The sequence below is a fragment of the Mytilus edulis genome, chromosome 9 (assembly GCF_963676685.1).
Source record: "Mytilus edulis chromosome 9, xbMytEdul2.2, whole genome shotgun sequence".
NCBI classification, from domain to species: Eukaryota; Metazoa; Mollusca; class Bivalvia; order Mytilida; family Mytilidae; genus Mytilus; species Mytilus edulis.
The window spans coordinates 10089453-10219959 of NC_092352.1; the positions used below are offsets into that span (position 1 = coordinate 10089453).

At 31.0% G+C, this 130507-nt stretch overlaps 3 protein-coding genes, 1 long non-coding RNA gene and 1 other non-coding gene across 38 annotated transcripts; 1 reads left to right on the top strand and 4 right to left on the bottom strand.

Moving 5' to 3' along the window:
* Positions 1-3543: 3543 nt before the first annotated feature.
* On the bottom strand, positions 3544-22555 carry LOC139489497 (DNA polymerase beta-like). Its single transcript, XM_071275945.1, has 13 exons — positions 22392-22555; positions 16365-16489; positions 14934-15008; positions 14427-14485; positions 13487-13536; positions 12506-12557; positions 11117-11171; positions 10677-10749; positions 10214-10284; positions 9884-9970; positions 6880-6944; positions 5433-5572; positions 3544-4834 (listed from the first exon to the last, which is right to left on the bottom strand). Exons 1-13 carry the CDS (start codon positions 22453-22455, stop codon positions 4743-4745), a joined length of 1008 nt encoding a protein of 335 aa, XP_071132046.1. The 5' UTR covers positions 22456-22555; the 3' UTR covers positions 3544-4742.
* Positions 22556-23727: 1172 nt separating this feature from the next.
* LOC139489498 (glutamine--fructose-6-phosphate aminotransferase [isomerizing] 2-like) lies at positions 23728-65726 on the top strand. 31 transcript variants are annotated; one of them, XM_071275954.1, is made up of 22 exons: positions 23747-23856; positions 33483-33590; positions 35219-35317; positions 35652-35777; positions 36101-36159; positions 37059-37193; positions 37577-37638; positions 39357-39436; positions 39823-39846; positions 42487-42516; positions 48029-48131; positions 48787-48950; positions 49462-49655; positions 50135-50255; positions 50552-50709; positions 51194-51308; positions 51834-51961; positions 52378-52506; positions 52995-53033; positions 54608-54769; positions 59023-59084; positions 62708-65726. In XM_071275954.1, exons 1-21 carry the CDS (start codon positions 23850-23852, stop codon positions 59065-59067), a joined length of 2088 nt encoding a protein of 695 aa, XP_071132055.1. In that variant the 5' UTR covers positions 23747-23849; the 3' UTR covers positions 59068-59084; positions 62708-65726. The 31 variants fall into 31 exon arrangements, 29 of the variants coding, with proteins under 29 accessions (XP_071132078.1, XP_071132055.1, XP_071132057.1 ...); XM_071275956.1 differs by lacking the exon at positions 54608-54769 and adding an exon at positions 55154-55315; XM_071275948.1 differs by lacking the exon at positions 23747-23856 and adding an exon at positions 32629-32752.
* A 9624-nt stretch (positions 65727-75350) lies between these two features.
* On the bottom strand, positions 75351-78532 carry LOC139490259 (uncharacterized). Its single transcript, XR_011656253.1, has 2 exons — positions 78014-78532; positions 75351-75752 (listed from the first exon to the last, which is right to left on the bottom strand). It is a non-coding gene; the product is annotated as an uncharacterized lncRNA (long non-coding RNA).
* Positions 78533-84557: 6025 nt separating this feature from the next.
* Positions 84558-106964, bottom strand: LOC139489500 (calcyphosin-like protein). 4 transcript variants are annotated; one of them, XM_071275979.1, is made up of 2 exons: positions 106060-106964; positions 84558-85020 (listed from the first exon to the last, which is right to left on the bottom strand). In XM_071275979.1, the coding sequence occupies exons 1-2, from the start codon at positions 106433-106435 to the stop codon at positions 84791-84793; spliced, it is 606 nt and encodes a 201-aa protein (XP_071132080.1). In that variant the 5' UTR covers positions 106436-106964; the 3' UTR covers positions 84558-84790. The 4 variants fall into 4 exon arrangements, with proteins under 4 accessions (XP_071132080.1, XP_071132081.1, XP_071132082.1 ...); XM_071275980.1 differs by lacking the exon at positions 106060-106964 and adding an exon at positions 100188-100779; XM_071275981.1 differs by lacking the exon at positions 106060-106964 and adding an exon at positions 95444-96323.
* Positions 106965-119855: 12891 nt separating this feature from the next.
* On the bottom strand, positions 119856-119955 carry LOC139490484 (small nucleolar RNA SNORD90). Its single transcript, XR_011656351.1, has one exon. It is a non-coding gene; the product is annotated as a small nucleolar RNA SNORD90 (small nucleolar RNA).
* Between the last annotated feature and the right edge of the window lie 10552 nt (positions 119956-130507).

Sequence of the window (130507 nt, forward strand, 5' to 3'; positions counted from 1 at the left end):
AACATAAAAAGCTGAAGACTGAGCAACAAACCCTACCAAATAACAAGCCCGGTGTTGAGTTTAACTCGGTAGGTCACATTCGTGGGAAAGGAGGACAAGGTTGTGGTTAAGACAATTGGAACATTTCCGACATCAAACCTTGATTGCGACAAAGATCAGCTTCATAAATCAAAACTCCTGGTTTAATAGCTTCCTTGTGAGATGTAATTATCTATCAAGAAAATCACGATGGGGAACACCAGTCATGGACTAGCGTATCAACTGGCCGGGGAGATATAAACTACACATACATGCGCTGCTCAGTGGAATGTTGCTACACAGAAATGGAAAATTCACAATTGGGTATCTGAAATCATTACTTTTACCGTATTGTCCCTCAATATCAATACCTAAATGCAAGTCAAGATATGTGGCAGATTTAACTGTAACTATTGTATCCTATATACTTCATGTTCAATGAGATAGATGCCGCGTGACAGTTCAAGATAGTCGATCAAACTTTCAATTATTTAGTGAGAGGACACCATCTATATAGCAGAAAGTAAGTTGAAGAATGATAGTATCATTTCATTCTCCCTTAGAAGCTCATGTATGAAGTCAGCCACATATGAATAAATGAAACAGTCGACAGAAGAGGAGCACAGTTAGATTCCATGGGAGTGCCGATTGTTTATTGAAAAAAATCGTCTTCCAGGTGTAATACATATGGTGTCAATCAAGAAATCAAGCTTCTTCATAATGTAAGTTTTAGATAATTTTTCTGTTAAATTAGACTGATATTTTACAACTTTTAGTGAAAATATTTTTTCTCTATAACAAGATACTTGTATCTACGTTAGTCATTCTTTCTTGATGAAATGAAACAAAATGGAATGGAGAATACATGTGTTAAGTGTAGAAAAGTCAAATGTTGTAATAATATTGAAAGATGAAAGAATCTTAGATTGAATGTATGGTTAACAGATCTTTGGATTTTTAATATCTGCGTCTGATTCACGCCGCCATTAGAAAAGGCAGTTTCACAAAACTTTAAAAACTGGCTTTGATGGATGATAAAATTTATGTTAATAATCATAAGGAATTTAGAGTGGTTTCGTGGAGCACTCGGTTAACACAGTAATATAACGTTGTTTGCAAGGACAACTGTGTAATTCACAAGAAGAAAGATCCAGTTCTTTACCTTTGGGTGTAATTCCAGAAGAACATAGAACACAAATTATATATATTAATAACCAGGAATTCCTCCTTTGTCATTGTCTTGGCATTATATGTTGAGTTTCCAAGTGAATTGTCAATATACCCAACTCATTTATCAAGCACTATCAATTAATGCAGAACAATACAGTTCTTACCCAAGGAAAGCATCTCAAAGATTTTACCAATACATGACATACATGTACATCATGTTATTAAATCTAATGGATGTGTTTCGATTGCTACTTTAATTTGATAGAAAATATTTCTGTTTTAGTTATACGTGACTTTGAACTAGACTTCAGTAAAGGTGATTTCTCTTGAATTAGTACTTTATGCCTTGTTTTTATGAAAGTATTTTTGTTTCCTCTTGAGATAGCCATTTTCCAATTGATTTTTACAGTTTGTCCTGTTGTGCTTTTACACCCCCATTTCAGGTAAATGGAATGTTGATTGCTCACACCCCACATTCTTTTTGTGCCTGTCAAGTGACCTATAGTTGCATCCATCCACATCATTTTGAATCTGGATCGGATTGATAGTGTTCTTATTAGTACTTGTACCACATCATTCATGTATTTTTGTATTTTCTGTTGAAAAACATGCCAATCAAATACATAAATGTGATAACTCTCATATATCTATGTCCTACCAGTTTTTTTTAAACTTTTCCAGTTGCACAGATTTAGATTGTATTGGTACTCAGAAATTTTGTTGACATTTGACAAATGGTTACCGGTATGCCATTTGACCATCTGAAAAAACAAGATTGATACCAAGTGTACCTGTACGAAGCATAACTTACAATTAATTTTAATTGAAGCAAAGAAACTCTTTGTTCAGTGAGTGTTGTTAAATTTCAAACTATGGCCAAACAGGAAGAGGCTGCATGGCAAATGAGACTGCTTACAAGCTACAACTCAACATTAATAATATGAAATCATTCTTTTCTGGTGATGCCAAGAAAATTTTAACAAAGTTTTTTTTGGTAAAGTATCTTCAAACAGGATGTGGCTTCGAGGCAGATAAACAATTGAACAATTCCTTACTTGCTACAAATATTCATTATCAAGCCAACAAAACTTTGAATAAAGATTTCTACCCAGTTTTTTTAGATGGATGAACTGATGAAAGAGTTGAGTTTCATTGACCAAAAAATCAGCAATTACTCATATATTGTGGAATTTTTATATTTGCTATATTTCATTGTGAAATACTGTACACTAGTTCATCTGTAGTAATATAGATTTGCCATTTTTATAACTATTGTTGCATGAATATAATTCAGTCAATGTTGATACTCAATTCATACAACACACTGACTATCTTCAAAAAGAATCATTAATGTGACTTAATGTATAACGTGAGGGTACCAAAATTGCACCTATTTTGACAGTTTTTCCACCTAGTTTGTTTTTTATGATCCAGACAAAAGTTTCCATTATGTGTTTATTTTGTAGACCTATCCCTATTTACTATATAGTTCAACCAATATAATTTTGAATCTGTATTCTATCATAGGAAAATGGACTTGAACTGACCTCCAAACAACCCATGATTCTGTAATGAAGAGTACCCAAATTGCAGCCATGCTTTAATTCACATACTTAACAAGAATGTGTCCCAAGTACACAGATGCCCCATTCACACTATCATTTTCTATGTTCAGTGGACCGTGAAAATAGGATAAAATCTCTAATTTGGCATTAACATTAGAAAGATCATATCATAGGGAACATGTTTACTTAGTTTCAAGTTGATCTGACTTCAACTTCATTAAAAACTACCTCGACCAAAAACTTTAACCTAAAGCGAGACAGACAGACCAACGGACGAAGGACAGACGAACGAACGGATGAATGGAGGCAGACCAGAAAACATAATGTTCATAATGGGGCATAAAAATTAAATAACTGAATATTTAGAACAATTTTACATTAGTCCATGCTTAATATTCATTTTTTTAGAAATGGATGCTTGTAACATATTTTATTTGCTCATTTTTAAAAGATGACTTTTTGTGAATGTCGCATGACAACGTTTCCGCAGATTTAACTTTTTTGGTGAATGGTTCATCTGTTTATAAATACTGTGAATGTTTTGTGTATAACAAAACATGTTTACCTATGTTGAAAGACAGATAAAGTGTCCAATCATAAAATTACAAATGGTTTAGTCTCAAAGAAAACTTGTAAGATTTCCACAGCTATTTTTGTTGAATAGGTGCAATTTGGGTACTGTGATGTTATATGTCTGGAGTAAAATGGAATTGCAGCAATTTTCTTAAATACTGAACTTTCTATACCTGAATAGGTAAAGAACATCAACTATATATATTCAAGATAAATCTATTTTTGAACATTTATTTCATATAAAAAGTTATTATAAACTTAAATAGACATGTATGATATCACATAGGTGGATCCAGGGGGGCCCTGCCCCCCCCCCCCCCCCTTTTCGTGGGAAAAATTTGGTTGATTGTATAGGGAATCATTGAAGCATGACTGGAGCGAGCGCCCCCCCCCCCCCTTAGGAAAAGTTCTGGATCCGCCACTGATATCATACATTCAACATAACAAACAAACAACAACATACACAACTGAAAACAACATGCACACATATTTATTTAACTTTGCTGCCTAATAATATGAAAAGTAAAACATATACAACCTGGTGATTGTTTATTAATGAAAGGGAATTCTTTTTAAAATATACAACCTGCAGTGGAATATTTTTGCAATTTCTCGCTGCATTGAAGACCTGTTGGTGACCTTCTGCTGTTGTCTTCTCTATGGTTGGGTTGTTGTCTCTTTGACACATTCCCCATTTCCATTCTCAATTTTATTTATTTTTAAAATGAAATTCTTTGTAAAGCATTATATCAGTTTAACAGTCAGTCACACAGCAATGATTTTGACACTCATGACTGGATTTTAATTTAGGAAAAGATTGCAATATGGTAAGAAGCTTTCAATTTAATCTAATGACACAATAAGGTTGTCAACTTAAATGTGCTACTTATGATCATCAAGAAGATGGATTTATGACTTCAATGGAACTGTTTACCCTCCGTGATCACCTGAGATTAGCTCTAGGTTTAGGTGGGGTTTGATTATGGTAAATGTAGTTTACCATTATGTAGACTATTGTTTGTTTGTCTAACTATCTTTCTATAATGTATGGCTTTAGATTGCTTTCTTGGTATCTACCCCACTTTTTTTAACTCATTGTTTATGTTGTAGATGCAGAAAATGACAATGGACAATGATGATTGAAAAGTGAATATGATAAATAATCATGAACACAGCACCATAATAAATGTAATAAGAATTCTACATTCACTGCACAGTCGAAGTATAAATATACATATAAGAACCTCATAAATCAGAAAACTTAAGCAACAAAGCCTCTTAATCATGCTCCAATAAAGACATTTGAGGGAGGGTTTTAAAGTTTTTTGGGGAATCTTCTGTTTATACCATATCATTCATTCATCAAGTATGTGGTTAAGGTATTTGGTCACAATTGCGTTGTAAGTATCTACACTGTTATTTCCTGTCACATGGTTTTTTATATTCATATTCTAAATAGTCAAAGATATCTTCTTCAGAAGTTATTGGAAGAGGTTCTCCTGGAGTTCCTGTTAAAAAAATAAAAGTTAAGTAGATAAAAATTATCTAATATAATATAACTAGTTCTTCCATATAAAGTAAAAATTATACATGTACTTATTTTCCTAGTAGATTTTGTATTTGATAAGATGTTTGTATCTACACCATATTATATCTTTCCCAATAGTAAAACAAGTAGGTGAAGTGATTCATTCAATTACAAAGAACTTTAAGTCTCTCTTGGTGCCTATCCAGCATCCATAAAGAATAAGAGATACAGTTTCATAATTATATATTTAGAAGAGGAACTTGAAAATGTCTATCTATGTTTGTGCCTTATTCATACATATTGTGTGTCAATGCTTACACAAATGTCTACCAAACATCAATGATTTGCCAATAGTAGATCCTCTAAATGTGACCTGATCACCAACTTCAACATGTAAACTCAGTCTGATAGGCACTAGACTATGACTTATAGGGCAAAGACAAATATTCTTCATTGCTACTGGTTGTTTACTCTTTAATCACAGATAATTCATGTTCCTCTTTTGATGCTTACATTAAGTGTTTTTGCATATGATTTATCAGTTTAATCAGCAGTTTATTTATTTACTGAAGTCTTACCTGTACTACCTAGTGGCCTAAGAGTATATTCATTTAGTGTAAAACCTTTCTCTAAAGCATGTGCTCTCATGTTCTTGTTGAAAACGTCACTGCCAGTAAAATACAGCAATGCACAATAATACTGGTCAAAGGGAATCAATCTAAAATAAAACAAACCTATGATGTGTTGTAATTTTCCATTCTTACATAAAAAAAAATTAATGAAAATATACACAATATAATATAATGATATAATCCAGAAATGACCTGTTATAATTTTTTTTAAATCTTCAAATGATTCTTATTCATAAAATTGTAGAGAAAGAAAAAAACAACAGATTTGAATGAACTGTCTTTAATATATTGAGCTGAAGACTTAAATTAGGTTATCTTTCAAAATACTTTATTAAGGTATATTTCATTTCTGTAAAAAAAGTCAAGTAATATTTATAATAATCAGCAATTTGTACATTTTCCCTTTAATCTAACTGCCTTAATTTTTTCTTTCTCATGGACAGGACTTCAGAAAGTCAAAAATATAAGGCAATGACGTCACATGGCAATACAGCAACGTCAAATTTTCATGTCAATCTGCATCAATTTATCAATGAAATACATTCTGCATTCAAACAACCGAACAACCTTGAAAACGTTTTGTATGCGTTAAATAGTTTTACTAAGCATTTTGTTTTATTTCATATTCTGAACAACAAAATAACATGCAGTTAGGACAAATTGTTGATAAAAAGAAAATTATATTTTAGTTTTAGCTACCGACTTAATTAGCTCACCTTAGTGGGCTTGCTTGATATTCTTGCTGATATCAAAAACAAAGATGCCATTATTCACTATGTATTGATGGATTGTTAGTCGCTTAACATCATGACAAAATACTTTATACTGCAATCAGCTATTTTACTATACAGATAAAGCTATACGTATAAACGTTAACTTTATACGTCAATGACCTCAACTCACCTATAAGCCCCGCCTACTTACAACGTCACGTCACAACCATGACAACGTGTAGTAACAATGGTCAAACTTTTATGAATTTAAACCTGTTATGTCTTCAAATTGGTAATTTATATACCATGTTTATCAAATGTTATTAATTAAATTCATTTTCCCTTTCTAATTCCTTAAATTGTTTATGCTTACCGCCTAGACTACGCTCATAGGGAAATACCCCAAAATGGTACCCCAAGGGGGAAATTCCAAACACTTTTTTTTAATAATATTTGTTTCATATTTTTCATATTTTTTTATCGATTTTAGTATAAAAACAATATACGTATAGTGTCTTGAAATATGAAATTTATTTGTATTCGGCACGAAACGGGAAAATGCTCGGTAGAACCTCGCATTTTCCCGTTTCTAAGCCTCATACAAATAAATTTCATATTTCAAGACACTATATGTATATTGTCTAACTATATGTATGATCATTTATACTTCTTTCACTTACCTGATGTCAATTCTCCTGTATTTAGGCTCCTCACCACCATCCTTCTTCTTCAGTATGCACACACCCTATGGATATAAGAGAAATAGAGTACGGTAGTAAACAAACCCAGTAGCATGAAAAACCAGTACATGTACATCCTATTCCATTGAACCTCTATATGATCAATCTGGACTTATTTTTATTTTTAACCACTGTAATGTTACTCTCTTCACTAAATGTTATAATAAATAAATAAATACAATATTTATAGAGTGCATTATATAATAACAAAAATCACTCTAAGCGCTTCACATTTAAAAAAAATGTAAATACAAAAATACATAAAAACACAGATTACAAAGAATCAAATAAGCATATAAAAATTTATAAGATACTTAAAAAAAAGAAAAAAGAAATGAAAAATGCATGTACCCTAAAATATACAAAACTGTCTAAAATTAATGCAGTCGATTAAAAGTATATAAAATCTACAAGAAATCCTTAAAAGCAGTCCGAAATAAATGAGTCTTGAGTTGTTTTTTAAAAATATCTAAAGAGTTTACACTCCGCAAATACGATGGCAAATTATTCCAGAGTGTAGGTGCAGCCTTATCAAAACACCTCTCACCGTAGCTTTTCGTTCGAAAGTCATTTGGAGGATGTAGGAGCATACTAATTTCGGACCTGAGGGATCTACTTGGCTGGTATGGCGTAATTAAATTTTAAAGGTAACTAGGAGCCTTGCCATGCTGTGCTTTGTACACATATAAAAGAAGTTTATATTGGCAACAGTAATGTATGGGTAGCCAGTGTAACGATATTAAAACAGGCGTAATTGAGTCAAATTTCCTTTTTCGTGTTATCAAACGTGCTGCTGTATTTTGGACCCGCTGCAATTTACTGATAATGTTGGTGTTAGAACCGTACAGCAATGCATTGCCATAGTCCAGCCTTGATGTAACTAGGGAGCACACTACTAAAGGCTTCAACTGAAATTAAAGATCGAATTCGACCAATATTCCGAATTTGGTAAAAACAAGCCTAGTAAGCGCACTGGCTTGATGTTCCATACTGATGGTTTTATCAAAGTACATTCCCAGATTTTTCACACAAGAAACGTCGCTTTACACTGTTCCGTCAAATGTCAGACAAAAATCTGTGAGTGCTTCAATTGATGTTTTGGTGCAAAGATTATTAATTCTGTCTTGTCTTCATTAAGTTTCGGCATGTTGGCACTCATCCAATCACCAATATCAGACAAACATTTTTCTACGCGTTTGCACAGATCGCACCAGTCTCCTTTCGGTCTTATGATTTGATAAACCTGAGTATCGTCTGCGTACGAATGGTATGACATTCGGTGGCGCCTACAAATTTCGCCTACTGGTTTTGCAAAAATACAATATAGTTTCGGCCCTAAGACCGAGCCCTGCGGTACACCAAAATCGAGTTTGATATCGTTGAGTCCTGTTCATAAGATACGATTGTAACCATAGCAAAGCATCTCCGGTAATGCTAAAAGAATATTCCAAAGGATCAAAAAGAATCTGATGGTCAATGGTATCAAAAGCGGCCGATAGATCGAGCATGAGAAAAATGGCACAACAGTTATTATCTAGTGCATAGGCAATACCGTGATGAACACGTAAGAGAGCAGTTTCCGTGGAATGACATGTACGGTAGGCTGACTGAACACTATCATGTAGAGAATGTGAATTCATGTGATTTTCCAGTCAAATGTCGACAACCTTTTCCAGTGTCTTTGAAATGAAAGGTAAGTTGGAGACTGGTCGGTAGTTTTTGAGCATCTCTTTATCTAGACTTGGTTTCATAAGTAATGGTCTCACAACAGCTTGTTTGAACGACAGTGGTACACATTGTTCTGATAGCGACCTGTTGACTTTATCTGTGATTGACGGCAACAAATGATCCACACAAGGCTTAAGAAGTTTAGTTGGTAACGGATCAAGTTTGCAAGACTTTGTTGGAGCAGCAAAGATAATTTCAAGGTCATTTGAAACTGGCGATAACGATCATAATGGTTTACCTTCAAATTTTATATCAGCTCTCATTGTATCACGGTTGTAACTTGATGCATCATTCTTAGCCGTGAGATTGTCACGAATGGCACTTATTTTTCCAACAAAAAATTCACAAAATTTGTCAGCCAGAATTTTTTCATCATTATGCGAAGGTAGTATGATTTGTCATTTGTCAAATGATGCATGTTCTATCTCAGATATTTTTGTTGAAAAATAGTCCTTCTTGGATTTAAGGAGAAGCTTGCTTGCTTTCAGACAGGTATTATGAAATATTTGACGATGAACTGTCAAATTCAATTTCTGCATGTCTCTCTTAGCTAAGCGAAGTTCGTCTGTATACCACTCAATGTTAGGACGCATTATGATGTTCCACTATTTTAATGGTGCATGCCTATCGATGATTGAACTGATTGTTTTGATGTCACTAAATTTGCGATAAGACACGGTATGTTGTTGTTTTGGGGGCTTTTAGATCTTCAATGATGTAAACAAAGCAAGGAAAAATTACCATTCTGATCGAATAGACATGGGTCCTTAATGGATGGAGATGTTTGCACAATTGTGCTGTTGTCCCTTGTTATAACGACATCAAGTGTGTGACCCTTATTGTGTGTTGGTCCTTGGACATGTTGTACCAGTCCATGGACGGAGTTTCATTGAATTTCCGAGTATCGTTCACATTCACATTATCCAGGTGAAAGTTAAGATCGCCCGTAATAAGCAACTTGTTTGGTATGACAACAAGCCCATCTAGGAACTCGGACCATTCCTTAAAGAATGTTGTATGTTTTATAAAGTATAATATATAATTAGAATATTAAGTTATTTATAAAAAAAAATTGTTGAAAATTACACCAAGTGATACCAAAAGTACTCTTAGTCACATTGCTTGGTTTTAAAATAAACGATTAGTTTATGAGAAAGTTTGTTTTTTTAACTCAAAACCATCATCAATTGAAAACTGAAAATAGATTGTGACTTACCATAAATTTAGCATCCCCATGTGATAATGAATCTGTTATAAAGCCTACTTCTTCAAATTGTTTAACTACATCATGAAGACATTTTGGCTGGAAAAAAAGCAGAAAATTTTATTTGCCTTTTTATCTATTATATTAATCTCAGTTAATAATTTAATTGATCTATAACTCAAAATACCATTTATATATGTAATTCCTAAAAATATTATACTGACAATGAGTAATAATTTATTCCACTCAACACTCTAAATAACATTAACAAATGTAATTCAATAAGAAATCAAATTGATTTTGGGAAATTTTAACAAACATCTGTACTTAAGTATAACCTACCTTTTTCTTAGAAGTTGATGTAAATGATGGATGTGTCAACAGTACGTCTATATCACCACTAGTCTCTGCACCTACAAATAATCAAAAGATCAAAACATTTATCAGTTTACTGTAAAATTTTAGCTATTACAAGATATATCTGCTTGAAGGTTTCATTGTATGTCCGAGTTGTATAGACCATGAGGATGAAACCATATCAAATTTTTGATGTTGTTCATCTATCTGTAATTTATTCTCTTCTTTAACTTAACACAAAAACCATTACTTGTTCTAAACAAAGGTTAAAACAGATGTAAATTGCAATATTTATCTTATTTCTGTATAAACAATTTCAGCTAGTAATCATGCTTCATACTTTGACCCCTTGTTGTCAAACCTTTATCCTTTAGATATTTAATTGTTGAATACCGGTATATACTAATATTACCCCTGATCACATATTTATAACATAATTGTTACTGACCTCTTCTAAAACTGCCACATATTTCAGCATTATATTCTGTGTCTAGTTTATGAATTTCTCGCAATGCAAGATCCTGTAAAATAGTTGCTTGTCATTTTTAATTTGTAAAAAAATCTGTTATCAACAACAAAACTTATGAAGACCTAAAGCCTATAAATGACATTTGTGAATTGGTTGTAGTTAACCTTAAAACATATTAACTAGGAAGAATTTAATTGATTAACATATTCCTAAATGTTGTTAAATATATTAGTAAAACAAGTCTGAAATATATGTCATGCTGACCTAATTAAGCTTGCCTAAATACAGTCAATTATCTCCCTTATTCTTCCAATCATGTAAATACTTATATGAACATCATCAGTGCTGCAACAACCCCCAACAATTATGATGAGTCAATGTTATACAAGATAAAGAAACTGGGTATGCTCTGTCAATACCTGAAGTTCTAACATCTCTTTTCTTGGAATTCTGGTTTCAAAATCTTCAAAATGTCTGAAAAAGAATTTAGATATTTAAAACTAAATCTTTGACAGATGTTCTGTGCTTATAAAATAATTAATTCATTGCTACTGTTTTAGTTCTTAAAACTGGTAATTACTTAATTATATCACTGTCTGAGTCTGATTGAAAGTTATAGAAGGACAAAATAAAATTGGAATGTAAAACTGATATCAATATTATTCACATACACAATTATTGTCCTGTATTCTCGATGTGGTATGCTTCATATTGAAATGTGCTATATCTGTAAACTATGACAGACATAAATAAACAATGTAAAAAAAAGTGTGTATACAAAACTTAAATTTAGCAGTATAGATTTACCGATGGTGTGTTTCATCATTAGCAATAAGATTTTATCAGTTTGATCTTTAGCAGAATTAAAAGAGGGTGAAAATCTGGAGAGAGGAAATAAACTAGTTATTTCACATGGGAGATAATTAGAATTTATCACAATGGGAAATTAAGATAAATCAGTTTTATTGATATAATAATAGTTAATAGTTGAACATAAATCCAAATGTCCAAAATAAGAAACCTTTTTTTTTCAGAAGTAGAAAGATATTGTAATTTTCTCTAATTTTTGTGCTATTTTCTCATTTCTTTAGCAGTGTGAGAAAAATATTTCTCATCATAAGTGAAATATCTGTTCTCAGCAAATGATTGGTCAAAATTTAATAATGACTTTGTATTTTCTTGATTACTTCTGAATTTCCTATTATGACGTCTTGAAAAAATTCTACCATGCCTGATGCCATTACATTTAAAGAACACAACTTTCTACAAATCTTTGAAAGGTAAGGATAACAAAAATGTGTCCATAATACAAGGATCATGAGGATGTCCCACTCACATTATCATTTTCTATGTTCAGTGGAAATTGGGGTAAAAACTCTAATTTGGCATTAAAATTTGAAAGATCATATCATATTGACATGAGTACTAAGTTTCAAATTGATTGGACTTCAACTTCATCAAAAACTACCTTCACCAAAACCTTTATCTGAAGTGGGACAGACGGATGAACAAACGAACGACAAATGGACACACAGATCAGATAACATAATGCCCCTCTACTATTGTAGGTGTGGTGTAAAAATCCTAAAAACAGATTCCATCACTATAATTCGTGTATAACGATATTTCTCAACTCTCAACAGTTAAATTTTAATTATTTAAAAAGCTCTGCTAGCCTTACCCTTTAAACATTAAAGCATAACTGTCTCGAGTCAAGAAATATGGTAAAACCCTTGCTGCAGTGATGGAATCTATATATCTCAAATTAATAATGAACTGTCTTTTTCTTACATATTAATGCTACTTACTTCAGACCAATCTGCTGATGATGATTTAGTTTATCTGTGTTTTTTCTCAAGTCTAAAATAAAACAATCATTACTTTTCATTTGCTTAATGTTAAAAACTTCCGAAACCATTATAGAGGTGAAATAAATTGCCAAATGTATTTTTTGGTTCTTGTACAAAAACAGACTTCCACTGAATTTGGTATTGATAAACTTAAACGAAACTAAATATGTTTTTCTTTAGTTTGTGCTATGTAGTGTTGTTGCACCAGTTTCCAAGGTGTTTTTTAGGGTTGAGGGTTTGCAAACATGTTTAAACCTGTCACATTCTTTATGTGCCTAGATGGAGCTAATGTGTTGCCAGTAAACTTAATATGCGACCATCAAATCACCAATCGATGCTGTCGGAGCTTAAAATACAATACAGTTATTTCATAAGTGGTCTGTCACAATGGGTTTCAATTACTCTGTATTGCTTTAGCATAAATCATGCCAAGTGTTCGTAATTACAATTGTTTTGCATTTTGTAATGGCTTTAAAGCTTATAATATGATTTGGTTTTTGCTCATTGTTGGAGGCTGTATGGTGACCTACAGTTGCTCATATCCACATCATAGTTGTCTCATTTGCAATCATACACTGTACCACATCTTTTTATTCTAATACTTAATAATACTGTTTGATGTGTATATTGTAACAATCATTGAAAGTTTTTCTTGTATCAAACAATCCAGGATAAAATTACAAAAACATTTTGTTATACACAGTTATTTCTTGTTAGATATCCTGTCTTAAAAGCAATGAAAAAGAGAAGAAGATATGAGGCACGTATTAGTGAGGCAGCACAAGTTTACGTATTCTATAAAAGCTTGAGCACATCATGTAACTTAAAACACAAATATTGGATTAAACCTCTAAACAGACCAGAAATAAATCATGATAAATTCTACAAATACTAAGTTGGCAAAATCATTTGAATACACTTGCCATGTTAGAAATCTACCTTCTATTGATTTAATTCCTTCTTGTACAAATTTCTGAGCTGCTGCTGGGCTGTAAAATAAAAATGTAACCAATCATAAATGTTTTCCTTAATAGATACTGTGAATTCATTTATTTTCGTGGATTAAGGAAAAATTGCATGGCCATTGATATTTGATTTTGTCGTTTTGTCAAGCTCTGCATTCTATCCTATAGAAAATACATGTATGTCATTCGTTGAACATTTGATTTCGTGGTTCACCTGTATCCACGAAATCAACAAAAGTAATATCCGACATATACCGGTAATAATGAATACACAGTAGCAGGTAATTAAAGAACTGCATGTGCATAGTGTAAAATTTGATTGGAAGTGTTTGCTACCTAAATCTGATTGTATAGTAACTGAACTTCAAAAAAATAAGACAAATTTCTTCCAGTAATGGAGCACCTGAGATCACCCCTAGTTTTTGGTGAGGTTCGTGTTGCTTAGTATTTATTTTATATGTTGTGTTTTGTGTACTATTGTTTGTCTGTTCAACTTTTTCTTTTTTAGCCATGTCAGTTCATTTATATTTTATATGAGTTTGAATGTTCCTCTGATATCTTTTGCCCCTCTCTTTTGATACTGTAATATCAACCAATATTCTAACTTGATAGCTAAAATCAGATGTGCTGTACAACGGTAAGAATAAGGGTCTGGGAAAAGCAGTGACTGATTTGAATACAAGTGACTGAAATGAGATACCTAATTTCAGCCAAATTGAATTTTGAACATTTACCAATATCAGAAATTTTGTAATAATGTACATGTTTTTGGTTATCAGCAGGGAACAAAAGATAAAGTGTTTCAATAAGCTATGAAAAAGGCCATGTTACACATCATTTTGACTACAAGTGGTACACAGTTTTTCTTGGAACAAATAGAACATTTATTTGAAGATTTTTGAAGGCTTACTTACCCAATACCTGTTACTTTGATCAATTCATTTATAGCCGTATTTGTACTGTTTGCTCTTATCTGAAAGGAAACAAAGAAAATTTTGTCATTAACTATTAGTATTGTCCCAAAAGGAAGTTCAGCAGCTATGCTTAGATTTATAAAGCAAATAGCAGGGTTAAGTTAACAATTAGAAATACACATATATGCTTAAAATACTCAAGCAAAGTCAAAATAATCAAGTGTCTAAATACTCTGCTGATTTATTTAAAAAGAAGGGGGGAAATAGATTTGATGCTACTATGGCAGGAGCATACAAATAAAGTAATGGCACACAGTATTCAGGGGCAGATCCAGCCATTTAAAAAGGGGGGGGTCCAACCCCCATAGACCCCCCCCTTTTGGATCCACCACTGGTTTTTATGTCATCATTTGTAATGCTTCACTGAGTTTCCCATACAGTTGTCAAATTTCAAATATAAAATAAGTGTGAATCAATTTAAAATGAAAAACAAAACATGTCATTTACCTTTTCTAATTTTTCTAGTTTTCCAGTTCCTATAAATTCATCTAACTTTTTAGCAATCTTTGCTCCAACTCCATCCTGTAATACATGTACATACATTATACATTATAAGTAATGTTATTATCTTGAGGGTATTAACTTTGTAATACTTGTGGAAGAAAATAACGTCTTGCTAGTTGAGATACTTTATGATTGTAAGATAAATAGATACGTAACAATTAACAATAACGTTACGTTACATTAACAATAGTGTGTGCGAAAGTACGGAAACAATTACATTACATAACGTTCTAATGTCTCTTAACCTATATTCACAACAGTCTTTCAAAAGTAAACCATACTGGTTTGATTTGTCTGTGCTTCCAATACTTTTGGGTTTATGAACATCTGTTAGACAATGATTCTAGAGAGGATGAAGAAAGTAATTGACACTTTTTCATAGATGCATGATATTTCAGTTGACATATTTACATGCATGTACTTAATTGCACCAGGAACTTCTAATTCCAAAAATACCATCTACAAACAGGTGTCAATGATTTTTAGAATTACATAATACTAGGCATACTTTTTTTAGGGGGGGGGGATCTACAGCATAAGATGCATAATGCATCTGCTCATATAATCATGTATCTATAAGTTACTGCTAAATAAAATTGAGAATGGAAATGGGGAATGTGTCAAAGAGACAACAACCCGACCAAATAAAAAACAACAGCAGAAGGTCACCAACAGGTCTTCAATGTAGCGAGAAATTCCCGCACCCGGAGGCGTCCTTCAGCTGGCCCCTAAACAAATATATACTAATCCAGTGATAATGAACGCCATACTAATTTCCAAATTGTACACAAGAAACTAAAATTAAAATAATACAAGACTAACAAAGGCCAGAGGCTCCTGACTTGGGACAGGCGCAAAAATGAGGCGGGGTTACACATGTTTGTGAGATCTCAACCCTCCCCTTATACCTCTAGCCAATGTAGAAAAGTAAACGCATAACAATACGCACATTAAAATTCAGTTCAAGAGAAGTCCGAGTCTGATGTCAGAAGATGTAACTAAAGAAAATAAAACAAAATGACAAATAATACATAAATAACAACAGACTACTAGCAGTTAACTGACATGTCAGCTCCAGACTTCAATTAAACTGATTGAAAGATTATGTCTTCATCTTATGAATATCAGGCACAATCCTGTTTAGTATTATGAATATCAGGCACAATCTAGTTTATAAAGAAAATAAACAAAATGACAGTAATACATAAATAACAACAGACTACTAGCAGTTAAGACGGCTTAGATCACAATTTATGTACCCTTTATTCCCCCTTTATCTACTTTATCTACTTCATTTGCACACAGTAAACATGGTAATCTCAATTATTTCTGAGTCTCTCCTCCATTTACATTATTATACTGGAATATACTCACTAGTTTCTGTGCCTCTGCTCCAGTCTTTATTTGTGTAGGGTGTTTTGCTATAGCAGCAGCAGCTTTTCGATAGGCATTGAATTTGTGCATCTGTCTGTTCACATTTTTTTCATAGTTAGCCAGCTCTAAAATTATACAGTTATAAATAGTAATATTAGCTATTCAATTACAAAATAACTTCATTTAGTGAAGTAAGTAAATATAATGCAAAAGCTTAAAAAAAAATCTTGTAGAAACTAATAACTATTGATTGATCAACTCTCCTCCAACCACATCAAAGTCAAATTAAAACAACTGTTTCCTTTAAGTTCCTTTTTCTTTTGAATTGTTTTGCCCTTTTTATCACAATTCTTTTATAGCTATTTAGGAGATACCTGTATTGTATTTTAAGCTCTGACGTCTGACAGCATCAATCGGTGATTTGATGGAGGCAAATTTATTTTACTAGCGACGCGTTGGAGTTAAAGGGAAATTCTGCAATTTTTTACTTATCATCTAATTATGTTCATCTTAACATAAAAAACACATTTGCAAAGTTTTAAATTTATATTCCTTCTAATAACGGAGAAAATCAAGTATCTGTAACTTTTTTGGTTGAATTCTCGAGTGGGTCGTGACGTATTAGCCCGATTTATTGAATTCTGGGAAAAAATAAAATCTGTTTAACTCTTATAGCTTATCGACAATATACGTAATTAAAAGCGCACAGCTGACGAATGGTCGTAGTTATTAACCACAATATAATAATGAACGAAAATGAATATGCATATACCGTTTTTGTATTGATTGAATTAAACTCCTATAAAATTATCTCTAGTAAATGTTTTTGAATAAATTTAATTAATTATTGTTGAGATTTTATTCATAAAATATTTATTGAACATTTTTACTGATATTGAACTGAAAATATTTCAGTTCTATTTATCGTTGTTGTTTTGATAATCATTTCAATGCAACTAATGTGTGAGCAGAGTGTGTATATTATTTTGTAAAGGTCACTGTATTTTTCTCGGCTTGAGGTCAATTCGTTTACCTTGTAGCTATTTAGCCGCAGGTGTGAGTTCAAGCGTACACCGGTATAAATGTTGTTATTTGGAAAGGATAAACAGAAAGGATTAGAAAGAGTATGATGTCACGATGTTAATACACTTAGATTTAATACACGATGAGAATAAAGATTCAATAATTAAATTGTGTAAATTAATTGAAAATAAAATTCAGATTCGTAAATCCGAAAATGTATAAAAATAAAAGGAAACAATTTTTGATTACTTTCTTAGCGGCAATTGGCGTAAAGATTCAAATATGAAGTAAAAATTAGTAGTTTTAATCTTTAATAAAAACTAAATGCAATATTACCCAATTTGATATACCATCGTACATCTGTTTGATATCATTGACTTTACCGGAATTTCTTAACTTGTATTCAAATGTGGCTGTGTTTAAATGCTAATAAAACTATTGCAATTTTAAAGTTTTTAATTGACAAAAAAATACAACATACATGTTTGTTTTTTTTAGTTTCTTTTTAACATTTTATTCTTACATAATTAAATTCATTTGACAATCATTTACACGAACTTTTTGTGAAAAAATACCAATTATCTAAGCTAAGGCATTATTTTTTTTAAGGATTTTTGAGGATTTTTTTTTAATTCTATGATAATATTTGTGCAATGTTGAATATGATAGCCGTCATTAATCCAAATAAGTCATACAGTAGTTGTAATAAAAGTTATATCTTAGTCATGCATAACTGATATTGACGAATTTAGAATAGTTCGTCCATACATCGTTGTTCTTGAAACAATCATTATTAGTATACATGTAAGTTTCCTGACGTATAAGAGCCATTGAGGATGAGCTCCAGAGAAAGCAGACTAGTAGCGTTTCGTTCGTTTGTTTGTTGGGAAAGGAGAGGAAATGCAACCGCTTGTACAGATAAACGACAGAATTACCATACAAGCATTAATAATCAACACAATCAGAAACAGTTCCCATCGTTAGACGGCGAATATGAAGGCTTTCAAGAATGAACAAGTGACATGTCTAACTCGAACAGTTGGAAAACGGACTATCGACATCAACCGCTTGTTCTTGATATTTGAAATTGTATGCATATATTATATGAATGTAGGAAAAAAAGTCACAGGAAAAAAAGTCACGGAAAAAAAGTCATGGAAAAAAAGTCACAGGAAAAAAGGTCACAGGAAAAAAAGTCACAGGAAAAAAAGTCACAATATATATTTTTTGTATGAAATAGTCACATGATCTGCACATACATGTATTAATAGGAGAAACTTTCCAAATATATTTTTTTAATTGAAATGGTCATATGGTCGCACATATATATGAATATATTGGAAAACATTCCCAATAAATATTTGTATGGAAATGGACATTTTTTAATTCATTTTATACGACTAGCTTTGGAAATTTAGATATAAATCGCAAAACATTAAAATGAAACGTGTACATGCTGGTGTACTATTGATACATGCATGTTTTCAAGGATTTGTTGTAATTATTTTTGTTTTATATCTCTTATGAAATGAAAGAGATGTGAGTTAAACAGCACCAATTTCCTTCAATTTGAATTCAAGTTAGAAGTTCAGTATATGACTTGATCACAAGTTATTTTGATTTTTGAAGATAAAGTATTATTCCTTCAATTCAGTGTTAAACAAACAACTCATTGCCATTAATACTAACAGGGACTGTTGATATTGATGTGTGGCTTCTTGTGACACCTTCCCCCTTTTGTAGACCTGCCACTTCCTGTCTTCGTAGGAAGTCATACCAATGAAATACAACTTAAGCTCAATATTAAATGAAAGGAAACAATCAGCTTTCCCTGTTTGATAAAAAGTCAATTTTGAAAAAAAGAACATATTATATTACGCTTTTATTAGTTTATATATACTTCCTTTATGGTTTTCAAAGATTAAACTTTACCACTAAGAGTAAGTAATCTGATACAAGTATATTATGGCTTTTTTTCTATGCATTCAAGAACTCCAGTTGAATCATTTATTGCATACATGTACATAGTTACCTTTTCATGTGCATTCCAACATACTTCTGATAAATAATTTTACTAAAAAATATTGTGACTTTTTTTCCTGTGACTTTTTTTCTTGTGACTTTTTTTCCTGTGACTTTTTTTCCTAGTGATTTTGTGACTTTATTTCCCGTGACTTTTTTTCCGCATATATACGTATACGTTTATGAAAGTGATGAGTTCTGGTGTCTGACAAAAACTAAATTCCTTCATGGTTATATCTTGCCATACGTTGATATTGGTTTGTAAGGTGATTACTCAAAATCATTATTTGAAAATCCTGTTTGTGAGATGTACATGTATATTCATTTCAATACAGAAATTTCGTCTATATATTTCACAAGTGTATAACACGGAGAAGCTCTGAAGGTTCATTACTCCCATTTTGTTTGGGTGTGAACCATCGATGTTGACAGCAATATCAAAGAATAAGATGATGTATAGAAAGAACTATGGGCGTCATGTGGCAAATATTACATGCATATCGGACAATGAGTTGTCAATCTGTATGAAAAGATTTCCAATACAACCATATTATTGAGAAGGAATGTTTACATGCTATACTCTCGTACTAGTATTACAGGGTTCTTGTGGCGTTCACCTTAGACACACATCTTTTTAACGATGTTTAAAAAAAAGACAGAACCAATTTAATGTCATATTTCTCTATTTTTTAAATATAACTAAAAGTCTTTCATCTGACAAGAATACCCCTATTTAGCGGACAAGTAATTTATTCTTTTTTCTGTTATTGAATACCAAGAAAGAAAAAAAAATCCCGAAATTAATTTGAAATTTTGATACTCAAAAGTTTCCCAGCAAAATATTCACATCCCTTCGGGATAATTAGTGTTCGTCCAGTGGCATATATAACAATTGTGATGACGAATTCCTTCCTTTGTTCGAGAACAATCTTATTTTACTATGTCCACAACTTCAATGAACCAAAGCAAAAGTTATACATCGACCTGTATTTAAATCAAATTGGTTCTCTTCTTCTTCTGGTATATTATTATAATAGTCTATCGACATTTGATGATTACATACTGTTGGCATACGTGGACTAGTCTATTTACAACACTTTTACCCCTATTTATTCAAAATATATATTTTTTTCTTATGTTCAATGTATACATGTATATATTTTAAATTGCGCTATAGTTCCGTTACTTTCTATCCAGTCGTATAAACGAATCGTCGGCAAGTGCGTACATTTTTTTAAATCAATATTTCTGGTATGTTCCAATCTGTCCTTCACTTTTGACAATGAGTATATATTACATTTTCCCAAATTCACCCTTGGAAAAAATATTTAAATAGATTTTAATTTCATCAAATCTTATATTTTGGGTATTATTTATATTTCTATGAATAATAATCTTTACACCAGAAATGTTATTTATAAACCAGCGTATGAGTTTGGTAATGACAAGTAAGACAGAGTTAGAGTTGTATATTATACATCTGATAGTTCAAAATGGAAAGTTAAATGTTATCAGCCGTGTACACTGATCAATACCTGCAGAAGTGAAACGATGCGTGAACTTGCAAGCCCGACAGGAAATCGCTGGAATACCTGGACGTGTCACCTCACACCCCTCACAATACCTTTGGAAGTAATACCTTTAGCCATGCTGGTGATCAGAAGAGGGAAGATCAAAATTTATTTGAAAACAGTTTATTACTTTAAAGAATTATGAACAAATTAGATTTTCGAAAACAATTTTCACGGAACACTTATATATATGATTTCAACTTTGACTTTTTACCTAATTCCAATATTAACAGTTTAAAAACAACAGACCATGTTCATTTAAAAAAAATAAGAACATTTTCCGTATCAAGTTAATTTGTCAGATAAAACAATCGTACGATTGACAAAATATTGACACGCAATTACGACTACATCGGTTACTGTAGTTTTTGTCCTTTGTGGTTTATAGACATATCGGGACTTTTAATCGGGGAAGACAACAAAATGGCGGAATGCAGAGAATTGATACTCTAAATTTAAAATCGATGGTGATCTCTTATCTAACGGAATAAAACTTTAATATCTATAAATTTGAGCATTTCTATATAGAATGGACATAATATCAATTTTTGATTTTTTTGCGAAGTTTCCCTTTAAAAATATGTATCTATCTATATGAAGCAATAGAGTATAAACTTTCTTGTCACTAAATTTGTTTTCTCTGTCTTTAAAAAATTTTCTTGTCGCATTTTGTTGGTTAATTATTCTTCTTGTCCATGTTGTCGCTCATAAACATATTTACACTTGTGGTATTTAGCTGTATCTTGCCTCCTAATGCATGTAATGACTTTAGATCTACTCCGAATCACCTTTTGACGTCAAGCAACAATCACTTTTGTGTGATTTTACATAATGGCGAACAAATTTGCATACAAGTGTTATTACATCTATAAATATAAGTGAGACCGATGTAGATGAACTGGTAAAAAAACATAACTGTATATTCTTAGCAACTTTGTTGCATGGGGTATAAACAGGGTGCGAACATGTACGGTGAGAACGTGAAAGAGGGCAAACAAGAATGGGAGCGACAGTAATTTAAACAGGGTGCGAACATGTACAATGTGAACGTGAAAGAGGGCAAGCAAGAATGGGAGTGATTGCAATTTAAACAGGGTGCGGACATGTACGATGTGAACGTGAAAGAGGGCAAACAAGAATGGGAGCGATTGTAATTTAGGCGAATGGACCCAGATTCCTATCCTATACACCTTATGGCTATTTATCCGCCATTACTGGATATCACACAGGTTCCCTTCAATTTTTTTTTTTTCGACGTCATAAAAGAAAATATCTGACGCACAATGGAAAAGTGATTGTTGTTGACGTCAAAAGTTCAAGCGGCCGGATTAGCCGGGATTAGCGATAAGGTCAGAAGGTGTATTATTTTGTTCACTTGTTATTGTATAATTTGCAAAAAAAATAGTTTTACCCATTAAGAAATTGCTATATTCTGAATTTGGGTTTTCACTGTCGTCATGTTTCCGTTTACTCATCACTAGACGGTACGTAGGTTCTTTCCTTATCAATCTGCAAATGGAACAAAGAAAATCGTTTAAAAATGTGCCAACGCTGCTCTCTTTTATCAACAGACCCTTATAACGTTTACATGATATCTCGGCCTATAACAAAATCGGACTATAACAAACTCGGACTAAAACATAATCGGCCTCCCAAAATCGGACTATAACAAACTCGGACTATACCAAACTCGGACTACTAGAAGAATATAAGTAGAATGTTGGTTGTTGTTTTTAATTGGAAATTAATTTTCAACTCTTAATTTGAAATTAATTTTTATCTACAATTAATTAAATAATTTATTTTGAACATTTTTGAAGGGGATAAAAAAAATACATTAACAAGATATACTGTATATAAAAACTGCATGAGATTACTATAACAATATAGTAATCTCAGATAAAAATAAAAGTACAAAAAACTTCTCTTTAATATTAAAAATTCACCTCTGATTTGTCTTTTCAGTATTATTATTGTAATAATGTCCCTCTCAGAATAAATTTTTATTAAATGAATATCTTAATTTTTTAATATTAAAGAGAAGTTTTTTGTACTTTTATTTTTATCTGAGATTACTATATTGTTATAGTAATCTCATGCAGTTTTTATATACAGTATATCTTGTTAATGTATTTTTTTTATCCCCTTCAAAAATGTTCAAAATAAATTATTTAATTAATTGTAGATCTCCAGCAGAATTGTTCCTGCTATATGTCAATAAACATAATAAATCACAATACTATTTCAAGTAGAAGTTAATTATCCTCATTTAAACATATCAAATACAACTCATACAACAAATATTTAATACATTTCTATACATTGGTTATTTTTCCAAAAATATTTATTATAATCTCATAAATTCGTATATAATTTTAATATATAAAGTTGGTTTTTTTTTTTATTAAAGTAAAAAAAAAGCAATCTAGCTGCTATTCGTAGTCCGAGATTGTTCAATATATTTCTGCATATAAATAATGGTAGGCCGAGTTTGTTATAGTACGACTTTGTTATAGTCCGATTTTGTTATAGGCCGATTTTGTTTTAGTCCGAGTTATCCAGCAGCGCTTATAACAAGGAAAAAATATATAGAAGTTTGTTTATTTTTTTATCAATTAAAATTTCAAGCAGTAATAATCCTGAAAGTTTTTATCAGTTAAATTTTCTGATAGTTTAATATATTTGTTCAATCAATGTATGATGAAATGAACAATACCAAAATTAGTAAATACCGCAAGGGATAGGTTATAATAAACTGGTTTCTTTTTCTGTATGACTTCTTAAAAGTACCAGATCCACTATTTATATCAGAAAACGTGGCACAGGTAAACAGTGTTGTGTATTGGGCTTGACAGAACAGGACGGTAATATGTGTGGTAAGTCAATAAATCAACAATTTGTTATCTCATTAAATTATTTAATGTTTTCATATATATGTAAAAAAAAAAAACCACAGCCTAGCCATTCGAATTATGCAGTGTTGATAGTGCATTTATTCAATTTATTGATTAATTTCATCAGACATGTAATTTATATACTTAGTATATATAGTTTCTGCTTTCATCAGAAATCTCAATCTTACCCTTGTTTCATCATCAACAATTTTTCAAGTTGGCTTTTGCTGATTTTTTTTTTGTGAATGTACAAAAACATTTGTAACATTAGTTTTTTTTTTTAATGTTATACCATAATCATATACATAATTTTTGATATAGTATTAAATATATACATTTGTATATTGTACTGTAACAATTTAAGATGTTAAAAGTGGATATCAAACTTATTATTTCTATATACATTTATGTTTCTACAATATACAATACATTTTTTTTTTATATACCCATATATATATATATTTTATTTATCTGCTACATGATATGTAGTATATGTATGGTTGGGGAACAGTATATGTTCCTGGTTGGAAGACACTCATTTACTTATGCTTTTTTCAACTGAATTGGTACAGTGTGTTGACTATTATCAGTTACATCAGAATGGACATACAAATGTATGATTGCATATATCTGCTCATGCACTTTAATTTTTTTTTATTCAGACTTGATTCCAATATATGATTAAACTGTTTAAACAGTTACATATGAATGTGTAGGTGCTTATTAACTTTCAAACTCAGTTTTCTGTAACAGATTTACTCAATGCAGAAACTTTTATCTTTTAAGTCCCAAGTTTACTAGAATAAAGATTTTATTTTTTAGTGGGAAAATACCGAATAGCTTATTTTTTTTTTTAAAGGGAGTATTAAAATTACATTAAATGATCCTTTTAGAACTGAATATGAATATAATGTAATGTTCAATGGTAAAATTTAAGAAAATTGTCTACATCATTCATGTACAATGTATTAGTTTTAGACAAGTTGAAAATAAATTTTACAGAGACCAAACATTTAAGATCAGCAATTAACATTAACTTCTTCCGTCAAAATACATATAGAATTGCAGATTGCCAATTTTCCAGCTAATATTGAAGTTACGAATGATTGACTCATTCCAATATTGTTTCCTTAGTTGACATATTAAATGATAGCCATTGTTAATTATAATATCTGTACAGACTCTTAGTTCAGTCTGTTGGATTTATTGATGTCTGTTTAATGTCCAGTGGCAATTATTACATGCATATATAAGATGAGAACATATAAATATAATATTTTATGTCTATCAACCCTGTATTGTACTAGATGGACAGTGTAAGTTAGATTTGCAATGTCCTGTTCTCTCTTTTTTCTTGTTTTTTTTTTCTGTGTAAGAAATTTGAATTATTTATAGTTTTTCCCAAACATCTTCATAAAGAAATTTGATTTTTTTCATAGATAATTATCTGTTCTTTATTTTGGGTTGCTGTCTCATTGACATTCACCTCACATCTTCTTTTGTACATATACAGTATTGTAGCATCTGCCTTTGATCAATATCAAGCAACAGTTGTATAATATATTCAATATATTGATGATTATCCAATGAATAAACTTCATAAATTATGGTCGAAATGTTTTGATGCATATGTTTTGCAAGCCAATCAGTTTGCAATGTTTTATTGGTATTGAACAGGATAGACAAAGGGATAAAAAAAAATAACAATCGTCATGATTATCTTATTTTGTAAATGAACTAGAAAAACAACAGATTTACATGAGACAATGTCATTTATTATTAAAGATGTACAAATTAAGAAAATAAAGGTTTATCTTTTTTTACCTTCACATGTAAGTGAGCTGATTAATTACAGGTCATTTTAGAATTGGGTTTACATGTTTTCTGTTTGTGACATGTACATGTATTATCGTAAAAGGAAACACCAACTACATGTAGATAACCGTGAACATTGCAAGTTTTGTGTATAATAACATGAAGGGCATATTTGTTTCAGTTAACAATCTAGCTTCAGTTTACAGCTAGCATGGTTATAGTTTGGTTAAAAAGCTGTGCCTGTTTAGCAGTTTTGAAAACAAATAAGGACATTAAACAACCAACAATCAATCAAAACAAATAAAACTTTCTAATAAATCTTTGTTAAACTGGTCAAACCACACTTGCAGATTTGATAAGTTTAGGAAACTGGCTTCAGTTTGCAAGAAACAAATGACAACCAGTTAACATAGATAAAGGCAGATGTGGTGTGAGTGCCAATGAGACAACTCTCCATCCAAATAACAATTTAAAAAAGTAAACCATTATAGGTTAAAGTACGGCCTTCAACACGGAGCCTTGGCTCACACCGAACAACAAGCTATAAAGGGCCCCAAAATTACTAGTATAAAACCATTCAAACGGGAAAACCAACGGTCTAATCTATATAAACAAAACGAGAAACGAGAAACAAGTATATATTACATAAACAAACGACAACTACTGTACATCAGATTCCTGACTTAGGACAGGTGCAAACATTTGCAGCGGGATTAAACGTTTTAATGGATCCAAACCTTCTCCCTTTTTCCGAAACAATAGCATAACATCACAACATAGAAAAACATACGATAAAATATCAATTGGCAGACTTAACTCAATCAAAAAACGTATGATTACACAATGAACGAATAAATTTGATCTGCAATATCTGAATACAAATGCACAGTTAAATAAATATTAGAGACAAACATTCATGACCAAAAAGCTGACAAACAAATTCAAACACACTGAGAAATATTTAACCAATCAATGTTCACTATAGAAAAAAACCGGTTTTTTATAATCTTGAAGTTTATACAAATGTTGTAAGAATAAGTGAAAAATTGAGGATATTACAAATAATCAAAGCTGGTGTACAGACAAGATCCATATAAATAAAAAATAACAAAAAAAGCATTATAAACAGTATCAACAGGTCGAATTAACAAGAAAATACGATTTGAGAGTACTCGCAGTTACTGACAGCTAGTTAAAAGCCAAAACCAATTAATAGTAAAAAATCATGCATCAGATACTAAAATCGACTAAAACACATCACAGGGATTTAGTATTTTAACGTCATTAATAGTCAAAGAAGACATAACATGCATAATTAAGTGAGTATCAAACTAAACAGGAAAAAGTTTGGAATAAAAGAGAGAGGTCTTGTCAATGTCCTCAATGACATAACTTTGTTTTCTTAAAAAACTCTTTTCATCTAGTTTTATGTTCCCACATTATTTTAGCGATTTGCCAAAGTAAGGAAGAAAACATAAACCCATCCTGACTTTCAAAAGTTCAACAGAAATATGTCTTCCCATGTATGTCTAGTCTAGTGTTAAACAAGCATCACCATTTCTTGAAGAAATACCATTGAAATCATAGCAACAAGGGTGTTAATTCAAACTCATTAAAAGGTAGACCAATTAAAGGTGTAGCTTCAGTGATGTAATGATAGGTTATATGTTATCTCTCCTGGTAAAGGAAGTTTGTTTGTGTGGGTGGTAATCATACATGACATCATGCATGATGTGGCATTAACATTTTGTTAAAGGGATCTGGGGCATAAAGTTCTGAGACGTTATAAATTAAAAAGATGAAAAAAATGAGAAATTAACATGTAAATTGTCTATAATTATAAGATATTTCAAAGTTTTACTTCTTTCATGAATCAGTTTGTCAAAGTTACACATGTCTGTTAATTGTTATATTATTTGTCCAAAATTTTATCACCTTTTTTAAGAGTTATATAGTATAATGTTATAAATATAGCAATCTTTGCTTAACCAACTAAAGAAAACCAGTAAGTTTCTCTTTTTTAGAAACGAGGAACATTTTTTTATATACCAATGTTGTAAATTTAGCTGTCACCTGTCAAATACTTGTTTGATGTTAAACATAATAAAGGAAAAAAAAATAGCAATTCATAATTTTTAATAAACTATAGGGCTGTTTTATTTGAAAAAATAAAAATAAAATTTGTTTTATCAGCCAATTATTCCTGTATTTTAACCGTTGACATTCATGCAATAAATATTTGTTTGTGAACAAAAGTTTTTTTACAAACTGAACCTTCACTCAAAAGCCGTTTTTAATCATTTAGAATAGTATTTTCATTGATTATTTTTCCATGCAAAATTTTATGTTTGGTTCTTGCCTAACTACTTTTACAAAATATATTATTGGACATGTTGGATAATGTTAAATTATTACATTAATCATACTCTGAAGTATGAATGTAAATTTCTCTACACTACAGAAGTTTAATTTTTTAGTATTAAAGGTGTTACAAGTCCATTTTATCTATTACTTCTGATATTTGGGCTTACTTGGATGCAAATAACTGGCATTCAGGAATTGCCTAGTTCAATAATATTATATTTTGTCTATTTGTATTTTAAATATAATATAACCATACATTGTCTCGAAATATCAATGTTATTTGAACAAGGCTTAGAAACAGGAAGAAAGCGAGGCTGTGCCTAGCATTTCTACCTGTTTCGAGCCGAGTACAAATAACATTGATATTTCGAGGCAATGTATGGTTATTCTTTATATACTGCAACTCTTATAACTGTTCTAAATGAAGTATTTAGGGTAAAAACCATCATTCCTTATTTTGAGCGGAAGACGTAAAATTTCCGCGAACCTGTATGTTTTATTGATGTCATTAATAAAACTCTACGGAAACACATTGTCAACGTCATAAACAAGGTGATATACGGTCAGTGACTTTATATCACATATGAATATACGGTCAATGCAATTTGACTGCTCAAATAGCACAGCTGCAGTATATATACAAGCATTTTTAGGTCATGTCAGATATTATTTGAATGCAATTGCTGCCTCAGTCAAACTTGGTCCTATTTTTTTATTCATACATATTATGATTATTATATTAAAGTAGGTTAGTTATTATTCTGAGTATTGACGTAACACGATATGTCTTGACTGATTATATAATAAAGAATTTGTCTACCTAAGATCAGCCATCACTTCTTAACAATTCTATTTAAAATAATTATACTGTATTGTCTGTCTATTGTATTGTTCACGTATTCATGTAAGGCTGATTTAATACCGGTATTATATTATCTTTATTTAGATAAAGGAAAAACCGTTTGAGAAAATTCTGAGAAAACGTTACCTTTTTCATGATGTATAATTTAGATAATAACATTCTTGTGTCAAATTTGTGTAAATTGGGTATTTAAAAATATGCTACAATGTATTACATAGCATTTTCTTTTAAAGAAAAGATTTTAAAGTCAGCTAGCATGTAGAGTATATCATATATCATGTAAACAATAACACTAAAAAGAAACCTTTTATTTAACAACTATTGTTCTGCTGTATTTAAAAATGTCAGAAATCTACTTGGTGAAGTCCCTCATCTACATGTTCTGCTTTTCTGAGTCGTATAACTTACAGTTGAAAAAATACTTAAAAATAAAAATAACTGAATCTTCTTTTTTTTTTACCCATATAGAAAAGGATGGTATACTGCTCTCTCCTTGCCTGTTGTCTGTCCTTGTAAAAAAGTGATTGCATATTTTCTGCTTCTGAATTATGGTATAATTTAATAGTTGGCTTGGAACTTTAAAATGATCAGTTGTACCATATATTTGCAGGATATTCAGATCTGCCTCACACTCTCTTCCTGTTTACAATACTTTTAATAAGTAATTAGTTGCTGATCACAAACTTTTCATGAGGAAGGGGGGGGGGACTGATTGACCTAAGGGGGTCCTGCTCCAGTCATGCTTCAGTGTTTTTCTATATAATTGATTTTGGTCTGGAACTTTATTATAATGAGTTAAACTGTGAAAGCAATTTTCAGATCTGCCCGACAGTCTGTCACTTCCTGTTTGACAATATATACTTTTGAATTTTCAAAACCATGGAAACTATAAGGGATTATTTGGTGCTTGTACAAAAAGTCAAAGTCTAAAAATTTACAAAAAGAGAAAGAATTCCTAGACTACCTAGTGATATGTGTTATATTGTTGGGAATAATCTCTAATGACACTTTTCAAGTATTAATGAATAATGATTTTACTACAACAAGGATTACTCAATAAAAAAACCACAGTGATTGGTCTGTAGAGGACAGTAATCATGTTTTTATTAAATGTGAATTCTCAGGAAGAAAGACATACCCTTTTGTTGTTTACATCTTTGTTACTTGGTCTCTGGTGATAATTTGACTTGTTGGTAATAATGCTGTATACTCTTCTTTATATTAAAACTACGAAAGAAAGACAAAAGACATTGCTTTTTATTCATTTTTAACCTTTAAAGTCTATATAAGTTAATGGAGTTAAAGTAAATGTTTGAGATAATGTTATTTAAACGTTATCTCCATGAGACTTTAACTAATCTTGGATATATTTGTTACAGTGGTGTCTTATAATTTTCATAATGTTTGACATTTTAATTTTCACAAGTTTATTTATAAATCTTATATTTTCATGTCACATGACTGCTGAAATTGAATTGAAAATAAATGATTTACACAATTTTAAAGATAATAGGAAAGATATTAAAAAGGGATTGACTTTCATCCACATGCTACATACATATGCTTATCTTTATTATCTTATATGATATAATGTTTAAAGATTGGAGTAAAACCTGTGTACATATTCTATCATCTGTCCCTTAGTCAAAAAAAGACAAAATCTAATATTTAGTTGAAACCTATAAAAGATGCTGGTATGTTTTAATCTTGGAACATTATGATATTTAAAGATTATCAATGGTCATCTCAATGAGATTGATTTTCCCGCTTGAGCCAGTTTGTCAGTAAGATCAAAGGATAATTTTGTAAAGTATTGATAATTTATTTTCTCAGATTTATCAGTGTGGTACATTTCAACCTAGAAAAAATTCTGAGAAAATTCTGAGAACCTTTTTATTGAAATAAAGGAAGATTACTTGATTTGGCACCATTTGAATAAAGTGTTATGATTTAAAACTTTAAAAACTTGTATAGTTTGTATAAATGATAATTTGGCAATTCCATTCATTTTCTTAGAACCTTGGAATGACAAAAGAACAAACCGCCTTCCTAGAAACTTCTGAACAATTGATTTGGAAGCCTAAGAATTAAAAGTTAAAAAACAGCTTCCTGGAACTAGCTTAACAATTGATTTGCAAGCCTTAGAATTAAAGTAAAAAAACAGCTTCCTGGAACTAGCTTAACAATTGATTTGCAAGCCTTAGAATTAAAAGTATTTGTTTGTTTTACAGGTCAGACTTTAAATGCCCTAACCATTTAATTTAAACATCATGTTTTTTTAGTAATCACAAAAGAATTTGAATAGCATGCAGAGATATTATTAATAAAACATTGATTAGAACAGATAAAGAAACATTTACTTTACTTAGATTTTCACCTACTATGGGGTCATACCATTCAATACTCCCAGTGACTCATAGTATGAAATGGTAATCTTTTTCCTTTCCTGGTTTAGGAATTTCTTGTAGTATTTGGCTACATCATGTCTTCTGTACACTGTATAAAAACACACAAGACACCTATATCAACAACATCAGGGTTAGAACTCACAACCTCAGTGTTGACTGATTACAGTAGTAACTACTTAGACCACTTGGCCACCGATACCCCTACTTTATGCAATGATGCAAAAACAGGCTCAGCTCGAAAATAAAATTCTATATCACTAATATCATTGCCATATTCTAACCTAATAGAAGTTGACTGTTTTGCTTTCGGAACTTTGTAAGACTTCTTTTCTTTATAATATTTCTGTTTTATTTGATCAAGGTTACTCAATCTTGCTTGTATTTTTTTTTTATCTTTGTCAGTGTTAACTTGAAATATTCACTTGTAAACTAATCCTTAAATGAAGTGTTCCGCACTTGGAGTTGATTGATTTAAGAAGATAAGCATTTTATTTGTATTGCTGAAGGTTATCATTAATTTAAAATTTGCAAACACAGATATTAAAAAGACTAGTTAGATCTTTATAATGCAATTGGTTTGTAGTTAATATGATTTAAATTAACCGAGCACACTGATTTGTAAAGTCACTAACTATACAAATCCATGCTTAACAGAGGACATCGACAATCTACTCGTTTTTGGCTTGCTAACTCATTTGTTAATTTCTTAAGATATAAATGAGACCAAAACTTTTATTAGCTGCAGAACAATTAGTTGATTAACTAATTATTCTTATTAAGCGGTGAATGTTAGTTTAATTTCACATATTCTTAATTCAAGTTTTGAAATTTTTCTTTTTAACACACTGCAAACTACCGGGTTCATATTATTAATTTATTTAAAACTTCAATCAAGGTTTGTCTACTGTATAGAATTTAAATACCTAGATTGTATATGGTTCATAATTTCATAGTGGGTATTTGATTACCTAACTTATGTGTCTATAATTCTTGTTAATTGATTGGTCGAGCATATTCAGCGAAATCTATTGTCTAATCAATCCAGGAAGTGCCATAAATAAACATTTATATACATGTAAGCATTACTTATCAAATTTCAACGAATTTGGTAATCCATGGAATTTCCCGAGTTTATTTCACTCCTTAAGTGAAAACCTTAGCCATTGTACAATTTGTTTTTGGAAATCTGATATTTACTGTTTTAATTCTGGCAATTAACAGCTGTAATACAAACTGCTGAGAAAATTTAAAGATAAATTTGGAATTTTATAATTATTTTGAAGTTCTTTTGTAGTTGTTTATTTTGCATTCAGAACATTTCTTTAAGAATTCTGTTATTTAAATTATTATTTTGGATACAACATAAGCTTATGATAAAAAGTTTGAGTTATTGCTGAAATGGGTACAGATTTCTTGATCCATAATGCAGGTATAAAAGTGAAAAATGCATTAGCTGAAGTGAAAAATATTGGACATTCTAAGACAGATACTGTGGATTCATTTATTTTCTTTTGTAAATCTTGCATTTTTTGTGGATATTAAATTTCATGGTTTTGGCAAGTCTGCATAATTCTTTTAGAAAATTTGGAATTTGTTGAACAGTTGAGTTCGTGGTTCCCCTGTTCCTATGAAATCCATTAAAAATTGGTATCCAACAGATATTAATGAATCCACGGTATATTATACATTCCAAAACGGAAGTACTTTTTCATTGTCTGATCTGCAAATGATGTTTTGAAAATCATGAAATCTTTTAGTAAAGGATTTTTGGAATTACTGGTTCATTTGCTGAAAGAGATGCAGGAACTGATCATAGTGCGACATATTGGCCTAGATCAATTTCATAAATGATTGAAAAAAATTAATCATAAAGCAAAAAACAACAAACAAGCCTTTAAAAATGTTGTTTGTCCTAAGTAACAAACCTATAAATGGATAGGTTTATGATCATGGAAGTATTATACTTTCAATATTTGTTCATGTATTTGTAATTTAAAAGATAAGATTTACTTTCTAAAAATGGTTTTGATCATTTGGTAAACCAAAAATAATCATTTCTAATCATAAGATTTGACATGGAGTCATATACTTTTATTAGATAAGTATATTTTTAAGTGTAAACAAATCTATTGATTATTGTGGTTTTTTTTTCATTGCAGGAATATTTGCTTATTTGAATTTCTTAGTGCCAGCAAAAAGAAAGGAAATTTTGGAGATCTTGATAAATGGATTGAAAAGATTGGAATACAGAGGCTATGATTCAGCAGGTAATTTTTTTCAGCCATTTAAAATTTAAGGTAGATCATAAGTATATATTTTTTGAGACAGAATTTTCTTATAATTTGCCAAAATAAAAATTTTACTATGTTTTTTTCAAAAGTATAATAAAACGTATGGGTCACCATGCTATTTTTCAAACTATGTGTTGTTGAAAATTGCCTAAATTTGGTTAGTTTGTTCATGAAAAAACACATTAGTGTGCATAAAAAAAAAATTATGAGACAGAATTTTGAAATAAATTGTGAAAAGATAGGTTTCATAATATGTTTTAAGAAATCGAAAAGAAAAGATAGTGTCACCGAACTTGTTTTCTTACTACAAGTCAAAATTATTAAAAATTTCCCTATTAGCCTATTATAAATTTTGTACTAAAAGAGTTATCTCCCCTTAAGTGGCTCATTTGAAAAAAATGTTTTTAAAAACCAAACAAATTTGATATTTGTTAAAATGTTTTGAAATGATACAATAAATTAACAAGTTTTCTTAATAAAAAAACCCAGTCTAACCATTAAATTGCAAATCTGTTTCCAAATTTGCAGATTTGGGTAAATAACTAGACTGATTTTGTACTGTGATTGTACAATCCAAGATGGCGGTATACCATAAATCTACCTTTCTTCATCGATTATTCTCTTTAGATTTAATTTGAATAGAAGTAGACAGCATGAACTTTGATGTAAACCATGATAAATTCAAAAGCTTACATATTAAATATTTAATATATGTCTGATATTTACATTTTTTTGTAAATATTTATAGAAAATTATGATTAAATATATCAAGAATTTGTATAGTAAGATTACAGTACAAATCCTTGAATATATATAAAATTATTTTAAAAAGTTACCTTTTGAGTAGAAGTAAGATTTGATTTTTTTAACAACTGATATTTTGTAAATGTGAAAATAAAACGACATAAGAGTTAACCAATTGAACTGAAGTCATTTGGTTTTTTTTGTATTTTAAGTTTAACTATTAATTTTAAGAAATTGATATATTTTTGGGAAAACAATCTAAAAAGGACTTGTTATTATAACAGTGTTGGAAAATTTATAATCACACAGAATAATGCTTGCCTTTTTCCCAGAATATTAATCAAATGTGTTACGAATTTCCATTTGTTTCAACTTCAAAAAATGCAATGAGGTATGATTGCGTATAAGATAACCATTAATTAGAGACCAAATGTCAGAGACGTTAGCAACTATATGTCACTGTTTAGCATTCACCAATATGCAAAACCCATATGGAGAGCAATATATAAAAGGTATCACAAATGTCAAACAATTCAAACAAGAAAAATAACTGCCTGATTTAGGGACAAAACCAAAAATTAAATATAATATACAGCAACAAACCACAGAATTACAGGCTCCTCTTTTCAAGAAGGAACATACAGAATGTTTGTGGGCACATAACCCTTTCCCTGACCTGGGACAGTAGTCTTAACAGAACAGTATAAGAACAAGCTATAAAAATCAGTTGAAAAGGCTGAATTCAATAAATTCATATAATGATAAAAAAAAAAAAAAAACATAAAATAACTTACTCTGAAACTTTTGTGCCAAAGTTGTTTAAAAAATTTTATAATTTTAATTTATTTTTTATTTTTCAGGTCTTGCATTTGAGGGAAGTGAGATTGATCAGAATGATAACCTTATTAAGATGGTCAAGTGTAAAGGTCGTGTGTCCATGCTGGAGGATGAAATTAAAAGTAAGTTCAGAAACAAACTTATTTTGTAAAATTATTGTCAGATACAAAGACGTCACCTTATGTAATAAAAATACATGACAATCATTGACTACATTGGAATGAAAAGTTATTATAATACTGTTTTTTCATGGTAAAATGAAGCAACATATCTGTGTTATCAGATCATATGGCTGATCTTTTATGAGAAGCTAGAAAGATGTTTGAATTTCTTGATTCATATATATTTGTTTTAATAATGAATGACTTGTAAATATATTGTTGTGGTCATTTATATCAAATTCATGTATAGTGTAGAAGTGCATCATTCATTATTTTTATTATTCTCTTGGCACAGGATTAGAAAATGTCAACTATGAAAAAGAATACAAAATTCATGTTGGCATTGCTCATACACGATGGGCCACTCATGGAGAGCCTAGTTCAGTTAACAGCCATCCACAGAGATCTGATCTTGATAACGGTAAGTGTGTCTCAAGAAAAAAGAACACATTTTATTTTATGTAAACAGTGCTTTGCCTCCCAAATTAAACACCAAACAAGTTAAAAATTAATGGTGCTTCAATCTTTCATGATTGTGCAATGCCTTTCAAAAAATTAGAAATGAGAACATTTTCTTATAGTTATAGATTTTTAGGTATTTTACACAGATTTTAACTCAATTTCTACAACATATATTACGACATAATTCTGAGTTGTGATCCTTGAAAACATTAGCCAATAGTAGCAATGTTGTAATTGTTCTGAAAATTATGTAATAATGTCACATTTTTTTCTTTTTCACAGAGTTCATGGTTGTACATAATGGTATCATCACAAATTACAAAGATATTAAATCATTACTAGTAAGTACACAGACTCATACATTCATTATTGTTAGAAAACTTAGATTAGCAGTTCCAGACACATCCCAGCTCATATCACGTCAGTTCCAGTCTCCTCCCAGCTCATATCATATCTTTGCATCCTATTTGCATTATATCTTTTAAAATTCATTCATCTATTTTATACAATAATATAATGTATTTAACAAGTTCATTAAATTTGACACGTTAGTATTCAATTATAAATGTAAAATAAGTAGGTGTTTCCCCTAAACAGAATGTTGCATTAAATGGACCAATTTGTATTTATTTCTTCAGAACAGACAACATTATTGTTTTCTTAGTCAAACATTATAAAAGGAGCATAGAATTTGAATAGTTGATTCCATGCATTATTTGATACAAAAATAAAAAACAAAACTTATTTTCCAGTTTGATGAACAAGTAACTATTTAGAATAAGATCATAACAGGATGAAACATATAATACTGAGGATTCATTTATTTTCGTGGATAGCTGAAAACTTGCATATTTGTGGATATTTGATTTCATGGTTTGCCAATATCTGTATTCAAAGTCTATTGCAAATATTATATTCGTTGAACATTTTAATATGTGGTTCACCTGTATCAACAAAACCCATGCAAATTGGTATCCAACAAAAATAATAATGAATCTTCAGTATAGGTCCATTATATTTTTGCAATTTCATAGATTAATTTTCATTTCATATTCACTCAAGGTTACAGGTGCATATTATTTTCTTCAAGAGAAAGCATTTCTATAATTAAACACAATGTATGACTTCATAGCTTACAAAAGTTAGATAAATGACGAAGGAAAGGCCAAAGGCACTTCATATCTATCAAATTTGTAAAGTGTTATCCTTATTTTTAATCCAAAGTAATTGTAATTTTCAGGAAAAGAAAGGTCATAAATTTGAATCAGAAACAGACACAGAGGTCATTGCTAAAATGATAAAACACATTTATGATAGTCATAAAGACAACAATATATCATTCAGAGAATGTGTGGAATTGACAATCCAACAGTTGGTAAGTAACCATGGAAACACATCATTGAAAAGATAAAAAAAAAAACTATCATAAAGGCAAAGTGAGGAATTATCATTCCAAAAGTTGGTGAGACATTTAAAACCAGGAAGTGTTTGGGTTGGTAAATAACCCTGGAGACACATCCATGTTAATTATGAATAAAAACAAAACTATTTTTCAGGATGTCCTGAATAACACTTCCAACAGTTTGCAAGTTTCCATGGAAATTAATAAGACAAAAAAAATGATCATTCTGGAAATGTGTGGAGTTAGACAATTACCAAGTTCATATTGTATCTTTGTAAATATAAACTTTTGTATTCTATGGTATAAAGTTCATTTATTTTGTTGTTTTTTTTTAGAACGTTTCTGTTTTATTTCAGGAAGGAGCATTTGCTCTCTGTTTGATGAGTAGACATTTCCCAGGAGAATGTGTAGCTGCAAGGTAAACTCGTACAACCCTGACTATCTTATTGTAGTTTTAAAACTCACAACCCTGAATTAATTTATATTTATTAATTTTATAAGCCTTTGGTTGTTTATGTACTGCATATGCATGTCAAATGGAGAATATCCCCTATATCCTGCAATGGGAACTTTTTTTTTTTTTAAATAGTTCAAACTTTAATGTGTAACAATATATATATATTGCAATATATAATTAGATCTGTTTTAATGAAAGCAATTGAAAAGATTGAATATTTGCTGGCTTTATTTATGATTGAAGGTCATCTAGAAGCATGCAAGTAGTTACCTGTTGGGCATGCTTTTTCTGTACATGCCATAATTTTTATTATAATCAGATTTAAAAAAAAAGTTCCTTATGAACAAATTTAGCAAAATTACATAGTTGCTTTCTTGTACTTACCTTCCAATTGACAAACAAGATTTTGTTAATTATATTTAGTAACAAATATTTACAATGCCCTTATACTTAACAATCTCTTAATCACATAAATTAACTAATGTCAAATAAATTACATGTCTTAATAGTTTGTGTCAATATTTGCTGGGTATTTTATAACCTCCTATGTTAGTAATGTCAATACCCCAGCTTTCTGTGCTATTGTGATTTACAGGCATGTTAAGATGTGGGGGAGGTTTTATGACTGCAGAAGAACATATTGTATACTTATCTTTATGGCCTCCGATCACTTTTTAAACCTTACACTAAATACTTATATGTACATAAAGCATTTTGACATCTCTTTCAAAGATAGTAAGTTCAAAAGACAAATATGCACCAGTAGCCGACTTTATAGCGTGATATTAGAATATATATTTTGAAAGTTTGTCCCCTATTTGTTGACCTGGAGGCTAACTTTAGACCTGTAATTGTCATTACCATTTTCATCTGATAAAAGATCCAATATAAAAGCATATGTGTTTACAGCAAAGCTTTAATTGAAAAAATAATTGCAGGTACTCTGCACTTGTAATTAACTACGTCTTGCAATTTTTACTAAACAAGTTTTGTATGAGGTTTAATTCACCATGTGAAAAACTTTGATGCATGAATTTAATGATATACATAAGGACATTTAAATTATAAAAATCATTTGTACAACTTGACTTTTGCTCTAAATAGTTTTGTTGTACTGTTGCAAATAGCATTAATTATTACTAGTTTATTGTTTATAAATGGAAATTCGTTTTAAATTGTCCTTTCAAATACACTTACAAATGAATGCACTTCTGGATGTGCCAAATGAGTAGAGTAGCACATCTGAACTTATTAAGACATGATATTAAATACACAAATTGGGATATGCTTAGATCATAGGACACCTAGAAACTCTGCAGTAAACCATGCTGAGTAGCTTCCATTTGGTTGCGGTTGAATGTTAAATAATACACAGTCAGGCGTGTGTAGCTATGTAATTATCCATTCATGCAATGACTCCAAAAATTAAGGTTTTCCCTAATCTATCTAGTAACAAAAATACAAAAAAAATAATTAAAGCCATTGATGTTTTAAAAATTAAGTACTGGTGCATAGTGTAGGTCTAACAGTCTTACATACTATTTGTTTATTTCATTATACATGTACCCTTTCTTTTTCATTTGAAAAGACAGGCCTTTTGTGGTAAATGATGAAATCCTTAAACTTCACAGGGCCTATTCTTTACTGTAGAATTAATGTTATGTTTTCACAAATTTTAGGAGAGGAAGTCCATTGCTTGTTGGTGTAAAAAGCAAGGCCAAACTATTAACTGACCAGATACCTGTATTATATAGTAAAGGTAAGATTCGTTACAGGGGTCAGACAGGTGTAAATACAGGTATAATCTGCACCACAATTGTATCAGTGTTGTACATAACTCACACATCTCTATTCTCTTCTTACTTGTTTGGAAGGTTTAAACAAGAGAGTCTGTGAGCTTACCATTATTAATTGTATTATCAACGCAGCTTTTAAGCTGAAGTTTCCCAGTTTTCATTGGCTTGTCTGAAATTTTCCTGATCATGATTTAAAAAAGTAATTACAGGATCATTAACATATTTTTTCCTTTTTTGCAAGTTACTTCCCTTGTTGGAAGCTTATTTAAGTTGCCTCAGCTGTTTAGGGATTACTAATTAGCATGTTTTAAGCATATTTGATGATTATATTATTACTTTGTGCATGCAGGTCGAGCTGTGTTAGATGAGAAAGGTATTATTGCTTTTTGTGCTATTTAAAGAAAGGTTATTGAATTAGGCCCTAGCTAATATATACTGCCACACTAATTTAATAATGTGTATCCATTTCTGTACAGTAGTGAACATATCCTACACACAAATTCATTATTTTAAATGTATATACAATTTCATCAATTCTACTTTAAATGGAAGCAGTTTTTATCTTTAAGTAAAATTTTAACTTTATGATCATATGTTGATATGTTTCATAAGTGCTTAAAGAAATGATTATTAAGGGGAAGTAAATACAGTTTCAGATTACATTGTTATTTTTTGTGATTAGAATATGTTGTATGAAGAAATGAGGTCTTGAAAAACAGCATTACAAAGCAGAGTTTAAACAAATATGACCAGTATTAACAAATAAAGAGATCAACACTGCTTTAATTACCAAGGAGACCAAAATACATGGATGTAAGCAACAATTGGTTACTGTATAGCCTTCAACAATGAGCATTATTGAATAGTAAGCGATAAAAGATCCTGACAATACAAGTTTAAAGGAAAACTTAAGGCCTGATCAATAATTGAAAAAAACAAATATGGCTAATAGCAATCAAAAACAAACAGAGTACTCACACTTACTGGAAGTTAGTTCAAAGTAAATATCAAATAATGAATAAAATATGAAAGATAATGTCTTCCCTGAATTTATTATTTAATTAAAAATGACATAACATTTTTACTCCATCGAACTCCCCTGAAACTGTATTCCCTCCCCTGAAGTCAAAATATGTAATTTAGTTTCATCAACATAAACAAACTATTTGCTTTTTGATGCTGAATAATACTACATGTAGTATAAATTCTGACAATTCAATGCTGATACCCTATACAAATTCATTTACCAATTTAAAGAAACGTTTTTTTAATTACATTCTTCAAGATAAGTTATATATATGGTAGTGATATTCTTTTCTATGTAGATATATAATATTACAAATATGTGTTATCTGGGTTCTCCATGGATTGGTTATATGGCACATTGCACAGCTTATATATATATATAATGTTACAATAGTCTGTTTGGAAATGATTATAGAATACAGAACATACTGTTTCCAAGCTTTTATTTTGTTTTTCTACTTTTTACTTGTCCATAAGCTATGCTTCTTTATTCATGCCTTAAGTAAACTTTTGAATATTTTTGTGAATGTCAATTCTTTGCATGCTTTTTAGAAGCAACTAGATTTTTTTCTTTAATCTGAAGGGAAAGAAATTTTACTTGTGGGCAAACTTGAATTTATGTTGCAAAATCTCACCTTATAATATTGTCATTTTGACTCAGATAAATAGTTTAACCCTATGCCCCCCCCCCACATGTCCTTCTGTCTTTATGTCATACAGCCATCCAGATGTTTTTATACCCTATGCAACGAAGTTGCAGAGGGTATAATGTTTTTGACCCGTCTGTCTGTCAGTTCGTCCGTCCGTCCGTCCCTCAGTCCGTCAGTCCTGTTTCTTGTCATCGCAACTCCTCTCAAACCACACAACAGAATTTCACGAAACCTTTTTAGATAAAAAGGACATATTATGTAGTTGTGCATGTCGACAGGAAATTACAATGCCATTTTTTTCCTAGGAGTTACGCCCCTTTGAACTTTTTTACTTTAATGTACTACTGCAAAAGTTTGTCATCGCAACTTCTCTGAAACTACACAACAGAATTTCTTGAAAGCTTTTTAGATAAAAAGGACATATTATGTTGTTGTGCATATTGACAGGAAATTAGGATTCAAATTTATTTCTAGGAGTTACACCCCTTTGAACTTATTTGCTTCAATGTACTACTGCAACAGTTTGTCATCGCAACTCCTCTGAAACTACACAACAGAATTTCATGAATCTTTGTAGATAATAAGGTCATACTACGTAGATGTGCATATCAACAGGAAATTACAATAATTTTTTTTTTCTAGGAGTTACGTCCCTTTGAATTTATTTGCTTCAATGTACTTCTGCAACAGTTTGTCATCTCAACTTCTCTGAAAACACACAACAGAATTTCATGAAACTTTGATGATAATAAGGACATACTATGAAGAGATGCATATTGACAGGAAATTATTTTTTAATATTTTTTCTTATACAATTTTTTTTTTCTTACACCTATTTAATTTCTCCAATGACAATGCGGGGACGTGGGGTATGTGAGCGTGCTCACTAAGGTTCTTAAATTTTTTTCGTTATGGTTATTGTTAAGTCATCTAGGTAGAAATTGGTATGTAATTCTGTATTCTACTTAAGATAAACATGGAAAACTCCCCTTTCATTTTATAATACTAGAGAAGGTGAAGAAAAACCAACACCATTTCCATGCTTTCGTCAATCATTTTAGCCCCTGATTATGTTAAGTCCAAAAGAAACTGCATTGACTCGAGGCCACATCAGTTTTACCCATGAAACATTAGATTAAAGATTTGGGTAACAGGATTTAATGTTTACATAGAACTATATAGAACACATCATGGAGAACTCGGATATATCTTTTGTACATATTTCTCTGTTAAGTTTACTTGCATGTACATATAATCAGATTTGGATACATGTTAAATTTGAGCAGTAATTGTGCATTTTGTAAAATGTAAACTTAAACTTTACTTTGTGCATGTAGGTAGAGATTCTATAAAAGACGAGAATGAAGGTATTCTATCCTATCTCTCTCAGTAAATGCTTTTCTTAAGCATATTACAGTTTGGCATTGCTTATCTTTTGTATTGTAACCACTAGCAGCTTTTATTTTGATGCAAAACTGAAACATGGCACAAAATCAAAATATGGAAAGGGAAATAACTCTTCATAAACCTAATTATTACATACATGTGATAAATTCCAAAAATAATCCATGGAAATATATGGTCTTTTGAATTCTATTTATAGATTTTATAGCACTTCACAAATTTTATTTTTTGCAGTTATCTTGTTTTTTTATTTATTTTTATTTATCACATGTATGATTTATTCATAGATTTGTTTTTGTCATCATTTTGTAGGAATAACATTATTATTTGTAAATGTTTCACCAATAACAAAGAATAGATGAAATTTAGAAATCACAGTAAAAGAATAATATTAATATACCATTACAAATCAAAGAAACTATGACATGAAGAGATTTAGGTTTCAAATAGAAAATATTTTTATTTATCTTGAATTATTTGTTCTGGGAGGGGTAGATATTTGACATCATCTCAGGAGTTATGGACCTTTGTTTTGTTGACATACTACTATGGTTATATGGTGTAATATACCTGAGTGATGGTATGTAGATTTTAGGTTCCACACCAGTTTCAAAGCTCCTACTATGAACTATTGTATTATTTACACCCTGTAGAAATATAGACATTGCTGGTTGGTGGTAGTCCAAACACCACATGATCAAGTTGGTACTGTGGATTGTTTCATTTAATTTATATTTGAGACATTAGAATACTAATATATATATAATAATGGTAAGAAAACCAAAATTATCTTGGGCACATTTAGGATGAATGTATTTCATTTTATTTTAATTGCTATTGAAGATTTTTCTTGATTGCTGGAAAGTTAAGCTCAGAAGGTCATTTATTCTTAAAATTCGTAATTTGCAAATCCAGAAAACAAGACCTGCCACAGCATAGCATAAAACATCTGTGGTGTGATTCAAATTCCAGACAGTGTTTCTTATATAATGCAACACACATATTAATATTCTTTATTACAAGTAGAAGGAGTCTCTGTGGCTAAGTTGTTTAAATCCACCAAGAGTGTTAGTTTAAACCCCTTATGTGGTTCAAATCATATATCAATTGACTAGGAATGCCACCAGTTTTCCTGGTGAAGATAAGTTGTTCTCTCGGGGGACTCTGGCCTCCTCCTTCAATAAAACTAACAGTCATGAAAAAGCTAATACATATAATGCTAAAAATGGTATTAAACACCAAATAATTATTCAATCAATATTATGAATAGAATTATCTTGTTATATGGTGATTTTTATGTATTTTGGAAATTCATTACATAGTGATATCAAGTCTGTTAGGTGAAAAGGTTAAGGCATGTGCAGACTTCCTCTTGCAATGATCTTTTTGAATGACATTCTATCATTAGTTATTATGATTGCTCTTAATTTAAGTATGTGGGTCTTTTAAGAACTTGTTGGGGTTGTTGGACATCTAGAGCCAAGCACATATGGAAGACATTAACTACCCAGACTTGCAGCACATCGCTGAAATGGAGGGATGAGGGGAGTAAAGCTTTCTTTTGTAAAACAGGGGGTAGTTTCTGAATAAAAGTATCATATTTGTAAAGAATTGAATAAGTATCTACTTGTAAATGGGTATTGTAAGGTTTTCAGACAGACTCATGCAGCCCTTTAGTTTGGGTTTGTGGACTGCACTCTGATGTCTCGACTGCCAAGCTAGACTATCTCAGAATTCTTTTCATTATCATAATACAATACAGACCTCCATTATAATTATAATGAGATAGAATTGCTTCAATAAAATTGTTTTGATAAAATTTATTTTCATCAACCTGTTAGAAACATTACATCACACAAATCTACTTTTACATTAATTTTTGTTTTGATTTCTTGCATGTACCTTATTTATAAGTGCAATAAAAATTCTTAGCATATTGATTGGAAATCTCTAACATTTGCTCAGTAAATGGAATGAAACAGAAACTCTATTTGGTAGTATTTGCTTGGTTTGACTATAATTCACTGCAGCTGTTATCATTTGTCAATAAAGCAACATGCTTTCCTAATCAAATTTCCAGCTGATGTAAATTCAAAAAAAGTGCACATCAACCTTCTTTTTAATAGCTCACTGGTTCCCAACATTAACATTATCATCAGGCCACTCCTTATTAGAATTAATGATGATTTTTACTGTTGTTTTTTTTTTGCTCATTACCTGAACCTGTGATAATTAGGAAGAAACATTAAACAGCAAAAAAGATCAACAAATAAGTTCCTATTGCTGAAATTCTTTTATAGGAGTTACTGCCCTTTACATGTTTTTAATTTTTTTTTTCCTCATTTTTGTGTATTTCTTGATAAATATAATAAATTAATGGAAATTTAGATAACAAATAAGATAAGCAAGACAAGATTTATAAATAAGTTAACATGGCCAATCGTCAGTTGTCTACTTGTAGGTGTTGGTGCCTTTAAAGGTCTATTTTCATACTATTTTTTGTGTGTTTTGAGCAAAAACTATAGAAGATAGGGAAACTGTAGACTGAAATAACCAACCATGGAAGACCCTAATGGGAAGACAGGGTCTTTAAACACCCCATAGCAGCAGTAGACAGAAAAAATTGTCAGCAAACAAGATGAACAAAAAAGATATTTTAGTCATGAATTATATTCTAGTCTGCACTATTGAAGTATCCATTGTCAAAGATGCACATTGTCCTTTGTGAGTGTCACATGCTCTTGAGAGACTCTAGGGTTTTGTTAAGAAGATTTTTTTTATCAGATTAGAAACATTGAGATATATTTTGTTTATGAAGTTTATGAGCCGTCTTTGTAAAATAAAATGATCACCCTGATATAAGATATGATTGTAAAAAAAATTAATCTAACACATGTTCTTGATAAAACATATGGTCTGATTCCCAGCTATTGTAAAGTTATGTGACTTCCTTGTAGTGTCAACTTAAAGGAATACCTAGTTAATCAATAACACATTTTTTATTAAAATTATGTAATAAAACTTTGTTTTTCTTTGATAATTTGCATGTGAATTGATAAAAAAATTATCTCTACTTTTGTAGTACTTCAAAGTACTACTACAAAAAGAATGGTATAGGTTTGTTTTCTATTCAATTTTTTCCCTTATACTCCCACAAACAGAATGGATGTAAACAACAATCTCTGTGTCCATGTGCAACAATCATAACAGTAATCAACTTCTGTTATATAAGGAAAGATAGTCTATGCTGTCGCTATGTGCTCAAACTTTGAATTTTTGTTTTATCCATGGAGCTTTTTTTTTTGTCAAGTCTTATAATAATTAGTGGTATACTTTGAACAACATTCCATTGTATTTATTTGAATACACAATAAAATGCATTTAAAATTATTGAGACAAAGTGCCTTCTTCGCATATTTATTTCAAATCAAGAATAAAGAAGCCAAAAATTTGGGGTTATCATTCTCAATTTTCTCTTTGCTTTTACTTTTATTTTATCACATCAGTACTTCAGCTAAATCACATTTTCTTATTAAATTAGATGACAATTTTATTTTAATTGTTAGATTGAAATCTGAAATCCAGAGGCAAAGGGGACTTAAAAGTTCTGATTAGCTGTAACATAAATATTTCATAGGCTGTAGCAGTTTATTTGAGTTTGAAAATTATGTGTAAATAATTTGTTTGGAAATAAAATAAAATCTGTCATTAAATCTATAGTACAAAACCTATACCATATTTAGGCTCAATGAAACAAACTTAATGAGGCAAACAAAACTTTTTCTTAACTTTTGTAATCAAAATCAGACAAATGTAACATTTTGGAAAATATTTAGGAAACCTGTTCTATGTAATTGATTTAATGTAAAACGGAAGTTGTAACATGCTGGTAATCGGTAATATATAATGTTTAATTAAGTAGAACGTTTAGTTTTTGTCATTGAAAATATTAATAAATATCATTCAGTCTTCAATCTTCAATCTTTCTGCAAGTTTTCTTGTGAATGGCTAGTCATAGAATGATCATGTAAACAAATACATAAAATGTATATCATCCATTTAACCAATATGTCTTTGCTTGAAATCTTATACAATGTATACCAGAAAGTACAACATATCTCTATACTAAAAGACTATAAGCTTTAAATAATTGAACATTGTTTCTCTATAGTAAACATTATTTTTTAATTTGTGTTCTCTTTTGTATTAATAGATTGTCTGATTTAAACAATTTTGTGTTATAATGAATTTCATAGAAACCAGTAGATATTTATACTGATACTTCAGTATTGTAGTCCTTCTTGTGCATTATAATTTGGTTAAACAATTTGGATTAACAATAATCTTCTTTGTATTATGTAGCATGATTTTCAAATTATCTTGTAGAAGTGATTTTTTTTCATCATCTGTAATTATTTGATAAAGATGAACAGAGGTGGATTGGGGTGGTGTATATGGTTATTGCATAAACTTTTTAGACATCCCACTCTTAACATTGCATTGTTGTCGGGACCTCTTTTTGTTCAAAATCCTTGATCTCCATCTTGACTTTGTTTTATGACTACCGGGTAAATAACTTTAAGAAAACTTTCTGATGTGGGGAATTTTGAACACCAACCTTTGTTTCATGTGCCTTATGGTATCTTTTACACTAAAGTCTGTAATTTAGGTTATTTTTTGTTTATCAATGATGTTTTATCAGTATATCCTATTTGTATTGTATAAAACTAAATTAAATCAGGTTGGGCCCCTTAAACTTTCATGAAAATACCAATAGTGCTTATCCTAATTTTCATCTTGTGGAAGGTTGGGCCCCTAGTTGGAAATGTTAGTCTTATTCCCTTAAAAACTGAGATCTAGAAAAGCATTGTAAGTTTATTGGTTAAAGTGCCAATTGCGATTTATCACTTAATTCTTTTGAGGGAATGACATCTTTTACTTGCAGAAGCATCCTCTTGTATGTGTGGATATCTTGAAATACCTTTTTTTATGTGCATTGAAAACAGAGAATGATGAAAATTTTCCTTCAGTAAAAAGACCTCCACAGTTTATATTTAAGAAATAAAAAATTACATCATCATTTAAATTATTACTCCAATTGACTAGAAGATACCTTAATTTAAACAATAAACAGATAGTATTTTTTTCTTCAAACGGCTTGCTACAATAATAATTCGCTGTGCAAGCTTCTGTAATTTTTTCCTGTGATTATACAGGGAAATAATCAGAATGTAATAAAGAAGAAAAAAAAATGCACATATTTTCAAATCCATCTTTTAATAATTTGAATTTTTTTGATAAACAGAGTTATTTAAATTTACTACCCTTCATAAATAATGAATAGACATTTCTAGAATTTCAATTTCTTCACATGTGACCACATTACTATTGATCAGTGATTTTGTATCCAATGAAAATGATGCATGATATATTTATTAAAATAAAAAGTTTATATTCCCATTGCTATTTTTGCAGACCACAGAGGTTTCATCAACCCCCAGAGATGTGATAGTACAACAGAATTCCATACAGTCGGAGAACAAAGTGAAGTGGAGTATTTCTTTGCTTCTGATGCTAGGTATGGATTATGACATATACCACACATCTATTACAATCATGCTACAAAAAAACTTAATTCAATGTAAAATATTTGAAACTGTTTGTGTTAAAAGTGCTTAGCATTGAAATACATATGAATCAACTATATAGTGGTTTAGCAAATGGTAAGCCTAGTACTCTGGGAATGACACAACTGATCAGTTTGAAGCATACTTTTTGCCTCTCTATCTGAATGGTTTTTAGCTAACCTATTTTAGTGAAAAATTTATAACCTTACTATAAAACTTATTGTGCGACCTGAGTCTTTTTTACTTTGGTGCTGTAGCAGTTCATACATAGATCATATTTCTGTGCAGTAGCTTAATTCTATTTGACTAGACATTCTGAAATTTTAAATTCCTTCTTTGACCGTTATACTGACCATACAAGTTTTCTATAATAACTTGGTTGAAGGTTCTTTGTAGAAATACTGAACTTAGTAGATCTCTTTTCATTTTAATGGCAGTAAATATTATTCTACTTTTTTGCTAAATCAGAACTAGTGATATTTTTTTATATTTGAAGATGTCTGTCTGTTCTTTATTTTATTTATATATCGGTTTAGTTAATGATTACATTGGTTAATTAAGGATTATGATTTGACTAAATAAACTATTTCTATTTTGTTTTTATAGTGCAATAATAGAACACACCAATCAAGTGATCTTCCTGGAGGATGATGACGTGGCAGCAATTAACAATGGAACTTTATCTATCCATCGAATCAAACGTACCCTTGATGAATCTACTGTTAGAGATGTCATCACACTTAAATTGGAATTACAAGAAATTATGAAAGGTAAATCTAGTCTCTGTCACACCTATTATTAAATAAAACCACATTGTAGTTCACTACTTAAAGTATATGTGTAGCACTTTAAGGTTTTTCACTTAGCATTGCTGTGATTTACAGCTGGTAATTTTTGGCTTTAAACATCTTCACTGTCCAAGGGTTATGATCCAGTCCCCTTCTCTCCATCCATGGCAGTTTCAGAATTTCAATTGGTTGCAGTTGTAACTGGCTGCATCCAATGAAAATTCACCTTTAAGAAAATACCACAGACAAAGTATCACATAGGGAATTAGAATGGATACAATATACCTGTTATAGCATTAAAGAATATAAAGAAAACTGTGTTGTATATAAGTACTTTAGGCTTATCAAATGATTTCAAAAGTTTCAAATTTATATCATGAGTTTCAATAAATTTTCACTGTTAACTCAGTTTATGTCGGAAAAGTTTATATACGGAATACAATTAAAAATGAAACAAAGTTATGTTGGAAATAAAAAGAAATAATTATTTTAGGGAGCTATGGAACTTTTATGGAAAAAGAGATTTTTGAGCAGCCTGAATCTGTGATCAATACAATGAGAGGGAGAGTTAACTTTGAGAAGAACCAAGTGATTCTTGGTGGAATAAAGGACTATATGAGTGAAATCAGAAGATGTAGACGCTTATTATTTATAGCCTGTGGGACAAGTTACCATAGTGCTGTGGCTGTAAGTTAGTAACAAACACATTTTGAAGTTGATTTAAGTGGCAGACTCATTTGTCCACTCAGGCATCTGGCAAGAGGAAGGATAGCGATGAATTTGATGTTACTCTGATAAATTATTATTTTTTTCAAAGACTAAGATTGTGTTCAGAATCCACACCAGTTTTTTTTGTATTCATATTACTGAATATGGTTTGCTTTATTCTAAATGACTAACTGATCAAATGATTGAAATGAAAATACAAACAAAAGTGCATATTAGAACGTTGGTTTTCCCGTCTGAATGGTTTTACACTAGTAATTTTGGGGCCCTTTATAGTTTGTTGTTCGGTGTGAGCCAAGGCTCCGTGTTGAAGGCCGTACTTTAACCTATAATGGTTTACTTTTTAAATTGTTATTTGTATGGAGAGTTGTCTCATTGGGACTCACACCACATCTTCCTATATCTATATTATAATTTTCCTGTTTTTAATTGTTATTCAGACCCGACAGTTATTGGAAGAGTTAACAGAATTACCTGTGATGGTAGAATTAGCCAGTGATTTCCTGGATAGACAAACACCTGTGTTTAGAGATGATGTATGCTTCTTTATCAGCCAATCAGGTAAGGTTAAAAAAGTATATTGTAAGGTATATCTTTTTGTTATGTGTATCACTATCAGCCCATAAGGCAATATTTTAGTATTTCATCAACAGAAATGTTTTGCCTTTTTGTGCATAGTTATCACCAAGTCAAATTCAAACTGACACTTAAAAGATTACTGTTATAACAGCAATACAATGATATCCCCTTATGCTAAAATTCTATACTCAGACCATCAGTTTATAGAATGCACATCTATAACTATAATAGATTTTTATTCTGAGAAACGATGTTCAATTGTATATCTATATTAACAGGAGAAACAGCTGACACATTGATGGCTCTGAGATACTGTAAACAGAGAGGTGCCCTGATTGTGGGTATTACTAACACTGTAGGCAGTACAATCAGTAGAGATTCACATTGTGGTGTACATATAAATGCGGGGCCTGAGATAGGTGTTGCAAGTACAAAGGTAAATTATGATGTCTTCTTACTAAATATTTTCTTTTGGTAAAAAGTTTTCTATTAGCAGACTGTTTTTGCAGCTGAACTACAGACTCCTGACTTGGGACAGGCCCATACAGAATGTGGCAGGGTTAAACATGTTAGCGGGTCTCTTACTATTCACATACCTTGTTCAGTGGTGCAACTGCACATTACAAGAACAAGCTATACAAATAAATAAACAAAAAACAAATTTGATACACAGCAATAAATGACCACTGAATTATCAAGACCCAGATTTCCATGTTAACTTAATTTTCATAATAAAATTAAAATGGTTGTAGTTGTAGTTCTATTATTATTGTGTTATATCATATGAAAATGAATTTGGAATTAATTTCTTTTATATTGTATTTAGGTTGATATCTTTTGTATCTTGATCTGCATATTCAAAATTGACTTGTGAGACTTGAACTGTAATGCCTGTAATTAGTTATTTTCTTTATTTGTAGGCCTATACTAGTCAATTTATTTCACTTGTCATGTTTGGTTTAGTTATGTGTGAGGATAGAATCTCTATGCAAGAAAGACGAACAGAAATTATACAGGGGCTGAAAAAACTACCAGGTTTGTAGTTTTATAATTCAAAAGTACCATACATTAAAATAAGGAGATGTGACAGTGGTATGATTGCCAATGAGGCAACTATCCACTTACGTTCAGATTAAGTGGATGTAAGTAATCATAGGCAACCATACAGCCTTCGACAATGAGAAAAACCCATACCCTATAGTCCACAGGAAAAATTTGAAACATTCAGTTGAGAAAACTAATGGGATAATTTATGAAATAATTTATGAAAAACAAATATGACAGACGCAAACCAATGACAATCAGGTTATTATATAAGCAAAAATACAAAAATACAATATTATTACATACTGTCAAGTTTTAGATCACAATCTCCATTTTCACTGACACGGGTAGAATGAGATATTAACTTACCATGCAAAGAATAAACCTTTAAAAAAATTAAATGCAATAGTACTTATTTTTTTTCTAGTTATATAGAAATATATTTTATTAAATATGGAATCACATTTCTACTGTCACTGTCACTCTCTATGAAACATATAAAATATCTACTTTCAGAAATGATTAACGACGTTCTCCAGATGAATGAAAAAGTAAACGACTTAGCCAAAGAATTATATAAACAGAAGAGTTTGTTAGTGATGGGCAGAGGTTATAACTTTGCTACATGTTTAGAAGGTGCCTTAGTAAGTATCACATCTGCTGTTGTGTAATGAATACAAATTAAGAAGGTACCAGTGAGTACCAAATTTTCAGTAGCCATGTAATATATAAACATATTTTCTGCACATAGATTTTATTGAAAGATACATATAAAAAGATACTGTGTGATTATTTTGTAGTTTTTTTAAGGAACAAGGATCTATATTTGAATAAACAATCAATCCAAAGCTTTATTTGAAGTCTGATGGCTTGTCACAAAACAATAACATAAGCTCTTTGAGATGATATAACCAACAAATATAAACACATATACGCAATAAACTTGCACAATACTGATATTACAGAAAAGACGTAAAACATAATTCATGCACATTCAAACAAACCAACATTAATATATGATCTGCCTTTCAAGCTTTATATTATTTTGTGTTTCTTCCAGAAAATTAAAGAGTTGACATACATGCATTCCGAGGGAATATTAGCAGGAGAATTAAAACATGGACCATTAGCTTTAGTAGACAAAGCTATGCCTGTTCTTATGGTTATAACCAGGGACAAAGTATACCAGGTTTGTTAACATTTACTGTTGTAGTAAGGATATGGAAAAGAATGAATACATGTAGTTATTCATCACACAAATTCTAGGCTGTGGATTCATTTATTTTCGAGGGTACCAATTTTCGTGGATTTGTTGAAAATCTAATTTCAAGGTTTAACTGTTACTACGAAATACATGAAAATTGTTAATCAACGAATAATAATGAATCCACAGTATGTTCGCAAAAACTTACAACAAAATGGTACAGTGATTTTTTTACTGTTCTTCATCTTGATGCTGCAGTTTGGCCTTTAAAGATAAACAAAATCTCTAACCTCACTTCACATTCCTCCTTGATTAAAGAATACTTTAAGAAAAAGTATTATTTCACAGTTGTTATATAAGAAACCTTGTCCCAAATGATTGCTTGCGGTGGTCTTGAAAGGAAAACTTTTGATCCACTTTTTCATCATAGTGTATTGTCTCTGATTCAATGATTTACATTTTTACTTTTTCAGAAATGTGTAAACGCTCTACAGCAAGTGAAATCCAGACATGTAAGTTCATTATTTAGAACAAAAATAGGATTTTATTATAGAAAATTTAGACAAAACAAGAAATTTGGTTAAAGCATAACAAAAGATTATTAGAAAAATTATGATTTAAAACAACAGAAATAAAAGATTGCTATAAATTGAATTTTATATGATTATGAATATTCTTTATTATTTGGATTGAAATGAAGAACCAATGGAACAATAAATTGTCTAGAGTAAGGGAAAAATTTGAAATACAACTCGCAATTTAAAATTATATGATTTTGAAGATAGGAGAAATTTTTTAAAAATATTAATCATGTAAAAACATTTTTGATAGAAATATTCTGTTCGACACATATGGCAATTGAAAAATAATGAAGTTATGTTTGTTTGTATGATGCAATAAGTTACATTTAGTAAACATATAACATTGTTAGAGCACTGTTATTATACCCAGTTTTCCTTCACTTTCCTTAAGCCAATAACAGCATGTTGACTGCCTGCAAATTATTAATTGGCTTTCATTGACAAATTTGGATGCATTTTATTGGGTGCAATATAAATATATTTTTGGCTTTTTTTTATGTAGAAAAAGGTTATATTCTATTTTTCCTGTGGATAAATATTTCTCAGACAGAAATACCTCAAAGTTATTATTATGTTTTAATATATAAGTAATTTTCAACAGTAGAAGAAATGATTATCCTGACTTCACACAACAAATTTTTTATTACTTTGATTTTATATCAACCTAGTAAAGAGATGGAGATGGCAAAATTTTATTTTAATTTTATTCTTAAAACTAATTAAATCAGTGCAAATGACACTTTTTCTATAAAAAGTTGCTTTTTAGCAGCTAAAAATGTCAATGTTCAATCATTATAGAAGCAAGAAAAAAGATTGTCTCCAAATTTTATTTCTTTTCACCTGTAGAAATTGTTTGCAAGTTTTGATGATGTTATTTACCGAATGCAAATCCCAATTGCTGTTTGGAAAGTCCTTTTTCCATAAATTTTTACTTTGTTATAGAATTTCATTACAAATTTGTTCAGAAATTGTCAATGAATTTATCAGTTATTGCAGTCCTACAATGATAATAAGGGTAAAAATTTCTTACTTTTGCACATGAAGATTAAATTTTATGAATGAAAGGAGTTCTTCAAATGAAGTCAAGCTTGAAGATAGGTTAATCATCTCTGTTTGAAAATTGCTTTCTTTTCTTTGTCTGTACAATGTTGCCTTGTGTAAGACTTAATTGTCACAGAGTTGAGAGTTACTGATTAGGGAAAATAAAGAAAAGCCCTTTGATAAACCAAAATTTTAAAATGTTAAGTCCATAATTTATATTTTAGATGAAACTCATCATGAATGATTAAGCCATCATTATTTTTTCTTTGCATGATTATATATACATGTATTACCAATACAATATTTGAGTTTTTGCTGAATATTTAAAAATTTGTATGCACATGTTTTGTTTATTTCTTTGCAAACTTGAATGATCAACGGATAGCTTTCATAAAACATAATTCATTATATAGCTTTGAACTTTGTGTTAACCTTTATGTTAACCTTGACCTTTCACATTGTAGGGTGAACCAATCCTCATTCTTAACAAGGATGATGTTGAAACACAAGCAATGGGCAAATCTTATATATCGGTACCACATACGATCGATTGTCTGCAGGGTATCCTCTGTGTAATTCCTATGCAGTTATTATCATTACATATGGCTCAGTTAAAAAATCTAGATGTAAGAATTTATGTTCTTCATACAGAACTAATATGTCTGTGCATGCTTAGCTTCCTCTATAATCATCACTTTCAGGTACAATGTACTTAGTATTACATAATAAGGATGCTGATAGACTTCATTATAGTATTGTCTCTCTCAAGGAAAGGAGAATAACAAAATATTCATTTCTCAATTTCATTTCAGTCGATCAGGCCAAATAATGTAAAAAGAAGTAAAAAAGAGGGTGTATTTGAAGAAATTAAATCATTTCGATTTTACTAAAAAAAATTAGGTAAAATGCAATTTTTATATCAGGGAGTCTGCCAGCATCTTTTATGTGAGTCCGAACTTGGCTTTCTATTATAGCACCCTGATTAGGCTAGATTGTATTGTATATTTTAGGGTCGTCCCATTTTACTATGTTCTAAGGGTGATGAGGAGACCATGCAGCAAGCTTATCGCTATATTGAAGTTCCCAACGCTGTGGACTGTCTCCAAGGGTTATTAACTGTCGTCCCACTACAGCTTTTATCTTTCCATATAGCTGTATTAAAGGGAAATAACGTAAGGATTACTCTCTATTGTAGTACAAAAGTATGATCATGCAAATGTAGGGTAAATGTTTAACATGAAAGCTGTTTTGGATAAATAAAAAAAAAAGTTTGATAATGAGCAAATTTGTTCATTTCTATCAGAATAATTTGGAAAAATTCAAATGTTTGAATTTACAAAGTGTGAAAATGAGCAAATTTATTCATTTCATTTTTTATCACAATAATTTGGAAAGTTAAGATTAAAAATTTGATTTAACATTAAATCTGTGATGGAAAAAGTATCTAACATTTGCATGATTTTACTCATGCTTGGATAGGAAAAGGTAGGTTTATTGTTTAACACTGATGGAAGCAGTAATTGGTATTCATTATTATTCCTGGAATACCAATTTTTGGTGGATTTTGTTTGTTTGTACTGTACTCCTGTCGCATAGTGTTGTCATTTAAGCAGTATTTTTTAACATTGCCATATAAGTGTGGGTGATTGGCTACGCTACCAATAAAACCAAGTTCATCCCACCATTTTTCTTAAAAATGTCCTGTACCAAGTTTGGAATATGGCAGTTTTTATCAAATAGTCTGTTTGTATGTATGTTGGTGTATGGTTTAGTTGCAGTTCGGTGTTTCTTTTGTCCCATTGTTTTCCTCTTATAGTTGATGTGTTTCACTCTTCGTTTAAGTTTTTAACCCAGATTTGTTTTCTCTAAATTGATTTATGACTTGAACAGCGTTATACTACTGTTGACATTATTCATGGCTAAAAGTAAATCACAAATTTAAATGTTCAATGCAATAAAGTACAAATTTTTCTTAAGGCATGTAGCTCCAGGTTCTATAACATTCTCACACTCTATAAAATATGATAAAAGCGTAAACAAAATAAATAAGAGAAGATGGCTACAACTTGGTGCTCTCAGAATAATAATAAAAAATTGGTCTGCACACCTGTTTTCTTGTTACATATCAAAAAAGATGAATTTTAAAACTAAATAATCAGACTTACCTCCCCTTGTAAATCAAAGTTTCAAAACACAATTCAAATCCAAATATTTCAGAATTAAAAAATTAAAATGACATTCGATAAAATTATAGGTGTCTGCCATATATGAATTACAATTTCTGCCCTGTAGCGGAGGGGCATTAAGTTTTACCCTTGTACATATAAAAAAGAAGATGTGGTATGATTGCCAATGAGACAACTATCCACAAAAGACCAAAATGACACAGACATTAACAACTATAGGTCACCCTACGGCCTTCAACAATGAGCAAAGCCCATACCGCATAGTCAGCTTTAATAGGCCCCGATAAAACAATGTAAAACAATTCTAACGAGAAAACTAACGACCTTATTTATGTAAAAAAATGAACGAAAAACAAATATGTAACACATAAACAAACGACAACCACTGAATTACAGGCTTCTGACTTGGGACAGGCACATACATAAATAATGTGGCGGGGTTAAACATGTTAGCGGGATCTCAACCCTCCCCCTAACCTGGGACAGTGGTATAACAGTAAAACATAAGAACGAACTATAAAAATCAGTTGAAAAAGGCTTAACTCATCAGATGGACAAAAATACAAGTGGACGTGGCGGGGTACTTATATATCCCGACACAAAAAGACACAATGAACAGATCTGAGAGTACTCACAGTTATCTGACAGCTAGTTCAAAGCCACTAACAACTAATAAAAAAATCATGCATCTAAGACTAAGCTACGTCCATCTGTATGTCCAAAAATTGGTTTCAATTCTCTTACTTTAGTTTGCCTCAACTAAATGTTATAAAACTTACAATCAAAGCTTATTACCACAAAACACAGATCAAGTTGGAATTTTGGTGGTGTCACTTTTACCATTCTAGAGTTTCCATTCTATTTAGTTTGGCTTATACATAATGGTAATTACTGAAAAAACACAGATCAAGTACGAATTCTGGTGGCTTCATTTTTACTGTTCTAGAGATTTGCCTCATTATAAATGGAAAAAAAAGATGAATTTTTGCTTCTGTTCTCTAACTTGTGTTTGCCTCAACTTAATGTTATGAAACATATACACAATGCTTATTATCACAAAGCTCGGATCAAGTACAAATGTAGGTAGAATCACTTTTAAAGTTCTTGAGTTATGTCTGTTTATACCATAATGTGCAAGGTGTCTCCATTTATCTAAGTTTATGAAGGGGTTGCACACTCACAAACATATTTAACCAAGCCACATTCTTTATTAACCTGTCTTAAGCCAGGAGCCTGCAGTCCATTGTTTGTTTCTTGATGGGGTCTGACATAGGTGTTTTAGTTTGATTTCATTAGCTTAACTCACTTTATGGTTTTAGTTTTGCTCATTTTGTTGAAACTTTTTTTCATTTAACCATTTAAAATGAATCCCCATCTTGCCTTAGTTATGTTTCACCTGGAATATACACAATGATTAAATTGGAAAACACTGAGGATTAGGTGGGTATTTAAATTATAATTAGCTTGTAAACATATTTCTGCGGTACTTTCATATGCTTATTATCAAAACTTTGTAAAACAAATACCAGATGAAAAGCTAAGATTGGAAGGTAAAAAGGTAGATTTGAACGGTACATATTCTCTGTGGCTGAAGAGTTATTCCCCTTTTCTGAAAGTAAGTAAGTTTTGCATTAATTATGCTAGAGTACACATCCTTTTAGTAATTCATACACGTAAGTATATTATAAGCAAATGAAAGTTGTGTTTCTCTGAGGAAATAAAAACAAAATTGTGAACTAATCTTTTTTAAAATCAACATATAACTAAAAAAGAAATACGCGAAAACCTCCTAACTTTATAGCGGTTCTAAAAAAATTTTAATCCATCTTTAGGATAATGTTTATTCTGCATGAGAAGGAAAATACTTTTAGCAGTTTGGTGAAGGTTTAGAAAATGAAACACTATCATCAGTATTAATAAGAGCATGGAGGTGGCGATGTAACAGAAATTTAAAGCGTTAAAAAAAAAAGTTCTAATCAAATCAAAATCCGATCAGGGATTTGAAAATAAATATGCAATGAACTGCAATAAGAAAATATTGATTCACTTTATTGATCAACAAAGACATTTAATCTGTCCAATCATCATTTCCCAGAAATCAATTCCCTTTTTAAAAGCAAGTACAATTTGCTTTTTAATATTTCTTGTGTTACATTAAGTAGTGAATGTATGTGTTCTAATAATTGCTGTAAGCATTAATAAATCATATTTACTAATCATTTTATTCAAAATCATTAGCTGCACTGTAAAGATAATACACATTTATTTGGATTTTATATATTATATTTGTGCTGATAAATAATAGAAGTCAAATTGCTGTCAAAATGTTTAATTATTTTTATAAAAGGATAATTTAAAATGGGACTTACTTTATTCAAGTTTTTTAATTAAAGAAAACTGTAAATATGATATTTTTGTTAAGAATAAAAGGAGGTGGGTGGTATACTACAACGAGACAGCATCCCAGCAATATAAAAAAAAACATCTAGAGGTCAATCATTTAGATCTGAAATGATATTATGATTTTAAACTATATTATTGTGATTAAAGGGAGACTTTAATTTTTTGTATTGGTTAACTGAAAGATTAATAAAGTCATTGCAAAAAATATAAGAATTTATGCTTAAAACTGCAAGAAATGAAAGAAATTATACTTAAAACTGGTTGACTTAGTACAATTTTACTCTTGTTAGGTCGATTGTCCTCGTAATTTAGCAAAGAGCGTAACAGTGGAATGAATATCTCAAGGTTACAGGTAGGTCAAATCCTGTAGTATAGTTACCTTGGTGATGCTTTGTTGTGATTTACATTCTGATCTATCTCATCTCTTCTTTCTTACATATGCAAGGAATATTAGTTATATTATTCAGTTTTAATATCTCTTTTTAAGTATTTTGCTTATTATTTTTTTTAAATGATGAAAGATGGGTTCTTTTAACAAACTTCATACTTTATGAAATTGACATTAAGCTTAATTTGTGAATAATGTCGAAATTTAAAACCGTCTTTTTGAATAAAGATTATACATCTATGCAGAAATATTACTGGGTATAACGTGACGGTACCCAAATTGCACCTATTTTGACAGTTTTTTCAACTAAGTTTTTTTATGATCAAGACAAACATTTCCATTTTGTGTTTATTTTGTAGCCGTATCCTTCTTTATTATAAAGGTACACCAATTTGATTTTCAATCCATAAGGAATCATAGAAAAATTGGTCTGAACTTACCTCCAAACCATCCCAGATTCTGTAATGAGGAGTACCCAAATTGCATCCATGCTTAAATTCGCATCGTCAAAAGTCGAATAACAGAGCTTTTGTTTATTTTTTTCAAATATTTTGAACAATTGGATATTTGTCCATGCTTACTCTTCATTTTTTAAGAAATGGATACTTGAAACGTATTGTATTTGTTAATTTTAAAAAGATGACGTTTTGATGACGTCGCATGGCGACGTTTCAGTACATTTTGCTTTTTCAGTAAACACTTCATCTGTTGATAAATATTGTGAACGTTTTGTGTATATCTAAATATTTTTACCTATGTTGAAAGACGTGCATAGTATCAAATCATAAAAATACCATTTTTTTAGTCTCTAGGAAATCTTGTTAGAATTTCGCTGCTATTTTTGATAAATAGGTGCAATTTGGGTACTCGGTGCAATTTGGGTACCGTTACGTTATACTTTTATGAAATTATCAATTCAAAATCTTAGGAACTCTTAATTATCCTGTGAAAATTTTATTGTATTTGGCAATTTTTTCCACCTGAAATTATACAAAAGCTAGATAAGCTAAACATTTTGTTACTTGGGAACTGAATATAAAATCGGTGAAACATATTGGAATGCCATCAAAATCTAGTACATCACATGCATTTAATTGTTACCGAAAAAAACACAATTACATATACAGTAAACAAATACCAGTAATCAATTTGACATTTCAAATGTATTAGAAATCTATTTTTGAAAATCTTGAGTCTCCTTTAATATATATGTTGTGTAAAAGATGTAAGTCTGTACAAGTTATAATTTGTACAGGGTATTTGTACAAGTTTTTTGACACATAGCTTCTTGCACCAGGTGATACAAGTTTATCTTCTAAAATGTATCAGTTTAATGTCTTAAATACAATTGTATATACTTTAACCAAACATTTAGTGCTATTGTTTTTGTCCTGAAACTGGAAACGAGGATACCTAAATGGTTTAAATTCTAATTTAATTTTTTTCTTTATAACAAAATCATATCCATAAAAAGTTGTTTTGTGTTCTTATAATTTTTTTGTATCAATGCTCAGTTTTAGACTATCATGAAGTATTGCAAATATGACAGAAATATGCGAAACAAAAGACTGTGTGCTTGCCTCATTCTTTTGTGTTAAGCGATTCATAATACACTGATAACTTGTACAAACAAATATTACAACTTGTACACAACATATATATATGTTTATAAAATCAAATTACCATTCTCAACAGTAATATAATTGTGAAACTGCATGTAATACTTTATTTAAAGCTACTTTATTATATTCTGTTAATTGTTTTTTTCTTATATTAAAAACCAATTACATGCATGTGTTCTTAGATAGATAAATGTGTAAATGAATGGATATACTTATATAAACATTTAGTGTAGGGCATGCTGTTTTGATATATTATATGTATGTATCAGGCAAAACTTCTACTTTAAGAAGGAGTAAATTATCTCCTAATTTATATTTCAAATCTATTCACTTCTTTTTTTGGCTTTGGTTTGATTTAAAGCTTGACACATCTTTCTTATGTTGAAGGTCGAATGTTTACCCCTGTATCTCTCTGCCCTTGTGTTTTTGGGGTGTTTTCTCATTAAAGTATACCTCACATCTCCTTTTATTCAAACAACTCACTGAGGTGACAGTTTTAACACCATTAAGGGCAAGTGTCCTTTTTTTATTTCAGCTCATATCAAGCACTTTGCTCTCATTTTTAAAAATTATATTCTCAGTAGAAAGCAACACATACCCATACATATATTTTATTAATTTTTCATCATTGCCAATCATACCACAATTTTCTATTTAATGCCCTCTCCATAGCAGAGGGGGCATAAAGGCTTACTATTGACCGTCTGTCCGTCTGTAAGTACATACTTCTGTATACATACAACTCCCAAAATTTATTTTCATTCTCTAACTTAAGTTTGCCTCAACCAAATGTTATGAAATTGATACACAATGCTTCTTACCGCAAAACACAGATAAGTTATATTTTGGGTGGGTCACTTTAAAAGTTCTCTTGTTATGTCCCTTTATATAACAGGTGGGACATCATCTGTGTCCTATGGGCACATTCTCTATTTATTATATTTATCACCTTTTTAACTATGTGGTATTTAATTTATTATATTAATTATACTGAATTTTCTGTAATTCTCTTTTAAATTTTAAATTGATTAAAAAACAGTCAATAATAATAATCCTTATGTAACAAAGCACACAAATGGTCTAGGGCCTCCATAAAAGTTAATAGAATATAAGCTGTGAGATAAAGTACAATGTCCCACTCCTTTAAATCAATTAAAATCTGACATCTTAACCTAATGTATAATAATCTCTTTATTTCCTATTGTTTTGGACTTTGCAGACAATGTTTTCTCATCAGAGTAACAATCTGCTCATTACCACCTCTCATCTATGTACTATTTATATATTGATGATTGTTCAAATTGCAAACAGGTTCAATTTCCAACAGAAAGCCTCCATCTAAAAAACCAACAGCCCTTTGCACAAGTTCATAGATTTACATCAGAGGAGATTACAGCAATATACTACCAGCTACAATTTGGATATATATTTTCTCATTTAGTACTACATGCATATGACTATCCAATTTATTAGAATAATTATTTTTTACTTGTGGGAAAGATAGTACATGTAACTGCTAGTGTAGAACTTCATCAGTAATAAAAATAATGAAAATTACTTCATGAGGTTTTAAATTCAATTTTTATTAGATGAAACCTTTAAATTTTGAGTTTAAGCTAAAAGAAAGATTTTAAAATTCTTTATAAGCTTTAGTGTGGCTTTTATTATTGTGTCAGATTATCTGATAGGGTGCTGGTTGTTTAAACTGTTTACTAGTTTGCAATGGTTTGTACTAGTAGTTGCTAAATACAAGTTTCAGTGTTGTCCTTGTTTTTTTTGGCAAACATTCTTTTGAAATTCTGTCCATATTTTTACCACATTTGACGGCAGATACTTTGGTTTCCTGAGAAATAAAAATGTCATAAAGCACCATTAAATTTACTTTCAACTTACAAAGTTGATTTTACTATGATCTTATTCTCCCTGCTTTGTTTTTGTTTTTAATCCTGCTATTTTATATTACAGGTAGACTCTCCTAGGAGTTTATTGAAGATCCATTCCACTGTATGCAGTTAATGGACTACTACTTAAAACATATGTGGGACATGTGTTATTGGATGTTATAAGTGGACTAATTATTAGTACTTGTCAATCATTAGACTTGATTATTTTATAGAAGTATTTTGTGGGAGACATGCTATAATAAATATTATATAAATTTTGTTGACTCTCTTTATCTTGAACATATATCTGAAGTGCCATATGAAGTGTTTATTAATTACCATAAATTTGTATTAAGAGTTGAATGAGATGTGTATATCTGTACTTGCATGCAAAAAAAAATCAGTTACATAGAAAAATTTAAAAGATTTAATATTAAAATTTCTAGAACCTTTTTGACAGAGCATTCCTGTTATTTTAGATTAACAAAATTGCCAAATGTGTCAACTATATGTAAATCCTATGAGCCCAAATAGAGCTTTTGTTTTGTAGGTCCCATGTTTTTAAGTCAGGCTTTTTAATATGAGCATTCTTTATAAGGGTTGATCAAAGGGATGCTTCAGAAACTGGGAATTCGATGTTTTTAATTTTCATTTCAATTTACAGGATCTATAAAGGATGATAATTGAGTATTTTTTAACAGATATTAATTCCATTTCATTTTATAATATATGTTGGTTAATATTGATTATTGGAACTTGGCATACCTTGATAAACAAGGCACTGATTCAAATGATTTTAGTTTAATTGAGTAATAAAAGTTCAATTTAATGAGAGTCTAGAAATAACAGTACACAGTATTTATGTATAGTATTTAATGTTATAATTATTTTAGTAACTATATTGAATAGTACTGCCCTGTAATGTGCTGGATGCATTAAAGATATCAAACAAGTTTTTAGAACCAGGCATATTAAGAAAACATGCTTTGTTGTAATTGTAGAAGAGTTTATTAGTCAAGCATAAAGTATGCTTTAGAGAGGGAAACTGTTTATAGATTCACGAGGATGACTACATGTTTTCTAATTTTTTGACTGGATATATTTTCGGTAATCAAAATTAATTTGTTAATTTCAATTAGTACCTTTTTTAAGTTGCAAATTTCAGTTAGTACCTTTATAAGGTTGCATAATTTAGTTAAAGTAATTTTTATGTGTTACATTTCAGTTACCACCTTATTTTGTTACACACAAATAATATAAAAATCTTTGATATTGAACCATGCAAATCGATCAACTTCAATAAAAGGAATTCTGGTTACAACATGTGCATTGATTGTTAATGTAAATATGTATTAATTGTTGTATTAATTTCAAATGTAAAGGCAGCTTCCTTTTTACATTTTGATTTATGTTTCTTTATATTTATACAATACATCAAATAAGTGGTTGTCTTTCCATGTTTACTCACAATTTCCATGAGTTGTTATGAATATTCACTTCAAAAAGTATTTTATTCATGAACTTTACCTTTATAACTTATCTTTTGACACCAAGATCTAGTCTTGAATTAAATTTTCTGGTCAACATTAGTCAAGATTTTCAGATGTCCTATTTAGACTTTCTTACCCTCAGTTTTATTAAAATTTTTGGAGAAAAGTCATTCAGCTTTGCATTCAGGCTTATGTAAATTGCAACATGGGAAACATTTTTAAGCCATGCTCAATACTAAAAGAAAACAAAAGGATTGACAGACTTAAAAGAGACCAGGGATGAAATAAATACCTAAACCAAGGTTTTCAAAATGTTGTATTTGTTGCAGACACTATTCTAATTGTAAGGGAAGCCATTTTGTTATGTTACTTTGATTTAAAGTATTGTTTTTCTACAACCTATATTTTGTTTGTTAAGTTTTATCATGGGACATAACTTTTTTTGTTGTTATGCAGTATTAATGACATTCTTGCTGTCCCTCATCGACAGTGGAAGACAATTTGATTTTGTTATTTTATACATATTTATAGATTTAACATTGAAGATGAATTTCATTATCTATTACCAGCCAATTTTTGGTATACAATTTTAAAAAGTATAAATGTATTTAACAGATCTTTTATTTGATAAATTTTGGACAAACTGCTCATACAAGATTGAATACTGTCAAGTTATTTAAGAAAGATTGAAATGAGAATTGTTTCCACTTCACATCTGAATAAAGAAATGGTCCTCAAAAGATCACCAGTTTCCAACATTCACATGCTCATTAAATTATGTTTAAACCATTACACATTGTAATCTTGGTTAATGATATTGTTGCTTTACTTTTGAATATATATATGTAATAAAAGGTATACATTATTTCAATATACATGTTTTGAAAGTCTCAAATTATTTTATAACTGTTTAATGTTTAACATACTGTTTTGGATTATACATAGAACTAATACATATATAAACTATATAATTGTTTAGTTTGTCATATTGCAAACTTAAAGAATGATTATCATTGAAACTGAAAAATATTTTTATTATTATATAATAATATAGGTATTATTTTGGCAACATTAATAAATATTATCTTCAAATTTTTTATTATTATGAAATGTTTATTGAATACAGTCTAAAATGATTATTAAAATGGAAAGAATCTCATATAATGATTGAATCTCCTATTTTGAAAATTACATCTTACAAATATAGACTTTATTGTTCATAATGAAGACAAAAAAAAGATCAGAAGAACATAATCATTTTTGAGCATTTTTAATGTGGCAAATTTTTAGTTCTTTCGACAATCATGTTTGAATTTCATAGTTATTTACCTTTAAATTCAGTAAATTAAAATCAGATGGTCAGGTGTCATACCTCTGAATTTAATCTTGCTCAAACCATACATCCTTTCAAAGAGTTTTTGTGTTTTTAAACAAATTGTTTCTTAAACCATACCAGTTTTTATAATGATCAATATTTGTGGCGAGATGGCAATCAGATTCCCAAATATATATCTAGGCATTGAAATATTGTTCTGAAAATAAAAATCATTTTTGCATACTTGTATTTTTTGAGGACCACCAGTATACTGAGGGAATAAATTATATAGAAAAGTTTTTAGTTGTTGCTTTTTAAAAGATATTTGTAATTCGTGTGTATATAACCATCCATTGTTACCTGCCTGTTCATATATGTGTTGAGCTGTACTCCATGGGGCCTCCCATCTAACTGAACAACAGGGTCAGTTTTTGTTCTGCAACCTTTCATTGTCAATCCAGATAAAAGACTTGTGATGTAGGCTTCCCTTGCTACTTTTGTTCTTAAAGTTTGTCTGAGATATGTTGAGGCATTCCAATTAAACATCACTCAGTTCCAAATTTGTATTATTCGGAAAGTATGGTGACACTCTTTGGTTATCTTCTCTTTGGTCGGATGGTTGTCTCTGGAATTTTCCCCATTTCCATTCTCAATTTTATTTACGTCCTTAAATAGGAACAATTTCAACTTCACGACCCCAGTCCTCGTCTGAAGATTAATCAGTAATTTTCAAAGAACAGTCTATGTAAATGAGTCCCTTTGTTGTGAACGTTTCCACAAGGTATTTTATACAGAACATACTTAAATTGTACCTCACCTATTCAAGCCCCCTATATGAACCAGCGTCACAAGGAAGGAATGATATCATTTGTGTGGCAAATCATTTTGGCTCTGTGTTTATATATTTTCAATTTACCAGGGGTTTCTCATTCAGAGCCTGAAATATTGTGAAAAAGTTTTACCAAATTGTTAATACAGAATAATATGTCGTCTTTTAACGTTCGGCCTATGCAATATGGGACAAATTCAGATTACACGTGGTTCAACTTGTAATCTTCTGGAAATTAAGCAGCCAACACTCAATCAATCAACTTTTAATAATATGAATATATGACGTGATGTGTCGAACCGTAGACTAATGTAATAATATAACCAATATTATGAATTGTCAGTTCATGCAAATGGAGGCACTTCAGATATCTGTTCCGTTTCTCAGATGTTACAATCTAATCATCCTGGTTGGATAGTTCATACTATACAGGTTATTGTAAATTTGGGGACTATTTTGAACACATCTATCCCATCGAACTAGAGATAAAGGATACAACAGATACAGTTAAGTCGGCCTCATATCTTGACTTACATCTAGAAATTGACAATGAGGGTCGGTTGAAAACAAAACTTTACGACAAAAGAGATGATTTCAGCTGTCCAATTGTGAACTTTCCATTTATAAGTAGCAACATTCCAGCAGCACCTGCATACGGTGTATATATCTCCCAATTGATACGATATTCCCGTGCATTTCCTATCATGATTTTTTTGATAGAGGGCTGCTGCTCACAAGAAAGCTATTAAACCAAGAGGTCCAAATGGTGAAGTTGAAATCACCACTTTGTAAATTTTGCGGACGCCATCACGAGTTGGCTGACCGTTATGGAATAACCTTTTCACAAATGATATCGGATATGTTCCTTACGTCGTAACTACAATCCCCTTCCCTTTCATGAATGTGACCTACCGAATTAGACTTTTTACCGGATTTGTAATCACATAAGCAACACGACGGGTGCCACATGTGAAGCAGGATCTGCTTACCCTTCCGGAGCACCTGAGATCACCCTTAGTTTTTGGTGGGGTTCTTGTTGTTTATTCTTTAGTTTTCTATGTTGTGTCATGTGTACTATTGTTTGTTTTTTTCATTTTAGCCATGGCGTTGTCAGTTTATTTTCGATTTATGAGTTTGACTGTTCCTCTGGAATCTTTCGTCCCTCTTTTACTGTAGTTCTTTCGTTACAAAGATGCCATGGATTTATAAAGGCACAAAAGATAACAGTCTTATAATTTAGCAAAACAGGTCATTTTTTATAGTTGTTCTGCTTGTTCTGATGGTAATTTGTTTCACTGTTTGGAAGTGACTAGTGACGAAAAGTTATTATTTATAAATAGTATTGCCTTATTACTCTTTTCGTCCTAGTTGAACCACACGATGAAGAATCACTAATTTACCAAAACGACCGTTATGTATCACACAACAAGTTTTGAAATTAGGTTTAGCCTAGCCACATATGAAGAAGACAAAATGATCATTATCTTAATCCCGAAATTAATCCTTCCCCAAAACAAAACCCGTTTGAACATTTTAACATTATACTGACATTTATTCTACTATCTTTCTGAGAAAGAAGCAACAGCAGTGAAATATTGTTAATCCATTTTTGTTGTACAAATCAAAACTTAGGGTACCGTATGAACTTTAAACAGAGTGAGCATGATAAATATGTTCTGTTATGCAGACATTATCCGTAACCTTGTATTTGAATATTTAAAACCAGGAAATATGTATTTAGTGATTAATGACACAGACACGTTGTATCGGTAAACAAAAGTAAAATAACAAAACTATCGCACTTCAAGGAAAATTACACCGATTTCACTCGTTTTTCCTCATAATTCTGCTGAAGGAGATTTTGTCTTAGGAGCACATTAAATTAATTAAAAGTAAACTTGAATTAATTTCCATCAAATTGGTTTTTGTAAAACCGGAATTAACAAGACTCTCTGACAACTTTTTATTAGATATAGTCTGGGTCAATAACCTGTGGTCAGTTAACGACTTATCTGAACGTCTGTGTGCTGTAAAAAGAGGGACGAAAGATACCAGAGGGACAGTCAAACTCAAAAATCAAAAATAAACTGACAACGTCATGGTTAAAAATTAAAAATACAAACAGACAGACAATAGTACACATGACACAACATAGAAAACTAAAGAATAAGCAACACGAACCCCACCAAAAACTAGGGGCGATCTCAGCGAACATAGCTAGAGAACTCAGAATTGAATAGAGTGTAGAGTTCTCTTCTTTGCCACTTGAATAAAAACATAATTTATTTAACATAATTAGTATCATAAAGCTAAGATCGATTAACGGTTGCAGGCTTTTCAGTCTTTGTCTTAAAGTAAATCCCAAAGCAAATCATGTTTGCTTGGCAATGATTTTGATTGGATCAACAAGCTGTTTTAGGCAACTACCTTGTGGAAAACATACTGTTGTCAGGTCATTAAAGATTGCATATTTTGGCTTTAATATTAATTCACATATAGGGTCTTTGCATCGGAAATAAAAACCAGTTGTTGGCTTGATACGGGTCATGTTCTTCTCATATATTTTATGATGGCATAATACTTAACCCTTAACGAGGGATTGTACTTGATATTCATATGAAGAAGACATAATCTTTCAATCAGTTTAATTGAGGTTTGGTATGTCAGTAACTGCTTGTAGTCCTTTGTTAATCATTGTCATATTGCGTAGTTTCTTTTGTTACCTGTTCTAAAATCGGACTCGGACTTCTTTTTAACGGACTTTACTGTGCATATTGTTGTGTGATCTAAAAAACATGTTTAACACTGCCACATTTTTGGGCCTGTCCCAAGTCAGAAGCCTCTGGCCTTCGGTTAGTCTTGTATGATTTCAAATTTTAGTTTCTAGTGTATTTTTCGGAGTTTAGTATGACGTCCATTATCACTGAACTAGCATACATTTCGTTTAGGGACCAGCTGAAGCACGCCTCCGGATGCGGGAGTTTCTCTCTGCATTTAGGACCCGTTGGTGGCCTTCGGCTGTTACCTGCTCTTTTGTCGAGTTGTTGTCTCTTTGACATATTCCCCATTTCCATTCTCAATTTTATATCTCCTTTTGATCGATACAATATGTCGGTGTCTCAACTTCTTAGTGAATTGTTTTCGTCGTCTTAAGAACAGTTGTGAAATCTGTATTTTTACCAATAATGACTTTTCTACTGCGAATTCGCATAGCAGAAAGTAAAATAACAAAAATACCGAACTCCAAGGAAAATTCAGAACAAAAAGTCCGTTATCAAATGACAATAACAAAAGCTCCAATGCATCAAACGAATGGAAAATAACTGTCATATTATTGACAACTTAGTACAGCCATTTCCTGGTTCCTGGTGTACAAAATGGTGGATGAGACCTGGTTTTATAGCAAGCTTTACCTCCCTCTCTTATGACAATCGCATATAAAGTTTCAATACATCGACAATAACGTGTGAAGAAAACAAATGGACATAAAAGGTAAAAATGTCAAAAATAGGGGCACATCAGTCACCATTGTGTTATAAACTTAATCACGATAAAAAAAAAATATTCAAACAAAAGAAAACAATGGCATATACACAAAGCACATAATTAAATACGAAAGAAAAGAATACAAAAATAACAATAGGACAATAACACAATAACATATATTTGATGTATAAGTAACTAGCCAGGCTAACAAGATTTGACCAAAATGAACTGAAAATGATAAAGGCAACAGTAGTATACCGCTGTTCGAAATTCATAAATCGATTGCAAAAAAAACCAAATCCTGGTAACAAACTAAAACTAAGGGAACCACATCAAATAAAAGAGGAGAACAACGACACAACAGAAACACAACTCCAAAATGCAACACACAAAGAAACGAACTATAATATAACAATGGCCATTTTCCTAATTTGGTACAAAACATTTTAGGATAAAATGGTGGGTTGAACTTGGTTGACTAGGTACAGTACATTGATTTGGCTTCTAAATGAATTTATGTGAGATTTACACATCGGTAAACTGATGTTGCTTAACTTGAGTCATATATTGTCTTGATAAAACATGTGTGGATATTTATTCTTCGACCTTTTATACAGCTCCTTCAAACCAATTTGAATTGAAGGTCTTCTTAAGAAGACACGGAATCATAAACTGCCATAACTTAGTTTTGCAACCTTCTTCATTTATTCTTGTCAAAATCCTTTGAAGGAAAACCAGTATAGTGTAATAGAAATTCGTTTGGAATATAACAGCTGATATCCATTCGTTTGATGTGTTTAAGCTTTTGATTTTCTTTCCCAGTTGATAAGGGAGTTTTTTTTTTGTTTTTTTTTTTACTTTTTTGTAAGAGAAAGTAAAATAAAAATGGAGGTAGACTTTATCTGCAAGTTGTTGGCATTCCTTCAGGAACGAACTGTGCGTCACCACTTGTCGGCCTCTTATTGTTTTCGTATGAGTCAGAGTTCCTTTAGACAGTTGTCATAGATAAGAAAATCAAAGAAGCGTGAGATGATGTTCATTTCCATTAACAATTCGAACATTCCAGACACGGTTTCCACGGCCTCACTTTTAGACTTATACTCCGAATTTGACATCAGTGGTCATCTAAATAGGAAAATCTATGACCAGCGAGACGAATTTAATTTTAAAATCCTACCTTGGCAGCAATATTACAACTTCACATGCATAAAGGCTATACATTTCCAAATTCATTCAATATTGAAGAGCTTGCAGCTACTACTAACCAGTGTTTGAGCTAAACGTTGATGAGCTAAGGTTGTGTCAAAGAACGTCTCGTCCTGATTCAATAAAAATTTCATTGGAAGAAAATAAGACCTTTTGGATAAATGTTCTGTATCAACTTCACAAATAGTACATGATAGTCTTGAAATATAGATTATATGTACTGCCGTTGTTTGTCATCCTAAATACGTGTTAAAGTCCCCTTTTTTCCTTGTATATTTTTAACCATTACTGTTTATTCATGTTTTTATTATATACCTATCACGTGGGTTGATACTTGTACATCCCTCTATTGTGTTATTGTACTATGGTCTATTTTGAGTTCTTGCTTTTCATTTTAGCGTATGTACTTTGTCTGTTTGCCATTTTGTGTTTCTTAGTTGAAACTGTTATTTGTTTTATGATTAAGATTATATTACAATGTTGACTATTGTAACCCGATTTTTGACATTTTTACCGAATATGTCTGTTTTGTTCACACATCATTGTCAATATAATGGAATTTGAAGCGACTGTCATACAAGTGAGATGTTTAGCTAGCTATAAAACAAGGTTGAATCCACCATTCACTACATAAGGAAATGCCTATTCCAAGTCAGGAATATAACAGTTGTTATACATTCGTTTTGAATTCCCTCGGAGTTCAGTATCTTTGTGATTTTGCTTTTTTCTACCGATTGTGTATATTTGTTTTGCTACACATTGTTGTCAATATAATGGAATTTTATGCGACTGTCATACAAGTGAGCAAGCTATGCAACCATGTTTAATCCACCATTTTCTAAATATCGAAATGTCTGTTACAAGTCAACCAACAATACGACAGTTGTTTTCCATTCGTTAGATGTATCTGAGCATTCGATTTTTACATTTTATAAAGGACTTTCCTTGAAGTTTGGTATTTTTGTTATTTTACCTTTCAATGCTTTCATTCTCAAAGCGTCTGATTCACCATTGAGCAAAATAATTAAATACAAATGTTTGACAAAAAACTAACCTTATTATTCTATTTTCAAATACTAACAAAACCCGCCATAAAAACACCTAATGAAAGTGTTTCAATAAAAAAAGATAGATGACCTCATTTCTAGGATAGAAATATGTTCTTCTAAATAAGTAGAGATTTGTATTTAAAAAACTTTTTCATGGACACCATCTTGACATGAAAAGTTTAAGAATGTCGTGTGTTTCAGATGCCCATAGACATGTTTACTTTGTCGCCACCATAATAGGTCCTCGTTTCCTCGTTACTAATAGACCCACAACTCCAATTTGGTTAGAAATCAAGTCTTGATTTTCCCTGTCATAAAGATAAAACTTTACTTGTTGTGTTAATGCACTACAAAAAGCTGACAAATATTGTATACCACAGGCTTTGTAGAGAGGTCAACAAGCATTACTTTGAACGCATACGCATAGTCATCATAAATTGACATGCGTCACTTGCGGAATATGGATGTAGAGTTTGGACCAACAAACACACTCTGTTCGATCTAGTTGGAGGACGTTTACAATAACAGTTGGAGACTCCGAGCGATACGAAGCTTGACATAATATGATAAAGACTCATGTATTTATTTCGACAGCTACCATATACAAAAAGAACACAAGGATTATTAGGTAAAACGATGTACAATGTTAAAAACCACTAGAACATTTTCTGCCATCAACATTATTATTTCTAAAGGAAGAACGTTATGTTTTTTTTTATCTGTTGCCATATTATTTTCTCGCATTGAAATCAATATAAATTTTATCCTTTCATAAACGTCTTCATAATATTGTAAGTTTCCTTTTTCGAAATCGATGTAACAATACACTATATTGAGTTGGTAATATTATATTTTTGGTATGATACAAACACCCTCGTATGTTATATTAAGCAGTATTCATAAAATATCTAAACCCATATATAGAAAAATGCAGCTTTAGTTATAAAAGAGATCTTTTTTTCGAATATTCATAATAGAAATTGATTGCAAATTCGTCAGTCATTATGTATGATGGAAATCTCAAGGTGATCTACATTTATTATTACTCCTTATGTTCTAACAAATACTAACTTTATGATAGCATTTCATATCGAAAATCACAGGTTTAAAAGTTGGTGTCAAAAAGAAATACAGCTTAGTATTTTGAAACGAAGGAGAAAAATGTAAAACTACTTCACAATAGTAACGGTGTAAATTAGAGGCAGCAGTTGATTACCGATGTTCAAATTCCATAAATCCATCAATAATATTCAAATTAAGTTAAAAAAAAGGGAGTCGGATGAACTCAAAATAAGACTGAATCGGTGCGTCAACAGGGTTAGTGCCACCTGCAATCCATTCGTTTAATGTGTTTGAAGTTTTGATTTTGCCATTTGTTTAGGGACTTTCCTCGGAGTTCAGTATTTTTGTGATTTTACTTTCTGCTATGCATACATCATCCGATATTCGAATCATCACCCAGTTTTTTAAAGTAATTTTCTAAAAAAAAATCTCAACTCTCGGGAATGATGTTAAATAAAGGCAACAGTAGTATACCGCTGTTCAAAACTCATAAATCCATGGACAAAAATAGAATCGGGGTAACAAACTAAAACTGAGGGAAACGCATTAAATATAAGAGGAAAACAACGACACAACATTAAAATGTAACACACAGAGAAACGGACTAAACATTAGACAAAATCCTATGAGAATAACAAATATAACACAAAACCAAATACATGAATTTGGGATAGATAAGTACCGTGACACGTCTTATAGTAATGTGAATTCACACTCAAAAATAAGAGAAAACAAACGACACAACGGATACACAACGTTAAAATGTAACACAAACAGAAACGAACTATAATATAACAATGGCCAGATTCCTGAATTGGTACAGGACATTTTTAAAGGAAAAAATGGTGGGTTGAACCTGGTTTTGTGGCATGCCAAACTTCCCTCTATTATGGCCATGTGAAATATAACTTTAAAATGACAACACAACATTACAGGACTACAATATAAATAAATAGAAGAAGACAATTGACAAAGAAACAAACGAATAAAAGCAACAAAAGGCAACAAGTTTTAACATTTTGTTTAGGGATATGATGGATTCTTAGATTTGCTGCTAAAGTAAAGTTTTGTTTTGGCGTATTGAATTATAATCCTGGTACCTTTGATAACTATTTACACCACTGGGTCGATGCCACTGCTGGACGTTTCATCCCCGAGGGTATCACCAGTCCAGTAGTCAGCACTTCTGTGTTGACATGAATAACAATTATATGGTCATTTTTAGAAATTTCCTGTTAAAAAACTTTGAATTGTTTGAAAAACTAAGGTTGTTCTTATCCCAGGAATAGGTTACCTTAGTCGTAATTGGCACAACATTTTGGAATTTTGGATCCTCAATGCTATTCAACTTTGTACTTGTTTGGCTTTATAACTATTTTGATTTGAGCGTCACAGGCGAGTCTAATGTAGACAAAACGCGCGTCTGGCGTATTAAATTATAGTCCTGGTACCTTTGATAACTATTCCTTAGCTAAACATTCAAATAATATTTTTTGCAAGTTCTGACGAAATCGGTTGAGGCTTCGTTCACTATCACAAGTAAATACCAGTATTTGTCGTGAAGACAGGGTAAAGGATTGACAGCCTCGGGATTCCTGAAAGGTCAAGTTACGTAATCTGTGTGTTAACTGTGCATCGTAGTTTATTAATGAATGTGCTTCTGAATGCATGACCAAACAGATTTAATCCATTCAAGAAATATGTCTATGTTTCTAAACAAATTTACCTCATAGTTTTTAACTACACTGAAAGAGGGACGAAAGACACCAGAGGGGCATTCAAACTCATAAATCGAAAATAAACTGACAATGCTTAAAAATGAAAAGAACAAACAGACAAACAATAGTACACATGACACAACATAGAAAAATAAAGAATAAACAACACGAACCCCACCAAAAACTAGGGGTGATCTCAGGTGCTCCGGAAGGGTAAGCATATCCTGCTCTACATGTGGCACCGTCATGTTGCTTATGGGATAACAAATTCGGTAAATAGTCTAATTCGATAGGTGACATTTATGAAAGGGAAAGGGGTTGTAGTTACGACGTAAGGAACATATCCGATATCATTTGTGAAACGGTTATTCCATAACGGTCAACCAACTCGTGATGGCGTCCGTAAAAATTTACGAAGAGATGATTTCAACTTCACCATTTGAAACTCTTGATTTAATTGCTTCCTTGTGTGATAGTACTGGGAATTCAATATATTGTATCAAAGGTCAAGTCACATTCTAAGTCTGACATTTTAGAAAAAAAAAACAAATATGAAAAACAACAACCAAAGACAATTTTGAAACAATTTATTAATCAAATATATATTTATTATCATATTACAAAAAGAATGATGGATGTGTTTTATGATTTGTTTAAAATAACCGCTAGCAAGAATGATTAAAAAAAATTCGGTTTTCTGATCAGATATTAGGATTGCTACAAAAACATTTATCAAAGGAAATTAGGCTTATCCTTGATGCAGACCAAAACATTGTTTCATCGTCATGATAAAAAATGCATCATCTGGAACACGAGCACTAACTCCAGCGTAGTAATTTAAAAATTCTTCTCTTGTAATTTTCCCATCTTCGTCATCTGGTGTATCGTAATTCTCTATAAAACTCTCAAGTTTGTCTTCCTCCTCATCACTCCACTCACCAGTTCTTGTTTTCGAACTGGAAGTATATAGCACTGAAATAAACCGAAAACTTTATAAAATCGTACCAATCCAAAAAAAAAACCATGTGTGGACCTATGTGTGTTCTGGAACGTGTGTCTTTCTTACATTTTCCAATAAATCTAATATAGAATAACATATTTAGGCAATTGTTGTCGTTTTATCAAATAATTGCCTGAAGAATAAAATTCGTGTACATTATGAGGTTAATGTTAGCGGAGTACATCAATTCGAACATAATTATCCATCTGAGATGCTGTAGAATCTACGTTGTTTAGTTTTGTTTTGTATGTAAGTCTTTACTACTAGTAACTTAAATTGTGTTAAAAGGCACCATATTGTTGGGAACTTTTATCCGGTAAAATATCTGTCTGCATTGCCTTGTTGCACTTAAAATACAGCAAGCATATAGAAACAACTTTCTGCTGCATGCATCTCCAACCGATCCCTACTTTTTTATAATATCCCGCTCTTGGACTATTTAACGATATTGTATAACAACATTGCCTCCATATTTGACAGCAAAATCACACGGTTTTTCTTATATTCACATTTTTCATTAGATTTATCAGGTTTTTTTTAAAGAAAAAGATAAGATAGAAATTTAATTACAATATTATCAAGATATGAATCATTCATGAAAACAAGTCCTCGGTGAACATAATAAATTTCAAAATAAAAAAAAATAACATTTCTGATCTATTGATCTGTCTTTTTTGGGAAAAAGTTTGAGTTCACAAATACAGCTCTGATGATTTCAGTCCCTTCGTAAATAGGACCGGCAAAAGTAAAAACTATCAACTATATATTTCTTTTTAAAATATATAATTTCTAAATTATTTTGTTTTAAAAAGTTGTCTTTGAATGCAATTAAGAAATGTTTATATTCTTCTTATTAGTTTCCTATCAAACCGTTTTATCCATTTTGACATTCCTAATTAGGTCTAGAATTTTTAAAGTTCGTTACATACGAAACACAAATATGGTCTAGCCTTTATACACACATCTTTTAAGTAATGTACAACTACTCAATATATCACCTATTAAATGCAAACAAACTAGTATAGATTAGCAATAATTTGATCATATATTGTTTAAATTCTATTTTTTCTATTTCTCACAGGGCGTTCAGAATCAAAAATCGAAACACGTTGTGAATATACACAAAAGATTAGGTTAATTGTGAAATAATTTTTATTACTGGCTTGCTCGATAAATCAAAAGGTGATTCAAGAGTAATAGAAGATCCTTTCAGCAAAATGATATATACTTTTAATATTGAAACGTGTTACAATAAATTTAAAATGCCTTACAGTTCTTAAATGAGGAGGGGGTTGGAGGTTGGACCTTTATCGGGACTCTGAGATCGGGCGGTTTTAGCTCGAGTTTACGGGATTGATCCTTTCGGGATCTGGAAATTCTTTTTTTCGAATTTCGGGATGTCGAGATTAAATTTCTTTAAACTCGGGACCACAGGATTTCATATTTATAAGCATGGGACTTCGGGATCATTACCCCCTCCGAATATACCTCTTAAATGACAGTGGTCTTGATCTATTTTATAAACATAACTTCTCAATCAAGCAAGCTGACATACGTGACGTTTGAAGATATATAATTTCATTTGCAGTTCATTTAAACCAATATAGGTTTCTTTCCTTTGATATCTCCCGACTAATTGTATAAATATTTAATGAATTGCCTTATCATCAAAATAAATTACAAGATAACTAATCAATATCAAAGTATTCCCAAGATTGACTTCATCAAAAATTGAACAATTGTCAGTCAAAAGGCAAAACTATTCTAAATAATTCTATGAGAACGATAATTGGAATTTAATGGATGAGAGTGCATGAAAGAAAGCGAAAAAGAATACACATGTTTAATATGCTAGTTAAACAAGATATCCTTTTGAAAATTTGAAACCAAACATGCATACATATAAGAAAGCATTAATACTTAGGCTTTGATACCCCAGAAATATAATAACTTAGCTGTATTTGGCAAAACTTTAAGGATTTTTTTATTCTCAATGCTCTTCAAATTCGTACTTTATTTTTGGCCTATTTAACTTTTTTTATTCGAGCGTCACTGTTGAGTCTTTCGTAGACGAAAATACAATGTTTACTCCTGGTATCTATGATGAGTTCTTATAAAACTATTTCGCAGAAACACTAAATTCATAAAGGTATGAGCCAAACCACTGTACAAAAAATATCCACAGTTATATAATAACTTGAAATAACTTGTAATTAAATATATCAAAATTTACCTTTTAAATCATCAGTTTTTATCGCTCCATCTCCGTTCACATCTAGTTTACAAAAAACTTCATCTATAATTTTGATTCTTGATGGAGTAATGGTGGTCTTAAACGATGAAGAAATTCTGCAAAATCTATCTGTCTGTTTTCATCAGCATCAAATGACAAGAACAAAAGTTTCAAATCACTTTGTGTGATTTCCATACCATACTTTTCTAAACCGAGTCGCAGTTCTTCATAACAGATCCTTTTTGAAAAGTCCAGGTCCATCTTTCGGAAGAGGACAGCAAGTTCCTTAATACCGCCATGTCCTCTATTTAGGCACTGTATTCTCATTAATTTAAATAATTCTATAGCTCTTTGTGAAAGTTCCACACGCCAGTTCTTGTACATTGTTAGATTCCCATCTGCCAATTTACTAAACAAAAGGTCAGATCGATGCCTTTTAAATAAAATAATTATGATCTGAGGTATTTTATATACATGTGCAGTTTCTACTACAGTATGATATGCCTTTTTATAAATGGATCATTTTTAAAATTTTCTCATTTATTATTAATGTTTTTTAAAAACACGATAAACATTTGTAACTATGGATACTTGTAACAAGAGAAGAGCTGGTGATAAATTGATTTTCTCGAATAATCTTCCATTTCCATTTTTACTTAGAAAATACATGTCATGTTAGGCAATTATTGGTCAAATGCTTCTATTATCCTGATATCATTTTGATTAAAGGTAGATCTATGCAATGAACGTGTTCAAGTATGTTCCGATAAATCGATCTTTCGATAAGGTAGAAATATGAGAACACAATAATGTCGCATAAGAGGCAAAATATAAGTACAACTGTTCATAACCATTCAAAACCTGGCATCCTATTTATTGCTCTACAATGTAGTAAGTTTTTTTACAGTGTTTTCAATATCAGAAAATTGTGTTTGAGTTGTTTCTATGTATATATCGTATATTCTCCTTTCACTCATAGATCTTCCTTTTTCACTATACCTAACATGTTGTGATTTTGGTTAGTATTATTTACGTTTTTTATGTCAAATATTGGTCTTTTATATCCTACTTATTTCATAATATTTCTGTGCATTCGTTGTAATTTTCTTTGTGTCCTTTGTTTGATGAAATGACCATTAAACTAGTTGCAAAACTAATTCACAATCTTTAAAAGAACAAATAATTACAATACTTTTCTTTTGTCTTTGATTTCTCAACGAATTACCTCATAGTTAGTACTTTTGTATAATAGGACAAAATTAAAACATCTTAATTCAAATCAATGTAAGAGGGGAAAAATCATATGTTGAATCTTTAGAAACATATCTTATATTAGAAATGTGTTGAAAGATTACCACATAATTCTGTATTTGAGACTTCTATCATAAGATGAAAAGAAATAGCAGTGTTTCATCACAACAATCACACATAACAACCATCTTTCTATTAAACTATTTTAGAAAGAAAAAAAAGAGACTCGGAGTAGTTGAGAAACATATGTTAAATGAATATCAATAATGTGGTCATTTTTATAAATTTCCTGTTTACCAAATTTTGAATTTTTCGAAAAACTAAGATTTTTCTTATCCCTGGCATAGATTACCTTAGCCGTATTTGGTACAACTTTTTGGAATTTTGTATCCTCAATGCTCTTCAACTTTGTACTTGTTTGGCTTTATAAATATTTTGATATGAGCGTCACTGATGAGTCTTATGTAGACGAAACGCGCGTCTGGCGTACTAAATTATAATCCTGGTACCTTTGATAACTATTTACAGTCAGAGAGTAAAAATGATGTAACTGATTTTTATTTATCCATTCAATTATCAAAACATTTGAAGGCGATGAAAAGGAAAGTAAGTCTGATAGTTTACTTACGGAGTTTTTGGTTTATTTATGTAAATAATTGATGTACATGTGCATAGTTTATTCTCAGAAGAAAAAAAAACCACGTGCATTTAAATATAATCTTTAAGCATAATTAAGTTGTTTAGTTAAGAAGTTAGAACAGTTCTATACAAAATCACAGACAATCAATTTAATATCTTTTCATTTACTTATTGGCAATTTTATAAGTTGTGCTGATTGATTTTAACTACCCTAAAGCTAATAGTTAAAAAAAACCAATGAGTTATCCATAACATACTATAGATGCATGTTTAAATTTTTAACTTGCAGATGTAACATGTCTTTCGGTTGCAGTCGTATTGGCGACTAATATCTGATCATGTTTATTCATATAAACTATATTAACACATACATATACTATATCATACACTTATTACCATAAATCACTTATACACATCTTTCAATACGGGATCAATACTGTATCGTTAGCCCTTAACCCTGCTCTATTCGAAATCTACACCTTTTACGTGCAATAGATATGGTTCTCTCTTTACACGGGGCAGCGACTTATCGTCCCCTTCCGAAGGACTATCATCGTTACTAAAGACTTACTCGCACATGTTGTCATATATCTTATTGGCGTTATAGTCCAATTAGTTTCCATTTTCCATTGTTAAAGTATTGTGTTGGACAACCAATTATGCCGTCGTCGAAATAGCATTTCAATACCGTCATAATAATTATCATTGTTTTGTCTAGTAAATTAAAAATAAATGTGAATTTTTGGATCTCGTTTCATAAATTTCTTTCTTTTTTTCTTTTTTTTTAACATTCATAAATTCTTTATTGCATTCCTTGCTGTTTTAACAAATTACTTAATGTACAGCATTCCATCAAGTATCCCTGTTACATACAATTATAACAGTAAAACTTATCTTATTTTATACTTAGCCATTTAATACATTTCTGTTTTCTATGATTACTTTATAAATAAACATAATATCGAATAAAATTTGATCGAAGTACATAAATATCGTTTCATAAATTTCTAATTATTTCATGATTAGATAATCATCACAAAAATAAGTCACTGTTTGTGGTGTCCTAAACTGACGTTAAAAGAAGATCAGCGTTGTAACTTTATGACATGTTGTAATGTACTTTTCTATTATTTCTTTGTGCATTTCTCTTTGCTGAGTGTTTTTGCATTTGTTTGTGCTGTTTTCCTTTCCAGTAGATTTGTCATTTATCGATGTTTTTCTCTCACTTTGCCATAAAAGCGGGATGTTTGGCTAGCAATAAAACCAAGTTCAATGTTCTATTTGTTTCTTGAATAGCTTTTACCAAATAAGGAATATGGAAGATATTATCTAGTAGTCCGTTTCAATGTATGTTGGCGTTTGTTTTGTGTGCACTTAAGTAGTTCTTTTTTCCCATTGTTTTCCTATTATAGTTGATGTGTTCACTTCGGTTTTGACATAAACGGCACTAATGTGGTCATTTTAATAAATTTCCTATTACAAAACTGTGAATTTTTCGAAAAACTAAGGATTTTATTATCTCAGGAATAATCAATTTCTATTTGTTTCTTAAAATGTCTTTTACCAAAAAAGGAATATGGCAGATGTTATCACCAGCCCAGTAGTCTACCCTTCGGTGTTGACATGAATATCAATAATGTGGTCATTTTTATAAATTTCCTGTTAAAAAAACTTTGAAGTTTTCGAAAAACTAAGGAATTTCTTATCCAAGGAATAGATTACCTTAACCGTATTTGGCACAACTTTTTGGAATTTTGGATCCTCAATGCTCTTCAACTTTGTACATGTTTGGCTTTATAAATATTTTGATATGAGCGTCACTGATGAGTCTTATGTAGACGAAACGCGCGTCTGGCGTACTAAATTATAATCCTGGTTCCTTTGATAACTATTTACACCACTGGGTCGATGCCACTGCTGGTGGACGTTTTGTCCCCGAGGGCATCACCAGCCCAGTAGTCAACACTTCGGTGTCGACATGAATATCACTAATGTGGTCATTTTAATAAATTTCCTATTACAAAACCTTGAAATTTTCGAAAAACTAAGGATTTTATTATCTCAGGAATAATAAATTTCTATTTGTTTCTTAAAATGTCTTTTACCAAAAAAGGAATATGGCAGATGTTATCACCAGCCCAGTAGTCTACCCTTCGGTGTTGACATGAATATCAATATAAAATTCCTGTTAACAAAACTTTGGATTTTTCGAAAAACTAAGGCATTTCTTATCCAAGGAATAGATTACCTTAGCCCTATTTGGCACAACTTTTTGGAATTTCGGATCCTCAATGCTCTTAAACTTTGTACATGTTTGGCTTTATAAATATTTTGATATGAGCGTCACTGATGAGTCTTATGTAGACGAAACGCGCGTCTGGCGTACTAAATTATAATCCTGGTACCTTTGATAACTATTTATACCACTGGGTCGATGCCACTGCTGGTGGACGTTTTGTCCCCGAGGGCATCACCAGCCCAGTAGTCAACACTTCGGTGTCGACATGAATATCACTAATGTGGTCATTTTAATAAATTTCCTATTACAAAACCTTGAAATTTTCGAAAAACTAAGGATTTTATTATCTCAGGAATAATAAATTTCTATTTGTTTCTTAAAATGTCTTTTACCAAAAAAGGAATATGGCAGATGTTATCACCAGCCCAGTAGTCTACCCTTCGGTGTTGACATGAATATCAATATAAAATTCCTGTTAACAAAACTTAGGATTTTTCGAAAAACTAAGGCATTTCTTATCCCAGGCATAGATTACCTTAGCCCTATTTGGCACAACTTTTTGGAATTTCGGATCCTCAATGCTCTTAAACTTTGTACATGTTTGGCTTTATAAATATTTTGATATGAGCGTCACTGAGGAGTCTTATGTAGACGAAACGCGCGTCTGGCGTACTAAATTGTAATCCTGTACCTTTGATAACTATTATCTTGTAGTCTGTTTCAATGTATGTTGGTGTTTGTTTTCGTTGCACTTCAGTGTTTCTTTTGTTCCATTGCTTTCCTATTATAGGTGATGTGTTCACTTCGATGTTTACATGAACATCAACAGTGTGGTCATTTTTATAAATTTTCTATTACAAAACTTTTTCGAAAAACTGAGGATTTTATTATCCCAGGGTTAAATCACCTTAGCCGTATTTGGCACACCTTTTTGGAATTTGGGGTTTTCAATGCTCTTCGACTTTGTGTTTGTTTTGCTATATAACTATTTTGATCTGAGCGTCACTGATGAGTCTTATGTAGATGAAACGCGCGTCTGGCGTATTAGATTATAATCCTGGTACCTTTGATAACTTCACTCGATTTTAGATTGTAACCCGGATTAGTTTTTTCTTAAGCATGTTCGCTACACTGTTAAAAAATAACAAGCTTTTAAAATACTATAAATAAAATGGAGGGTCCGTGTGCTCGTTTTCAAGATATAAGCCATTGAAAATTAGGCGGGATATAATTCTCTCTTGATTTTTCATTTGTTTAACATTGGCACCTTATTTGTTTCAAAAACTACGAAAAAATAACAAGAATTTTATAACATTTTGAAATATGGCTTTTAAAACTTTATGTAATAAAATTATAAAAAGAAAAGTAGGGGTTAGTGGGCATTTTTTTTAATGACATTACATGGATAAAACCAGAGGATTCCGAAAATCTGGCAAAAAATCCAAAAGTAGAGGAGCAAACATCCTTAATCAATTATGACTTTATACTACTGTTGCCTATATTTTTTATACTTTTGAGTGTGATATTATTGTTAGAATTTCAAATAGCATCGTGCATCATACAATCATTTATTGATGGACATAAAAATTGGTACTATAAAGTAAGAAAATGCCAACAAGGCAATCAATATCCTTAATTTGAAGAAAGAAAAACAAACGGTCCGCAAACCACAACACAGAAAACTTAAGGTTGAGCAACACTTCCACCACCGAAAACCTGAGATAACCTTAGATATTACAGTAGATAAAGTACCACTCGTGAACATAGATATACTTGTTTGATTGTTAACTGATTCAAGCAAAGAAGAATTTGTTTAAACTCACACTGTTTGGCTGTTGTCAGCCTGATCGTACAAGGCAGATGCGCTTACCATAGAAAACGTTAAAAGAAACTAAAATTTTCTTTTTTCAATTGATTTAAAAAAAATTGTTGTTTGCAAGCTGATTTTTGAAGGTTTTAGATCTAATTTTGATGAACATACACTTCAAAATTTATATTGGGATTTTATCTGTTTCACAAAACACTAGATATTTCATCCGTAATATCTTATCAGAAGGCAAATTCGTTTTTTTTAACCAAAATATTTTTGTTTACAGATGTTATCTTCATGTTTATGGTTTTAACACAAAAAATATGTTTTCCCAGTAAATTTAATGCATTAGAAACGATTTAATGGAAAACAATTCTTTCAAAACTTTTCATCTCTAGTATCCTAATCTTCGACCTGAGATCATATTTTATTTTGAAGGGGGTTTGTACTGCGTAGTCTTTTCTACCATCCTTTGATATTTTTTATCTGTTTGATACACGAGTCATATTTTTCACAATAAAATTATGTATTCAAAAAATCATTTTATAGAACAGACATGCACAAGGTATACAGATATTGTCATTCTACAATTAAACCAAAAAAAATAAATGATATGTTTTAATATGTCTCTAAATATTTCTATTAGCTAACCACAATACTGTTCAACAAGATAGTTTTCACAAACTGGCGATCGGTATCATTTCTTTCAATATTTTCAGCTTTAACCGCTTCTTATGGTTATAATCTATCCGACACAATCTTGCCGACGTTTTAAACGAGCGAATAATGTCCTGTCTGACTTTACCCTGACAAAAAAAAACATAAATGGAGATGACAGTTAACGTTGAGGTAGACCGTAACATGACCTCATCATCATAACAAAATACGAATCGTCATCAATCGTAGCACTCACGCCTGCGTAATAGTCCAAAAATTCCTCACGTGTCACAACTCCATCCGGGTCATCGGGAGAATCGATGCTATCCAAGAAACTTCGCAGTGTTTGGTCTAATGTCCATTCTCCTGACAAGTATTTTGGATGATTCTTGGCATTGGCTGTGTAAAACACTAAAAAAGAAAGAAAAAGGGTTACTACCTTAATAAGACAAGAATGTCTCCTCGTGCTTGTGGTATTCGGCCTTGTGATTAACAGTTATTTTTTTTCTTGTGAGAGGCTTAAAGTTCCTTAGATTCTCGTCCTCGTCTTTGTCACAGCAACCTTGACTGGATAGTATCATTAACTCAAGTACAAGTGAAGAAATCTTTAACAAGATTGACCCTTCAAATTTAAATCATGTCGTATAAAAAAAGACATAACAAAAAATTGAACTCCGAGGAAAATTCAAGACGAAAAGTCCCCAATCAAATGACAAAATTAAAGGCTCAAACACATCAAATGAATAAATAACAACTGTCAAATTCCTGACTTGGTAAGGTATTTTCTCATGTAGAAAATGGTAGATTGAACCTGATTTTGTGGCTAGCTAGACCTCTCACTTGTATGCCAGTCGTATCAAATACATTATATTGACAACGATGTGTGAACAAAGCAAACAGACATAATAAGTAAAAGTGTCAAAATATGTTAAAAAAAAACACTTGAGCCGTCGCTGTCAAGTTCATTTCATTCATTTCAGTTTTTTTTTTTATTTACCATGTTATATAAGAAATACTCTAACATGAAATAATTAATATATAGGATGCTTTGTGAACGGCAATTGATTCTTATTTTTGATTATTTTCAAATGTTAAAATTCAATTATTAATATTAATTCACATCCTTATAGAATTTTAACCTATAATTAGAAGTTTTCTTTTTGAAACCAATGCTATAACAAGGATTGTAAACCATGTTATACATGTTGCTATAGAGATACAATCTCAACATCAATTGCACTGCGTTTTTTAAATTGTTATGTATAGATCTCGGGTTTTTTTTTTTATTATCAGGCAATAATAAAGAGATTGCTTTCACTCTGAGAACAATATTGCTAGAATAATAGTCGCTGTAATATTTAATACGCTTGAATTTGTGCACTTGTTTTATAGCATTTTTTATTTTTATTGCATATTATCACTAAACATGCAATGATGCCCTACTTGTTACAGATTTTAAAATTTGCTTAAAAATGATCTATAGGGTTTTCACAAACTGGAAAGAAGCTGGTTTTTTTTACAAATAAGAAAAACAGTCTAATAAAAAAAATCCCAAACTCCAAGAAAAATTCAAAAAACGGATATTCCCTTAAAAAATGACAAATAAAATGATCAAACACATCAAACGAATGGAAAACAACTGTCATATTTCTGGCTTATTAACATTAGGTGATATCATTCTAGTAGTATACCATTGTTTTCAATTTCCGACTATATCTTGCATAATTGTTGGTTCAATCCTTCAATCAAATATTTTTAATATATTGTTAAAGACAGCACAAGAAAATAAGGATCATAAATACCAGTCACTTACTGACCTGGGCAGCTAATGCATAAATATTAATAACACCGAAAACCTTATGCATTCCGAAGTACCTGGCACAGAAGAAAGTAACGCTGCAAAAACAGGTGCATTCCGAAATATCCGGTAAAATATCAAATGGTGCTAGGCGTTCTGAAACAATGTATTTTCAATTATGTAATTCGACATTAATGACTTTTTGCGATGAAATTTTTATAACGATTGATAAGATATTGTGGTTTTTTTTTATTTAGTGTAATTAGGAATGGCTGCTTATTTGTAATTCTTTGAAGATCTTGTAAAAATAATAAGTTTGACTTTTTTTTTACAATTCATACCTTTATATCAAAGGTTAATGAGACAATTGGCATCATTAAAAAAATTGGAAAAATAAATAATTATTTTTCCATTTTTGCCATTTAGAATTATGTGTAGATCGTAATTTGTTTCTTCAATATTCTTTCTATCCATTATAGTTTATTGACAACAATATGGGCAAACATTATTGTTGATGGACATAGTGCCAGGTTACAATTTCTAAGCAAAGGAAACCCGTTGTAATTTCCACATTTTTGCCAATCCTTTAGTGATCTATAGTGTTTAAACATACGAGAAAACCATTATCTGACAAACGATCAAGGTTACAATTTCTAAGCAAATTTTTTTTTAAAAAACCGGTGTAATTTCACCTATTCCTATTGTCTTTTAACAGTAAGAATGATAAGAGAAAATCATCCTCATACAAAAGATCAAGGTTAGAAAAGATGAAAAATAACTTATCATCTTCTGATGATTAAAAGAATAATTACATTCGCAACAATTCGTCATATTTACCTGATTACTCTATTGCTTGTCAATTATGATGCATGATATAAATATAAACATCAGCTGTAGCGAGATACAAGATATAGACGATTAATCATCCGACGTGAACAATGGTGAAGACAAATAAAAATATTTTATAACCGATACCATGGAAATTAATTTATGTTTCCTTTGATATCTTGTGAATTCAATTAATTTTCTTAACTCTATAATGCTTCATTCCTTTAATCTTCACTTGTTCTCTTTGCGAGAGAGAGAGAGAGAGAGAGAGAGAGAGAGAGAGAGAAAACATTACTAAACCCATTTGTAATTTTTTAGTGTCCCTGTCACAAACCTTTCAGGTCATCCATTTGTATTACACCATCTTTATTTACATCCACTTGGTCAAACGCCTTGTTAACCGTTGATTCTCTGGACTTTTTCAAAGGTGGACGGAGTCGTCTGAAAAACTCGTCAAAGTCTATCGTGTCATTATCGTCCTTATCGAAACATTGAAATAACATTTCTGTGTCTATATCCGATAAATCAGTCAGTCCAAAGGCTACAACGCCTTGTTTAAACTCGCTTCTAGTAAGCCTTTTGGAAAAATCCTTATCCATATGTCTGAATATAACGGATAAAAGTTTTATTCCTCCACACCCTTTCTGCAGACAACTCTCCCTCATTCCTTCTATAAGTTCTTGCCCTCTCTCGGCCATTTCTCTCTTGAAGTTCGTATACATTCTATTTTAAGATTCATATACATCTGTATATACAATGAATTGGCTTACAAGATGTTCAACGTGTGATGCTTCAAGCCTGTTACAGCTAATCAATATTCATCTATTATATTCATTACAACTTCAGATAGTGACCAGAAGCATTGATTTGACAGTGATTTAGTTACAGGTAAATTAATGTTTTAATAGCAGATAAAATAGAAAGCAGGAAATTAAAGTGCCGTTTTTCTATGAATAAATTTTCGATATAACAATTAATCGACATATTCTTGTCAAGTTCCTATGGAGATCTTTGCTATTAACTAATACTTTATTGAAACCAAGAGGCGTGAAATCTCTTAATTGGCATTAACCCGATATTTTTCAAAGCAACACCTGTTTCAGTCATTGAATATTTTGTTCGACATTTTAGCAATCAAGTGGAATGGTTTACAAAAGTTTACTATATATTTTCTGATGACTTTTTATTATCAAACTTAGGGTTAAAGTACCATAAAATTAAATATAAATTACATCCATTTGTTTTGTACAACATGACATTTTAAAATTGAGAATGGAAATGGGGAATGTGTCAAAGAGACAACAACCCTACCATGGCAAAGACAACAGCAGAAGGTCACCAACGTACAAGTCTTCAATGTAGCGAAAAATTCCCACACCGGAGGCGTCCTTCAGCTGGCCCCTAAACTAATATATACTAGTTCATTGATAATAAATATTAATTAATTTATTTCTACGGTTATATAATCAAATACACTAACAATTTACAAAAAAAACTAATGAGATAGTTTACAAAAAAAAATCACTCGAGTGTTCACATTGTTCTTTTGTTTTCCTTATTTAGTTGATGAGTTTATCTCGGTTTTACATATAGTTAGTAACAAGGATTTGTTTTATATCTCAATCGATCTATGACTTTTGAACACCGGTATACTGGTGTTGCCTTAATTGTTTACAGATAATGCAATACCAAAATCCATCAGCTTACACTCAGCCACAGGCACTTGTTACTGATAACATTTACCTATATGCTCCTTTTCTTTACCCTTTCGGAGCACCTGCTTTCACAATTGAATGTCGAAAAAACATTAAAAAAACGTCCATGTACAAAATAAAAACTGATAAACAACTATCCACAAAACACTACACTAAAATTGAAGAATAAGCAACATTGTTCTTTGCAAATAAAAATAAGGAGATAAGGTAAGATTAATAGTAATACAATTATGTTCTAGTTACCAAAAATAAAGTAGGACGTTAACCACCAAAGAGCACTACACCGGCTTCAGAAATGATCAAAACCAATAAAAACAAGTTATGAATGGCGCCAGAATGACAAGATCGTATACATTTTAAATACTATAGAATATAGTAGATATGTTCACCACCTTCAAAGAAATCCGTATATATGAAACTCAGTCTCTAAATACAAAATGCAGTAATCGAAAAGACAAAACTGGTAAATTACAGTGCTCTACAAGTAACACTGTGACTGATAGACAAAACATTTGACACTATAATCTTTGCTATTTACTTTATTTTTATTTTACTTTTGTGTTTTTTAAACTGTTTTAATTCATGAACAAAAATATTATAAATAAAGGCAACAGTAGTATACCACTGTTCGAAATTCATAAATCGATTGAGAGAAAAAAAAAATCCGGGTTACAAACTAAAACTGAGAAAAACACATCAAATAGAACAGGAGAACTACGACACAACAGAAACACAACATTAAAATGTAATACACACAGAAACGAACTACAAATAACAATGACCATTTATAAGATGAGATATACGCGATTTACAAACCAACCAAACAACTCCCCTTAATTAGGAAACACTATGTGAGGGATTTTACAGTTAATGGAAAATTCGAGTCGTTTCTTATGTGGAGTAGTGCTATTTGCTAATATGAAATTGTTAATATATAGTTTTAGATTTGTCCATTCGGTGCCTTTAAGAGCTGACTATGCAGTTTGTGGTTTTCTCACTGTTTAAGGCCACACGGTAACATATAGCTGTTATGCCACCTAGTTTCTGTTAGAGATTTGTCTTGTTTTAATAGACACTCCATGAGATAAATAAACCGATAAATTGTTTGAATAGTTATTACTTCAAAGTACCAACAGGAATGTCTTTAAAATATTTTTTGCAAAAAGTAGAAACACAAACATTGAGTTTTGAGACCTCATGCAACATGTTTGGATAGTAGTTCCTAAGCAATATCATTTAATTTTTTTTCAACCGTAACTTTTCGTCATCAAATTAAAATACATACATTTTCTGACGCGCATAGATAGATGCATTTAAGAGTATTGCAAAATGTATAAAGTTCTAAAATATTTCTCAACGGTTGAATATAATAAATGAATTTGTGGTGATCTCTGGAATGTCAGATTTTGTCGTTCGTCCATTTTGAGATCAGTGTGTTATACAGAAACTAAAAATAAATCAATTCCAAAAATCTTGGTATGCAGAAATGTTTAATTATCTTAAGTTAATGTGATATACAATATTAAAAATTCTGTTTGGTGATACAATTATTTTAAATTTAATCATTTTAAATCAAATTATAATCCTGGTACATTTGATAACTCTTAGGCCACACCAATTTAATTCCTTGTTCGACGGACCCGCCCGCACCTATTTTTTTCAAAGCAGAATTTTTTTATTTTTTTTAAATTCCCGCTTCCCGCATCCGGAAATGTAATCGTGTCCTTTTCCCACACCGTTTTTTTTTTGTTTTTGTTGTAAATATAAACAGATATTTGCAATTGTTTTTATAATCACAATCTAACATGTATTTATAACGATTTTAAACATATAAGCACCAAAGTACACTGTGTCAATGTCTGTGATAATATTTGATTCAGCATGAAACCCATTTATCCCAAATGGGAGTGCTCCGATATAAATAGAAAACAGAAGAAAATACCTGTACAGAACAAAACATTGGTTTCCTTCCCCCTTACTTAGATTCCCTATCAAAATATGTTCGTTGTTAGAAATAAACTTCAAAGAACTTCGGAAAGAAATGCCTTCAACTGCAATATGCTGGCGATAGAAAACTATCCATACCCCCTGCATGTTTATGCAGCTGTCCTGATTGATTCAGGGGCCTGTCGTTCAGCAGTTAGATATTGTTCGTTGATGTTCATAAATATTATTTGGTATTTTCCCGTTTGTATATATATAAATTAGATCGTTGGTTTTCCTGTTCGAATTGTGTACATTTATAATTTTGGGGTCCCTTATAGCTTGCTGTTTGGTCTGGGTCAAAGCTCGGCCGTACGTACTATGACCTGTATTTGTATCCCTCAGAAGGGCACGGGGTCATTTTACTGTTGTAAAAAAGAAACTTGAAGAAATACCGAGGATTTGCATAGTGTTACTATACAAATCCTTTGAAGAACTTAAAAAAATTAACTAAAAGAGAGGAGAAATACATCATATTTAAATAATTTTTAACAGCATTACTATATTCTTAAAGAGAATTATTTATGATATTATTTATTTTGAAAAATATTAAAGTAAATGTGTTAACATGGCCTAAGTCCAGGAATATTACAAAATTCTTGGGCATGTTTTGACCATTTAATACCAGATAGATAGTTCTTTGGGAAAATATGAACTCTTTTGTACTAAAAAGTTTTATTTACAAAAAAATATATTGTAACTTATATTGACCCCTCATAAAAAGGATATTTATAAAATTGAGGGGTTGTTTCCAACCTGATTATGACTTTGGATGGAGAAATGTCTCATTAATTGGCACACATACATATACCGAATCTAATTATTCAATTATTTATTTGGTGAACAGGGAAAAATACTTCATAAATTAAAAAAATGTCAAAGTAAAAGTGATAAATCAAGTTTTAATATTGTCAAAACCTACTATTTTATGTTGACAAAAAAAATATAATCGCTCGCCTTTACTTTTCAAGCTTCGCCTAAAAAATTTGCAAAATAAATATTTTTTTTATTAAAATTTTCAAATCGCTCGCTCGCCCCAATTTTTGGAGTCCAAAAGTCCGTAGAACAAGAAATTAAATTGGTGTGGCCTTATCGCTATTTTACAAATTTTCCCTTTGATTTAGCCGACTGATAATTTCCTTTCTCAGCGGAGTCTAGTGATATGAAAAATTATCGCTAGAAACTAAGGATGGCGTTGTTAATAAATTTGACATGAAATTTATATCGTGGTCGTAGGTAAAATAGCGATAAACAGATTATCATTGGTCATCTGGATTGCTTATTTTCACTTTCGCTGTTACGGCTCAAGCGAGAAAATCAATCTTGTTGAGATGATTAATGATAATTTTAAATATCATAATTATGACAATATCATACATATTTCCTTTGCTTTAGATTTTACAGTCACTGATTAATCGCTTAATAATGTGTTTTATGATATAACCTACAGTATATTTTACAAATATTTCAATAATATTAAAAAAAAATCTACTTCCCATCTTCCTCTTTTTGTCGCAAACATGAAAGATGAAGTTTGAAAAAAAAAATTCAAACAATGTAGTTATATCAATATAGAAAAAACAATGTAGAAGTTGAGACAATTTCTTTTGGTTTGAAACTAACGCACGCATCACATATTTTCAGCAAGACGAACTTTGAGAAACTGTCCTTTTGTCTACCGCGAATATTACACTTCACACGAATGTTTTGATATTTATACCTATATTCCCAACTTAGTATTATTATTAACATGTTGTATAAATATGCAATATATTACATGTGAAAGATTCTATTTTGTTTTAATCTAATTTTATTTACAAGAGAATGTTCTATCTCATCTATTTTTAAAGATGTTACTGAAAAGACATTTCTGTATTTCAGTTTACACCTATGGATATTATAAACATCGTATGCATAGCAAAAAACTACGAGTAAAAAAATATTGATTGATTCCATATGGTATTAAATAAACACAGCTTTTGAGAAAGAACAAATGTAAGAAGGTATATATACAAAAACATTGTAAAGAAAAGCCAGCACCACAAAAATCTTTCACTAGAAAAATCATTCGTAAATAGGACCATGTTATAGATATCAGGGTAGGTGTTCTCGAAGCTCTCTTGGGATTAGAACGAGTCATAAGACCATCTTATGTCACTTCATTGTCCTAAGTCGTGTTCTCGAAGATCTCTCTACTTAGGATATATCGCATTTTTGGTCATAATTTTCAAGAAGATACTTCATGAGAAAACAAATTACTTAATTGTTTGAACATTTATTACTTCAATATAGATAGATGTATTTAAGAATATTCCACATGTATGAAATTCAAAATATATATTTTAACGATTGAACTTGATTACCGTACATAATGTATAATAGCCATTCCAATAATATTAAAAAGGATCTCCTCCCATTTTTTGTCACAGAAATGAAAGATCTTATAAGTTAGACAAAAAATCTCAAACAATGTAGTTATATAAATATAAAAAATAACACTTTAGAAACAATCGTTTCTTCTGGTAAGAAACTAGACGTACGCATCGCATAAACTTAAATAATATTGTACGGTTATCTTCAAAGAATATAACACTTCACAGGACTGTTTTGATATTTATAACTATAACTATATCCCCAAATTAGTTTCATTCAACAATTTTTATAAGAAGCAATACGTTACATGTGTAAAATTGTTTCAATCTAACTTTATTTTAAGAGATTATTCTGTAACAACTGTTTACTATGATATTGCTGGAAATACATTCCTGTATTTCAGTTTACACCTATTGATATTATAAACATCGTATGCATCATGGCAAAGCAATACGTGTGAACGTTATTGGTTGTTTCAATCAGGTATTAAATAAACACAATTTTAGAGAAAGAACAAATGTTAGAAGGTATATATACAACAATGTGTAAAGAAAATCCAGCATCAGTAGCCATTGTCACTAAAAACGTCCTCGAAAAAAAAATCATTTGTAAATAGGATTACTGTATAGATATCAGGATTATAATGTAGTACTCCATACGATGAATTCTAGTCGTGAGGTTGTTTTTCAAAAAAAAAACAAAAAAAAAAACGGTTACAAACAACCAAAATGTCTTGGTCTTTTTGTGCCGACTAAATGGTATGGGGTTTTCTCACTGTTTAAAGGCGTTCGGTTGCCTTTAATAACTTGCATCTACTTCATTTTTGGAAATCATACCACATCTCCTTATTTTCATAATAGGAGAATATGTAATGTTCAAAATTAATATAAACGCTGCTGTAACACATGAATCCATTTGTAAGAAAGTTGGTCATGTTTAAGAATTGTTCGTTAATGTGTTTTGCCTGTTAGCAAAGCACTAAGTAACATATATATCCCAGTCGAAATTTCTGAAAACTTAATTGACAATCAATATAATAATAGAATAATACAACCGGGTTAACAGTATATTAAACCTCTGCCATGCAGTTATCGGGTTTCTTGGAGGCCAGTTTATAATCGTAGTAAAAAGTAAAATCACAAAAATACTGAACTCAGATAACTAGAATAATTCAGCGCCCTCTATCCACTACATTTCTCGAGGAGTGATCGAAGTGATCGTAATATAACGGGTTAGAACTCAGAGGAAAATCTAATCGGAAAGTCCATAATCACATGGCAGTAGTTTACGAGAATTGGTAAATCCCTTTTAAAATGAAAAGATGTTATCATTTATCATTGGGTTTTTTTCAAATTTCGAGCATTATCTAAATTATATATGAGACGATCAGTATCAACCAAAGACGAAATTCTTCTTGAAGTGAATCGATATATTGTATTTTGATATAAATGGATTCGCTTAGGTAAGCAGTGACATTTGAAGTCCGTCTTGGCTCTTTAAGGTCCCGTTGCAGTAATGGTTGATTTAGCAAAAAAAATGTTTACTTACTCGCTTAAATTCGCAATTTATCTCCTACGTAATTATAACCGTCTGATTGGAAATATTTTTGGGAAATTTCTAACCGATATACGCTTAATATTAAACGTCTGATAACTAGCCAAAACCGCATTTTTGACAGCTTTTGGAAAATTTAAGCATTTATCTCAAAGATGTATGAGGGGGAAATCAAAATTATGTTGGATGTGTTAGCTATACATTGCCTTTTGGATATAAATTTATTCATTTTCGTAAGCGACACCATTCAATGCAAAATTCCATAAAAAGATGCAGGATTTGCAATTTATCAACATGCCTTCAACATCAACATATAGCAATGGACACCAATTTGACAATATAGAAATGTGCAAAATTGTTAAAAGTATATGACTAAGACTGTTTTACACTAAATTTCTGGTAGGATTTGACAATTTAACTTGCGATTTTGACCCTTGGAGTGAAACAAATATACGAGAAATTGGTCCTTAAAATTAAAAAAAGAGCATTTTATGAATTCAATGTTTTGCTGATATAATCCATTATATTGGTCTTTACACGATGGAAAACATATAAAAGCTATGTAAAACACATCAATACAAACCTTTCAGATCATCAACATCAAGAACGCCGTCATTGTTTGTATCAAGTTTGTCAAAGGCTTCACTAATCACTGCAATTCTTTTATTGTTCATTGGTGACCTCAAAGCCTTCATAAATTCCAGAAAGTCAATTTTACCATTTTTATCTTTATCAATTGAATCAAACAATGTTTTCAAATAGTTATCAGCCATTCTCAATCCAAACTTGTCCAAGCCAATCCGAAGTTCGTCAAGAACTAAAGACCTAGAACAATCTAAATCCATGGTACGGAACACCACACCAAGACCTCGAATTCCTCCAAGTCCATGACGTAAACATTGTTCCCTTAGAATTTGGGTGAGTATAGCAGATGTGTCCGCCATGCTAATTATAGAGTATAGCAGATGTGTCCGCCATGCTAATTACATTCTAACAATTATACTGCCAGTATTGTAAAATAAATATTTCTTTATGTTTATAATATAACGGTCAAATTTCCTTCTGAAACGTTTGGCATAAACAGAAAAGATCACTGCCTTCAAATTATAATCATGTAATATTCCAAGTGTTTCTTAATGGGTGCAAGTTGAATATTTCAGACAAAAACCTGAACTAATGCGTTTTAACGAGTACGTATATTTTTGTTCGTTTCAAAGAAATGTAGTTTTGAATATAATGCTCTTGATGTTCCAGAAGCATGTTAAATAATAATTAGCCTCCTGTTTTAATTATTCACAAAAGTTACACGCCACTTGAGATAAAACAGAATTATGCAGTTTGAACCTTCCCTGATAACAAGTTGAACAATATTGACAAAAGAATATTAATTAAGGTAATCCTTTTATTAGTGTTTCTTGGAGTCGGCGGTGAGCAACAGGAAGACATACTGAAGTCATCTTTAAAGTGCGTTTTCTTGTAAACTGTACCATTTGATTGCCAAAGTTTTGAGTAATTATACCAGAAGTTTAAAATTGCAATAAAGTTCAAAACGTTTATCTCGTTTAAATGTATTTACTTAAAAAATGTAGTTCAAGAATTTATCTCATCTTTTAACAGTATATTGACAGCTCCTAAATATACTTAAGATAGAAACAAGGATTGAAATTTAAATTAAGTATCGTAATATACGAAGAAGAAAAAATCACAGAATTTTTCATAGCAAAATCTTTTGAAAGCAATATGAGTGGCCTTTTATGAGACATAACTGGAAGGAAACCAAGAAACACTGTTAAGTATCTAATTTATGTTATTATTTGTGTTTTTTTCTTCTAGTTTTAAGTCAGTTATTGATCTGATGGCAGACTTTTTGAACAGTCGTAACATTTTTTCTTCTTTTTTTGATTCATTCAAAATGTTTCACAATAGTTATCGAAGGTACCAGGATTAGAATTTAATACGCCAGACAATTCCAAAAAGTTGTGCAAAATGCGATTCCTGGGATAAGAAAATCCTTAGTTTTACGAAAAAATTAATGTTTTGTCAACAGGAAATTTACTAAAATGACCATATAATTGATATTCATGTCCGAAGTGCTGAATACTGGGCTGGTGATTCCCTCGGGGACAAAACTTCCACCAGCAATGGCATCGACCCAGTGGTGTAAATAGTTATCAAAGGTACCGGGATTAAAATGTAATACGCCAGACCCGCGTTTTGTCTTCAAAAGACTCATCAGTAACGCTCAGTTCTAAACAAGTACAACTGAGTTCCCAAAACATGTTTAACAACTACACATTTCTGCGCCTGTCCAAGTCAAGAACCTCTGATATTTGTTAGTTTTGTATGTTTATTTTTATTTATTATTTTTTTTGTATCAGATTTCATTTTTTTTCTGAACAAATTTAAATTTTGTAAACGGGCCAGCTGAAGTCCGCCTTCGTGTGCTGTTTTTTCTCGCTGTGAAGATGACCCATTTGTGGTATTGGACGGTTGCTTTTATATGCGACTATACGGTTTGATTTGTTTTATCTTGTTGAAGGCCATGCAAAAACGTATAAAAACAATCAAAAATAACTCATCATAATGTTGTTGATGCCAGCTGGTATATTGACTACATAGATATAGACAGTTTTTCGTATGCTGGTTTTTCTCGCTGTGGAGATGACCCATTTGTGGTATTGGACTGTTGCTTCTATATGCGACTATACGGTTAGATTTGTTTTATCTTGTTGAAGGCCATGCAAAAACGTATAAAACAATCAAAGATAACTCATCATAATGTTGTTGCTGCCAGCTGGTATATTGACTACATAGATATAGAAAGTTCACAATGAAAATTTTAAGTCATGTGTTTTGTCCTCAAGCCTATATTTCAATAGTCGATTCAATGGTTGAAAACTAGATATAATGACGAGAATATTTAACGAAGCAATGATTCCTATTTCTTATAACTTAATCGACATAATCCTCGTTTTCACGTTGACCTTAAATTTGTTTTGATTCGACTGGAACATTTGATTCTTATGTAGAAAAAAATCGCGTCTGGCACTACAATTTAAGCTTTATATTGGTAATGACTTTATAACTGCAATATGGTTTTTAAAAGATCTTTTTAGTGAATTTCTAATTTCTAAATTCCAGGATATTATATCAATTTCACAAAAAAGGCGTTTTTTACTGAATAGTTTATTTATATAGTGTAAACATAATAAAGAAGATGTAGTCAAAATATATTGGAAGACCTTCAAAGTTCGAAGGGATAAATAAGTTAAGTTATTACAAGCTTCAACATTAAACGGGCTTTAAAGATGAGGTTTGTTTTAAAATCTGTTTACAGACCTCGGGAAAATTACTTGCTTAATTTGATAATTATATCCGATATTAACTTTTAATAAAGTTCGTTATTATATATTATTAAAAATTCAATAACAAAAATACCGAGCTCCAATGATAATTCAAATCAGAAAGTCCCTTGTCAAGTGGGAAAATTAAAAACTCCAACACATCAAAGGAATGGAAAACAACTGTCATACTCCTGACTTGGTACTGGCATTTCCTGATGTAGAAAATGATGGTTTAAACCTAGTCCTGGTTTTATAGGTAGTTAAACCTCTCATTAATATGCCAGTCGCATAATGTTTTATTACATTGACAACAAAGTGTGAACAAAACAAACAGCAATCAAAAGAAAAACGGAAGTCCCTAATCAAATGGAAAAATCAAAAGCTTAAACACATCAAACGAATGGATTACAACTGTCATAATTGTGTTGTAATCTTAATCACTATTAAAATCATGCCAACAAGGAAAAACAAAATGGCTTGAAAGCAAAGCAAAACAACAAAAATTAAAGTCAAGAATACAAAAAATTACCATAGCACAATAACACAATTGTGGGATGTATTTTAGTACCGAGCCACGTTAAACGGATATTATCAAAAATGAACTTAACAGTAAAGGTTGAAAATATAAGAGGACAAAAAAAGGATGAAAAACAGCGTCTGTATCTAGAATTTACACGTTAAGACCATCATGTATTATATATGAAGTCGATACCGAATATTTTTCATTTCCGTCTTGGTATCTATACAGAAGAACTTTTTTCAGGATATGGACTAGAATTTCTTTGACACATACCTGGTTCGTCACCTTTCTTCTCAGTCAGTGGTGATGTTCATAAAGAATGAGTATCAGCTGTAACCTTTTGGATACCGAATGATTTCGGGAAAAGTATATTCCATATGCAGGGGAAGTTTTTATATTACTGCTAAAGAAGGGGGAGGATGGAATTGATAATTTCAAAATCAAAATCGTCTCGTTTGTTATAGATCACGGTACTGAGATGACCGCTAATGTCAAGTGTGAGACATAAGTAAAAATATGAGGCGGAGGAAGTCGTGTCTATTGTTTCTTTAATTTCGAGCTCTGGAGAATATATAAATGGAACACAACCAGAAAAGTTTGGATTGTTAATGGAAAGAACATCGTCAATGTATCTGAATGTTAATTTAAATTATCTAGATTCTACGATCAACTTGTGTTTGACAAGTACAACTATCTGCAAGTCATATCGGAAAATAAGAAGAGGTTGACAAGGATAAAGGCACTATCCGATTCCATATGAATGCCGATCTATTGAAGGGTCTACCTCCAATTTCAACAAATATTTTGTCAATAAGAAACTCAATCAAGCAAACTTTAATTGTCCCTCGGTTATGCCGTATGCTACCCCAAAGCATTAAATTTAAAGCAAATGCTGCCATCTTTATAATGAAAAGCATTTACTGATTGACTCATTCTGAAATCCTCTTTATCTATAGATAAGAAATATATAGCTTATATCTATTTTTAGCATTCCCTTTATATTACAAAGTACCGTGGTTTTCAGAATATCATATTTTTCTAATAAGAAAAAGAAACGGACAAAATAAGCGCCGTTCCATATGATATAATTTTTTTAAGAGTCACCGTTTTTAAGATGTTTTTCAAACATTTTTGTGATAAGAAGTATTATGGCCAGACAATTTTATCTTTAAATATAAATTATATATTGGCTGAACAATACAAAATGTGAAAAGAGAATGAAGGGATTAAACAAGCTGACTATGCTTTGCTCATTGTTGAAGTTCGTACGGTGACCTATAGTAGTTAACTTATGTGTCATTTGGTCTCATGTGAAGAGTTGTCTTATTGACAATCCTTCCACATCTTCTTTTCTATATTTTGAACATTTATATTCTGATGATAAACGGCCTGCACCTGATGGACACTTATTTCTATTGAATATGTGGTTTTTAAGATAAATGTTTCATTCTCGAAATGCTTACCTCTTAGATCATCTAAACTTAATTTTCCATCAGTATTAACGTCAAAATTATCAAAAGCCTCTTTAACTACATTAGTTCTTCTTTCGTTCATTGGTGATCGTAATGCATTCATCAATTCAGCAAAATCTATAGCCCCACTTTTATCCTTATCTAAAGCATTAAAAAATGTTTTTGAATATCCTTCCGACATTTTAAGTCCGTACCGGTCAATTGCTATCCTAAATTCTGGATACACTATTCCTTTAGAGAAGTCAATGTCCATTCTCCGGAAAACTAGCCCTAACCCTCTGATGCCATTGTGTCCTTTCAAAAGACATTGCTCGCGCAGTGCACCAATAAGTAATTGTACGGTACGGCTATCATCCGACATATTTATATGCCTTAATTATTTCCTGAAATATTTCTTGAATGTTGTAAAAGCATGTGGCTGCTTTAGACGTTATAACAGTTTTGACAATGAAGCACTTAATTAGTTTGTTTGAAAAATGAAGTCAGCTCAACATTATCTACTTCATTTATTGCATTTTTAACCATGAAACAACTTTTTTCAATTGTTGACTCAATTAACACAAAAGATGTTTTATCGTGCAATACCATTCCACAATTTTATTCCAAATAATTTGCATGACAATTTCAATAAGAGGAATTGATTTGACAAATGATTATTTGTATTATTCATGAAACAGAATTCTTGGGCAAATATATGCAGTATATACAAATATCCTCTTTTCTGTAAGTAGGCACTTCTTCTTAAACCAGATATAGAGTATTAGACTTGTAACATGTAATTGTCTCATATAATTTCTTTCTCTTTTACGGTGCATAATGATTAGCTTTTCTGTTGCTGTAAAATCTTATATTCTCAGATTTCATTAATGATTTTGCCAATATCATTTCTGTTGACAGACTATTAAAAACATTCATATTTAGTTTGTATTGATGTTTGTATGACTTTATTATATATCTGATTTTATTGAAGTTTGAGATTTTAAGAAATAATTCTGAATGTTGCGTCGTATTCAGCGACCGTAATTTGAGAATTTCGAAAAGAGTTTCTGATTTAAATTCACACGAAACTTCAACCTTCGAAATAAGAGACTAAACCAACATGATGTGTATGTCAGCAGATAAAGTAATAAAAAGTGGTTATAAAATCCATTGAAAAGAAAAGAATGATAACAACTGCAGATAACCAAATGGTTTTAAACAGTGAGCAAAACATATACTGGTAGCAAGATATTAAAACTGCCGAGATAACCAAATGTGAAACATTTAAACAAAAAGGGGAACTAACGACCTGATTTAATCTATAATCCTTATCGCAAAAAAAAATATGAATATGATCTCGTGGATTGAAACATGCACATGATTTATGGTAGAGCATTATATATGCTACGAGTGACCCTACCTAACATGAGGCCCTGATGTAACAGTGAAACATTAAAACAAACTAAATATTAGTTGAATAAGGCATAGAATAATACCGAAATATTTAATCGAAAGAAACTCGTGTATATTAAACTGATGAATTATTTATCAATGGTTTTCGATATTATAAACTTGTCAAATCATTTACCAAATTTTATCATCGGTACTTTTAACCTTTTAACTGAACGATTTAGAAAATGCCTGTACCAAGTCAGGAATATGACAGTTGTTTTTCATTCGTTTGATGTGTTTAAGCTTTTGAGTCTGCCATTTGGTTACGGACTTTCCGTTTTAAATTTTCCCCGGAGTTCGGTATTTTTGTCATTTTACATTCACAAGGGATATATAGTTGCGATACTGTTTTTAATTCATTAAAGATTATTATTTTTTTTAATTAATAATGATTCATTCTTCTTTGTAACATATTTGTTTGTTTTTGTCGTGATTATGATTATAAAATAATTTATGACTGCTGTACCCCTATTTTTTACATTTTTGCCTATTATATCTGTTTGTTTTGTTCATACATCATAGTCATATAATGTAATTTGATGCGACTGTCATACAAGTGAGCGTTATAACAATTTTTTAATCCACCATTTTCTACATAAGAAAATGCTGGTACTAAGTCAGGAATGTGGCAGTTGTTATCCATTCGTTTAATGTGTTCGAGCTTTTGATTTAGTCAATTGATTAAGGACTTTCCGTTTTGAATTTTCCTCGGACTTCAGTACTTTTGTAATTTTACTTTTCACATGGTCTTTGCATCGAAAATAAACACATTTATTCCGAAACCAGTTGTTGACATGATACGGGTTATGTTCTTCTCGTATGTTATGATGGATTGTTATAATTACTAAACCCCTAATTTGATTTTCATATACAATCTTTTTATATTGATTGGGGCTTAAATGTGAACAACAAGAAAACCCAAACTATGATTTTATCAAATAGTAAAAATAGATCTTTATTAGATAAACATTATTTTTATTTTGGTCCCCAACCATTAGAATCTGCTACAGAATATAAATACTTAGGTATAGTCTTCAACAATAGAGGTAAACTTAATATAGCAGCTGAAAATCTTGCTGATAAAGCACGTAAGGCATATTTCGCCTTGAAATCAAAATTACCATATTCTAATTGTATTGCAGTGGAAAAATGGGTAAGACTTTTCAACTCATTAATTTCACCAATTATGACTTATGGATCTGAAATTTGGATCTCAGATTTTAATATAAATCTTGACACTGCTGATAAACTGCCATTTGAAAAGGTCCAGAATATGATTATGAAAAATATTCTTGGTGTTCATGGTAAGGCTTCCAATTTAGCTTTACGTACAGAACTTGAGCTATATCCAGTGTGTTTTATATCATATAAACTAATGTTTAAATACTATGCTAGATTAACTGACATTGAAGTTGGAAACAACCCAAAATTTGATTTATTAAAATCTGCATTCATTGAAGATAAAAAATTGTATACACAAAAGAGCTCTTGCTGGGTACAATCATTACATAAACTAAAAAAGTTAATCAACTTTGGTTCACTTCAAATATCACATAATGTGTTTGAGGACTCACTCAAAAACTTTTATAAATGCAAGATTTTGGGTCAACTTGAGCATATCAAATCTAATAACACAGGTAAACTAAGATTTTATAGTAAAATGTGCTCATATTTTGACTTAAAAGCTTACTTAAGATTTGATATTAAGAAATATGATAGATCACTGCTTACAAAAATTAGAATAAGTGCACATTCACTTGCAATTGAAACTGGGAGGTATAGCAAACCAAAAATTTTAGCAAGTGAAAGATACTGCAAACTTTGTAAAGATAAAGTGGAAGATGAAGTTCATTTTCTTTTGTATTGTCCTCTATATAAAGACCTTCGAGAGAAGTTTGATATTTTCAATAACCTTAATAATGATGATGATATTAAATCAACGATTTATTTACTTAACCCAGTAAATCTGGTTGACACCAGACAAATATGTAATTATTTAAGTCAAGCTTTTGAACTTCGTAATAAAAATCTAATGCCAGTTGGTCTACCATAAGTATAATACTGTGTAATACAGTGATATTATATATATAATTAGTACTTAAAATGTTTCTTTATGTTGTATTTGCATAAATTGTCATGTTTAATGTGTTTGTATCTTGGAATACGCATTGTATCATATGTGCTTTGTCCAATAAAATATTTGAATTTGAATACTAGTATAAGATATATTCTATTAACAATTTTAAAAGGGGCTCACATGGGGCATATAGAGAATACAAGTATAAGGAAAAAGATCATTGGTTAGCATAGATGCATAGAATTTACATACACGATTGCGATACAATTAGACTGTAAAAAACAATAAACAATGGGTTTATAGTATATGATATATTTGTATAAGAAATAAAATTTTAATTAATACATCTAATTAATTTTCAAACAACACAGCTTAATAAATATACAACTTTTTGCAGATTGTTTAATAACGTTAGATATTTTATGGCAAACAAAGTCAAAGAGAGCATCTCTATCAGAGTTAAATTTTCCACATGGTGTTAAAAAACGGATTTCATCTTCAAAACAGCCAGAGGAGCAACTTTGCAAATTCTGTCAGTTCTTGAAATATTAGAAAATTCAATTTGAAGCTTATGAGCAGATATACGTTATTTATAAATTATAGCTCTTCATAACAAAAGATAGATAATTCTCATAGCCAAAATTTTGTTTAAATCTGAAATAATTGAACAATTTTCCATCAGAAGATTTTTTAGGTTAATGTACCAATTGTTGTGTGTATTAATTGTTAGATATATTAAAAGGATTATGTTGTCCAAAATGTTTTTCTTCTTGTTTAATCTTAAAAAAAATCTTATAGTTCTTAACAAATGAGAACCAAGAAGTTATGTTAGATTTGTGAAGCTCCAGGCTGCATTTATAAGCATTTTTCAACAGAATGAAGATTTTCAAAGTTATACTGACTTTACAATATCATAATATAGGGGGAGTGATAAAGACATAATCTTTCGATTAGTTTAATTGAGGTTTGTCCTTGCGGTCATAAAAAATTCGAGTAAAATTTTTGTCAACTTATAACTGAACCAATCAAATACAGGATAGTGTGTTCCCAATCTAATTAAAAACCGATCTCTCATCGCTTCTGTTTCTGATATGTCGCGTGGGAGATATAACGAAACCCGCTTTGAGGTCACATGTGAGTGACCTCGTAGGTGTGTCTTTTTCGACCAATGAAATTGAGTCTTCCACGATCTTCGAAGTTTAACGTAAGGCAAAGGGATGTAACTTATTTTATTTACGACGAAATCGTCAGTCATAATAATTCATAAACTTTTTTGATTGGCTTATTAATAGGTCGTCAACTCATTTGCATATCTTTATAAATTCATGACTTTTAGTTCACTCACATGTGACCTAAAAGCGGGTTTCGTTAGATCTCCCACGCGACATATCAGAAACAGGAGCGATGAGAGATCGGTTTTTAATTAGGTCCCACGCGACATATCAGAAACAGGAGCGATGAGAGATCGGTTTTTAATTAGATTGGTGTGTTCCGAGCACAAGTTTTGTACTCCATGTACTGAGTAAAGCTTTACGACCGAGAGCCCAGGAGCTGCATATTAATAAAAATATTACAAAAATACCAAGCTCCAAGGACAGATCAAAAAGAGAAAGTCCATAAAACTTGACAAAATTAAACGTTATCAACCAACAGAACAAGTTGACACAACTATCAAATAGTCATTTGTCAATTCATTTTTCTCAGTTTCTTCTGTTACATATCCAAACATCGAACTATGTTTTACTATGCGTATAGTTGTGTGTTTGTTAATTCCACATTGGATAGAGGTTTTTTTTGGGAGGATGAGACCTCAAAAACATGTTTAACCTTGCCTAATGTTTGCGCCTGTACCAAGTCAGGATCCTCTAGCTTTTGTTAGTTTTGTGTTTATTTTATTAAATTTTGGTTCATTTGCATATTTCGGAGTTAAGTATGGCGTCTGTTTTGCTGAACTAGTATGCATAATTTGATAGCTTTAAATAAGTGATAGTACCCGATAAAAAAAAATCCTCAAAAATCTAACTCCACTATTGAATTAATAACCCGTACGAAAAGTGTATTCTTTTTAAGGAACACCTATTAATCGTTTTGATTTGATTAAGATATTACTACAAAAAATTCATATGAAAATTGTTAAAATAGATTCCTTCAATTTGGAGCGCTGTTCTATAAAATGATTCAATAGTTATGACAAACTTCACATCCTCCCATTAAATTGATCTGACCTAAATTGACAAGATCTTTTTCTTCCGATAGACTTTTATATTTATTATAGTCATTAATGAAATTAATCTAGCGTGTAAACTTTATATTCTCAATTAGAAAATGAAATAGTCCGGTTAATAAAAACATTACCTTTCAGGTCTTCTATACTTAATTTCCCATCGCTGTTAACATCAAAATGATCAAAAGCCTCCATTACTACTTTAGTTCTTCTAGCATTCATTGGTTCTCGTAAAACTGCCATAAACTCAGCAAAATCTATCCATCCATTATTGTCCTTATCTAAAGCATGGAATAATGTTTGTAAATATCCTTCAGACATTATCAATCCGTAACGAGCTATGGCTAACCGTAATTCTGGATAGACAATTCCTTTGGAGAAGTCGATATCCATCCTCCTGAACACTATCCCTAAGCCTCGGATACCACTGTGTCCTTTCAGTAGGCATTGGTCGCGCAGTGTCCTGACCAGTAGGTCTAAGCTGCTGCTGTCCTCTGACATGTTCATATGCAGTATATTTCAACCTCATTTATAAACTTATGTCAATAGACTTGATTAAAATACTTTAAATTATAAATGCAATCGCTTCTATATTTCTCCCATATCAATCAATGACATTAATCTATATAGATCTAAATATGTTCGTATAAATGCATCGTTATTCTCATTTGCAATTGTGCATCAAAGTAATTATCCACATCAATAATATATATATTGCATTGTGTACCTAGATTCCACAAAAAGTCAATAATTTTACAAAAGTAATTTGAAATCGATATAAAAAAGGAGCCAATGCTGAAAACTGTTATATATCAAGTCAGAAACATCACATTGAATTCCCTTGAGATATTTTACTAATGTGAAATTACTTCTGTTGTATCAATATGGTAATAGGTCAGCTGTCACAGACACATGTATACACGACAAGTCTTTAGCATCAGGCACTTCCATATTCATACACTCGAAATCATTTGATATTTTTAAAGAACTTATGTGTTCTTGCACAAATATGAAGAGAGTTCCTGCGTGTATATTTTAGATTTACTTTTAAATATGCTCATAGAATCTATATACATTTATAGAACACAATTTTTTACAAGATGTTACCAGAAGTGATGTTTAACACAAATAAATGATAACAAAATAGATTTGTAAAATCAATATTTTATTTACTTTACTATTTTGCATGATTTATAATTGATAAACTTGTTCTTTCGGTTCCAAGTCCTTGTAATTCTTCTCATCTTCAGAAAGGGGCAAGAATTGGGCTCTGAAAAAGATTGGAGACTGCTGGCAAATTAAGTTATTTAATATGATTAAAATCATAAGTTATCTTTAACTAAACTAACGTGGTCGTATAAATCATATCAGGATAACGAAATCAGAGATCTATATTTTAATGAGATTGATCAGAATATTTGGTTATCAATTATTTACCTGTATTTGTCTTAATTTTTCCTTGGCGAGGAATTTTTACGCATATTGATGGGACATTTGCTATTTTGCGACAAGATATATTAAAAGACTTGAGAGAAAAATGTGGTATTCCGATGTTTTTGGACCAATTTAATCTGGCATTTTTCCGGATATACTAACAAAGTTATGAGGAGGAAAGATTGAAATTGATATTCCCTAAATTGTATGGACTCCTTCACGAAGTAGTAGATCTATACGATGTGTCTGTGTGTAAATAAAGTAATCATAGATATCAGGATTTTAATTTTGTATTTACGCTATACGCACGTTTCGTCTACAAACTAAGACCCTGTTCACACTAGCATTTTTTTTTATCGATCTAATTTGAATCGATCTAAATAAAACCAGTTAGCGTTCACATTATCTTTAATCATATCGATCTCTATCGGTCTAATATGAACCACTGCGTTCACACTACAATTAAAAACGCAATCGATCTAACCTTTTTGCCCGTAAAACTGTTAACACTGTGTATAAATAGAACTGATTTATCAAATTCATGTGCTGATACACTGATACACACACTTGGGAAAAAAATGGATAAAGTTATTGTTTCTCTTGAATCACGATTTAAAATTTTGATACTGGTGTTTTCTTTAATTTTGAAAAAAATGACTGTAGCAACGAAGTTACAACACGACGCCGGAAATACTGCGGTTCCTGCAAAGAAAAAAATCAACATAGAAGACACAGATTTCGCAAATCTACGCTATGGCGAAGACAACATGTTTACAGTTTGTTTTAAAGGTCTTTTAACAGAGAAATAACGAACCTCTGAGATAGTTTTGCCGCTATACATGCGCATACGTTATTTTCGATTCAATCGTACTAGTTTAAACCGATCTCTGCATTCACATCTAAAGTAAGATCGGTTTACTTTAGATCGATTCAAACTAAACTACCTCTTTTGGTGTTTTAGTTTAGACCGATTGAAGATCGATTCAATGCGTTCACATTAGCCCTTTAACCGATCTAAAGTGAACCGGTCTAGTTTAAATCGATAAAAATGTCCTAGTGTGAACGGGGTCTATCTGATGACAGTTTTGACCACGTCTTTTATTGTGGTTTAACATATATGTCGTCTTTTTGTTAGGTACCGAACGTGACATATTCCCAAATATGACTGCTATACCGGGTTTGAATTTGTATTTCTTTACGAAGTATTTTGTTATTTTATCCATCCAACCATCATATATTTATGATTTTTGATGTTTCTTTAATGGTTTCTGTTGGATAATGTGTTATGTGTTATTGTTTGTAGTACAAATAATAATAGGATAGCCTTTCAATACCATCATTGTCGTCAGAAATGTTCGGACCTAGTGTGAATTTGCATTGCTTCATACGACGAGTTTTTGGTATTTAATACATCCAACATTCATGTATTTATTTTTGATGTTTGTGTTATGGTTTCGGTTTGGACATGTGTTATGTCGTATCGTATGAAGTCAAAATAATCATAAGACAGCCTTTTGATACCATCATTGTCGTAAAATTGTTTGGACTGAGCATTGCTATATGCTAATGAAAGAGGCCTTTGCAAAAAGAAATCAACACATAAGGTTGGTGAATATGTAAGAGTCCGTGGTGATATAAGATCTAGTAAGTATATAATCCAACTCCTAGTCGAAAATAAATATCCCAAAGTACGGTATGATATAACTTGGAAACGGATTGACAGTTTCAGACAAAAAAGAAATCACAAATACACAAGTTAGAATATGACAGTGCATTGTTTCTTCCTTTAATATTTATTATTGACTTATCATTGTTCTTTGTGAATAACTTGATATACGTTTTTCCTCCTTCCAGAATAAAATCATGAACGACATGTTATAGTGTTTACTCTGTGGCAATAATACGACAAACCCATACTTTCATAACGATTTAAATTACAATAGATCAAACGATTGATTCGTTAAAGGGGCACTAGCTACGATATATATAAAAAAATAAAGTATGATTTTTTTTAGATCAATCATTAATCAAATTGGAATAATGAAATAATAATTTGCTTTTAGCAATCAATTTCCTTTAATTTTGTTGAAATAAGCGATTAAACATATTTTTTTACTGATTCACTTGCAAGTGAAAACGTCATCATCATTCTAACCCGTATTCATGTGAACTTCAAGTTAACCCCTAGCTAGAGATTGACAACGCATGCATTGTGCGTGTACTGGTTATTTAAAGAAAAAGAATGTCAACAATGAAAGTGAAACTACGGTAAATCATTTGATTACTAATTCGATGCACATAAAATCATTCTTATATGGTTAAAAACAATGACAAACATCTATTTTTAATCTATAAAATAAAATCAAACAGACCTATAAAAATGCAATTGCACGTGTTGGTTTAATCTATTCGTATCTTTATTTTTGTTTACATCACTTATATGGTCATCTGAGGTCAAATCGATATTTAATTAGATGGCGTCTGGACTAAAATACACACGAAACGAACCTATATATATTATCTACCCCATGCTCTGTAAACTGTTTATTTTAGACTTTTGATAGTTTGGATAAATGTTTTACATTGTTATAAACCAAATATGAGAATTTGAGTCAAATCGGTTACAATGAATTTGACAGCTAGTGCCCCTTTAATTAAGAGAAGATGTAGAGGATATCAAATAACAATATCCAAAATCAAATTTTATAAGTAAATTTCAGTTACATTTATCCGTTTTGAGAATGTTTGTTCTGTTCATAAACTACTAGAAGATGCCCGTGAAATCATAGTACAATTAGTCATGGCACGTTGGAACGAAGTGTGTTTTATTAATTTCGCGGGGGGTACGTTGACAAGCAGAAAAATTGCATTTTCTTTGGGAAAAAAACCGTTTCAAAGACAAGAGGAAGTACAAAACACTACATTTATACAACATATCACAAAATTTCCGATTTGGTATGGTTTCAGAAGAGTTGCGGCTCAATGGGATCTTTCTCTTCCTTTAGAATTATAGATTTGCTTTCGTGATATACATACCTATTTTTATTTCTGACCCGACTGATGTATAATGAAGGTAAAATGAGGTAAAATTTTAAAGAAATAAATTTTAGTATTTCATATAAAACTAAGTGAATCCTCTCTGTAATTGAAGAAAATAACTAATTCTTCTATAAAGCTTTTTGTATAAAATGATATAATTAGAAAGTCTATAATGTTATGTAACTTTTAATATATAAGTATTAGATGTGAAAATCTTCTTATGTGACACTTAGCGACATAAATAAGGTCTGACAGCTTAAACTCTTAGAAGTATTTCCTTTAGCAAATATATCTAATTCTTTTCTATTGTTCACCTAGAATTCTATCTAACCAAATAATCGGATTTCCCTAATGGCCGTAAAACAAAGTATTAAGTAATTAAAAATAGTAACCCCAAATTATGCAAAAATGTGAATAAGGTAAAAGAGATCTAACCAATAGAAACTGTCCTTATAAAAATAAGTATTCTAAACGTCATTTTGATTGGTGAATAAAACAAGTCCAACCAGCACGTGATCTTAGGGTTTAAAATAGAAAACCCTAAGGAGTCAAACATGAATTTACTCGTATGGTTGGACTCGAAATAAACATATATAGACATCTTTGTTTTATTCACCAGGTTCGTAAACTTATAAATTTTGTTTAGTGAAAAATTAAACGTAATCATAGCAACGTTTTAATGTAATAATTTTATAACAGAAATCTTTTAAGTATTATTAAAGTTACCATTAATATCATGATAAACTATTTTAATTAAATGATAAAGTATTTTGATAATTGTTAATTCAATTTCATTTTAAGAATCAAACTCTTTATTTCATATTTATGTATTTGATGAATTTACTCGTATGGTTGGACTCGAAATAAACATATCATGATAGACATCTTTGTTTTATTCACCAGGAGGCCTCGAAAGAACGTGAACGACAGTCCCCCAAACTGTTATAGTTAAGTACTGAGAAGAAACATGTAAAACAGAAACCAACAACATAACACCCTTCAACGAGAAAGGGGAGGTAACTGCCGTAGTCCGCGCTTTCCCCCTCTTTCCCGCACAACAGATGTATGATCGATTCAGTCTGCAATGGATACGATATAAACATCAGGATCTAAACACGTGTTTTAAATGTATACACTTATGTTAGTTATTTTCTATTTCATATTTTATATAGTAATTTTAAAAAGTGAGTTTATTTTGTTCACAAGTTAGATTTTAAACAAAATTAAGTTAATAGTCGTGCTTCAAGAATATATACATTTCTCGAACAATTAATAAACATCATTTATACTGCACTCGTTCTATTTGAGCAGTCAAAATGCGTTGACTGTATATTTCTATGTCATATACAGTCACTGACCCGATATCACTTTTCCTCATGAATATTTAAATAGAAAATGCCGAAATAAAATTTTAAAATTATTCATACGACCTCTTCAACCTGTTCTTGTTTCCAATGCATACAACGACGCGTGGATCGACTAAACCTTGTTTCTTTTGCAATTATTGGGAAAACATATTTCATTTGTTAATATTTTTTGTTTGCAACCTATAAATTATTATGTTTCATGCTTATGGTTGCTATTTAAGTCCAGACTCAAACGATTTCGTTCACCATCGAGTGTGAGTTTCAACAGGTAAATATGTACATTTCATTGTGTTGTATATTTCTCCGCGAGCATGATATGAGGCCTTTTTAAAGGGGATTTTCCCCAATATTCAAATCCAATAAATAACCTTAACGCATTAAACAACCATTGAAAAGGTTGTTTTAGATTGCAGTATAAAGACAATAATAGTGCATTGACTTGACATATCAACGATATAAGGATTCGGCCCGAAACGGGGAAATAGCTCGGCACAGCCTCGCATTTCCCTGTTTCTAAGCCTCATCCTTATATCGTTGATATGTCAAGTCAATGCACTATTATTGTCTATACACCTGTGACAAAAGGAACAACATATAATATCATACAATGCATGATTTTTGTTATTAATAGATTATCGTTAATCATCTCAACGAGATTGATTTTCTCGCTTGAGCCCGGACGGCGAAAACGAGAAAGGAAATCGAGTTGAGATGATCAATGATAATCTGTTTATCGCTATTTTACCGTTGTCAATTTCATATCAATTTCGTTAGCAACGTCACGTGCCTGCTTAGTTTCTAGCGATAATTTTCCATCTCAAGCAAGTAGCATGATATGATAATTATCACAAAAAAGATCAACCGGGAAAAATGCACGAAATAGCGATAATAGTTGTTATTTGCTTTGAACAAACTCGCAGTAACTGCGAGTACGCTTAGATCTGTACTTTATGTTGTTGGGATGTACAAGTATCCAGCCGCGTACACTAGATGTGTCTGTGATACTAAAATAGTTATATCTATCCATCTGATGAGTAAGGTCTTTTATACTTATGTTTACAGTTTGTTCTTTTGTACTGTTTCACCACTGCCCTGTGTTAGGGGAGTATTGGGATCACACTAACTTGTTAACTCCGTCACATTTTAAAATTGAAAATGGAAATTAGGATTATGTCAAAGAGACAACAACCCGACCAAATAGCAGATAACAACCAAAGGCCACCAAAGGGTCCAAACCATATAAATTAACTAAAATTAAAAGTATACAATACTAACAAAACCAAGAGGCTATAGATATATATATATATTGACTTCGGACAGGCGCAAAAATGCGTCGGGTTAAACATATTTTCTGAAATCTCAACCCCCTTATACTTCTAGCCAATGAAGAATAAGAAACACACAGAAATACACACAGTAAAACTCAGTTTAAAACAAAGGACTAATAGCAGTTACTGACATGCCAGCCTCAGACATTAATTAAACTGATTGAAAGGTTAGTTCTTCATCATATAAAAATCAAGAACAGTCCTTCCCGTTAGGTGTTTAGTATTATACCATTATAAAATTTATTAGAAGAGCATAGCCGGTATCATGCAAACAACTGGTTTTAGAATAAATGTGTTAATTTTCGATGCAAAGACCCTACAGTGAAAAAACTATATGAATTAAGTTTTTATCCTACTTTGAACTTTTGATGTCGTCCAATAAAGATGTCTGCATGTTGATTTATATTTATGAATGATGTCCTTGTACCGATATAAAATTTAGTAAATGTTTTGACTTGCTTGTAATATTGAAAATCCTGGTGTAATAATTTTTCAGTAATATAGATATTTCCTTCCGTTTAAATATTTGTTTTTCATTCAAGATTATATACATGAATAAGGCCGTTAGTTTTCTCGTTTGAATTGTTTTACATGTCATTTATTGATATGGTCTTTGATCATTGTTGAAGGTCTTACGGCGACCTGTAGTTGTTAATTTCTGTGTCATTTGGTCTCTTGTGAAGATTTGTCTCATTGGCAATCATCTAACAGATAAGGTACGATAAGGGTTTAAACTATTGTGAATTCCGTCATCAAAATTTCTCATGTCAATGTGGTTATAGGTGATCAGCTTTATTCTCAAAAGGGAAACAAAATAAATATGGTATATTGTATTTAAAGTTTGGTGTTGTTGTTGGGTTGTTTTCTTTTTCATGGATTAGTATTTAAAGCCAAAACACGGGTCTTTCGTTTATCATATTTTTAGAATAAAGTTCGAGGGAAGGAGTTGGAAAATATCGGTATATTCTTTTTTAATACATTTTTTTCATAAGACACATGTACATGTTTTGGGGAAATAAATCATTTATACAATACTATCAAAATATTTGATTGAAAACGGGATACTATCAAATGAAGAAGATAATAGGATCCCCTAACCAAGGATTTGTATAGTACTATACAAATTCTTGCCCTAACCAACTCCCTTGAACATAAATAGACCCAAAACAAAGAACATCATAGGATGCATGGTCCAGATAGCTACCAGACACAGAATGACTACGGTGAGTAGGTAAGACTATGTTAGGAGATACATGGACAATATCTGCAGAATTAATTTCAATATTCATCATTGTACACAGTTTACGTATAAATCAATTGATTTTGTGAAATTACAACAGACAAACTCTTTTGATTAAAGTGTAAAAATAAAGGAATTTCAAAAGAGTTAGTAATTATTTAATGTTATGGAGTATAAAACCTACACGAAAGGCAAACACACAATAATTGGTATTCCCTAGTGTGCTAGCACATGTGCAAATTAGACTTTCCTGTTTAAAACCTACAAAAAGATGTCCAGAATGAGGATTTTACCTTTATATCGGCGTCTTGTGACCAAATTGTATCTTACAATTTTGAATAAAACCACAAACTGCAAATTTGAATGACGAGGTTTTCACCTTGTCAACCAATTCAATTACTGACAAAATAATCTAATTTTGTATAAATGAACCAATTGTACATGTACATGACCAAATGTTAACCTATGCCACGCTGCTTGATTTAGTTAATAAAATAGTTTCACATGAGTATATTATTTGTATTTTATCTAAAATATATATCAAACTTACTTAGTTATATCATCTATGAAAGGTAATAAAAAAGGTAATTTTGATGAAGTTCTACAAAATAATGAAACTATTTTCTTTACCAATACTAGAGTACTACACACACAATTTCGAAATATGAAATGTTCCATGCAACAGCAATCTATAGTTTTTAGCCGAACAATGAAACACGCCTTCAAATGACCTAAAGTATTACATAATGTTTACTGTTATAGCTTGCAGTCGTGTTAAGAAAACCCCAAATTGACAATTGACATTTAAGATTATGCAGTAATTTTTGTCATCTTGTTGTTTTTTAATTTCAATATACATTACTCTTCCATTTTCTACGGAAAATTTCTCTACCAATGTCAGAAATATAGCAGTTGTTTTTCACTTGTCCCGTTGATTTATAGCTATTGACTCTGTTAGTTATTATGGACTTTTAGTACTGCAACTGACCTCGAAAAAGACGCTTAGTTAACGAGTTTAATGTTCCGGAATAACACACGGCTGCAAATTACTTTTTAAAATGATAGAATGATATCTACATTTTAATTGCCTTCCGGCCATAAAAGGTTTCTATGGTCACATTTTATGTATGTTATCCCTTTAATGGGGGTACCCCTCAATTTTTGGGTAGTTACCTTAAAATCCCCCCCCCCCCCCCCCCCCCCCCAAATTGGGGTTAAATTTCCCGCTATTTCCGTAAATATTTTTCGATTCACATATCATCAAGGATCACTGGAAAGATGAAGACGTAATACAATCCCAAAAGTTGGCTGTTTTTTAGATATAAATTTAACGCGTTTTTCTTTGAAAAACGAGAAAACATATGATTCAAAAACAGTATTTGACATTTGAGAGGACAAAATATATTATTGCGATACTACAGGCAAATTTTGTTGGGCAAATTCAAAAATGAAAACATCGTTTGTACCTTTTTTAATTATAGAAATTTCCTTTCCTTCATTCAGCTCCACCATTTATTTTTTCCTTCACAATGAACTTGATCGTTTCGATGTAATTATACACATTTTCTAGGATAAGTTAATTTAGTTTTGAGTGATTTGAATATATATAGTAGTTCTTTCGTGTACTTTCTGTAAATTAGTTAAATATTTGTTATTAAATTTTGATGACTTTTTATAAAAGTTAACCAATCCTTCGGATATGATGTTTTTTTCGCGGATAATGACTAGTTGATATTGTGTGGAATAATCAAAAAGGTATACCAGTAGATCCTTGTATTGTCTCGACATGTCATAAAAAAAATTGAAAAAACTAACTATATAGGGTCAAATTAATAGATTGAAAATTTTTAATTTGATCATAGAAATTTAATTAAAAATGCTTTTACAGAGTAGAACTTAACAAACTGCCAAAACTTGATATATGTGGTGAGCTTAAAACACAAAAACACTTTTCCATACCTCTTTCATTGTGGACCTGTATTCTTATTTGACTGTTTACTTAATTGTATTGAATAAATAATATACATGAAAAAGACTGTGTGAATGGAAAAGATTCCTGATTTTATCAAAAAGAAAGATACCCGTAATGCCTATGTTCACACCTTTTTACCGGCCTTTTTACCGGTCATCGCTACGACAGACATAACAGAGGGGGGCAATAAGGGGTCCGTTAACATGTTAACAACACCTCGATTTTGGCAAAAACAGTAAACAACAAATGCAAAAATGCTGATAACAGTTATTATCGCTATTTTGTGCATTTTTCCTTTGATCTTTTTTTGTGATAATTTTCATATCATGCTACTCGCTTGAGATGGAAAATTATCGCTAGAAACTATGCATGCACGTGGCGTTGCTAACGAAATTGACATGGAATTGACATGAAATTGACAACGTCGTCATAGGTAAAATAGCGATAAAAAGATTATCATTGTTCATCTCAACTCGATTGCCTTTCTCGCTTTCGCCGTCCCGGCTCAAGCGAGAAAATCAATCTCGTTGAGATGAACAATGATAATCTATAAACACAGTGGGTTGAAAACAGTTAACAGTTTTAATTTATCTCAGATATCAGTTAACAACACCTTGAAAAAGGCCAAAACAGGTTAACATAAAAAGGTATTGCCCCCCCCCCCTCACCCCCCTCTCAAAAAGAGGGGCGAAAGATACCAGAGAGACATCCAAACTAAATTCAACGCCAAGGCTTAAAAAGAAAAAGACAAAAAGAGAAAAAATAGTACACAAGACACAACATATATAAAAATACATAATTTGGCTATCGTGGTAGATTTTTGTCTGCGATTCAGCAGAGAAATATTTTGTATAATTTGTTATGTCTCTGGTTTTAGATTGACATTGCAATGAGGATAAACTTTGCAATTGAGTACAGTAGTTTTGATTATTGAAAATTGAATTTAACATCTGCTGCACCGATTGCCGGTATTAGTGTAGTCCTTATTTGTGTTTATTTGTGTGTTTTAGTGTGGACAGTGTTATGTACCATCAAAGACACTTCTCTAATGGTCTCTCTAATAATACGTGCTTTAAGGTAAATAGAAGTCAAACTTTGGTCACAATTGTTATTTCTTTTTATTCATTATTACAGATACCAACTAAACTTTAAAAATATTATTCTTTCGCATCGTACCCAACACGAAAGTTATCAAAATTTCTATAGAAATTTGGTTTATCAGAAATCTACCGAACTGTGTAAGTTATAATTCAATAATGTTTAGTTTGCCTTCTAGCCAGCAGAAGATGTTTTGCCTACTATAAAGCCGACCATTCATAAAGTCTCGTCTCTCTAATATTTGATAATTTTTTATACAATTTCTTGTGTTTTTGGCAATATGGCTTAACGAAATGAACCTGTTATTGGAGCTACAATTAATCCAGTAAAAACTTACTTGCGAACAATGCGATATATGAAAAAACGAAGGACGCAAATCCTAGGAAAAAGCTAAATGTATTTTTCTCATCAAAGAATACTATATACAAACGACGGTGATTTACAACATTTTGTTATAAACAATATTAGCACTAAAAGACAAATGCACTATCAAATTTTGAAAATGTTTAAACTAGCGATTTATAACATAAATAATTCTGCTACTAAAGTATATAACTTTAAATTAATCACACACAATATAAATAATAAATACGAGAAGTTATGTAATGTACACATCATGCCCAGGAAAATGCATTAATGAAGGAAAAACTTTTAAAAAACAACAACTTCAAAACAAATTCTGCTATTAAACACAATGAATTATTCATAAAATGAAAAGTGTTGTACTGAACACATATATTGATATAAAAATATGACTGCCTATGAGAAAAATCGACAAAATTACTCAGAAATTAACAACTATAGATCACTGTACGGCCTCCAACAATGAGCTTACAAGTATACCATACCACAAACTATAGTTATCTATATTAGGCCCCAATATGACGAATGTATTTTTAACAATCCAAACGGGAAAACAAACGGCGTAATTTATGTACAAAATCTTAGAATTAATGAAAATCAAATATTTCTTACAATATTTTTTTGATAATTTCTATAGATTGAACTATACAAAGTTTACTTGATTATAAGTCCGTCCGTCTGTCTGTCCGGCGTCCACATGTCGCACTGTAACATGAAAACCGCTTATCCGAATTTCACGAAACTTTATACAGTTGTTTCTTATGATAGTCAAACGATCTATCTACTTTTTGGTGAAAATAGAAATTAAACTTTCTGAGTTACGGGACTTTATAACTAAAACAGGGGTGTGATTTTTTTCATATGTCGCACCGTATCTCAAAAACATTTATGATTATTGCGTAAAATTTTACACACTACTCAGTTATATTAATCTTAATATCTGTATACTTTTTGGTGATGATTAAAATTTATATTTTAGAGTTATTGAATTTTTTGTAAAAAAAAGGGGGGAGAGCGTTTCACATGTCGTACCGTATCTCAATAACGATTTACGATTATTGCTTAAAACTTTACAGTATTCTTAGTTATATCAATTTAAAGATCAATTTACTTTTTGGTACTTATTCAAAATTTTTATTTAAGAGTAATTGATTTTTTTGTAAAAAGGGGGGAGGGGGTTTCACATTTCGCGCCGTATCGCAAAAACAATTAATGGTTATCTGCTTAAAACGTTACACACTTCTTACTTATATTAATTATAAGATCTGTATACTTATTGGTGATTATTCAAAATTTTCTCTTAGAGTTATTGAGTTTTTTTGTAAAAAAAAAAAGGGGGGGGTTTCTCACATGTCGCGCAGTATCTCATAAACTATTTCTGATTATTGCATAAAACTTCACACACGAGACGAAGTGCGTAGCATGCGCTCGTGGCGCAGCTGTTTATTTCTAATGGTTACACAATATATACATATAAAGGTGTACACAGTACAGGGGTTACATAGATGTTATTGTGTCAAAATATTAATTCGTAACAAATTGTCCAAACAAATGTAAAATTTTCACAAAAGAGAAATGGTTGTTTTGATTGACGGGCATAAGAACTACACATCTACTATATGAAAAATGGAGGAGGCTTGAAGATATTGATTGGTGTATGCATAACGTCCAGTAGCCAATATTTCATGTATTGTCAACAAAGTAGACCATATTTAAAAGGGCATACGATACAGTTTTGATCCCATATTGAAATTTTTCTCAAAATTTGCAATTGCCTATAGGCTATTTATTTCCTGATCAAATTAAATATGTAATACAAAATATACCTTCCTGTGCTACTTTTTTTAGTAAAATGAGGTTGAAATGTTATATATTTGCTCAAAATTCGGATTTGTGGACGTACTTTTCCATTCGACAGAAATATGATAGGACTTCATTTTTATATGCCTGTACTTTTACCTGGTAAATATCAGGAATAAAAGTACTAATAGTATCAAGTGCGACTCCAAAATCGGGCTGAATGGTTCAACACCGGAGGCCATGCAGTGGGTGATCATACACTGACTCACCAAGTCCGAGTTGGATAACTATTTGAAGTGTTTTCATAAAGCCAAAAAGAACTGGGATGTAAAAATTTTACATCCCAGTTCTTTTTGGCTTTATGAAAACACTTCATTCCATCACGTTCAGAATGCCATACAATAATTATAACATACTATCATTTTCAGAAAACGACATCTGTAACAAACATAAACTTTTAGCTACTTCTTTACAAGCAGAACCAAACACAATGAAAGTCCCAACTATGTACTGGCTTCCGAAGCTGCACAAAAAACCTTACAAATATAGATTTATTTCATCTTCCAGCCATTGTTCAACTACTAAATTGTCTGTTTTACTTACTAGTACACTTGGTACAATAAAAAACCTGATAATAAATTGTTCAAATAAGGCCTTTGAAAATAGTGGAATTAATTACTTTTGGAGTGTCAAAAACTCGTTGGAAGTACTTGATAAATTGCATGCATATATTGGTGATTTTGAATCTGTTCAAAGTTTTGATTTTTCTACCCTATATACCACTTTGCCTCATATTCTTATTAAGAAAAAATTCACATCCCTAATTAACTGGGCATTTAAAAAGTCGGAATGCGAGTACATATGTTCAAACTCTTTTAGATCATTTTTTAGTAGCAATAAACAAAAGAACTATGTCAATTGGACATGCTTTGATACTATTTATGCACTTGAATTTTTACTTGATAACATTTTTGTTCGCTTTGGAGATTCCGTATATCGTCAAGTTATTGGAATTCCAATGGGGACTAACTGTGCACCACTTATTGCGGACCTGTTTTTGTATTGTTATGAGTTACAATTTATGACTAAAATTAGCAAAGACCCATCAAAACAACATTTGATACAAAAATTTAACAATACTTTTAGATATTTGGATGATATATTGGCTCTAAATAATGACGACTTCAGTATGTATACTAAAGAAATTTATCCTGTAGAACTTACTTTAAATAAAGCTAATGATAACAATGACCACTGCCCTTTCCTCGATCTTGATATCTATATCATAAACGGGAAGCTTAATACAAAAATTTATGATAAAAGAGATGATTTTTCATTTCCTATTGTTAATTATCCATTTTTAGATGGTGACGTTCGCTTGTCACCATCTTATGGTGTTTATATATCTCAACTTGTACGATTCGCTCGTGTATGTAACAATGTATTAGATTTTAGCGAGAGAAATTTATGTATTACTGAAAAATTATTACACCAGGGTTTTCGATATCACAAACTGGTCAAAACATTTACTAAATTTTATCACCGGTATAAGGAAATAATTCGTAAATATAACTCAACATGCAGACATCTTATACGTTCAGGTATTTCACATCCAAAATTTTATGGAAATATTCTTTAGAAAGCACAAAAATGTCAGTATTCTCCTCAGAAACTAACAAAACCTTTAAATAGACTTATTAAAAGGGGATATAGTTACGATACTGTTGTCAGGTCATTAAAGATTGCATATTTTGGCTTTAACATTGATTCACTGATAGGGTCTTTGCATCGGAACTAAACACATTTATTTCTAAAAAAACAGTTGTTGGCATGACACGGGTTATGTTCTTCTCATATATTTTATGATAGTATGATACTAAACCCCTAACGGGAGGGATTGTACCTGATATTCATATGATGAAGACATAATCTTTCAATCAGTTTAATTGAGGTCTGGAGCTGGCATGTCAGTTAACTGCTAGTAGTCTGTTGTTATTTATGTATTATTGTCATTTTATTTATTTTCTTTTGTTACATCTTTTGACATCAGACTCGGACTTCTCTTGAACTGAATTTTAATGTGCGTATTGTTATTGTTTTACTTTTCTACATTGGCTAGAGGTATAGGGGGAGGGTTGAGATCTCATAAACATGTTTAACCCCGCCGCAATTTTGCGCCTGTCCCAAGTCAGGAGCCTCTGGCCTTTGTTAGTCTTGTATGATTTTAAATTTTAGTTTCTTGTGTATAATTCGGAGTTTAGTATGACGTCCATTATCACTGTACTATTATGCATATTTTAGGGGCCAGCTGAAGGACACCTACGGGTGCGGGAATTCTCGCTACATTGAAGACCCATTGTTGCCTTCGGCTGTTGTTTGCTCTATGGTCGGGTGGTTGTCACTTTGACATATTCACCATTTCCTTTCTCAATTTTATATTATAAAGTAGGGTTGATCAGACTCACCCCTGTTAAAACAAATACATTTCTTTACGGCCCTATGTATATAAAGGTCTTTCTATATTTAAATGAGATGGAGTAATACCCATTTTATTCCTTTCTGCACGGACGATTTGGCAGTCAGTATATAAGGAAGATTTGAGGTGTGTTTGACCAATGCGACGCACGTTACAAGAGAGTAAGGACTCTGTTAGTTTAGTTATAGTATTCCCAACTCTCCCAATCCTACCCTTTTTAGGGGCAGCCCCGTTATTCCGACACCCCATTAGTCCGACACCCCATTGCTCCGACACCCCGTTAGTCCAACACCCCCATTAGTCGACACCCCAATAGTCCGACACCCCATTAATCTGACACGGGTATAATTGAACAATATTATTTAATAAAAAGTAAAATTAGGAAATACCAAACTCTGAAGAAAACGGAAAGTCTTTAGTCAAATGGAAAAATCAAAAGCCCAAACTCATCAAATGAATGGATAACAACTGCCATATTCCTGACTTGGTAGAAGCATTTCCTTATAAACGGTAGTTTAAATCTGGTTTTATAGATATATTTTCAAGATTTTATTCATAACCTCAGACTCATACAGGTGTACAAGAGGCCGGTCGATATATACAAACATATCAAAACAGAACAGACGAAACATAAATACATATTATATTATAAAGGATAATTGGTATAATCATTTAAAGTATTTCATATTTTTTCCACAAAAATTGATAATTTCCTTTGAACCTGTACGTTACATATAGGCAGCAAGCCAGTAAATTTGTTCTTGCTTGGATTCATAACATAATAATATGGTATACACATTGATTTAAGATCAGTTGCATCAGCATTTTTACAGATGCACAATATATGAAACTCATCCCTATTCCCTCATTACATAATGGACATATTCTCTGAACCTCGCCCTTGCATGATAGTCGTGTAAAATTCCACTATATTGACAACAATATTTGAACAAATTAAAACAAACATAATAGGTAAAAATGTCAAAAATAGGGGTACAATAGTCAAATTGTGTTATAATCTCTACAACAACAAGCATGTAACAAGGAACCTGTGTCGCTTTACTGATATTTTTATTTATAATTGATGCATGAAATAATGCAACCGTTATTCTTTTGCTCTAGTTTCAGAAATATAAGTCAAAAACTGCATTTCCCCCCTTTGTTATATTTTTAGCCATGTCTGCTATTTATATGTTGGTTGGATGGCATGGTCACCAAACACATTTCTAAAACTAGATACTATAATGCTGATTGTGGCAAAGTTTGGTTAAATTTTTCTCAGTAGTTTCAGAGGAGAAGAAAAATCAATGAGTCAATTGACAATTTTGGTCATGTTTGACTTTGTAGATCGTACAGTTTAGCTCTATCTATCATAACATTTAAGATCGTAACCTAAAACTGCAAAATTTCCTGAAAATTTACAAATTTCAGTTACAGCAACCCGACAACGGGTTGTACGATTTGTCTGAAAATTTCATGGCAAATAGATCTTGATCTAGAAAACAATTTATACCCATTTCAGATTTGCTCTTATTACTTTGGATTTAGAGAGATATATTCCAGAATCTACATTTTACCCCTATGTTCTATTTTTAACCATGCCAGCCACCGCTTTGGTTGGCCGGTTCATCGGAAACATGATTTAAACTAGCTGATACCTAAATGATGATTGTGGCCAAATTTGGTCCAGTAGGTTCAGAGGAGAGCGTTTATGTTAAAGTTAACGGACGACGACGGTCGAAAAACGCCAAATGCTGGGCCAGATGAGATGAAAAGGCATATAATAGACAAAGTACATAAGAAAAATTAACGAAGAAATACATTACCTTCATTTCAAGATAATAATATCATTAGTTAAAACTAATCCACCCGAGAGTCCTCATAATTATAATAACATAATTCATTAAGTACTTACAATATTATAATTTTGCTTAATGCACAGTGACAAATATTACATGCGAAAACAATTTAACAATAAATACAACAGGTAGGTACTGTAATAGATACCATCAGGGGTGAAAAAAAGGTCCATGAAACTTGGAGTGCTGCTGGATGATAAACGTATATTTAATAGGGACACACATTTACCTTGCAACAGCCTCAGACAAAAGGCTACCGACGACCCCTCATTGTTGCAATGTTTTTAACCTGCAGAGATCGTGGTACTCTCTCTACACGAGGTATCGGATAAAACGTCACCACTCTGACATTTGTGGAAAATTATAGACCTCGACCAATCAAATGGACGTCCCATGCACCAAAGGTTTACTGCTAGTTGGAAAAAGGCAACACTTGCCAAAGTGATCATAATTCTTTTCTCACCTTAATTTTCAATTGATATCAAAACTCATTGATCTTGTCCATCAAATGACTGAGGACAGGTAATGCAACTTAGGAATATCAAGGTTGGTTGGTATTATTGAAAATAACGGCATATATTTACTCAAACCAAATACAGAAAATCTGACTGAGGTGCCGAGTAGCGACCATTTGGTAAAACTAAATGTACTTTTTGAAGTTTTGTCAAATAACTAACATGGCGATACACTACTTTGTGTTTCTCCCAAAGGAGGGAAATAAGAAAGTTAAGGCTCCAATTAGGCTTTACTGAATAAAAGTTTGTATGTAAGATGCGAAGTTGATTCGGTGTGGTGTATTATTGAAGAGTGAATTATTTAAAGCAAATACATTAAACACTTAAAATAGAGGTGAATCAAACAGAACTTTGTAAAGTTTGGTGCGTTCTCCATAAAGAATCAGCCAAAAATGTGCTGGTAAAACGAAATAATGAAAACAAGTAGTTTCCTGTAACAGTGTCAATGTCAAGAGAAGTGGAGTTTGTAGCTAGATTTATTTTCATGTCGCATGTTTGTCTGGTTTGTTTGAAAGAAAACCGATAAGTTGTGTTTTTAAAGATGCAACAAACACAAATGAAAAACTAAAATAAAATTACAGAAAGTTTGTTGCTTTATGAATATGCAATTACAAATATTGTTGCTTATGTCATCATTCATGGACATGACGGTTTGAATACATGATCGGTAGTTAATTTTTGTCTACTGTCCAGTGGCAAATGTTTCATGACTATTCAGTTCATGTTCATCCTGACAGCACATGTCATCCATATATATCGAAGTTTTAACCTTAATCAAGTTTTCTTTGTATAGAAAGATAATTACCGATTGGACATTTTCACTATAGATGTTATAAACTTAAACACACTCGCCATGGCTCTCAGTGTTCGGTATTTAAGTTCGTGTACTGTATATATATGAATCGAAATAGTGTAGTAATGGTTGGAATCAATAGTCCCTCTTTATGGTAAAATGACAGTTTTTCCAGTTTTGACTGTACCCTAGACCTTATCACGTGTACACGATTCATTATGATGAGAGACTGCTGATGACATTCATTTTTTAGTAGAATGTGTTCCCATAATAGAACATATCTTAAATTAGTTTACCATAACTTGCAAGGACCTTGGGTTTTCTTATACGGACGTAGTCATGGTACTTTTTCAATGGTAATATCAAACAGGTGACATGATATTATCTGTTTCTGTGATATACACATAAGCAATAATAGTTCAAATATCAAGATTCTACGAAGGAGTGTAGGGACTTGGGAAGGGGTCGTTCATATAGATATTCTTTAATTGATATGCAATTTTCTCCATTCTTTATACTGTTTGCAATGATTCCCTGACCTTTATATGTCGGCGGTTATTTACCTTTGTCGGACTATTGGTGTGTCGGACTATTGGGGTGTCGGACCAATGGGGTGTCGGACTAATGGGGTTTCGGACTAACGGGGTGTCGGAATATCGGGGCGATATTTATTTATGTTGAACATGTTGAACTAAAGGCGATCTTGTAGTTAACGCACAAATCTATACTGTGGTTTTTTTTTCTACGATATTTAGTTAAGACAACTTTTATTTTCGGAGGAGTGAAACGAGGGAGTAAACAAATGTGTTGATATGCAAGTCTAAAGCTTCTCATCGCTTCCTTCATACTGTTTTGTACTGACAATCGATACCGGGTGATATATAAAAACGTTTATTTATGGACCGAGGGACCAAAAGAAAAAGAGAGCGTGTAAAACTAGTGAGTACTCTTCGGAATACATTATAGCGAGATTAAGACAAAAGTAGAACGAAATTTTATCATTACTGTTTGTTATCTTTTGATTTTATGAATTTTACCATGTGTACATACGTGATATGAAGAATATTCGTTGGTCGTTAATATATAGCTCTAAATAAACGAAATTTCACTGATATTATTACCAGTATTTTAATATCATTTAAATGGTAGAGTATCTATCCCTTTTCTGAAGAAAAACAACCCACATACTTTCGACAGATTTTTTTTTGTAGAGCTATAGGTACCTAATTAATACTTTAAAAGTATAATCTTTGGCGTTTTAGTTTAAAGAGTAATATTAATACTACTGACGTTGTGTGGGATTAATTTAAAGCAACTAGCATGTTTTTTAAGAAAAGATTAAATTTAATATAAGATTTGTTTATGATTACCACTTAACACTTGTGTAAAAAAGGAGGAGTTGTCTTAACTTAAGTGTTTATAATTCTATCCATGTGAAGGTCGACTATGCATTATAAGCTTCTATATATGTATATACGGATAGTCCTCTGTTTATCCCAAATCGTGTGATCGCGTGTGATATCGCAAAAACTCAGTAGAGCGGAACCAAACGTTAACTCGATCTGCAACTCATCATAGTAGACTCATATTCTAAATATCACCCAATATCAGAATGCGTTTAGAAGAGAGTCTGGAATTCCCACTGTTCGTTGTGGAATGACGGAGAAGGGTATCTATATATGGTCCCGACCTCATTACGACTGAACCATCTAAATCAGTAATTTCTGATTTGTAGTTCCTCTGGAAAATGCAACTTAATTTGATTGATTTTGTACGGGCGAAATTAGGAACAGAAAAGTTAAAATAGTATACCCATTTCTTCCCAGCGGTGTGTGTGGGTTGCGTGTGGGTATTGTGGGGGGTTTAATTCTAGATAATCCTTTCTTTAGTGTAAAAACCAATCCTTCAACCACTCTCTCAAATGGACAGCGTATGTATGTGGTCAAATGGAATTTGTTTCTTGGACATTCAAAGTAAATTTTGAATTTACTAATTCAATAAAACTAATTTTGTGGATTGACGTCATGTAAAGTTATCTCATGCAAAGATTTAACTCTTATTTGACCTGCTATTTGTTGTTGAAAAATAACATACTAAAACATGTCAATAAGAGTTTACGTAGCATACTATGAGATCATAAGAAACGGTATGTATTGGAGATGCGAGAAGTGTTATATTGTGGTCAACATTTATTTCAAAAAGATACAATCTTGACTAAAAGAAATATTTTGTTTCTCCACTCTAACGTACATGATTTAATTTGAAATTCGTTAAGATATAATCTGGACTTGAAGAAATATTATTATTTCCTACTGTAACGTCTAATAAAGAATTAGAAATTCATTAGCCTTTAACACATCGTTATATCTTATATCTCACGACAAATCTTAACAAATCAAACGATAATGGTCAATTTGCCTTCGAGCACTTATAACTGGACATATGTCCTTTAAAGGGCAAACTTTAAATCTTTGAATCAGTAGATTTTTCTTATGTATAAAGGTAAGAAGTAGCTTGGTTTTTTTTGACTAAGAATTATTGTAAAATCGAATTGTGTTATAGTTGTAAAAAGATGAATACAAAAATGTTTTAAGGATTTTAAATAAAAATGGTAAACTTTTTTTTAAATATTTGATTTTAAATGGAAATAGTTTTTACATTATTTGGATATCAGCTAATATATATATAAAACTTAAATGTGTTTGTCCTTTTGGATTGGGTCTTATGGCATTTATTTTATTTCAATAGAACATGCTGCTGAAACTATTTTCGTAACTTATACTGTGTCGAGTTCATCGTGCTATATTTATGCGCAATAGACATGAATGGAATATTGGTGTTTCAAGAAAGATTGATACGAATACAAAATATCATAATATATGTATATTTGATGTTTGAACTGTGCCGCTCACTCACAAACTTTGCATAAAAATTATGTTGGTTAGCGCCAATAAGGCAATAACTGAACGACATAATAACCGAAAGATATCTACAGTTCAGATGATCACAAAAAGTTGACATAAAAAAAACAAGAAATAAAATGGTCTATTGGATGTACAAATCTAAAAAGTCTTAAGTCGGTATAATCATTTTGTTGCTGAAACTATAAGAAGGATATAAAATAAAGTATTATAAACAACATAACCATCAATGTATTTCGTCATAAAAAGGTGTTTTATTTATAGCCTCTTTCAAAGTAAATAGAAGTTGCACTGTCAAACCGAAAAGTCACTGCCTATAAATGAACCAAAAAAAAATTTCTATTTGATATTTATTTTAAGTTTTATATTGAAAAATTAATTTGATTAAAAAAAAATCTGTTGAAATTTGGGAAGTTTGTATATTTTGTTAATTGTTTAAGTATGTTTCATATTAAAGACAACAAAATAATGAAAAAAAATTATCATAAAAAATTGCACCAATTAATAGCTTTTTTTCTCAAGTATTGTTATATTTAAGTGTTTAATTTCAGAAAGTTAGTTTTTTTTTCATTATGATTTTTTTTATTTTTTTCAACACAATTTTACTAGTATCGAGGGTTCTATTTAACAATTTTTGTCCTTTTAGAAAAAAAAAAATGCATTTTACTACTACACAATTTTCCAAATAATTACTTTATTTCTGTTTCTGAATTTTCAAAGAGTAATATTTTAATGCTTGAATATGTATTTTACCTTTTATTGATTAATAATTGCTATAACATCTCCTATTGTATTTTGTTTGTAGGCATAGGTTGAATATATTTTTATCAAATGTTGGCATAGGTTGAAGACACCAATAGACGAACTAATGTGTATGATAATCACTGTTTATCATTCACGGATATAATAATTATCTTCTTGATATTAATGAAAAGTATAAGAAAATATTACTCCTGATAGAACTGTGATGTATAAATTCTAAAATGGCAAAACACTTAATATTTGAATAATAACAAAAAGTAATGCTGAAAGAAAACATATACAAAATATTTGTAAAGTTTCTCATCTGACAAACTGGTAATTTACTAAAAAAACGATTAAAGTAAAGATGTCTCCAATTTATCTTAAAATGGTTAAGATAAGGTCTTCGGAAATTTTGAGATTTTAAACCAAAAAAGTTAAGAATTTCAAAAAGTGATAATATGTTTATTATTTTCGAAATTTTTACATTATCATATTGAATTCGAGTTTAGATTTTAGAGTTGTTCCGTGGGTTAAAATGAACATATTGTGGCACCGTTAAAGTCCAAAATTCCTCTAAAGTCCACAACACCGCTAAAGTCCACAACAATTTTCCGCTAAAGTCCACAGCGTCGCTAAAGTCCACAAACTTTCCGCTAAAGTCCACAAAATGACCTCCGCTAAAGTCCACAAGAAAACGCCGTTAAAGTCCACAATAACAAGTTCCGCTAAAGTCCACAAAAAAGCACCGTTAAAGTCCAAACATTTTGTTTTATTATCAAAAGATCAATTCGCTGGTTTTTTACTCCCAATAGTATATATATCTAATAAAAAGCATGAACCATTGTTCTTTCAAAGTATTTCTTACGAAAGCGTTTTATGGACATAGTAAACATAAAATTTGTAATGAAATATTTTTCAAAGTCGAAATTTTTTACATTCCAGATCTTAAAATTTCGACTTAATCTCGAATTTTTGAATTCCGACTAAGTTAAAATTAAGAATTTTGATTTTTTTTTAAAACTTTTCTCAAACGCAAAATTTCGACTTTTCTCAAACTCAAAATTTCGACTTTACTTTAAACTCCAAATTTTGACCTTATGATGCGTTCACACGTAATTCGCTTTACTGTTTGAACGTCGTTAAGTTTTAATTCGTATCAACAAAAACGCATTTCTATGGCAAATTGGTTAGTGCGAATAAGACAATTCAAATCAATTCGAATCAAAAAGGAAGAGTGTGTGAACACGATTAGCGAATTCGATTGGCATATAATTGGATTATGAAGCTTCAAATAAAGAAACGACACATAGATAACTTTAAAAAAAAAAAAGCTAATGTTATGTAAGTTGGAAGTTGATTGTTTGTTTATTTTGATGAAATCCACAACCCTTTGCAAAAGAGTTGAATATGTTTGTATATATACTCTATTAAAGTTAACACACAAATTTGAAAAAGTTCCTTAGAGGCATAACATAACCATGTATAAACAGCAAAATCCTTAATTATGACGACAAACGGATGTCGAAGTTAACCCAATTCGAACACATTATCAACACTTTATATATTCCTCAGTCTCTATACTTTCTTCTGAGACCAGAATAACGGGTAGTAGATCTAATATCTCTAATTG

Bases quoted from the DNA above. Each gene is read 5' to 3' on its own strand.
- LOC139489500 (XM_071275978.1), bottom strand. From the start codon at position 87,957: ATGTATACGAACTTCAAGAGAGAAATGGCCGAGAGAGGGCAAGAACTT. The intron at 85,021-87,569 runs GTTTGTGACAGG...TTTCTTTTTTAG, and splicing joins ACAAATGGATGACCTGAAAG to TGTTTTACACAGCCAATGCC.
- LOC139489497 (XM_071275945.1), bottom strand. From the start codon at position 22,455: ATGAGTAAACGGAAACATGACGACAGTGAAAACCCAAATTCAGAATAT. The intron at 14,486-14,933 runs GTAAATGACATG...GTTTCCTTTCAG, and splicing joins AACTAGAAAAATTAGAAAAG to ATAAGAGCAAACAGTACAAA. The intron at 5,573-6,879 runs GTAAGTGAAAGA...GTTTTATTTTAG, and splicing joins TACAGGAGAATTGACATCAG to ATTGATTCCCTTTGACCAGT.
- LOC139489498 (XM_071275946.1), top strand. From the start codon at position 32,722: ATGGGTACAGATTTCTTGATCCATAATGCAG. The intron at 37,639-39,356 runs GTAAACTCGTAC...CACAAATTTTAG, and splicing joins GGAGAATGTGTAGCTGCAAG to GAGAGGAAGTCCATTGCTTG. The intron at 49,656-50,134 runs GTAAGTTAGTAA...ATTGTTATTCAG, and splicing joins GTTACCATAGTGCTGTGGCT to ACCCGACAGTTATTGGAAGA.